Raw genomic sequence first — 114440 nt, 5'->3', positions numbered from 1 at the left:
CATTCATAAACCTTCCAGTATAATCGGCCCACATTCTTCATTACGCCCATTCAGCCACCGGGGTGCCTCTCCTCTGTGTTCTGTTCGCCTCTTACTCCCACGTGTCTCAATTGTACACACCTCCTAAGGTGTGAGGATGGCGGGTGGATTTTCTTCTCATACGGTGTCTCTGATAGTCTGGCTGGAGACTTGTGTGGAAAAGAGTCCCATGGACACCCCCAGGTTCAGCGAAAGGGATCCATATGCAGAGTTCGCCAGGGTGACCAGATTGGGAGTGGGAGTGTGCCTCAGCCATGAGAGCATTTGCTAGCATTAGTGAGGCCCTGGGTTCCACCACTAGCACAGCAAAATAAGTAGATTAATATACATATATATATATATATATATGGTGGCAAAACGGTCCAAGGGTAAAGGCACTGAATGCCAAGCCTGACAACTTAGTTCCATCTGGAGAACCCACATGGTGGAGCACAGAACTGATCCCCACAGGTTATTCTGTGACCCCCACATTTGCGCTGTGGTATGAGAGCCCACACTCATATGCACATGCCTATAAATAAGTAAGTGTAGCAAAAAATAAAAAATAGTAAATAAAAATAATGAAAAGAGAGAAAAAAAAAAAAAACCAAGCATTGGGTGTATAAGGGGACTCACACCCTTGTTCCAAAGCCAGCCTAAGGTCACCTGTCTCTGTGAAACCTCCCTTACTCCTTCAAGTGAAATTGACCTCATCCGTTTCTAAACTTTCATATTGCAGTCTCTGTGCTCCAGCCTGTGTTTTTCTGTTTGAGCGACAGATGGTATCCTGTGGTGTGTGGAACAATCTGTTTACTGACAAACTGGAGCCGTGTGAAACCTCACCACAGGACGGATGCACAGCTGCACAGCCACACAGGTGCTTCAAGGTCTGGCATAGAGAACCGGCCTTACACACGCCAGCCATTTGTCCAGCAGACGCTGAGGATGGTGTGACCGTGGCCATGTTTTCGTGTGTGTGTGTGTGTGTGTGTGTGTGTGTGTGTGTGTGTGTGTGTGTGTGTGTGTAGGGCAGAGGTCAATGTCAGACATCTTCATCTATTGTTCTCTGCCTTGTTTTTTGAGACAGGGTCTCTTGCTGAACCTGGAGCTTACCTTTTGGACTACACTGACTGGCTAGAAAGCCCCAAGGGTCCTCTTGCCTCCACTCACCCTTTCTCCAGCTCTGGGGTTACAGACACATGCTACTGCCCAGCTTTAACATGGGTGCTGGAGACGAGAACTCAGACCACCATGCCTATGCAGCAAGGGTTTTACCTATTATGGCAACTCTTCAGCCTTCGTTCTCTCTCTCTCTCTCTCTCTCTCTCTCTCTCTCTCTCTCTCTCTCTCTCTCTCTCTCTCTCTCTCTCGACAGAGTTTTACTATACAGCCCTGACTTGCCTAGATCTTAATATGTAGACCAGGCTGGCCTTGAACTCACAAAGATCTGGCTGCCTCTGCTTCCTAAGGGCTGGGATTAAAAATCTGCCACACACCTTCAATCCCAGCATTTGGGAGGCAGAGGCAGGCAGATCTCTGAGTTTGAGGCCAGCCTGGTCTACAGAGAGTTCCAGGACAGCCAGGGCTACACAGGGAAACCCTGTCTCGAAAAACCAACCAATCAACCAAACAAAACCAAGTAAATATGTGCCACCACACCCAGCACCTAGCAAGTGTGCGTTTTCACAGAGGCTCACTAAGCAATCCAAGTAGGCCTCTAGCCTGTGACCTTTCTGCCTTCGGCCTCCCGAGGGTTGGGACTACAGGCCTGCACTACCACGCCCAGCCCTCCTCTCAAGCCTGGAATCCTCCTCTTGTACGGTTACTTTCGTCTGATCTGTTATTTGCTATATGCTTGTGGTCTGGAACTACTGCAGGCAGACCTCCCGGCTTTTCCCATCCACCCCTTCCTCCAGGAAACCATTGTCCATATCTCCTTAGAAGTCAGCTCTGTGCTCATTGTTAGGGATGCAGGATAGTAGCCTGCCAGCAGCCAGTCTCTAACTTTCCGAGAAGGAGGTGAAGCAAGTCTTGAGACATGAGTAATAGACAGAAAGGAAACCAGGTTGCTGAAGGGGGGGGGGAGGGTGGAAGCCCTGGGGGATGTGGTGTGGTGGAGGTTGTTGGCGTACCCACACCCACATTCTAAGTTCTTCCTCTGCACGCCTCCGTCCCTTCCACCTGGGCCCTGTGATTGCCCCAGCTTCAAGCTCTGTGCGCCTCGGTTCAGGAACCTACACTAACAGGACACATTTAAATCGTCTCTGTTCATCTCAGCCTGCCCCAAACTCGTCCCCCACACATGCACAGACAAGAGCTCAGCACTGATCGCCCTCCTACATCTGGGATCTGGATGCCGGACCAGCTTGAATCTCTTTGACGGCATTCATACCCAGGACTTGGGCCTAGGAAACCACCCAGACTCTTGAACTGCATGCTCCCCACCCCCTACCACCCCACCCCTGGCCGGGTTTCAGGTCTCCAGGACTGGGTGACCACCTGTAAGGTCCTTAAATTATTACAGGAGCTATAAACTCACTGGCCAGCTCACTAAGGCTGCTCTGCCTCTCTGTCGTTGGCCCCGACCCTGGGCCCCCTCCCCCACCCCCTCCCCCTGCTTACAAACATGTTTAGGCCGCCAGACTCAGCTGTAGAATCTTATGGCCTTTTGGCAGGAGCCCGGCCGGCTCCAGAGAGCAGGCGGGAGAGAAATGTGGTGGATCACATTTCTTCGGCTTGTGCCAAATATTATTCAGATGTAGCTTTGTCAGACACACACAAATTGCTCATCCAATAAACACAGAAGGGCTAATCCCAGGACGTTTATCGAAGTGGGGAAAGACAGAGAAAGCAGTCACAAGAGGCCTTTGAGACCCGGCCTGGCCAGGAGGGCCTGAGGGGGGATGGGGAGACCTCTGTGCACTCCTGAGCTTTTTTATTCCACAGAGGGACTGAAACCTAGTACCCGGGCTTTGGAACTTGCTGTCATCATGTCGCACAAAGCCTGCACTGGCGTCTACACTTCCCAGTGGTGAACAGCAATGGAGAAATCCACACCGGCCTTTGTAAGTAGACAGACCTGACCCCAGGTAACAATGGTCAGGAGAAGAGCTGGCTGTAAGGACTTTGGGAGCCACCACCTCCAAACACAAACTTCTTTTTGTAACTTCCCAGAATTCCCAGTCACTCTTTAGTCCTGGCTGGCAGGTGTGAGTGTGGCAGCTAGGAAAGCAGGTTAAAGAAAACTGGGCCAACACAGGGGCGAGGGGCAGAGCCATGAGGTCTTCTGGTCATGCAGCTCCAGTCTCTTGCCGGCTCCTTTTCTGCTGAGTCCTTCTAACCAACTCCGGGAGCTCTCCCCTCCAGGGACTCAGCCCAGAAACGAGAGAAACCAGGTCCTATCTCAGCCCCAACATGGGCAGCCAGAGAGCAAGTCTAGATAAGGCCTCTGGAGACAGCCCGTGTCCTCTCATGGCCCTACCATAGGGTCTGCCTCACTACTGGCATCTTGATGTGTATATACTCAGGGTGTATGTGGGGGGCTCTCCTAGAAGGAAAAAGCAAAGCGGGGCGGTGGTGGTTGCCTTTAATCCCAGCACTCGAGAGGCAGAGCCAGGCGGATCTCTGTGAGTTTGAGGCCAGCCTGGTCTACAGAGCGAGATCCAAGACAGGCACAAAAAAAAAAAAAAAAAAGGAGAGCAAGGTAAGGGATAAAAGTGGGTTGCTTGGCTGGACATGGTAGTGTGCTGTGGGACGGTCTGTATGTCAAATCTGTTGCTCTGATTGGTCAATAAATAAAACACTGATTGGCCAGTGGCCAGGCAGGAAGTAGGTGGGACAAGGAGAGAGGAGAATTCTGGGAAGCAGAAGGCTGAGGCAGAGACACTGCCAGCTGCCGCCATGACCAGCAGCATGTGAAGACGCCGGTAAGCCACCAGCCACGTGGCAAGGTATAGATTTATGGAAATGGATTAATTTAAGCTATAAGAACAGTTAGCAAGAAGCCTGCCACGGCCATACAGTTTTTATGCAATATAAGTCTCTGTGTTTACTTGGTTGGGTCTGAGCGGCTGTGGGACTGGCGGGTGACAAAGATTTGTCCTGACTGTGGGCAAGGCAAGAAAACTCTAGCTACAGTAGTGCATACATTTAATCCTAGCACTCTGGAAGCAAAGGCAGACAGCACTCAGTGAGTTCAAAGCCAGCCCTGTCTATATCAAAAGTTCCAGCCTAGCCAAAGCTGCATGTGAGACCTTGTTTTAAAAATGAAAACCCATGACCACAACAAAAATAATTGCTGACTTTTATATCGTTGGGATATTTTAAGATCTATAATCATTGGTAGCCATAAAGCAGAGCATTGCGGCTTCCAGGGCTGAGTGGGGCAAGGGTCACCTGGTGTAGCTGGTTCTAATCCAACCAGGAAGGCTATGAGGGATTCCCAAGGTTATTTCTGCAGAACCAGTGTGGGGATGCTGTTCTTACTGCTTTTCAGATAAGACACTCTTAGTCACTGTTCTATTGCTGTGAAGAGACACCATGACCAAGGCAGCTCCTATAAAAGAAAGCATTTCACTGGGGGCTGGCTTATGGTTTCAGAGGCTTAGTCTATTATCATCATGGCTGGGAGGATGGCAGTACGCATGGTGATAGAGCAGTAGAGCAACGTCCTGATCTACAATCTGAGAGCAACGCTGAGCTTGGCTTGGGCTTTTGAAACCTTAAAGCCCACCTTCAGTGACACACTTCCTCCAGCAAGGCCACGCCTCCTAATCCTTCTAATCCTACCAAAGAGTTCCACTCTCCATGACTCAACTCAAATATATGAGCCTATTGTGCGCATGTGCGTGCATGTGTATGTGTGTGTGGGGTGTCATTCTTATTCAAACCACCACTCCCTGGCCCTCAGAGGCTTGTAGGCATATCAAAGTGCAAAAACGTATTGAGTTCCACTTTAAAAATCCCGAGAGTCTTTCACAGTCTCAGCACTGTTTAGGAGTTCTAAGTCTCTTCCAAGACTCATGGCAATCTTCTAACAGTAACCCCCCTGTAAAACCAAAATAAAAAACAGGTCACAAATTTCCAGCATACAATGACACAGGATATCCATGACCATTCCCAAAGGGAGGAAAGGGAACATAGTGAGGAAATGCTGCGTCAAATCAAAACCAAAACCCAGCAGGGCAAGCTCCAAACTCTGCATCTCCATGTCTGATGTTGAAGTGTTCTTCAGATCTCCAATTCCTTTCTGCTTTGTGTTTGTTTGTTTGTTTGTTTGTTTGTTGTTTTTCAAGACAAGGTTTCTCTGTGTAACAGCCCTGGCTGTCCTAGAACTCATTTTGTAGACCAGGCTGGCCTTGAACTCACAGAGATCTGGCATCACCAATATCTTTTGGTCTCTAACACAATCCAGCCTTCACCTTCACATCTTCATGCAATGGCCCCTCTAGGCCTCCATATAGGGATACCCTTGCCACATGCCTGGCCTCAGCAGCTTTTCTTAGCCTTGGAGGGAGATTCTACAACCCCTTTCTTGTATTCTGGACTCTAAAACCAGAACTACATTGTGGTGATATTGTGTTCCCCAAAATATTGTGTACCCTAAAAAACTTATCTGGGGTCAGAGAACAGAACAGCCACTAGATAAAGAGGCCAGAAAATGGTGGCACATGCGCCTTTAATCCTATCACTTGGGAGGCAGAAATCCATCTTCCTGTGAGTTCAAGGCCACACTGAAAACGGCCAGGCCTGGTGGGTGACTCATACCTTTAATCCCATGAAGTGATGGCAGGAAGCAGAAAGGTATATAAGGCGTGAGGACCAGGAACTAGAGCTGGTTAAGCTTTTAGGCTTTTGAGCAGCAGTTCTGCTGAGATTTATTCTGGATGAGGACTCAGAAGCTTCCAGTCTGAAGAAACAGGATCAGCTGAGGAATTAGCTTGTTCTGTCTCTCTGATCTTCCAGCATTCATCCTAATACTTGGCTTCAGGTTTGATTTTATTAATAAGACTCTTTTAGATTCATGCTACACTACATAGCCAAAGATGCCAATTTCTGCTGCTTGATGGAGCTGGCATGGTGCCCTCCTCAATTACATTTGCATGGGCTTTCTGTTCTTGATGGTTTTCTTCACTGCTCAAGCTTTTCTTTAGTTCCTTTTCACAAATTAGAAGCTTAACTTCGTGGAGTCTTGCCCTGAGGTCACCACTCCCTTTGTTCCTTGTAGCATCAGGCTTTTTAAAAATCCGCTTATCTCCTTAAGCACAGGACTTAGCTCCATTATACTTCCTGGTACTCCGTTCTCCTCCAACTGTATACTTGGTATTTCTCTGTCCAGCTTCCTCCTTTTTATGATAGATTTGCATAAGAATTATCACTAATAAACCACATAGTCAATACTAGGCTGTCTTTAAATCTCCTCTGCTAACACCATTCATCCAAAATGCTTCAATTTAGCCTCAGGCAGATTTTTAGAGCAAGGGCAAAAAGTAGCCACACATTCTTTGCCAAAATATCGTAAGAATGGTCTCTAGGCCACTTACTAATATTCTTCCCCTCCAAAACCTCTTGAGCCGGGCCATCATAATTTACATTGCTCTCAGTGCCACTGTCTTCCATGCTCTTACTAGTATGGCCCATTAAGTCCTACTGTTCAGTTACTTTCCTAAACCAATTCCCAAATTCCACATTCTGCTAACAAGCAGCATGGTCAGCAATACCCCACTCCTGGTACCAACTTCTGTCTTAGTTGTGTTCCATTGCTGTGAAGAGACACCATGACTAAGGCAACTCTTATAAAAGGAAGCATTCAACTGGGGCTGGCTTACAGTTTCAGAGGCTTAGTCCATTGTCATGGCAGGGAGCATGGCGGCACCCGTGATGCTGGAGTGGTAGCTGAGAACTACATCCTGATCCATATGCCAGGAGTGACACTAGGCTTGGCTTGGGCTCCTGAGAAACTTCAGTGCCCATCCTCAGTGACACACTTCCTCCAAGAGCCATGTCTTGAAATCCTTTCAAATAGTGCCGTTTCTTGGTGACTAAGCATTCAAGTATATGAGCCTGTTGTGGGGGGGCATTCTTAATCAAACTGCCACAGGTACTGAGAGGACTAAGGGAAGATTCACGGTGGCCCAGCATGTGCCCAGCCTGTGTGAATCCCAGGGTTTGGTCTTCAATCTGTAAAACAAAACAGAAATGTGTCCACATAAGGCTCTGAGTGGCTAGATCATTGGTCCATCCAAGAAGACCAGCCAGTTTCTGGATGTGAGGCTTCTGAATCCATGCTCTTTTTTTCCTTCCTTCCTTCCTTTCTTTATAGTGTATTTTTGAGACAGGATCTTTTTGTTGTTGTAGTTTTGTTTTTTGAGACAGGGTTTCTCTGTGTAACCCTGGCTGTCTTGAAACTCACTCTGTAGCCCAGGCTGACCTTAAACTCACAGAGATCCACCTGCCTCTGCTTCCCGGGTGCTGGGATCCACCTTTGAGACATGATCTTATGTAGTCCAGGCTTCTCTTAAACTCTCTACCCAGCCTAGCATGGGAGAGTCTGTTCTGCTCTTATATGACTCTGCTATACCTACTCTATTGCTCCAAACTTCTGGAGAAATGCAGTAGAGCCAGGAATCAGCTTAAAAATATTCGGGAGGGTGGGCAGGGGGTGGTGGCACACTCTAATCGCAGCACTCAGAAGACAGAGACAGGTGGATTCCATGAGTTTGAGGCCAGCCTGATCTAGAGAGTGAGTTCTAGGACAGTCAGATAAACACAGAGAAATCCTGTGTTGAAAAAAAAAAAAAAGCAAAAAAAACCCCAAAACCAAAAAACCAATACCAAAACCAAAACTGCAAACAACAACAACAAAAAAAAAAAACTCAGTGGAGCTGGGAATTTAGCCTAGTCATGGCACAACTCCCTAGCTGTGGTCAGCCCCCAGTAGTTCAGAACTTCCCAGTTAGAGGACAACTCTTAGAGGAGTGGGTTTGGAATTTTGGTGGCCTTGAGCTTGGAATGATACCTTTAGGGAATAGTATGCAGGCAGGTTTCACTGAGTTCCTCAAGCTGTTGTAATCATCTTCGTTTTCCGGAATCTGAGAGGGTTCTTGGGATGTTGGACTTTCTGCCTTAGAAGCAGGGTGGTTCTGGGTAACCCGGGACAACTTGGTCACCTACCTGTAAAGGGAAGACCTGAGCTCTGCCGCTCAGGTAAGCTTTGCCGCCCCTCAGGCTAGGGGACTGGGAAGGTGATACGTTGATTACAGGATGCCAGGTAAAACATCAACCAGTTGGGGACAGCTCTCCATAGGTACTTGGAGGGCCAGGCTATAACCAACTGCGCAAGGCAAACAGTCAAGGACGCTGGTCCCCAGAGCTTGGTGAAAACAAGGCGCCTTTTAGTGTGGCCGACTTTAATGAAACCAGAAAGGCTGGTGGGAGTTACCACTGGGGACTGCCCCAGGAGGGCAGAATGAACCTGGAGGCACTGAAGAAGTCCAGAAGCAAGGCCTCTCTCCCTGCAGGAAGGAGCAGGGTTTAGCCAGTCTCTTCCCTGGTGTCTGAAGCTTTATTCCTGCCATAAATGGCTCCTACCTTCTCCCCTGAGGGACCCATGTTGGTGTGTGCTCTTAGGCCTGATCCTTTTCTCCTCAGAATTTGTTTCCATTTGTGAGACTCTATCGTCTATCATTCCCTTTGGGTTTGAAGATTTGAAACTCACTGGTACAATACTTGGAAGATTTTAATACAAGGAAATGGTACATAATGTGAGTACCGTGGTGCTAGGAGTCGAACCCAGGGTCTTGCCCACGCTAGGCAAGCAGTCTATCTTTGAGCTCTATACCTATCCAGGAGTTTGGGTTCTAAAGCACAAAATTTGTGGACAGAGAGGTTGCTAGGCCTCAAGAAGGAATGAGGGAGAGGGTGAGCAAGCCTCAGGAATATAGGCAAGGTCCTCTCTCCCTTTCCATGCCCACTTCACTTCGAGCTCTGTTTCCTTCTCTCGGCTTCCTCTGCTTCTCTGCACTGGCAGAGGGGTAATGCTTATGACCATCCGCACCACAGACTCACCGGCTATCCTGAATTTCAAATTCAAATACTCGGTGTTGACTACTGATCTACCTAGCTTGGGTCAGATTCTCACCCCTAGTATAATCAGCTCTAATTGGTTGGTAGTTGAGGTGAAAAAGGAGAGAGGGGAGGAGAGAGGGAGAGAGAGAGGCGGGGGGAGGGAGGGAGGGAAGGAGGGAAGGAGGGAGGGAAGGAGAACTGCCAAGGCCCCTTCTTGAAAAGGAGCACGGTTTAAAAGAAACCAGCATACTGAGTGGCTGGACATGTTCACTCTGTCACATTTCCTAGAACGGACACAGAAATGTGCCTTCACTTCTCAGAATTTCTCCCTTTTCCTTTGGGTGTCTGTGGCTGAACCCAGCAGGGCCCCACGAGTGGCTAAGGAAGTATCCCGCTGCTCTGCGGCAGTGCCAGATTCTTCCCAGAAGCCACAGGATTTCCTTGTGTCTCCTTCAGTGCCTGGTCCAGTGTTAGCCTCCTTTTGGAAAATTTTATAAGTTAGTTTAGATAGTCACTATAAGCTCTTCAGCAAGCCAGTTCTTAAGCCCTGTGGCTCATTACCACTATAGCACCCTATTATTTTCTTCTGTTTTATGGTTTAGGAACAGGTAACTTTGTCATCCATAGACACGCAGCATTAGTATCACTTAAGTATTGTTAGAAATGCAGAATTCCAGCCTTAATCCCAGCACTTGGGAGGCTAAGGCAGGGGAATTTCAAGTTTGAGGTTAGCCTGGGCTATCCTGTAAATTCCAGTGTAGCCTGGGGTATGCAATGAGATTCTGTCTCAATAAATCAAATAAACAAGGCTGGAGAGATGGCTTAGCAGTTAAGAGCACTTGTGGTTCTTTTTTTTTTTTTTTTTTTTTTTTGGTTTTTTCGAGACAGGGTTTCTTTGTGTAGCTTTGCGCCTTTCCTGGAACTCACTTGGTAGACCAGGCTGGCCTCGAACTCACAGAGATCCGCCTGCCTCTGCCTCCCGAGTGCTGGGATTAAAGGTGTGAGCGGCCATGTCCAGCTGCACTTGTGGTTCTTGCGAAGGACTCGGATTCGGTTCCCAGCACCCACATAATGGCTCACACTCACACATAGCTCCAGTCTCAGGGGAGCCAGTGCCCTCCTCTGACCTCCCTGGGCACCAGGAATGCCCGTGATTCACATACATACATGCAGAGAAAACACTCACTCACATATAATAAAATAAATAAATCTTAAAAACTTTAAAGCAAATAAAAACAAAGCAAAACAAGCAAATGAACAAAAGCTGCTGAAGAATTCCTCCTTGACCTAGTGAAGCTGCACCTACATTAAAAACAAAAAAGTTACATTTTTACTTATTCGTGAGTGTGTGGAGGTCAGAGAAGGTCCCCTCCTCCCACTGTGCAGAAGCTTGAAGACTGAATGCAGACAAATGTCAGGTGTTACGTTTTTTAAAGGAGGTGATAGAAGCTTGGGGATTGCCGATCTCTCTACTTCGTATGCTTTCAATATCCAAGTTTTCCATAACAAATGTGAAAAGAAAAGAACAATGGCTAAAGGCACTGGAAAGGCTCAGTCTTCTAGCTGCTCAAAATAAATTTGTTTCCTAGCCAAATGAAGTAATCCAAGGCATGCAGCCTGCTGGCCAATGAATGGCGCAGACCTCAGTGGGAGGATTTGGGAGGTGAGTATAGCTCGGGGAGGTCTGGAACACTGGTCACCGCGAATGCTATTCTAATTCCACCACGGGAAAGACAGCAGTTGAATCCTGTTAGCTCAGATCTACTTAAAGAAAAATGGGGGGAGGTGGCACTTAGAACAGTGGGTCCCAGGCAGTCAGACTTGGTGTAGCAGGGCACGCTCCCCTTACATCCTTGTTGGCTTCATGCTTCTTGGTTCCTTCTACACATGGGGCTGTAGATGGTTAAATAGTGAGTTTCCAAATTTTACCTTCTTCAAAACTTCAGAATTGTATTTATGTGGAAACACAGTCTTTGCAAATGCATTTGTTAAGTGAAGATGATGTCATAGTAGATTAGAGTTGACCTCAAATACATTGTGGTGTCCTAGAAGAAAAGGTGAGGTTACATGTGTTAGGAACTTCGCTAATCCCAGAACTCAAGAGACTGAGACAGGAAGATTTGGGCCGAGGCCCAGACAGCTGGGCTACATAGCAAAACCCTGTCTAAAGAAAGTAAGAACTCGAGCAAGGGTAAGAAATGAAAAAGAAAGGGGACAGAGAAAGAAGCCAGGGTACGTTAGCAGAGGAGAACTGTCCATGACTCAACGTGATGTGGTGGGGTGGCCACCTTCACAAGGATGGGATTGTGATGGTTTATAATCCTCACTGTCAACTCGGTTGGATTTAAAACGCGCATGGAGACACCAAGATGGGTGTGCCTATGAGGGTGTTTCCAGAAAGGTTTGACCATGGAGGGAAGAGGGAAGGCCCATCAGAATACGGGCAGCAGTCCTCAGACTGAATAAAAAGGAGAAACGAAGCTGAAGACCACCATTCTTCTCTCTGCTTCCTGCCTGTAAAAGCACGTGACCAGTCACGTGACCAGCCACACCTTCCCTGCAATGATGGACTGTACCCTCACACTGAGAGCCAAAAGTGGGTTTTGTCAGGTCTGTTTGTCATACTGGTGAGAAAAGTAACGAATTCAAGAACCATAAACAGGAAGAAGTCTACATGAAGACAGCAGGAGAGACAGAACGAAGCTACAGATCACAGAATGCCAGGGATTCCTGACTGCCACTAGTCGCCAGAAGATGCATGGAAGGATTGTTCTGTTTTAATTATTACTATTTTAGATTTATTTGCCAGGATGGATGTTTTGCCTGCATGTAAATATGTATACCATGTGCATGCCTGGTTACCCAGGAGCTCAGAAGAGAGCACTGGATCCTCTGGAGTTATGGATGGTTGTGAGCCACCATGTGGGTGCTAGGAACCCAGTCCCAGGTTCCTCTGAAAGAGCAACAGACACTTAACATCTGAGTCACTTCTCCAGCCCCAAGGATTCTTCAGCATGTTTAAGAGGATCATGGCCCTGTTGCCACCTTGATTTCAGACTTGACGTCCAGAACTGGGGGAGAATTATTTCTGGGTTTTGCTTTGAAGAAAAAGTCTTACTGTGTAACCCTGGCTGGCCTGGAACTTGCTTTGTAAATCAGGTAGGCCTCGAACTCACAGAGATCCACCTGTTTCTGCCTCCTGAGTGCTGGGACCAAAGGCATGCACCACTGTCATTTGTTTTTTGCTCTTGGGGGAGGGGGGGCTCACCACCCAGCTCCCAAATACATCACACATGGAGGCTTAGTCTTACTTATGAATGCCCGGCCTTAGCTTGGCTTGTTTCTAGCCAGCTTTTCTTTTCTTTCTTTCTTTCTTTCTTTCTTTCTTTCTTTCTTTCTTTCTTTCTTTCTTTCTTTCTTTTTTTTTAATAAATTAGATCTTTCAGATCTTTTTTTTTTTTTTTAAGATTTATTTATTTATTATGTATACAGAAGAGGGCGCCAGATCTCATTACAGATGGTTGTGAGCCACCATGTGGTTGCTGGGAATTGAACTCAGGACCTCTGGAAGAGCAGTCGGTGCTCTTAACCTCTGAGCCATCTCTCCAGCCCCTAGCCAGCTTTTCTTGACTTAAATTATCCCATCTACCTCTTGCCTCTGGGCTTTTCCCATTCTCTTATTTCGGAAAATCTTACCCTTCCTCCGTGGCTTGCTGATTGTGTAGCTGGGTAGCTGATCCCTGGAGTCCTCCTTCTTCCTCTCTCATTCCTAGCTCTCTCTGCCCAGATTTCTCTCTATATACATTCTCTGTACCAGTCATCCCCTCCTAGCCTTTCTCCTGCCTTGCTATTGATCAGTTCTTTATTTATCAGGTGTTTTACACAGGCACAGTAACACAGCTTCCTAGAGTTAAACAAATGCAACATAAACAAAAGTAACACAGCTTCTCAGAGTTAAACAAATGCAACATAAACAAAAGTAACACACCTTAAAATAATATTCCCCAACACACCGCCATTGAATTTCTGTTGTTTTAAACCATCAAGTCTGTAGCAACTTGTTCCAGGGATCCTAGAAAGATAATGTAATACTTATTACAGAATGGCAATTGCAGTGGAAAAGAAATGCCTTTTCTCGACACTAGCAGCAGAAATTGTAAGGCAAGAGTGGGCACAGCTTGTCAACCATCTTTGGGCCATGTGTTGTTCCCTGAATTAGTCACTATTGTCTGAGAGATTATCTATCTAATGTAAGTTGCCTGATCCATTCAGAAACCTATAGTTAACCTGTCCTAACCATGTGGAGAAAAAAAGAGGGGTCTCTCTTTAAAAAATAGTGTTGTTGTTTTTTTTAAATGTGTATGGGTGTTTTGCCTGCATGTATGTCTGTACCAGTGTGTGCCTGGTGCCTGTAGAGACCAGAAGAGCAATGTGGGTCCCTTGGAACTGGACAGTTGTAAGCCACCATGTGGATGCTGGGACTAGAAACTAGGTTCTCTGAAAGAGAAGACAATGCTCTTAACTGTTGAGCCATCTCTCCAGTCCTGAAAAGGTGGAGGGTGTCTCTTATTAGAAGAAATAATGAATAGAAGTCAAATAAAACCAATATCTGTCCATTCCAGGAAATTCATTAGTCAGCTTGGGGTCACTATAACAAATGCCAAAGTTAATCAACTTACAAATAGAAAACTTCATTCTGGCTTAAAAGTTTGGAGATTTCAGCCTATGATTTTGTTTGTCGAGACAGGGTCTCATGTAGCCTAGGCTGGCCTTGGATTTACTTTGTAGCTGAGGATGACACTAAACTCCTGATCTTCCACCAGCAGAAATTACAGATGTGAACCTTCACACCCAGCTCTCAGTCCATAACTGACTGAACCTGTTCCTTTGGGTCTGTGGCAAGATCACAGAAGTCCATGTGGAACAAAACCACAGACCTCATCACCAGGAGTGAACAGAGAATGATGAAGAGACCAGGGTCCCATAAATCTTCAAGGGCCACCTCCAATTACCTGGAGACTTCTTAGTAGGCCCCACCTTCTAAAGCTCCTACCAACTTCTCAGTAGCCCCGAGCTGAGGGCTGAGATGTTTTCACACATGGACCTTTTGGGGACACCCTGGGTCCACACTATAGTAGGGAGAAAAAAAAATTGATTCTGCAAACTGTATTCTTATATGAAAGTAGGTTTTGAAAGATATAAAGGAAGTGGTTTATTCTGAGAATAAGCCAGGGCAAACACAATCACATTTCCCATTTGACAAATCCCTGAACTGACAGACTACAAGATCTATGTGTTCATCTGTTTGCAAACAGAGTCCTTGGCAGGGCTCTTAATCTCTGGCATGATATTCTCATAGTTAAAATAGAAGAACTAGACAATGCTATAATTAAGAGGGAAAGCGGGCATGGTTGGATGCCTGCAACCCCAGAACTTGGGAGCTAAAGGTGAAGATCAGGAGTTCAAGGTCAGCCTTGGTTATATAGCCTGGGGGCTACATGAGACCCTATCTCAAAAAAAAAAAAAAAAAAACCTAACTGAGATGTGGCTCAAAAGATTGCTCAGGCTGGGTGTAGTGTAAATCCAACACTCGGGAGGCAGAGGCAGGTGGATCTCTGAGTTGGAGGTCATCCTGGTCTACAGAGTGAATTCCAGGACAGCCAGGGCTACACTGCGTGTGTGTGTGTGTGTGTGTGTGTGTGTGTGTGTGTGTGTGTGTGTGTGTGTGTGTGTGTGTGTTATTGTTTTTAAGAAACTCACTTTTGGAGTCAGGTATGGTAGCACATGCCTTTAATCTCAGCACTCATGAAGCAGAGCAGGAGGATCTCTGTGAGTTTGAGGACAGCCCGGTCTATAAATCAAGTTCCAGCACAGCCAGGGCCACACAAAGAAACTCTGTCTTGAAAAACCAAAAGGAAAGAGAGACTCACTTTTGAACCATTGGTGGTGACAGCACTTGTGGTATTGTGTTGAGGCAGGAAGACCAAGAGCACTAGGGGTGGGGATCATTTCGGGTCAGAATTTTTCTTTGGTTTTGTTTTGCATAGTGATTAATCAAAGGTTGGCAAACTTTTTTTCTGTGAAAGATGAGGTAGTGCAATAAGTATTTTTGGCTTCGTAGGCACATGGCCTCTGTCACAACTCCCTAATTCTGCAGTTGTAGCTTGAAAGTCACCGTAGACAAGATGCAAACAGAAGTGGGCTGCTGAGTTCTAGCGCACTGTCCTTCACAAAAATGGGTGGTGGGAGAGGTCCAGTGCATGGGACCTCGGCTTCCCAGACACGCTGGTAGACAACACACGCAGAAACTGCAGCTTCCACAATAGAACCCTAAAGTGTGACATTTGACTTTGGGACCAGGAAGTCCGAGGAGTTCTGAGGATGATCAAAGTCCAGTGATCAAACTATTAATCATAATTATTCACCCAAATTACACACTGATAACGTGCCTTAACCAGAGAGTATGTGGCCTTGACCTGGGGATTTCTAAGTACAATATTCCAAATCCAACTGATTCCTTTTAGCAGCCCACAGAAGAGTCCAGCACTGAAATCAGGCTGTGCCCTCCTCTAGGTTACTCCACACTGTATACACTACTGTGGTTTTTCTGATTCTGTTTGTTTTGCTTTGTTTCGGGCTGTGTGTTGCTCTAGGAAACTCCATTTGACAAGCAGCTTCCTTCTCATTTTGAGGGGAGAGGTTGACTATAAGCACACGAGTGGGCCTAGAAACCGCACCATCTGCCAGGTAAAAGTGATGGACACCCAGCACCACAATGGCATGGTCCTGCAACAGCCTAATATCTGACTGAGGAACGTCCGGAGTGTTTGTCGAGGCCTGAGGACTCCCTGACTCAGCTCAGTCCCCCACTGTTGATCTGTCTGCTGCCCTGTCTGCTGGACCACCTGACCTGTTCGTCTGTCTGGATCTGGATGTGACCTGCCATTTCCTGCTCTGGACTCAGTTCCGTTTAGCCGTTCACCTCAAAGCTGAACTCGGCAGCTTCGCTCTCCAACTGGATTCTAGCAGCTTTGGTAGCGGTTTCTCCCAGCACTGGTCTGATCCACTATCTTATCAGTACCAACTCCTTCTCAACCTACTTCTGAGACCTCTTGTCCTCAGCAGCAGCCTCTTTTTACATCTATGTATAGAACTGTATCGGTACATTTGCCGTATGATGGGAGAGTTCATATTAGTGGCTAGGATAAAAGAACTTACATTTGCCTTGGCCGGGCTACTAAGGCAGGTGGATTTTATGACAAATTATTGTCATTAAAACTTCCAAACCTTGTGAATTTACTGTTATTCAGTAAACTCTGACATTGTGCAAAGACTGACTGTTTTTGGTTTATGGCATTTGTGACAACAGGAAAGAAAACACCATTGGCTTGGCAAGACTTAGGATCTCAAGAGGGTCCAGCCAGGACAGTCTCTGGAGGCAGGAAAAAAAGTAAACTAAAACTTAGGACAAAGTAGGGTGTGGCAACAATCTCTAGGGAGGCTGAGGCAGGGGGATCAAGAATTTATATACACAATTAATACAAAAAGAGGCCATGAATTTGAAAGAGAGTAGGGTCAGGGTATATAGAGGGCTTAGAGGGAGGAAATGGGAGAAATGCTGTAATAAAATTATAATTTCAAAAACTAAAAAATATATTTTGCATACATTAAATTATATTTTTATGTTGTGAATGCATTATAATAAATATATATTAAGATTTTTCTCTCATTGTTTACTAAAAGGAGAGACTGATATAATTGATTTTCAGATATTGAATATGCCTTACATGCTTGTAAAAAATCTCACTGGACATGGTGTATTTAAAAAAAAAGAAAAAAAGAATTCTTTGAACTAACTTCTGAATCCATTTACATATCTTCATTTTGATGATATGATTCATCTTATTTTCTGGCCTATCAAGGAGTAGGCTTTTCTCCTACAACACTTAGGTTTTGTGTTTTTGTTTTTTGTAGGGTGGGGTTTAAGGAACTGAGATTTGGTGCCTAGCTGTGCTCACTGACTTGGTAAATTTCTGCTTCCAGACAGTCAGACTCATTTTCTTTTTCTTTCTGTTTTTGGTTTTTCAAGGAAAGGTTTCTCTGGGTAGGCCTGGCTGTCCTAGAACTCCCTTTGTAGACCAGGCTGGCCTCAAACTCTGAGATCTGCCTGCCTCTGCCTTCCTAGTGCTGGGATTAAAGGCATGCATCACCACTCCCCGGCTATTCTAGGTTTGGGACCCATGCCTGGGTTATTGATTCTGAGAATGGAACCCAGAGTTTCAAGCATACTAGGTAAGCACTCAATTGAGCTACCCCGGCCCCACATTCCTTTTCTTTCTTTTTTTCTTTTTCTTTCTTTTTTTTTTTCTTCCCCAGATAGGCCTCACTTGGCCCAGGCTAGTCAGAAATTCACTTGACAAGGATGACCTTAAACTCTGGATCCTCCTGCCTCCACTTCCCGAGGACTATGATTATATTTAAATACTACCACACATAATTTATACCATAACTTTGCTGATGTCTCTATCAGCTTCACTCTCTGTCTTTAACTTGAGTGGATGGCAGGTGCAGCTCTGCGGTAGAGCCTTTGTGTAGCATGTGTGAAGTTCTGGGTTCAAATGCCAGCAATGCAAAAATAGTACCTCTAAGTGGACAGTCATGAGTTCATATCACTTTCATTCAAATAAAGTTTCAGAAGATTCATTTTTGTTCTCTGCATTTACCTCCCGTTGGCATAGAGTTGAAGACTTCAGTAGCTCTCCTTATCCACATACTGAGTTTCTTTTTAACCATATGCCCGTATTTAACAATGTCTTTTCCCTACTTGGGCTGCACACCCTGATTCGGATTGCTCTAGCTTTTCTTCCAAACGCTAGTCCCGAGACCCTGTAGATGCCCCCTTTACTCTGCTTGAGTGTCTGTACTCTGTCAGGCTGCTGTCCTTACCCAGTCCCCCACCCCCCACTTCTCCTCCTGGTGGATTCTACCCTCGTGTGTGTGTCATCTGGACTACTTACCCTGTTGAACTCTAGTAGCTTCTGGATTGAAGTTCTCAGGAAGGGTGGATGAGGAAGAGGAAGAAGGTAATTTACAACTTACAGGTTCCTGAACTCGGGGACTATACCTGGAACTGGTTTAGATGATGAAATTTTGCACTTGAATGAGCTTTTGGGGAGGACAGGACTTAGAACTACAGATATAAAATGTTATATATTTTACACGTGAGAAGAATCTAAGTCATTTGTAGCTACTGGAAAAACTTAGAGATGCCTGCAAACTTCTTGCTCTTTCTACATCCACTAAGAAGTCTTTATTTTTTTTTTTATTATTTATTATTTTTAACTTTCTTGGAACCTAGACTGCCCTGTTACTTTTTGTTGTTCATTTTTAGACAGGGTCTTCTACTGCCCAGTCTAGATTAGAACTTGTTATTTATCTAAGGATGGTCCTGCCTTAGTTATGAGATTACAGGTGTATGCCACCATACCTGACTTTAAATTATCTAAAAATTTTGATTTTGAGACCGAGTTTCACTCTGTAGCCCTGACTGGCCTCAAACTCAAGATTCTTCTGTCTTCGCCTTTAAGTGCTGCTAGGATTACAGGCATGTGTAACCATGTATAGCTGTGAAATCTATTTTAACCCAAAGAATTCTCAGAAGTGATGCTCTGGGGCCAAGAAGGTGGTTCAGCAGCTAAAAGTGCTTTCCATCCGAACACAATGACCTGAGTTCAACCCTCAGATCCAAGGTGAAAGAAGTGACTTCTGAAAGTTGTACTATGAACTTCACACACTTCTGACATGTGTGAACACACACACACACACACACACACACACACACACACACACACACACACGAACAGAAGTGATGTTTTAAGGCTGAGTCTTAGGAAATGCTCTTGTGTTTATCTTGAGCTGCTTTTGGAACGTGTCCCCAGACCCAGTTTGTGAGGACAACCAAGCCGTTGTCAGCCTAAGTCATTACATGGGGGGGAGGCCTTTGGGGAGGGGGTCAACTTGGGGAATGGAGGTCCCATAACTCAACCTAGCTAGGCCTTAGGAGCTCCCAGCCTGCATTAGCACCAATCACCAGGGCACCACAGGAGCTTGGAGAAGCACTGTGTGAAGCTATTGTGAAATGTCCAACTGCACTACTGCCTTGGTTATTACCACAGGAACCAGAACTGCCAGCCGCCAACCCGAAGTGAAAAGCTGCTGTCACACTGTCTGGGAGTTGTGTGATAGACCTGTAAAATAACTGCCTGTTATGTGCTGGGTACTACTGCTGATCTCCTGGGGTGAAACAGACATGTAAACTGGCAGGGGTAGAAAAGGTTCTTCATCTTCCTAGACAATTACCAGGTGCTGTTATTTTTTTCCTGGCTTTATGGCCCAGAGGGTCCTGGGATAGATCTGTGGCCCTAACACTCTTTTAATCCCTTTCCCTGGCCATCATCTGTACCTAGAAAGACTCTCCATTTTCCTCTGCTTATTTTTTTCAGACAGTGAATTAATATGCCTCAGTCTAGCTCACGCCCAACCAGAATTTCCCCACTAGCATAGGATGGTGGAGTTAGCTTCACCCTGACCAGCTCTCAGAAGAGAACTTGTGACTTTATGTTTTAAACTAACTTAGCAACAAAGGCTCCCCTTTCCTTTTTTCCATACCAAGACAACCATTTCTAGAAGCCAGGTAGGTGACTCACACCTACAATTCCCACACTTGGGAGGTTGAGGCAGAAGGATTGTTATGAGAGTTCAAGGCCAGCCTGAGCGTCACAGAGTTCTAGGCTAGCCTAGGCTATAATGTGTGGGCTCCTGTCTTGAAAAAGAAAGAAAAGAAAGGAAGGGAGGGAGGGAGAGAGAGAGGGAAGAAGAAATGAAGGGAGGGAGGAAGGGAGGAAGGAAGGGAGATGCTCACAGGTACCCCTGGTCATGATAATGCAGGCCTACTTATGAAGTCTGACTTGTGAGGCTGAGGGAGAAGGATGCCAAGTTTGAGATCACCCTGGGCTATGCAGTAAGACACTAATCTCAAAACAAAACACAAGCAGGTCAAGCAGATTTTGTGATGAGTAATAGAGTAGTCCAAGAAGGTCTTCTCCATAAGGTAGCATTTGAGGACTCTGAATGAAATTTGAGGGAAGAGTATTTCCGGTCAAGCGAAGAGCGGGTACAGAGGTCCTGACCTAGGAAGAAAGGAAGACTAGGGAGGGGCGGGAACAGGTAACTACTTAGAAGGCAACCTTATAATCCAGGCCAAGATGACAGTTGCTTGGTCTGGGATGACGGCAGCAGAGCTGCAGGTGGTGGAGTCTGGTATTTGAAGGCGGCAGTGGCAAACGTGCTGAGGGCCTGGGAACATTTGGGAGCAAGGATAGCTTTCAGGTTTTGGTCTGGGGGAACTGTGCAAACAATGGTGCCTCTTTCTGAGCTAGAAGAGGATGGAAGGAGACTGTAGGGGTGAAGTCGTTGTGGGCGGGATTTGTTCAGTTGAGATGATACAGGAAGGTGGAGCTTAGGGAAGAGATGCGGGCTAGAGACGGAAATTTTTGGTGTCATCAGCTTACAGTTAATGGAAGTCAACAGAAGAAAAGTACATTTTATATGATTGCAACAAAATGTCAAACTGCTCAGCCTGTTTTCTCATCTATGAAACCGAGACAGCTAACAACCCCTATTTCAGGGCATATACTGAATAACAACACAGGAGTAGTCAGAATTAGTTAACATTTCCCGTCTTAAGGATTCTCACCCCAGGGCGAGGATGCACGCTTGTAGGGATGGGACTGGCAGAAAGATGCATTAATTCACAAGCCTGTGTGCAGGAGGACATCCGTTTTACATCCTACACGGTTGTACCTAGAACCAAGTTGGGCTGGCCCCTGAGGTTCCCCAGCCGGGCAAACACCAAAGTATGGCAACTTGGTCACTTCCCTCACGGCAGGACTCTCCACTAAGCCGCTCCTCTTTGCTAGCTCTCACCACCACTCCCAACACTGTCTGGCGGACCCAGCTAGGCTAAGAGGATCTTTGGAACGCCCCAGAGAATCCGTCCGCTGGCCTCGCGGGGCGTCGAAGCCGGTTTCCTAGACGACCTTTCTCCGCTCCAGTTTCTCACTAACCCCAAGGGCTACCCGCCAGTCCTCTTGGCCTCACACGCTACTGTCCCAAGCGCACACCCGAGAGCAGCTCGTTGAACGAGGAGGCACGGTCTGAAGAGACTTAAGCCCCACGGTGAACGCTAGAAGGAAAAGCCGAGCGCCGCTGGGCGTGGGATGCCGGTTCAACCCCTGGATGCAGTGGGGCTGGCGGAGCGCCACGTTTAGTCCCCAGGAGCCGCTGCGTCCTGCATCCATCCCACCCTCCCGTGGGCCCGCCCCTCAAGCCCCGCCCTCCCTTAGCGGCCTGAAACCCCGGCTGAAGGTCCCGCCCCTTGGTCTCTTCCACCCACCCCGCCTCGTCCCTCAAGCCCCGCCCTCCTCAGAGACCCGCGTTGCGGCCCCGCCCCTGAGGCCCCGCCCCCTCAGGTTCCGCTCTCCTCGCCTTCTGAAAACCCGGTGGAGGCCCCGCCCCCGGCGGAGGCCCCGCCCCGTGCCCATCCGCGCCTGTGGCTCCCTGCTGATCTCTCCTGAGTCCCGCGGCCCGGGGTGTCGGCTTTCCGCCGCGGGCGGCCGGCGCTGCGCTCCCTAGCTTCCCGCCCCCCACCTCGGCCCCTCCCTCGATCGCTGTGGTCGGGTAGCTCCTGGCGGGCGGCCTGCGGGCGGGCCGCCCTCTCGGCCGTAGCCCACCCCCTCTTAAAGCCGCGGCGGGAAGATGAGGTTTCGGGAACCGCTCCTGGGCGGCAGCGCCGCGATGCCGGGCGCGACCCTACAGCGGGCCTGCCTCCTGCTCGTGGCCGTCTGCGCGCTGCACCTCGGCGTCACCCTGGTCTACTACCTCTCGGGCCGCGACCTGAGCCGCCTGCCCCAGCTGGTGGGAGTTTCCTCGCCAGTCCAGGGCGGCACGAGCGGCGGCGCCGCCGCCAGCAAGCCGCCCTCGGGAGAGCTCCGGCCTCGGGGCGCGCGACCGCCGCCTCCTTTAGGAGTCTCCTCGAAGCCTCGGCCGGGTCCCGACACCAGCCCCGGTGCGGCTTTTGACCCCGGCCTGAAGAGCAGCAACTTGACTTCGGTCCCAGTGCCCCCTACCACTGCGCTGTTGTCGCTACCCGCTTGCCCGGAGGAGTCCCCGCTGCTCGGTAAGAACTAAGATCCAAGGTCAGGGACCCCTCGGATTTCCTCTACAGGGTCCCCGGGACGTTATCCTATGATCTCTTTCAGGACTGCCAGCCTCCAGGTTCTGATCATCCCCAAGACCAACTTCGGGGCTGCCCTGGGAGAGGTTGCCTAGTGTCTCTGAGGCTGGGGCCCTGTTGGGAAGCCCTCATGCTCCTCTGGCCCCAGCACCAGAGAAGGCCCTGGAAACACCCTTGTTCTGGCCCAAGCTCAGGACGTTTTGGAGTTGGGGTGGGTTTAGGGTAGTCTGAAAGGCTGCTTCCAGCCTTGCCTACCTGTAGCAACACCGGTAGCAACTTCTACCGTTTGGGGACGGGACCGGCAGCGAGCAAACCACCTCCTTCACCACCAGCCTCCTCCACTCCGCCTTTGAACAAGTGACTTAACTTTCTCTTTAAGGTTTCTTTCTGGTAAATGGAGATAATAAACCGCATCTATTTAGGGGGTTGTTTTGAAAGAGTCAATGAAACACTGTAACTAAGAGTTTAAATGATGAGGATGAACTTTTACAAAGTTGCTACAGTTGTGGGATTTCCTGGACCAAGGGGCCTTCCGTCTCCCACCCCATGTTCCTCCGCCTCAAGGTTCCTCTTAACCAAAGTGAGCCTGTCGCTCTCCAGGCGCAGAGGGCCTGTGTACTCAGGGGACTGGAGGGCTAAAATTATCCAGATCGCTGGGGGCTGCACTTTTTCTGGCATTATTTGACTAGCTGAACTGAACCCTGGCCTTCACCAGGCAGGGAGCCGGGAGATTGGTTTACCTTTCTAGTACTAGGAGGCTGGCCCAGGGTAGACCTCCTGGTTGCCCTGTAGACCACAGGTTGCTTCCACCGCGACCAGCCAGGTGGCTGCTCATTTCTAATGCCAGGTTTTAGAGAATGCAGTTCGGAGGAGCCCCACCTCCCCACAAACAGGCAGGCAGTCTGCCAGCAGTTCTGTCACGTTCCGGAGAGCCCTGGCAGAGCAGGCCTTCCTATAGTCTCTTGCTCAATTTCTCCAATAATTACTTCAATATTTTCATATCAAGTTTGGGAGGAACCTCTTGGAATTGGCCAAACATGAGCAGAAATTTGAATTCCTTTGGACTTGGTTGTTGATCTGGGAAGCAGGAATAGCCCTATGGAAAGTGAAGTAGAATATTAATCCTACTGATAAATGTCCAACTTCAAACATGATAGTGTTCCTTCCGAGTGTGTAAAATAGGCTTGGCGGTGCTTCCCTCACAGGGTTATTTTAGGACTGATTGAGATTGTGTACATAGTAGCCGCTAGGTCCAAGATAGCAAGTAGCCAGCAATACAGTCTGAGGTTTTCTTAGACCTCCGTGGAGATGGCCCTGAAGAACACAGGAGGAAGAGAGTGGGGCCCCAGACCACAGTGTCTGGGCCTTTTGCTTTTGTTTTTGGTTGTTGCCTGGGCATTATGCAGATCAAATTAGTCAAGTTCCTAGGGCCAGGGTTCCATAGCTCAGTTGGAGGAGTGCTTGCCTAGCGTGCGGAAAGCCTTGGGTTCGATCCCAGCACCACGTAAAACTGAGAGCATGGTGGTAGGTGTCTGTAATCATAGCGCTTGAGAGGTCAAGACAGCAGGATCAGTTCAAGGTCATCTTCTGTGTAGTAAGTTGGAGGCTAGCCTGAGATACATCAGACCCTGTTTCAAAAATGAAAACCAGGTGAACATGGTTATAGTTGTTTGGAGTATAGGGTCTTCCTGCTGCAATCTGAGAGACAGTGGTGACTATAGTTCTCTTGGGTTGGCTTTGGTAATGTGGTGTTGCTGAATTAATTCTGAAATAGACAGCTCAACAGGGCCTTCCTGAGAGAACATTTTTAGACTGTGGAGCCAGAGGGCCGTCCTTTTCTAGCCTGGCTACCTTTATGTGTCTTGCTTGGGACTGATGTTCAGGCTGCTGCTGAGGCCACAACCCCAAAAATGAGGGTAGAAGTTTTATTTATTTATTTATTTATTTATTTATTTATTTATTTATTTATTTAGCTCTTAGAGTTGAATGATCGGGTGCAACTTTTGGAGGGCAGTTCCTGGCCAGGAGGAATCTTAAGAAAGCTTTAAATCTGCCGGGGACTGCGTGTGCGTGTGCGTGTGTGTGCGTGTGTGTATGTGTGTGTGTGTGTAGTCCAGCCCATCTGTTCTGCCGGGCAGGTGTCAGCCAAAGCCCTTGGCTGTGGTTTTGAGGTTTTTGGGAGAAAGCATCCCTGGGGGTTAGCACAGTGGCTCTTTCACTACTTACAGTTTCTTTCCCCGACTTTCCTCTACTTTCTAGTGTCCAGCAGTCTAAGCCAGATGCTTGGATCTTTTTCAGTTGATAGCTGGTCACTTTGAGGTGGCAAGGGACCAGACCAAGCTGCTGTTGGGTCACTGGTAGATCTGTCTTTGGTCTATCAGAACATTTGAGTGGATGTTAGATAGGCTGAGGTTAGAATTGTGCTGCTACAATGGGTGTGACCGGGGGCAGGCTGTATTGTTTGGAGTACTAGTGGTGGTGGTGGTGGTGGGGGACTCCTCTCCTGTGGGGCTAGTGTGAGTCCTTGGCTGTCTGTCCCACCCTCCCCGACTCCAGCATGGGCTCCAGGGGTTAGCTGGCCTTTCCTGAGAAGTTCTCCAACTTGCCCAGAGAATTCCAGTTACTTCAGGCTTTTTTCTCTAGCCTTGTGACAGGCCCTCAGGTAACTGTGCACTGTGTACTGTACTGATCACGGCAACCAGGCTCTCTTTTCTGGCCACCTGGACGCTTGCCTGGGATGGGAGGAGCCACAGCCTTGCGGTTCTTTCCTGGAATGTTTATCTTTTTCCAGAATGTTTTATCTGCTCTTATTTGGCACAGCTCAATGTGATTTGACTGGCTGTGGCACAGGCATTTTGGGTGTGGTGTTGCTGGAGAAGGTGGACAACAAAACATATCAGTTGGCTTGATTTCGGGAAGCAGGGCTAGCTGGCTCCGCTGGGGGCCTGGGACAGATAGTACAAATCCTTCAAGGGGGCAGTGAGTTCTGGGCATCTTAAACCTCAGAGGCCCCTCTTGCCCAACTATGCTTTAAGGAGATACCCTTCATGTGTTGAAAAGGGAGGGTTAATGTGTGTGCTGCTTTTGTTTATTTGTGTATGTGTGTATTTGTGGATCCATGTGCCATGGTGTGAGTGTGGAGATTGGAGGACAACTTGTAGGGAGTCAGTAGTTTTCTACCATATGGGCCTTCCAGGATATGGGTCTCAGGGATGGAACTCACGTTGTCAAGCTTGGTTGCAAACACCTCTACCTGCTGAGCCATCTTGCTGGCCGAGGATTCTTATCTAGAAGCAAACAGGAGCTGTAGGTAACCAAGGCCCGCTTAGAGTACTTTTTCTTAGCCAGCTTCCCTGGCTTTTGGGGGGAGCCTTTAGCCGAGCCTCCACCATGGCTTGTGACATTGAAGATGAAGTGCTTGTTAGGTCTCTTCTGGGCTCTTGGCTCTCAGACATTTCTCTTTATCATGCTGCTGCCTTCACCCACGTGTGCACATGTGGACACAAGCAAGCTGATTAGAACAGCCTGTGCTGTACACGTGGGAGAGGGCTGTCCTTGACTTCCCATTCCGGGATGACTCTTGGGACCTCATCACCCTATGTTTTAGGGTGGAATTTCATCCTGGAGGTTAGAGGAGGTTCTCACCTGGATGCAGATCTTGCAGTTTTGGATTTGGGTAACTAGCCCTTTAAGCCAGTTTTGTCTTGCTGCTTTTCTCTGGAGGCAATAATTTATTGATGTGCACACAGCTCCCACTGTCTCTAACAGTCATCTTAGACATACCCTAACCTGCCTGGAGCAGAGATGTATGTTCCAGGAAAAGCATTACAAGACCCCAACTCTTCCCATCTCAGACACAGTCAGGTAGTTAGAACGTGGAAACCTGGTGGCCAAGTTCCTTCAGAAATACCCTCCATGACGGTCTGGATCTTTTTTTTTTTTTTTTAATTGTGAAACCTGTTCATTTCTCCCAAATAGCATTATGGCAGCAGAAGTGATCCCTGCCTGTTAGTTATTTTACACTTGCTACGGATGTGGCTCAGTGGTTGCATATACAAGGCCTTGGGTTTAATCCCAGCACTGGGGGAAAAAAAAATCCCAGGCTCTGAACGAGTGTGGGAACCACCGTGGCGGGAGGGCATCAGATAATCTGGTAGATGTTCCTTGGGACATGGAAAACAAGAGCCAAAAGCAGGATTGGATTTAACCATGGTTTCTTGGGTTAGCGTTCCTGGTGGGGGGACTCGGTGGTATTCTTGCCTCAGGTTAATGCCCAGAGGACCAGGAGTTGCCTTGATTGAAAGATCTTTCTAAGGGTGCTTGTGCATCCCTTCCTCTGAAAGGTCTTATGTGCATGTCGGGGTGACTGGTAACTTCATTCATTTACAGTGTGGACTGTGTGGAGCTCTAGAGCTACAGAGAAGGAAGAGGTCTCCCTTGTAGCAGTTCACAGTTTAGGCAGGAGAGACATGATTACTGTACCAGTCTCTCTGGACTGTGTGTGTGTCCCCTTCCCTGACACTGTGCTCCCCTCCTTCATTCAGAGAGAAACGAGGCTTGATATCAGAGTTCTTCTGTCCTGGTTTTATTTGATTGTGTGAAAATGTTCCTTTTCTTTCCGAAGCCGTCCATTAGCTCTGCTGGGTAATCTTAACTTGCTGCTTTATAATGATTATAATGAGATATCAACGGCCATCTGCCTGGGTATTATGGTCTTTGAGTAGCAGCAGGGTAGGGATTTCCAGGCTAATTTAGGGGTTGAGAATGATGGAGCAGTTGGTGCCAAGTCAGTCTGAGCCCTCCCACAGATTCTGCCCCGGACCATTCAGACTTTGGACGCACAGTCAGCCGGCTCACCTGGATGCACTGGGCTCAGTGGATGAAGGGTCTCTGTGAAAGGGACCTAGGTATTTTTTGGTCAAGCCTGGTGATTCCTTCACTTCTCATTTATTTACTGCCTCTGTTCCTTATTCCCATTCTTTGTTCCCTGTTTGTTCCTACGAAGAGAGACAGAAATTCTGCTTGAATTAATTAATGTCTACTTGGAATTTGCAGGTTGTTGTTTTTTTTTAATGCAGAGGAGTGGTAATCTTTTATAAGAAAGAAATTGTATGCATGTGTGCATGAGTGTGTGTGTGTGTGTGTGTGTGTGTGTGTGTGTGTGTGTGTGTGTAGGTATGCTTGCCATGGCACCCTTGTGGAGGTCACAGGACAACTTTGGGTATTAGTTCTTGCCTTCCACTGTGTTTGAGACAAGGTTTCTTGTTGTTTCCTGCTGTGTTCATTAGGGCTGCCTGTCCCATGAGCATCTGGGATTTCTGTCTCCACCTCCCACTGGCTGTAGGAGTGGGGGAACATAGACGGGCTATGGTCTGGCTTTTACACGGGCATTCAAATTCAGGGTCTCCTGATTTTACAGCAAGAACTTTATCCACTGGACCACCCCCCCACACCCCCTCTGGAGTGGTCTTATGACAAATAGGCTTCCCTTTGAGACTGATAGTGTGATGGTTTTACATTTGATTCTGTCATAACTGATGTGCTCCCTGGGCCAGTGGCCAGCCAGGCCCTGCAACTTTGAAGGGCCTTAGCAAGACATGGGACTGAATTTCACGGTCTCCATAGAGCTAGCCTTCCTGTATCTAAACTGGGCAAGATCTCCTAAAGGCTGACTGCAGCTGTGACTGAAAAGACCTCAGCTGTGGAGCCTTTGTTTGTCTGGGTCTCTGCAGGGTGTGGTGAGGGTGCCATTGTCCTGAGCTCGCTAAGGCCTGTTCTGAAAGTCAGAGACCTCCAGGTTAGAGGGTTGTAGTGGTTTGGCCTGATCTTAGTTCTAAGTGAACGTGGCCTAAAGGAGACATTAGGAGACAGAGGGATGAGTCACACACTCGTGGTCTTGTCCCCAGCCCTCCACTTCCTTATACAAATGGAGGCCAGGGGCTGTATCATTGATTGGCCGTTGCTGAATTCTCTGACGGTGATTTTAAGTATGTTCTGGGTGTGTTGTGTAACTATGATGATTTGCCTCATGGAGGTGTCAGGACAAAGGTTCTTTGCTTTTTTTCTTTTTGAGGGTAGGAGTAACCTTTCTTTTGTGGAGAGTAATGCAGGTGGTGGGGGTGTATAACTCAGTGCAGAGCACTTGTATGGCGTCCTAGATTTGATGATCCCCGGCTCTGAAAACATACACACAAAACCCAAGCACATTGAAAATAATTTGCCAAGTTAAAAAAAAGAAAAGTACACTCACATTCTTTTCACCTAAGATAAACATGCCTCCCTATTTTCTGCTAGTCTTTTCCTTCAAGTGTTTAAGAATATAGCTGATACTTTGTTTCTGGATTTCCTTCTTTCTTTCTTTCTTTCTTTCTTTCTTTCTTTCTTTCTTTCTTTCTTTCTTTCTTTCTTTCTTTCTTTCTTTCTTTCTTTCTTTCTTTCTTTCTTTCTTTCTTTCTTTCTTTCTTTCTTCAATGTCTTGCTAGGTTTCCCAGGCTTATAACTCCTGCCGCAGCCTCCCAAGGACTAGGGCTCCAGGTGTGTTGGCACCGTCCACAGCTCCTCAGCCAACTGGCTAGTTTTTATGTCATTTGACACAAACTAGAGTCATTTGGGAAGAGGGGACCTCAACTGAGAAAACGCTCCCATCAGATTAGCCTATGAGTAAGCCTGTGGTCCATTTCCTTAGGGCTTGATCCAATGTGGGAGGGCCCGGTCCATTGTGAGTGCTTCCAACCCTGGGCAGACCGTCCTGGGTGCCATAGGAAAGCAGCTGGGCAAGCCCTGCGTAGGAACAAGCCAATATGCAGTCTCTCCATGGCTTCAGTTCTAAGTGTAAGATGAAATGAACTCTCTCCTCCCCAAGTTGCTTTTGGTCATGGTATTTAGCACGGCAATAGAAATAAATCCTAACTAAGATGCCCAGTATGGCTGATATCTTTACAGGAGGAAGAATAGACTGATATAAATTCATGTAGTTAGCCTGGTGATCATTCTTTTTAATTTAAGGTTCTGTTACAATCTTGGTCCTGCATCTTTAAAAAAAAAAATCACAGAGGTGGGATGGGGATGAAATTCAGTAGAAGGGTGATTGCTAGCAGGTGTGAGGCCCCAGGCTTGATCGCCAGCACTGCAAGAAAATAATAAAACAAAACTAACCAATAAGCCGGGCGTTGGTGGCGCACGCCTTTAATCCCAGCACTTGGGAGGCAGAGGCAGGTGGATCTCTGTGAGTTCGAGGCCAGCCTGGGCTACCAAGTGAGTTCCAGGAAAGGCGCAAAGCTACACAGAGAAACCCTGTCTCGAAAAACCAAAAAAAAAAAAAAAAAAAAAAAAAAAAAAACTAACCAATAAATCACAAAAGCGGTGTCATCTTGGTCAGGGAATATGCCATAACTTTCCTTTCTCATCACTCAGCTGTTGTTAGACACATATATGTGGGTTTTGTTTTCCTGGTGGTGTGGTGAGCTTTGTGTGCAAAATTGTACTTTGTGTATGGTGTCTGTAGGACGTTTTCTAAAATAGAAAAAAGGATGAGTTCTGTTTGAGAAGCCCTGGGTTTCAAGCCTTCTTGCAAAGGGTTAAGTACATTGGAAATGACAGGTTTGCACAGTGCTGTTAAATGAATATCACTTATGTGGAATGATATGTTTAGAATTCTGATTAAAAGGAGAAAAGGCCCAGGAAGTGCCTGGGCAGGGCCAGAGTACAGTACACAGCAGATCTGTAGATCTGGCTGAGCAGATCTGCTGTGAATAGAATCCGTGGGGATGGTGCCACCTCAGGAACTTCTCCACTTGTTTCCTTAGCCGCCAAATCCCTGGGTAGGTTTATGTGGCCTAATATGGCTCCAGGGCTGACGGCCGGATGAATACTAGTGGACCAACCAGTGCTCTTGACCTCATCGAGATGTGACCCAGGAGGGGTGGGAATGAGCCAACAAATTAGATGCTGAAACATACACAGCTTCCTACTACCACGGGTTCCTGAGTTCTAGGGAGGGGCTGTGGAGTGAGAAGCTTTTACGTTTCCGGGAATTCTCTTAAGGGAAAAGCCTGGGAAAGTAACAGAGGCTGGCTTTCAGCGAGGACTTGGTGGATTACGTCAACAAAGCCTCAGGCTGCTGCGCTTGGCTCTTCCCAAGGAGTGTGTTTTGAAGTTACTCCATTTTGAATGTCCTCAGTGGAGCTAGATTCTCTTCTGAGGGCATGTTTGGTGCGGAGAATCTGCCGGGGCTCATTTGGCACTGAGCTTTTTGGAGTGAGAGCAAGGTTGCCTTGAAGGAGGGGGCAGGATTCTGCCAGACTAGCTTGACCCATGCAGCGTCTGAGGTCAGGTTCCTTCCTGTCTTTCCATATGGGCCTGGAGAGGCCTGGCAGGGGCCTCAGTAAATGCTTGGCCCAACGACAGGGTTCATTCTAAAAATGCCCTTAACATTTTCTTTGAAAGTTCCTTCCTGTTTTGCGTAATGTCCACTTGCCTTTGACATCCTGAAACCACAGAACTGCTGTTGGTGTGACAAGACATCAACAGCTTGAAGAAAGAGAAAGACAGACTGACAGGCGGAAAAGTACTCTAGGAGGAGGGAGACGCAGAGGAGCTGGCGTTTGTATTAGACAAGCATGGAGGCATGGCCTGGTGGCTTCTTATATTCAGATGAGCACTGTAGGCAGCCTGAGCAGGGGCCCTGCTGGCCAACATGCTTAAGAGAGACCCCAAAGGAAGGGGACAGACATGAGCTCGTTTGTTTACACAGCAGACTTTATGGGAAACTACACTGTACGAAGTGCAAGAGGTAGACCCAAACGAGGTCCAGCCTCCTCTTCCAGAAGAGTCCCTTCCCAGTGGGTGAATCTTGGCCGGCCAGGGCCAGAAGCCTTGCCGTTCAGAGGCTCCTAGGGGCAGGGAGTGAGATGGGTGGTCTGGACTAGGGCCAGCAGCAGACACCAAGGGCCCCTTGCACACACCGATTCTGGCAACCCTGCCTCAGCCTGTCTGAACACTCTCCCCGTGCTGTGGTGGGCTGGGGTCTGTTGCTGGAAATAGCCCAGGATTTCTTCTAGTTGCTGTCACACAGCCAAATCTCCAGCTGTTGCCTACAGTCCCCCACAGGGTAGGAGAGGAAAGGGAGCGGAGGCCGAGGGCGTGGAAGATGATCAAAGAGGCAGTGGTGGAGTTCAGGCTGTGGGGACTGCTGTGGGCAGGCATCAGAAGGTCAGGGACCTCAGCGAGGCAGTGAGGGAGGGTGTCAGTGTGTCGAGGGCAGGGACAAGTCTGGAACCGCAGCGGAGTCAGGCTTCTGCTCCTTGGTGTCAGACTCCTTTGGTTCACGTTGCCTTTCTGAAGTTTTAAGTGGACTGTTTCTCTCCCTCCTAAATTCTAGTGCGGGGTGTGCGTAGAGACAGCAGCAGCTCTGTCTGCATCGTGAAAGGCCTCAGAAATTCTTTGTGAAGTTTACCACCCACTACTTTCAGAGCATTTGTGCTGAGGCTTCTTCTGAGGATTTTGTCATCTCTGTCAAATAGGCGTGATGATTTTAGCAGGTGCATGGCTGACTGAGAAATGGAGCGGGGAGGCCGGAGAGGTGGCTCGGCGGTTAAGCATGAACTACTCTTCTAGAGGACCCAGGTTTGGTTCCCGGCACCGACATCAAGTGGGTCACAGTCACCGCGATCCTAGCTCCTGGGATCTGATGCTCTCCTGACCTCTGAGGGCACCTGCACACACATCGTATCCACTCTCACAGACACACAAACAAAAATGAAAATGACTCTTAAAAAAAATGAAGTGAAGAATGTCTGTCATACTAGGCAGCTGTGAGATGTGAGAAAGTTGCCTCTGTGCCTCCATGTTCTCATGTATAAAATGGGCTAATAATAGTATCACTTAAGAGATGAGAAGTTTAGGGAGTGGCCATGAAATGGCCTAAATTAGTGCTAGCATGTATTAAACTCTGATTATGTTGTTTATCCTTGATAGTAGTAATACTGTATAGTCCCTTGAGGATACCCGAGGCCACACAAATTGTACTGAACCCTATTTGCCCATGACAAACCTTAATTTCTAAATCAAGCATAGTAAGAGACAATAGTAATAAAAATAGAACAATTTTGGGGGCTGGAGAGATGGCTCAGCGGTTAAGAGCAATGGCTGCTCTTCCAGAGGACCCAGTTCAATTCCCAGCACCCACATGGCAGCTCACAACTGTCTGTAACTCCAAGATCTGACACCTTCACATAGACATACATGCAGGCAAAACACCAATGCAAAAAAAATTAAAAATAAATAAATTACTTTAAAAAAAAGAACAATTTTATAATTGTTACCAATATGCTGTAAGAAGGTTATTTGGGAATGGTGAATTGTTTGTTTCAGGAACTTTCCATGTGGTATTTTCAGTTAGTAGACACGACTGGAATGGGATGGTAACTGAAATTGTGGAGTGGGAAACTGAAGTGGGGCGTGGGTGGGCTGTAGTTCTTCTTATTTTGGATGAATTTCCCCCTTGACAGGGGCCAAGAATTGAACTGGGAACCTTACATATTCTAAACAAGCACGCTACCACTGAGCCACATCCCCAGCCCAGCCTCCTTTGTGTGTGCGTGTGTGCGTGTGTGCGTGTGTGTGTGTGTGTGTGTGTGTGTGTGTGTGTGTGTGTACACGTGCAGGCTTGCTTACAGGCACACATGAATTATGTGCGTGTGGAGGCTAGAGATCATCGTCCTGTGTCTTCCTCAATGATTTCCACCTTGCTTTTTGAGGTTTCTCCTTGAATCTGGAGCTCACTGTCTAGCAAGCTCTGGAAGCTCCCTCACCTCATTCCTCCCAACATCAAGGTTACAGACGGGTGCCACCATGCCTGACTTTCATGTGATGCTGGGGCTCTGAACTCAGGTTTTCAGCCGGCACAAAAAGCACAGCACTTTTCCCAGGAGCCGTGTCTCCCCTCCCCCACTAATTTGTCCCCACTTTGATTTTTGCTTGATGGGATCTCTTCCCTTTACAGTTAACAATGATACCACATTAATTTTTTTTTTTAAATTCTACCTGCCACTGTAACAAAGCTACTTCAAAATGCATGCATAATTTACTATGTTACAACTATAATTATTGTGTGAAACTAATTTATATTTAGCTGTTTGTCCATTACCTTCCAAGTGTAATTTTGCCTATAATTATCCTGATTATCTTTAGTTGTGGCTGCCTAGTACCTTTAAATTTTTTTTTTCAAATTTTAAATATTTATTTATTTTTTTCTTTTCTTTCTTTTTTGCGGGGGAATGGGGGCCGGTTTTGAGACAGGGTTTCTCTGTGTAGCCTTGGCTGTCCTGGAACTCTCTCTGTAGACCAGGCTGGCCTCGAACTCACAGAGATCCTCCTGCCTCTGCCTCCAGAATTCTGGGACTAAAGGTGTGCACCACTACTGTCTGGCTTAACTGTTTTTTTAACTAATTTTTTTTTCTTTTCTAATTAAAATTTTTTCATACGATATACTCTAATCATGTTTTCCCTTCCCCCAGTTCCTCTAATTTTCACTGTGTAGTCTAGGCTGACCTAAAATTCATAATCCTCCTGCCTCAGCCTCATGCCTGTTTACTAACCTTACTGCTAATTCCTTAGTGTTCTTCATTCCAGGTTTCCCTGTCATAATCTTGAGCACATTTTGCAGGACATAGCTCTTTATTTCAGTTGAATTACTGAAACGTTTATCTAATTATTCTGTATCAAAAAAAAAAATTGGGAGTCAGATATTGGGGTAAGAACCTGAAAGGGAAGAGATGCAGGGATGCAGTCACCAGTGACCTCCTACCTTTTCTGTTCCTTCCTCCAAAAGGGCCGAGTCGTCTCTCAGCCCCGCCTTATTACTTCCTGTTTTCTATCTGTCCTCAGTCCTCCAAACCTCTAAGTTTAATTTTGGTCAGCTAGTGTCTAGCTCTGCCCTCTGACTCAAAGCAAGCTTTATTTTCAGAATGAAATAAAAATATTATACAATAAATTGCTTCCTTGGGATACATTCTTAGAAGGAATCTGTAGGCCAGATAGGGTCATCTTGACAACATGGGTTCATACTGCCACACTACTTTCTAAGAGGTTTGGAGTCATTCACAGGCTTTAAATATGAAATTCCTGGCTTCTAAAGAATGTGGATCCAGGGATCCAGAGAGATGGCTCAGAGGTTAAGAGCACTGGCTACTCTTCCAGAGGCCCTGAATTTGATTCTCAGCACCCACATGGTGCTTACAACCATCTATAATGAGATCTGGTTCCCTCTTCTGGCATTCACCAAACATGCAGGCAGAACACTGTGTACATAATAAATCAATAAATCTTAAAAAAAAAAAAAAAAAAAGAATGTGGATCCAAGGAGTGTTCAATCTATCTTGAGTTTCATGTGAACATTTCTAGTGTCTCTCTCTCCCCCACACCCTGTGTGTGTGTGTGTGTGTGTGTGTGAGAGAGAGAGAGAGAGAGAGGCGGGGGGAGTTTTCCCAAGTTAGACATGCTTTTCTTGACATTGATTGCCTCTGGGCTGTTCCTTCCTGGGTACTCAGTATTCTAAAAAGGAATCTGTTGATTCTTTATACTCCATAAGCAGAGATGATTTATACAAATTAAGAATGAATTTTCCTCTTTCCTTTTTATGGATAGCCAAACTTAGAGAATAGGATCAGATGTTGGCTATAAAAACCCAACTTTAAAATGATAGTGATCTAAACCTTTGTGAGTTGGTTACTAGTAACAGCTGCATGCAGCCAGCTATAGAGACTGTTATTAATAGTTTGTGGTAGACTAGCCTGGGTGCCTGGTCATTTAACCTGAGTGGACAAATTCCCGAATAACAGTTCTGGTTTTCAGAAGCCAATAACAGTACCCAAATCAAAGAACACTGAAATTATATTGGATTCAGAATAAGTTGGTGCAGTTGTCTAAAATCTGCAGATATGAAGGGCTGATATTTTCCTTGTACGTGCCTTTTGTCTGGCTTACAGGCCTGGAGTCTGAATTCAGGGCCGCATACATGCCAGGGCAGGCCTCTTTGAGACACTGATAGAAGCCTGCTTGGTTGTAGAATTAGTAAAGTAATTCGAGCCAGTGATTTCAGATGGCCACAGGTTTACAGATCCAGGAGATGAGGCCATACCCAACTTGTAAGGGACACTGCCTTCCTCTTTTAGTCCCTTCCTGTATCTTCTACCAAATTCACAGTTCTCTTCTGACACAATAGGACACTCTGGGTCCACTGAGTCAGGTCAGAGCTGTTTTTTCCTACGTGAAATGGGATCACTTCTTTCCTTGGAGAGTTCTCAAGTGACATGAGGCATAGAATTGTTGATAAATACTGTTCCCTTGGGCACAGAAGGCATACATTCAGTTCCTTAGGCAATTTGGTAAAGTTTCTTCCAAATAGAGAAGTGTGAAGCTATGACCAAAGCTTACGGAAGTGGAAAACTCAGAGTTGTGGTCTGGGGAGATGGCCTGGCCGGTGTGTACAGGTCTACTCTAGGCCACAGGGAGAAGGGCTCCATCTTGTTAATCCACACTGGAAACATACCTGGAGTATGGGCTTCCATGTGTTAGGTGTGCCAGCCTTCTCCAGGTGGACCTAGTTTATGAGTACTCGGGACATAAACAGTTAAAAGATTTTCAGAAGGAGCCAGAAAGGAGTGTTGGATGTTTTGTGGCCTCTCAAGATGTGAAAAGGTATGTTATTAAAATAAAAAAAAAAAAATGGAAAATTCTGCATAGAGAAACCTTGTCTTGAAAGAAAAATGGAGAGAAAAATGTGTCTTCAGTTAGGCTGTATGTCTGGCATGTTGGTAGACCACCTGAGGCACACCTGGGATAGCCTTCTATGTTCTGCATGGGGGCTGGAGTTGAAATCCAAGATGCCTTGTCCGGAAGTCAGGTCTGTTGCCAATGTACTGAGCCATCTCCTGGTCTCAGTTATCTAGGGATAAGACTGAGGGTTGGCTTAAGTGCTCATTGGAGTATCTTCCTGCCTGATGTTGCTATTGTAGCCGTGGTGAGCCAAAGGCTTCAATTGGAAGACCCTGGAGTGCTTACTAGGGCCGCCTTGTAAAGCTTGTCAGTGGGCCTTGAGAACCAGGATTGAGTCTTCACTGAAGAAATGCACACCTGCCTGTCCTCACATGACGTTTTTGTTTACGGATTCACACTTGAGAACTGTGCAACCCAGTCACAAGAAAGTTCTCTCTGTCTCTCTGTCTCTGTCTCTGTCTCTGTCTCTCTCTCTCTCTCTCTCTCACACACACACACACACACACACACACACACACACACACACACACACACTCACCGCACTCCGTGTGGTCTGCATTCACAGCGGTCCGTGGTTGCTTTTGGCAGACACACCTGCCGGACTCATCTGGCAAACCTGGGGCCTAAGCAGGGGATCAGTTGATGAGTTGCTCAGTGTGAGACTCCGGTCAGTAGGAGCCATTCTGACTGTAGAGCCCTAGGCTGCAGCCACACTAACATCAGCCATGCACAGCTTCACTTTTGTTCAGCATTCCCTGCAGGCCAGGCACTGGGGAAAGTTTTCCATTAACAGTTACAGCAGCTCATTTTCTTGCTTGATTGTCCTGACCAGAACCTCTGTTATAATGCTGAATTGGTGTGGTAAAAGAGGACATCCTTTTGTTCTTCCTTAGTGGTGAAATACTCAGGTTTCCACTGTTAAGAATTGGGTTGGGAGTTTCATGGTGCACGCCTTTTATCCCAGCACTCAGGAGGCAGAGGCAGGTGGATCTCCATGAGTTTGAGGACAGCCTGGTCTATAGATAAAGTTCTAGGACAGCCAGGGCTGCACAGAGAAACCATATTTTGGAAAACAAAAGCAAAAAACAAACAAGCAAGCAAAAGACTTCTGTAGATGCAGACGGCCCTACACAGAAGGCCACAGATTGCTCAGGGAGCTGAGAAGTCAGTGTGCTCTAGCCTGCTCTAGCCTCAGGCTGTCCTGGTGACAGATAACCCAGATCTGCAGGCCTGGGAGTCATGCCTTCCTCCCTCCCTCCCGGCAGCCCTTGAGGAACACATTCCGCCCCGTCCTTACTTTCTTCCTTTCTTTTAATTTTCTCCTTTCCCATCCAGCTATCAAACGTCCCTTCATGGCCGGCCCATTGTCATCTTTGTTCTGCTTACAGATCCTCTCGCCTTGCTCGGATTTGTTGTATTTTGTCTTTATTTTCACTTCTGTTTCTGAAGCCTGCCCCAGGCAGCCCTGGTCCTGTGTTCACAGCGTGTGCTCCTCACTTGCCACGTAGAAGCCGCTGGAGTGTGCATGTGTGTATTTTTAATTAAAACCATTACATTTTTTAGATTAACATGCAGTGACATTGTTTTGTCATATAGTTTTATGGACTCAAACTTGCTTATATTTTATGGACTCAAACACCACCATAATCAAAATATAGAACAGTTTAGTCCTTTCCAAAGTCCTCCTTATTAGTCATAGTCTCCTCTCATTAATCCCAGACAACTGTTTTGTTGGATACAAGGTCTCACTTTATAGTTTACACTGCCCTAGAACTCACTGTTCAGGCTAGGCTGGCATTGGACTCTGAATAATCCTCCTGCCTCAGCCTCCCACATGCTAAGATTATAAGTATGAACCATCACACCCAGCCATCCTTTTTCTACTTTTATCTCCCTCCATCCCGGGCCTTACATGTAATAGGTAAGCATGTTACTACTGAGCCCCAGTGTGTGTGTGTGTGTATGTGTATATGTATGTATGTATGTATGTATGTATGTATGTACGCATGTGTGCTTGTGTTTTGAGACCAGATCTCTGTTGTATGGTCTTGGCTGGTCTAGAATTCATGTTTGTTCTCAACTTCCTGAGTCCTGGCATTATATGCACCACCATGCCTAGTTCCTTACAAAGATTTTGTCAATTGTACCAATAATGTGGTAAAAAGAAGATGAGCAATTATGCATTATATTCAGCCTCTCCATCTGGCATCATATCCCAGACTTCTTTGTATTTTACAACAGGATGTTGTTGAATAATAGAAGCCAGTTATTTGTAGAAGTTTCCTCAGGTTTGCTGTTTGTTCATGATGACACTTTTTGTGTGCTGGGTCTCACTATGTAGCCCAGGCTAGCTTTGTACTTGTGTTCCTCCTGAGCTATTCCCTCAGCCTATTGTTATTATGTAAATATTCGATTATTCTTCAAACTTCCCTTCACCGGATTGTTTTTCACATCTGTGGTCATTTATTCCTGAATCAGTTACGATGGTGGTTGATTTCTTTGCATTTGTTACTTAAAAGAGATCCCCCTCCCAATCAATTCTCTGTTTCGTCTACTCTTTGATTTATAGATAATGCAGACTGTGATTCCTTTTTTTTTTTTTTTTTTTTTTTTTTTGGTTTTTCGAGACAGGGTTTCTCTGTGTGGCTTTGCGCCTTTCCTGGATCTCACTTGGTAGCCCAGGCTGGCCTCGAACTCACAGAGATCCGCCTGTCTCTGCCTCCCGAGTGCTGGGATTAAAGGCATGTGCCACCACTGCCCGGCTATGATTCCTTTTTTTAAAGTATTTTTTTGAGGTTATAGTATAATTAGATCATTTCCCCTTCCCTTTCTTCCCTCCAAACTCTCCCATATACTCCTCCTTGCTCTTTCAAATTCATGGCCTTGTTTTTTCATTAACTGTTGTTATATACATATTTGTATATGCATATATATCCCTAAATGCCTAAGTACAGCCTGCTCACAGACTGTTGGGTCTTGGTTTTTACTTTCTTCAGTGGGTTACAGCTTTTACTGTCTTTATTTGTTCCGATGCTTACCATCCCAGGTTTACCAATGGGATCCCCACTGGCTGGCTCCTATATCCTTTTGATATATCAGGTCATGCTTGGAGCAACTTCTTGTAGGAAAGAGTGAGGTGTTTTGGGAGGCTGCTCTTTCCCCGACAGCCCTGGCATCAGCCATTTTTCCAGTGAGTCCTAGTTCTTTTCAGGAGAGGATATATTTAGAGAACAAGAATTAGCTGCCAGGTGTTTACTTTTGTTTTTAGGGTCCGTTTACCATGTGTACACTTAGCCTGTTGATTCTGACTGCCCAGTGATACTCCTCCGATTTTCTCCTCTCTTTTCCTTTTCCCACACTGCTTGGCCAGATAGCACTATGAGGAGCATCCTTATACAGGATCCCTCGTCCCTGCCTTTTATCTCATCGGAGGAATGCCGGGATTACAGATGTGTGCTAGCAAGCCCAGCTTTGTGTGGGTTTGAGGATCTGAACTCAGGGCCTCTTGCTGGCGCAGCAAGCTGGGCTATCTCCCAGCCTGCCATGGGGTTTCTAGGAGCCTTCTTTCTGAGCTGGACAGCTAAAGGCAGGTGCACTTTCTACAAACCCCAGCAAGGGGTAAGAGCAGGAATCTGTCTTTAGGCGTGCACCAAATGAAGCAGGAATTCTTGGATTTCCCTACAAAGGTGGACACCAACCTAGTTAATTGGGCCAGAGACATTCTTGACCTGCAATCACAAACTCGTAAGAGTCTTCAGTGCTGGTAAAACCTCTCACCTTGGGTGGAAACCTTTTTACCTTTGGACAGAAGTAAACTGTCACTTCGGGTGGAAACCTTTTCACCTTTGGACAGAAGTCAACTGTCCCTCTCCAGTTCTGGAGTCTCCTGGAGGATCCCCTGCACTGTCTTGTTTCTACTGCCCCCACTGAATTCAAGAGCCACAACCAACAGAGAGGCTTGCGGAGAGGTTAGCTCGGTGAAGTCATGTGAGACCCAACTTTTGTGTCGCCACCCTCCCTTTACTCCCTGGAACCCGAGACTGAGAAGGATTCAGAGACAGAGGTAGGGCAGAGCATGGGGACATGGGGACAGCAGAAGCCTGACTGTTCACCTCTGCTGTCCTCCATGGAGCTGTATCATGACCATCAGAACCCTAAGGGATTCGTGAAGGGCAGGGCGAGGCAGCTCTTCAGAGGCAAGATGGCTCCTGTCGACTGTGTCAGCCCCTCTTGCCTTAATTTCTCTTCAGATGGAGGGATTATGGTTTCCCCTCTGGCAGGAGTCTTAAGGGTCTGGTTTAGGTGATCCTGACCCTTCAAGGTGATGTAATCTGGTCATAACGTTGTTCCTTTACTTAGATTTAGGTCTTAACGCCTTTGGTGACATCTTCATGGACTGAATGGCCAAGGCTTAGGCTTTTCTGGTCATCCCACAGCCTGAATAAGACGTTGAGATTTGGAGATCTGGGCTTATTCTCAGCAGGAGTGAGTAGCACGGGGTGAAGAGTGTGTTCTGTATGGCAGCGTGAGGCCCAGATGAGGAAAGGCAATGCATTTTCATTAGGTTAGTCCATCCTTTGCCACAAATGCAAATTACAGGCCTATAGCCTGAAGAAAGTTTAAATTAAACACTTAACCTTAATTTGGGCAGTACCAGCAGCTGATGAATCAGGAGCTGTGCCTGGAAACAAAAGGCTTGCTTAGAGTCTAGAAATAAGAGTTTTGTCTCAAAACAAAACAAGACAAACAAAAAAAAAACCCTAGTACTCATATTAAGATGAAGCTTCCTGGAGCTGGAGAGATGGCTTAGTGGCTAAGATTAGCTGCTGCTCTTCCAGAGGACCTGGGTTCAACCCCCAGCATCCACATGGGGGCTCATAACTGACTATAACTCCAATTTCAGGGGATCTGATGTCCTTTTTTGGTCTCCAGGGGCACTAGACACACATGTGGTACATATACATGGAGATAAAACACTCGTACACATACAATTTTAAAAAAATCAAATCAAAATCAGAGATGCAGCTTTCTGGGCTACTCAGAATGTGTGTGTGAGTAGACATGCTGCCCAGCACGAGTTTCCCTTCAGTGCACAGCTTGAGTGTGGTAGATGGCAGCCTCACCAGCAGTGTGAAGGCCGACCACGGTGCTTGACCTTTGAAGGCTAGCTAGGTCTTGAATGATGTAGACAGCCATGTGTCACTGTGTGGGAAGTGACCGGTCCATGAAGCTGATGGCTGACGGTTGCTGAGGCGCTCTCTACACATGGAAGGTGACAAAGTGGGGCTGTGTGGGCACGTGACAAGGCTGCCCCAAGCAGAGAGGTGGGACAGAGCAGCCACCAGCCCCACTGTGATACAGCTTTCTGCTTAACCATCCGTCCGTCCGGCTTTGTCTTGTAGGTCTCCTCAGGCAGGTCCCTTTATGTTTTGAGCAAATACTTTGTTTTTCTCTGTCTCTAAGTCTAGAGATCTTCTCCCACAGATGTGTTCAGTTTCCTGTTGAAATGGGCTTCTCCCTCTGGGCCGAACAGTGGGTGATGAGTTGGCAGGAAGAGCAGTGGGTGTGGAACTTGTGTTCTGTGCACATGCCCAAGATGTTGTGTCAGCAGCAGGAAAAGAGACACTTCTTTTTCTTTTCTCAGTTTGCTCTTTTTCATAGCCAAGTCCTGTGATTTGGAACCAGACATAGTTGTACACACCTGTAATCCCAGCACTTGAGAGGGAGAGGCAGGAGCAGGTCAAGGTCATCTTCAGCTGTACAGTGAGTTTGAGCCACCTGGGCTACCTGAGAATCTGTCTCAAAATTAAACAGTAATTATATGATTTGAAGCTTTAAAAAGTTTGCATTTATTCGGGCTGGAGAGATGGCTCAGTGGTAAAGAGCACTGGCTGCTCTTTCAGAGGATTCAGTTCTATTCCCTGCACCTATGTGGCAGCTCACAGCTGTCTGTAACTCCAGTTCCAGGATTTCTCGACACCCTCACACAGACATACATGCAGTCAAAACACCAATGAACGTAAAATAGAATAAATTATTTTTAAAAATTTACATTTATTCATTTAGTGTATGTCTTAGTTAGGGTTTGTATTAATGAAGAGACCCAGTGATCGTGGCAACTCTTATAAGAGAACATTAATTGGGGTGCTCACTTACAGGTTCAGTCCATTATCATGGTGGGGAGCAGGCAGATGTGGTGCTGGAGTAGCTGAGAGTCCTACATCTTGCCAGCAACAGGAAGTTGACTGAGACACTGGGCGGTATCCTGAGCATAGGAAATCTCAAAGCCCACCCTCATAGTGACACACTTCTCCAATAAGGCCATACCTTACTTACCCTTATCTCACTGGCCCTGAGTTCGATCTTAAAACTCAGTGAGAAATGCTTCCTATGGGAATTGAGAGTCCATTCTGGTATCCTTCACCCTGCTCCCTCACAGCTTCACTTGGGTTCTGGTGTCCTTCACCCTGCTCCCTCACGACTTCACTTGGGTTCTGGTGTCCTTCACCCTGCTCCCTCACGGTTTCACTTGGGTTCTGGTGTCCTTCACCCTGCTCCCTCACGGCTTCACTTGGGTTCTGGTGTCCTTCACCCTGCTCCCTCACGGCTTCACTTGGGTTCTGGTGTCCTTCACCCTGCTCCCTCACGGCTTCACTTGGGTTCTGGTGTCCTTCACCCTGCTCCCTCACGGCTTCACTTGGGTTCTGGTGTCCTTCACCCTGCTCCCTCACGGCTTCACTTGGGATTTACTGAAATGCTTTGTGTTTATGTCAGTAGCAGAGCAGCAAGGAGAGCAGAGTGCGGGGCCAGTTGGGGGGGTTGGGTAGCTGGTTGTTTTTTTTTTTTTTACTCTTTGGGGGCCCACCACCCAGCTCCCAAATAAACACGGGGAGACTTATTCTTACTTAGGAATGTGCAGCCTTAGCTTGGCTTGTTTCTAGCCAGCTTTTCTAACTTAAATTATCTTGTTTCTCTTTAACTACATTTTGCCTCTCAGCTTTTTACCTTTCTTTATCCTATATATCTTTTTTTTCCTTCTTACTCTGTGGCTGGTTGGGTGGCTGGGTGGCTGGGTGGCTGGGTGGCTGGGTGGCTGGGTGGCTGGCCCTGATGTCATCCTTTCCTCCTTTTCTTGCTCTTCAGTCTCTTCCCAGATTTCTCCTTTTATTCTCTGCCTGCCAGTCCCACTTACCCCTCTCCTGCCTCACTGTTGGCCACTCAGCTCTCTATTAGACCATCAGGGGTTTTAGACAGGCAAAGAATCACAGCTTCACAGAGTTAAATAAGCACAACATAAGGCAACGCATCTTTGCATCATTAAACAAATATTCCACAGCATAAGTGAATGCACGACATCTTAAACTAATACTCACAACATAAGCTGTTTTTGTTTTGGTGTATACTGTGTTTCAGAAGCAGAGGGAGCTCACTGGCCAGTGGATACAAATCTGTGACCCCCCCCCCCCCAAGAGGCACCAGAGGCCGGGCTGAGCGAGCTGCTTGTCTGCAAAGCTTTCCCTGACTCTCTTCTGGCACTGGTGTTGGTTTCCCTTCTTTGGTAACAGTTCGCCATTGTCACATGCTCCACCATGATCAGCTTTGCCGGTCCTCCTCATGGTTTGTCTTGGCTCTCCCCAGCTGTCACTCTGAAGGCAACAGCCATTTCTTAACCCACTTCTGCACGCCTGGTACTTAGTACGTGGTAATTCCTAATGGGGTACCTGTTTGAGTGAATTTGATGTTGTGAATATTTCGAATAAGTGGATGAAAATAAATAACAAACCTCCTGGGATGGCATCCTGGAGGGGGTGGTGCTAGAGGCGTGATAGGTTTAGTGATAACAGTTAATCAATTAGTGGACATGTCTAGAGAGCTTGTCCTCCTCAGAGGGCTGAAGAGAAGGTTTGGGGTGAGCTCTCTGCAGCAGTCAGTGGTCTCATTTCTAGGCTGACAACCATCTGATAGAGCCTCAAGTAGCACAGGCTGGTCTTGATCCTCTGACCCAGCTACACTTCCCAGGAGGTGAGATTTTTGGCGTGTGTCAAGCCCTGGTTTAATAATATGTCTTTCCCAAGCCCCGACATTCTGTTGCATTGCCCGGCTTCTGGTCCGTTCCTGCCCTTTGGAGTCACAGAGGCCCGGAGAGGAAAGGCTCGACACACGCACACTGAGTCTGTGGAACAGCACGGTATTGGGGCAGAAGGTCAAAGAGGGACTAGATGATGAGCTCTGAGACCTGGCCCCAGAAGACAAAATCACAACTGTTAGACTGTCAGCCCTCTAGGCTCTGTCTACTCCTACACATTCCCCAAATGGTGGAATTTCTTGCTCAGAAATTTTTCGCAAGAAATTTAGAAGCCTCACCCTTGAATATCAAGAAAGATGTTAAGGTAAAATTAAAAAAAAAAATGACTAACAAAATCCACCATGGTTTCTTATTTTACTAAGAAAAAAGACCTTTGAACAGACAGATGCACTCAATCCTGGAAGAAGGCCTCCTCCAGTGGATCATGTTAGCCTCACGTACATGATTTCAGCATTTCTTTTCTTTCTTCTTTGGTTTTTTTGAGACACAGCCCTGGCTGTCCTGGAACTTGCTCTGTAAACCAGGCTGGCCTTAAACTCAGAGAACAGCCTGCCTCTGTCTCCTGACTGGGATTAAAGACATGTGCCACCACTGCCCTGCTGATTTCAGCATTTCTTAATCTTGTAAACTGTTGTCACAGCCTAGCCTCAGGTAAGGATCATGTCCTAAAACACTCACTGGCCTGTCAGTTGGGAGTCAGTGAAATCAATGTTCGTTCCAGCCTGTTTTGCTGAGGCTCAAGGATTGAACCAGTGGCCCAGCCAATTTGAAAGTGGGCCTTTGTTGGGGCTGGCTTAGATTAGCCCTGGTTTTTTTCTTCCTTTATTTTTCTTTTGAGACTGTGTGTGTGTGTGTGTGTGTGTGTGTGTGTGTGTGTGTGTGTGTGTGTGTGTGTGCGGCCTTGGCTGTCCTGGAACTCACTCTGTAGACCAGGCTGGCCTCAAACTTAAAGAGATCTGCCTGCCTCTGCCTCCCCAGTGCTGGAATTAAAGATATGCACCACCACGCCCAGCTTAGTCCTGCTTTTGATACAGGGGCATGAGTGTGTTTGGATTTGCTGTGTCCTGTAAGGAAGCAGTGGAATTTGCAGAGTTGAGCTCACACATTGAAGTTATTGAGCGCCTTACTCAAAAGGCCACGACCTGGACTCCCAGCTGCGAGGCCCACGTGGCAATGCTCAGGCCTGGGGAGCTGAGGACAGCTCACATCTCATCTGCTTACGTAACCCTGCCTCCCAGCTTTCGGAGCCAAGAAAACACACAAGCCAGCCCAGCGGGGCTGAGAGCCTGTGGAAGCTCATGCCATGCGCCACGCAGCAAGGGGTCCTTGGCCCAGCCTGAGGATTCTCATGAAGTTCTCAGGCTCTGGCTGCCTCGTGTCCCTCTTCCTGTGTCTCAGTGGTTCTGAGAACTGCTCGCAGAGGCGTGTGTATGTGAATGGTGTCAGTCCTTGCCTGCCTGCCCGGAGTCCAGCTCCTCGGGTTTTGAGGTAGATCTGGGTGTGCAGTGGAGGCTAGCCCTGGGGTGCAGCACAAGGTGCGGCTTCCTGGCTGACCCCGGCCCCAAGAAGGCATTCACCTCAGGGCCTGGTGCTGCTGTGTGTTCTTCACGCCAGAGGTGTGAGCTGCAGGATTCCCAGAATGTGGGGGTGTCAGAGAGGTGGGGGGGGGGAATTGCCATGCGGTAAGCGGCATGGGGGTGAGGTGCTCTCAATGTATTGGAGGTGTGGTGGGCTACAGAGGGGAGCTGGAGGGTGAAGAAAGGCTGAGCCGTGGCCAAGCGATGTGGAGCCATTAGAAGAGCGCATGCCTTGAGCAGCTGGAAACCAGGGCAGTGTTCAGTTATATTTAGTATATACCCAGTGGGGAGCTTCTGGGAGGTGGGAACATTCTTGTCTGGCCTCTTTCTCTAGTTCCCTCAACTTACCCTTCTTGGGCTGGCATACAGATTCGCACTCAGTTGGTACAGAAAGCACTGACTGACACAAATTGAAAACATGTTCTTGTCTTATCACAGGGAGAGTTTGTGTAACGCAGACATTTCAGGATAAAGGCTGGTTTCCTTCTTGGTAGGCTCCCAGGGACTCGGTCGGCATGCTGTTCATGCCTCTGTGCGTACGTGCACAAGTCTGTGACAGAAGCCAACAGAAACAGGGAGAGAGAGTGCTGGAGTTGGGTAGGAAGAGGAGGGGATGGAAGGTAGATTGCCCATGTCGGCTCCCCCACTGCATGGACAGCAGTGTCGTGGCCAGGGGAGCCCTGGAGGAGAACACGTTAGAGGGTAGGTGCTGAAGGGTAGCAGGCATATGTGTTATTTGGGGTAGGTTGATTAAGGTGTCTGTGGCACCTGGGGAGCCAGCAGAAAGCTAGGGAATAGAGACAGGATTTGGGGAATGGTCATTGTTTAAATCAGAGACCCGAATGCAAGGGAGAGTGATTGTTATCAAGGAGAGAGCCTGAGAGGCTTGGGTGGTGAGGTAGGGGACATGAGAGGATGGTGTGTGGTAACTAAGGCTTCCTCCTGCCTCCTCTCCCCATCCAGGCATGCATTCATTTCTTCCTTTCTGCTTGGTCATTCATCCATCTTGGAATTAAGGAAGGTGAGATTTTCAGGAGATCCTAGCTTGGGGTCTGTTCTTCCTAGTTTTAACCAGCACTCTGAGCCTGTCAGGTGTTTGTGAGACCTTAGAGTTCATCTAGTCCAATTGTTGCAGTTTATGGATGGGAAAATAGGTACCCTGAGAGTAGATGGAAATTGTCCGAGGCTCACCCAGTAAATCACTGATGCAGCCACACTGGCGTCTGGGAATCTTCTGTCTTATTTGGGGCTCTTGACCTCAGCATCTTTCCGCAGGGGCAACATGGGACACTTCACCTTGCAGGTGTACCCTTGGAGAGACTTGGCAGACCACATGTGAACTCCTGTCTTCTGGGTTGGTTTCAGAAAGTGTAAGCAAGCTGGTAGGAAGGCAGCCCAGCTGCCTCTTGGGTTCTTGTAAATAGGGTTATGTTTTTCAGTATTTCTAGAACCAAAGGGTTAGTGTAGGGAACAGATGGTGTGGGGCCCCCTGAAGGAAGAAGAACCCAGTGAAGGGTCATGAGTCCCCTGTACCTTGAGATCTCTCAGAGGTCTTGTCCTAGGATTTAGAGAGCTGAGCCTCTAAACCTAGTAGGTCTTGTGGGAGAGTGGGCATCTCTAGGGACCTTCATTGCTAGAAAGTTTCAAGGCTTGTGAAAACTGGCCATCAAGCTCTCTGTTGTCCACTTTGCCCAATAATTACTATTTGGGGGCTGGGGAGATGGCCCAGTCAGTACAGCGCTTGCTGCAAGCCTGAGGACCTGGGTTCAGATCCCCAGTACCTAGGCTTGGCAGCATCTGTCTGTAACGCCACCCCCCCCCACCTACCCCCCCCACCCCCCCCAACCCCCGTGCTACAGGGGCAGGGAGCAGGAATGGCGACAAGCCCATCCCTAGAACTCAGCCTGGCTCAATCAATGAGCTCCAAGTTCAGTGAGGGACTCTGTCTCAAAAATTAAGGTGGAAAGCAATGGGGGGGGGGGGGTAATGTTGACTCTGGCCTCCACACATCTTACACACCCATAGGAACACATATGTACACAGCATACAGACACATTTAAACCAAAATCTACTGGGCTTTTTGTTAATTATCTATCCACTTCTGGCCCTCCCAAGGTCAGCTGAGTTGAACCGAGATTGTGTATTGGTGCCAGTTACCCCAGGAAATTCTGCTGATAGGATTGAGGTGGATTGTACCAGGTGACCACTAACCTAGTCCTAGAAGAGAGTGCCTGCTCCCACCTCAGGGCATCTTGGGAAGTCAGAACTGGGACAGCAGCAATATTGTTAAAAACTGGTTCTGCAAGACCCCTGGCCTCCAAAAGGGAGGTCATAGCCCAGATTCGAGGCACAGCTTTTCTGAGGCTCCGCTTCTTGACCGAGCTCTGTGGTCTCAAGAGATGAAGTTCTGTTGAGGCCCTGCCTGTCAGTGCAAAAGTTATTTGGTTCAAGGAGAGGAGGAAAGGCTAAGGAAATCGGCACCAAGATGGGGAAGACAGCTGAGCGGTAGGCCTTGTTGCCTAGCCAAAGCGTTTGGCCTCATTTTGTGTAAGCCCAGACAGCTTTCACCATGAAGGTGATAAGATTAGAGCTGTGTCTCAGAAGAAAGGGAACTAATGGAAACAGGTCCTGTGATGAAGGACGGAGAGATAAGATTGAGGAGGTTCCCAGGAAAGGGAGAGGAGGTGGCAGCTGTCCAGAGCGTTTACCGGGCACGGGAGCAGCTCACGGCTTCCTTTGCTAGAGGAAGATTTGCGGAGGGCAGATGCTCTCTGGGCATGTGAGCTACGTTGTTTTTTAATAAACAGGACAGATTGGGGCCTGCACAGCGGTGGGCAGGAGCAGTGGTGCTCACTCCTGTATTTCAGGTGACTGATCTGTTAGTATCCCTCCTGTAGAGGTCCGTGTCCCCGTCGTCGTGTCCGTCCCCCCCCCCCCCCCCCCCCCCGTCTTCTGGTGCCTGGTTTGTTTCAGATGTGAAACAAATGACGTTCCCCCAGTGACAGCCTTAGTTCAGTGGTGATGTGGATTTAGGAAATGGTGAGTTCGTGAACTGCAAGGGGTTTCTCCACAGCACAGTGTTTTCAGTGCCTTGGGTGCGGTGACTCCCGTCCCGGCTTGTCCCGGGCAGGTAGTTCTCCACTGAGCACTGTGAGCCTGGGCTTGCGGTCCTCGATCTCTCCGAGTCCCTGTGTGAGCCTGGACCACTGGGTGCACTCCACGGGCTCCTTCCTTGCCTCTGTTCCTGGCCACCATGTCAGAACCGACTGTCTGCCTTTCCCCCGAAGCCAATCACTTTCTTACTGGCCCATTTCTCTGACCAGAGGACACAAACTCTGGAGTCATCCAGACCTTACCTTCTTGGTTCATATACTTTATCAGCCACTATTAGGAAGTGTTCTCGTTCTCTCTCTCTCTCTCTCTCTCTCTCTCTCTCTCTCTCTCTCTCTCTCTCTCTTTCTCTCTCTCTCTCTCTCTCCAGGGTTTCTCTGTGTAGCTCTGGCTGGCCTGGAACTTGCTCTGTAGACCAGGCTGGCCTTGAACTCACAGGTTGCTGGGATTAAAAGCGTGTGCCACCATAGCCTGGAGGTTTTTTGTTGTTGTTTTTCTTTTCTTTTTTGATGTTCTTTCTGAATGTCCCATTTGTTCCCCTCTTTTTCTTCTGGGGTCTCATTCCCTCCATCCTTCTCCGTTGAATTCCTTCCCCTCCTCACTATCCTCAGTGTGAGCCCCACACACCACACCCTCCTTTCTTTTCTCTAGTTAGATTTTTTTTTTGTCTAGTTAGGTTTTATTTATTTATTTATTTATTTATTTATTTATTTATTTATTTATTTTCTGAAGCAGGGTTTGTCTGTGTAGCTCTGGCTGGCCTGGAACTAGATTTGTAGACCAGGTTGACCTCAAACTCAGAGATTGGCCCGCCTCTGCCTCCCTGAGTCTGGGACTAAAGGCGTGCGCCACCACATCCTGCTTAGATTAAGTTTAGAAAGAGCCGTAGTAGTCCTTTGTCCAGAACCACACAGATGGCAGGTGGCAGAGCTACGTCAAGTCAAGACTTGTGAGAAAGTGCTTCCTCAGCTGTGCTCACCAGTCTCTACAGCAGCCGTCAAGTAGTCTGGGCAGGACTCCATCTTCCAGCGCAACCCGAGGGGGAGAGGGTCTCTTGGGCTCGGAGTGTTCCATGGGTAACTGATGGCCTGGGTTTGCCCAGCTCTAGGAGCTCCAGGAACGAGGGATTTCCTGAGGTAATTGGTCACATCACCGGTGGGCATGGATGCCCTTTCTGTCCTCCCTCCTCCAGGAGGAGCTGTCTCTGTAGCTGTGGTCTGGTCAGCTGATGCAGTCTGTGGCGTGGTGGGTGCTGCCGCTGCCTAACTTCTTCCTTCTACCTCTCTAGTTGGCCCCATGGCGATTGAATTTGATATTACTGTGGATCTGGAGCTTTTGGCAAAGAAGAACCCAGAGGTAAAGATGGGCGGTCGTTACTCCCCCAAGGACTGTATTTCTCCTCACAAGGTGGCCATCATTATCCCATTCCGCAACCGGCAGGAGCACCTCAAATACTGGCTGTATTATTTGCACCCAGTCCTACAGCGCCAGCAACTGGACTATGGCATCTACGTCATCAACCAGGTGAGGTTTGGGAAGATGGGACGAGGGAGGTAGAACCCGGGTACACCAGTGCAGGCCCAGTCGGTACTAAGGGAAGGGAGTGATTTCATAGACAGTGTGACATTTTACAGTGAAGTCCCCACCCTGCCTGCTACTGCTGCTGCCCTTATAAAACAGTGCAGTGAGCTGAGTGCCAAATGGTGTGCTTGCTTATTGATAACAACTCTGTTAGCCCTGGAAATAGGGAGGGTGGGTTTGGGTTTTGGAAGTAACCTTCCAGCAAAAATGAAAAAAAAAAAAAAAAGACTGTGTCTAATTATCACAAAGTGAAACACTGATTATCATTTTAAGGTAACTGTGTATTTTTCTTCCTACTTTACAAAAAAAAAATATCCAAAAATCCATTTTTGTGTCAGATTTTTGGACAACTTTGAAATTGACCCAACTGGACAGTATCTTTCTTCTGGGGCATCCATAAGAGACCATATACCAAGTTGAGGCTGTCATGGTGAAAAGTCAGGGAAAGTCCTATTCAAGAGCCTCAGAGAGTGATGTGGACGAGGCTCAGTTTCCCACTGCACATCAGCTCGTGTGTGTCAGGCTGTCAACCGCTTAGGACTTGAATGCCGAAGACTTTCCTGTCTTATCACCAGAACCTGGAGACTCAGACAGACCTAAGAACCTTTCTTAAGGTTCTTTTGAGGCAGGGTCTCACTATGGAGCCCTGGCTGTCCTGGAACTCACTCTGTAGACCAGGCTGGCCTCAAACCCACAGAGATCCCACTGCCTCTGCCTCCCGAGTGCTGGGATTAAAGGCATGTACCACCACTGCCTGGCTTTATCCCCAATACTTAAACTCATGTTTATACTGTAATCTCTTAGGTGCGTTCACAGGTCTGAGTTATCTGTGTGCCAGATTTCATTGAAATGTGTTTGAAAAGACAGTTGTTCCCTTTTGTTTCCAGAACAACTTTGAGCCTGCTTGAGGTAGTAAGATTGCTAACTGTTTTCTGCTTCCATCAAAGTCAAGGGCTTTATGTTTGTTCAGGGAAGCTGGGTAGTTGTTTGCCCATCTAGCTAAGGGCTCCTGTGGCATGGTGCTGACTCAGTTACTATAGGGAAGTTCCAAAGAACTGTAAGATTCTGCCATCCTGAAGCACCCAGTCCACTCCAGGCAGGTGAGACTTTGCTCTGAAGCAGTTTGTTAACAATTAAAAAAAGCTGTGAGCCAGGCGGTGGTGGCGCACACCTTTGATCCCAGAGCTTGGGAGGCAGAGGCAGGCGGATCTCTGAGTTCAAGGCCAGCCTGGTCTACAGAGCGAGTTCCAGGACTGCCAGGGCTACACAGAGAAGCCCTGTCTCAACACCACCACCACCACACACAACCCCACCCCCACCCCCCCACTCCCCACCGCCGCCGCCACCTGCCCCTGGCCCCAATGCTTTGGAAGTCTAGAGGAAGGAGAGAAGGCTGTTCCCTGATAATCTAGCACAGGGGTTCCTAATTTGTGAGAAGGCAGATCTCATTGTCACGGCGCTTCCCATGCCCTGGTACACTGTGACCCTGGAAGCTTTCCTAAACTAGCCAGCCTAGACAGAGCTGTTTTCCAAGAATCATCTCCAGTGATGAGTGTTCTGTGAATCACACTTTGGTGAAAACAACCCTAAACCAGCCCCCTCTCTACTTCCTCCTCTCTCCCTAGGATACCAGGAACTCCTTTCTCTTCTTCCCCGCTTGTACCTTAGTAGCAGGAAAAGAATTGTTTTTTAGGAGCTGGGGTTGTAGCTCAGTGGTAGAATGCCTGCCAAGCATTTAAGAGCCTTATCTCCGAGCTCCAGCACTGAAGAAAAGCAAAAAAGTCATGTGGTGCTTTCCCTTCCCGGTTTGCCCGGCCTTGCCTAGAGCCTAGAGGGCGGGGAGGGAGCTTTCTGCTGTGTCTCAGCTGAGAGACTCAGAGAGAGGGAATAACCAGCAAAGACACATACTGGTCACAAATAACAGCGGGCCGCCACTAACCCCCACCCCAGACACTGCGTTTAATGCCCTCCTACTGGGTCACAGTAGCACTTTTTGAGGCCATTTAGCCTCTTCCTAGGGTGTTTTTCAAAGCCTGGTATCCAGGGCTGGGAGTAAGCCTCATTCATGCCTGGAGAGCCATTTCCCATCAGTGATCCTGGGCAGGCCACGTAAGCCCTTGACACCTCCAAGAAAAAAGGAGTTAGTATTTCCTCTCCAGGCTGCGAAGCACCTGTTGTGTGGCTAGCCCTTAGTAAATATTAGCTGTTATTGCCTTCCTTTGCGGCTTTCCCTCTGTCCTTCCTGCCTCTTGCCTCTGGCTGGTACTTTACTAATAAATTCTTTGTTTTTCTTCCTGCCCTCTGCTTTATTCCAATGTAGTACCAACGTCAGGGGCTTGCCTTCCACCTGTTGGGACCTCTGTGGGGTCAGAAGATTATTTGTTACAGTGGTGTGAGTCAGAGGACAGACTCGGGAGACTCAGGGACCATGCCGTATAAAGTTGTTCAGTGGAAGGTTCTATCTTGAGTCCCACACACAGAAATGAACTTCCACTAGTTTTTATGGTTTATAGTTGTTCTCTCTGTAGGAAGCTGTTAACCTCGTTCAGTGTAGGCTCCCCAGCCACTGTGAAACTTAAAAGTTCAAAGTCAGTGTGCCAGAGGGGTGTGGGGTGTGGGGGCTTCCCAGCTGTTGCAGAGGAGCAAGCCTGGCTTTTGTCCTTTGGGTTTCTGTTTCTCTTCTTGCCATAACACAGGTGGGTCCTGTTAGAGTCCCAGCACATCCTACTTAGTGCCATGTCCTACTCTGAGACATGATATCCAGCCAAGTTCAGCCCTGGGATGGACCTTGACATGGAAATGAATGTCAAGGTATCATACAGCAAACAGGGGATGCATTCTGTCTCTCATCCTTTAGTCAGAAAAGAACGAAGCCAGGTAATGGGAAGCCGTTGCCACCTGGTAGCACCAACTTTAAATTAAGAGAAAGGAAGGAAGGAAGGAAGGGAGGGAGGGAGGGAGGGAGGGAGGGAGGGAGGGAGGGAGGGAGGGAGGGAGGGAAAGGCAAGATGCTTTGGGGACTGTCCATCATTTAAACCCTTCAACAATCTCCTCACTGCCTCAGGCAAGGGCCAGAGTGATCTGAAACCTTAGCTGTGATAGCACCTGGGGGCTGGTCCTGAGCTCCCTCCTGCCACTTCCTCCCTGTCACCCTTCACACAGTGTGCCATGGGCAAGCTGCCTGTCCTCCTCACCCAGACACTGGTCCCTGCCTCCTCGTGCCTTTGTTTACCCTGCCCTCTCTGTCCATGCCTCACCGCCCCCCCCCCTTACTGGCCTTTTCTGGATACGTTTTAAACTCCTTTCCTGTACCTCAGTAGCTCTGTGAAGCCCCTGAAGTAGAGGTGACTTCTCCCTCCTCACTGTTCCTAACCCACTTGGTGCAAGGGACAGCCTCCAGACAGGGTTTCCTCTGTGTAACTTTGGAGCCTGTCCTGGAACTCACTCTGTAGCCCAAGCTGGGCTCGAACTCACAGAGATCCCCCTGCCTCTGCCTCCCGAGTCCTGGGGTTAAAGGTGTGCGTCACCACCGCCCGGTTTGACAGCCATCTTTTTTGTGCCTCATCCTGGCCCTGGATTCCCAGTCCCCAGCCAGACTCTATCCCACATCTCTGACCATGCCATTCCTCCACAGTCTAATATGGACTCTGTAGGGTTTGGAGTGTGGAGTATCTTGCCTTGTGTCCTGCCCATTTATTTATACCCACACTCAAGATGCCTGCTCCTAGTTCTCTGCTGGGTCCATCCCTGCTGGAAGCAAAGTCTCCTTTCCTAGCTTGGTCAGACCATGACCCTCGCAGAACTGGCACTGCCCTTCCCCAGGACCCTTCCCTTGAAGTTCCTGTGCCTTGCTGACTAGGGCATAGGCTGCCTGTGATGCATCTCTCGGGGTGGCCTTCCCCTCCGGGAAAGTTGCAATGTACCTTAGCCCTGTGTTTGTTCATGGTCATAAAACTCATTTTTGAGCCAGTCATTTTGATATAGTCAGTGATTCATACCTGTAATTGTAGTAAAAAAGAGGAGGATCGCAGGTTTGAGACCAGCCTCACCACACAGCGTGAGCCTGGACTACACAAGGTGAGCCTGGACTACGTAGCAAGACCCAAGCCAAAAGCAAAGTCTCTTGTGTTCCTTTGCATTTTGACTTCCTCCAGTGAGGGCCTCTCATTTGTCCCTGCTGTGAAGGCTGCAAAGGGAAGCATGTCATGGCCTGTAGCAGAGCTGGATTAGACAGACGTGCTGAGGAATATCTACGTGCTGTGTTTGTTTCCAGAAAGGACCACAGACACTTGCCCGGGTGAGATGGGCAGTGGCTTATGTGCAGTAGCCACAGAGACCCGGGGAACCTTTCTCACTTTTTATGCTTCTCGGCAGACCTGGCTGAGCAGGCTTTGGGAAAGCGGAAGAGCCCAGCCTGGGCTAGGACGGCAGGATGGTGCTCTGTCTGTCTGTGACTTGTTCTGTCTCTGTTTATTTCAAAGATTTTTTTAAAGTGTGTGTGTGTGTGTGTGTGTGTGTGTGTGTGTGTGTGTGTGTGTGTGTGTGTGAGAGAGAGAGAGAGAGAGAGAGAGAGAGAGAGAGAGAGAGAGAGAGAGAGAGAGAGAGATTGTGTGTACATGAGTGCAGATGCCCACAGAAGCTGAAAGAGAGCATCAGATCCACTGGAGCTCGAGCTATGGCCAGTTGTCAGCCTCCTGGTGTGGGTACTGGGAACGAAACTCAGGTCCTCCCCTAGAGCAGCGGGTATTCTACACCCCTGAGCCACCTCCAGCCCTCCCGCTGTGGCCTGATGTAGGTTAATAAGATGCACTTGTCATGGGCTGTGGTCCAGGACTCCTCCAGTCCTGGACCACAGCCCATGACAAGTGGTCCAGGACTCCTCCAGTCCTCCTCCAGGACTCCATCAGTTGTGGTGAGGATGAGGGTGGCTGCCGTATGGCCCCCGTGGTTTGGCTTCTGTCTTGATTATCTATCTCTATGTCACCTCTGTCTACTATTTCCTCTTCCCATCAGTGGATGCTAGGGGGGTGGGACTTCGGCAGGGGAGGGCTCAGCTGTTCACCCTCCCTTTCCTTGGGCTGGTCGGTCGGAGCTCAGCTTGCTGGCACAGAGGTGGTGTGGGGAGGCTGAGAGTTTGTGTCACCGCAGTCTGCCACCCCTGCTCTGCTGTCTCCCTCTCTGACCACGCCTGTGGATCCTCCTGGGGAGTGGATCCTAGCACTTATTGGCACTCAGTTGCTAGTGAATAGCCTCCAGACGTCATTCTGGGAAATGTCAGTTTTTCCCTATGCACCCTTCGTTCCACAAGAAGAAAGTGACAGCTAACTGGCCTTGGCCCTGGAACAGGGTAGTCAGAACGGGTCCTTCCCCTGCTGCAGCCCAAGTTTGCCTGACACCCATCTCTTTTGCATATGCCTTTTTTTTTTTTTTCCTTTCAGTGGGGGGACTTTTGCCTTCTCTTGTTAATCCTGTTAGCAAAGCAAACTGAAGGAGAGGCTCCCATTTGTGGGCGGCTTCTTACTCTTCACCCACCTTCTCTTCTATCCTCTCTGCCTCCTCTAAAGAAAGAAAAGTCGACTTACCTACTGCTGCTATCCTAACTACTGCCGCCACGCTGCTGCCACCGCCGCCGCCACGGCCACGGCCACCCTGGTAATGTTCTCACATCCGACACAGGCCTTGCTGGCCAGGGGAAGCTGTGAATAAGCCTGTGAGTGTGCTGCCCTCCCGCTGTAGGCTCTCCCAGACAAGCTCAGGACAGCTGTGGGCTCTCCCAGACAAGCACAGGACAGCTGTGGGCTTGCTGGGAAAACATCGAGATCAGTGGAAGCCAGCTCATGGTGCAGAGCCCGAGAGACTTCGCTGTTGTAGATTAAACCCTGCTAGAGCTCATAGTGTATGTATATAAATGTTTCTATCTTGATGAGACTTCGCTGTTATGGATTACACCCTGCTAGAGCTCATAGTGTGTGTGTTATATATATATATGTATGTATATATATGTGTGTGTATGTATATATACATATATATGTGTATATATATTTATTTATATAAATGTTTCTGTCTTGCCTTTCTCTTCAGCTCCATATCATCAGCATCTTCCCACGCTGTTTCATAGTCTCCATATTCATAACTTCCATGCTTTCATAGTAGTTGATCACTGAGTTCTACCATAATTACCCTTTCTTTTATTAGAAGTCTAATAAACAGTAACAAACATCCTCAAGTCTCAGGTTTACTCTGTCTTGGTTTCTACATTCAAGATTGTTTTCTCAGACTGGATTTTCAGACATAGGATAGTCTGTTAAGAAATACTTCACACGTTTTTATAGTTAACTGATACAAATAGACAAGTTGCTTTGGAAGGAGAAGTCTTTATTTTAGCTTGCATCTTACACCTCCTGGAAGTGTTAGTACCTCCTTTTTGCTGTATTCGGCAGGTCTCTGTGCCTTGGGCCCAGAAAGAGGCAAGCCTTCTAAGGCTATGGCCTCAGTGTAACTGTGGTTCTAAGCTGACCTCTGCACACATCACCCAAGATTCCTGTGCTGTTCCTCAGACCTGTGTTCTTGGAAAGCAGTGTGCTCATCCTTGTGAGTGACTGCTTCAGCTAACAGAGAACTGGGTGAAAAACTTAAGTCTCAGGTTCAAGTTTTGTTGGAGACTGTATCTAAGCCCAAGGCCACTATCTTGGCTAAAAACTAGAACCTAACTGCTAGGAACTCAAGAATAGATATTAACCCCCTCCCCATTCAGCATTTGTATAACCCCGGGCTCTTATATTGCTCCCCTAGGTGGTACCTCCAGGCTGTCTGCTGTTCTAAGGTCCACACTGAGGCCTGCAGGGCTGCCCAGTCAGAGCTTCCTCAGTCCTAAGCTGTCCGAGCCTCCTCTCAGCTGAGATCTTCTTGGCATCTGAGGAAGCATGGAAAGTCACTCTGGGCTTGGTCAGCAAGTGCCAGTGCCATTGGCTGCAGACCTGCAGCTGGCTCTGGGGGTCACTGAGTGGGCGTGGCTCTGTAACAGGGCCACAGCAACCAAATCCCTCCCATCACGGATACGGTGATTCATAGTAGAGGATCTTGGGAACACTTGGTTGTTGAGCTGTCTTGTGCTGGCCAGGCAGGTCTCAGGATAGAGCTGCTGCTGACACACGTGGCTGGGCCTGCAGTCCTGGCAGGCAGGACGGTTGGACAGAATGAATAGTCTAGAGGCTGTCGGGACATGGACAAGGTGAACCATGGCTTTCTGTGGCTGCTCCTCTGGCCTTTGTTGCAGTCAAGGGATGTCTACTCTCGCCCTCCGTAGCTGCCCTCAAGTTTTTCCTGGAGACTAGACTCGACTCTGGTACCTGTCCTGGCCTCTCCCCCAAAGGACCCTTAGGAGTGGACATACTTAAGGACTGGGCATGAGAAGGAAGTGGATGGAGCCTCAGCCTGGAGCCCTGAGACGAGGGATTCAGTCAGAGCTTGCTCACCGTTAATTACTTCCTAGGCTTGCCTGTCTTGCATGAATCACAAAACAGCTTTCTAACTGGCTGTCTCCCTGCCTTTGCTTGGATGGAGACACAAATCCCCCCTGATAGATGAAACACAGTGTAAGGCTCTCTGTGGCCTAGATGAAGATAAAGCCTCCGAGTACCTCAGCAGGGGCCCACTTTCCGCTCTGCCTGTGAACTGGTCCACCTCTGTCTCTGTTTTGAATTCTTGTAATTTTGAAAATGTTCCTATTTCCTCACAGCCTTCACAGATATATCTGATGCCTTGCTGCACGCGCCCCCACCCCCACTCCAGAGTCCGCTCTCATCTGCAGCTTCTCAGTCATTTAGAGATTGGAGCTATTTTTGGCCTCTCTTCTTTCTTCCTGTTTCTCCCTCTAATTAGGAAAGGGTAACTATAAGTCTTGTCTACCAATGTGAGATGTGAGAAGAAGGCAACCTTTAAAAACTGAATCATGCTGGACATGGTGGTGGGGCATGCCTTTAATCCCAACACTCAGTCTCTGTGATTTTGAGGCCAGCCGGGTCTACACAGTAAGATCCTGTCTCAAAATACCCAAAACAGACCAAAAAAAAAAAAAAAAAAAAAGAGAGAGAGAGAGAAAGAAAAAGCCGAGTCACGTTTTAAAGAGAAACTTGCTTGGGTGGAAAAGCTCCCCTTCCCCAGACTCTGTGCATCCCTACACTTTACCTGGGTCTAAGAGTCTCACTTTCTTTTTCTGCTGGAGTCTTAATCATTTGAGCCACAGGCTAACTCAGTTAAAGCCGAATCCTTTTTAGAAATTCCCTGTCTGTCAGAGAAGTCGGAATCGAGGAGGACCTTTTAAAAAAAAAATTATTTATTATATATACAGTTTTCTGTCTGCATGTCTGCCTGCAGTCCAGAAGAGGGCACCAGATCTTATTACAGATGGTTGTGAGCCACCATGTGGTTGCTGGGAATTAAACTCAGGGCCTTTGGAAGAACAGACAGTGCTTTTAACCCCTGAGCCATCTCTCCAGCCCCGAGGAGGACACTTGAAGCTGATAAGAAAGGCCAGAACGTAAACACTAGAGAAGACAGAGTGTTGGAAAACAGCCACAGGACTCAAGAATCATTTTGATAGTTTCAGAAGGATGAAAAACCTGTTTCCATAATTGGGGTAGTAGCTGAATTGTCACTAGGTAAGGTACTTTCGTGCCCTGTTTTATTTATTACAACTCACCTGGTATCATCCCCGTGTGACAAAGCAGGAAACCGAGGCCAGAGGTAGGATTTGCCCATTCACTTAGCTACAAGTGAAGAGACTGGAGTGAAAGTGTGTGCAGCCCATTAGGTGCTTGAGAAATCTGCACTTGAGTGAATGAAGTAGCAGAAGGTTTGTGGGAGGAGGGGTGGGAATGAGGCTTGGGGGAAGGGTCTTCACACCTCTGGGGAGGTGGAGTGAGGTTTAGAAAAAGATAATTGGAAGTGTGGTAGCATGGGCCTTTAATCCCAGTACTCAGGAGGCAGAGGCAGGTGGATCTCTGGGTTTGAGGCCAGTGTGGTCTACAGAGCAAGTTCTTGGACAGCCAGGACTACATGGAGAAACCCTGTCTCAAAAGAAACAAGCGAAAAGAGAGAGAGAGAGGGGGGGGGGAGGAGGGAGGAAAGGAAGGAAGAAGAAAGAAAGAAAGAAAGAAAGAAAGAAAGAAAGAAAGAAAGAAAGAAAGAAAGAAAGAAAGAAAGAAAGAAAGAAAGAAAGGGAAGGAAGGAAGGAAGGAAGGAAGGAAGGAAGGAAGGAAGGAAGGAAGGAAGGAAGGAAGAAAGAAAATTGGGTTGGTCATGCTTTCTTACCAAGAAAGGTAAGCATTTTACCAAAAGAAACTTAGAAAATACTTGATTGACTTTTCTGCAGTCTCAAGAGAGGAAGAGGAACACACACACACACACACACACACACACACACACACACACACACACTCTACCCATCTTCCTGTTTCAGGTTCCTAGTGGGCACAGCACACCTGCTAGCATGTACCATGTACTTCCTTTCTTCCTGGTTCTTATAGGTCACACTAGTTGGAAAGGAGGCATAGGAGGAAGAATGTAGTTCAAGTTATTTAGAAAATTGTCTGACCAGTTCTAAATGTGGTCCAGGCACCAGGGTCCCTTCTGAGTTGAAGGAGGTCTGTCACACTCTCCTCAGGGAAACGGGCTCAAGCAGGTCTGCTGGGACTGACTTCTCCACGTTGGATTGTTTATGGCCTATGGTTCCAAATTCTTAGCTCCTAGAAAGTGTACACTGCTAGTCTCAGGCCGTGCTTAGACCAAACAGTCATTGCCAGCAGGTCCTGTGGTACAGAGGAGGCCACGAGGGACCTCCACCCAGATCATGGGAGTATACCCATAGAGTATACTGTAGAGGGGTTAGAGGTTTCTGGAATACGTCCCTTTCACTTGTTAGAAAAGTGGTCATGGAGCTGCGTGTTCCAGAGTGTAATTTGGGCTGGGACAAAGGTTGTTAAAAGATTGTCAGGATGATCAAGCCATGCACCACAAGGGTAGAAACAATTACTCTGTGCCTTGCACATGCCATCCCCCATAGACATTAGCAGTGTGTTGTCACAGTAACAGTAGTTCCAATAACTTCGTAGTTTTCCTATTCAGTTTCTACTGTTTGGACTTTTTGCCCCCTGGCTTACCTGGAATTAATGGAGCCCAGAATTTCCAGTCAAGTCTCTGTGGAAGAGCAACCAAAGAACAGGGCGTTCCTCTGGCACAGCTTTCTCGTTATGCACGGTCGAAGGGCTTTGTTAGGACTGGAGAAAGGAGCTCTGTGTGCTGAGTGCTTCCTTCACTCATTCATTGTGTTCTGACTTCCTGGTACCTGCCTTTCTCTAAGTAGTTTGTTCCTGTGTTATCTACCTGATGGGCAGCCTGTTTCCAAGTTTTCATCCAGGCACAGGGAGAGGAGTTTTCACCTATGGACTCCAGGCCCTTGTGGGACAGAATACTCAGAGTGGAGGCCCCTTCTCTTGATTCCAAGAGTTTCAGGGAAAAGAGTCTTAGTAAGCGAGGATTCCTAAGTGTGGGGCCTTCACTGCTTCATGGCACTCCTATGAGGTTGGAATGAAAGCACATGTTCAGGAGGGGTTTGTAAGCTGCTGAGTGTAAAGGGCAGCAGGGTCGATGTGGGACCATTCCTGCTAACGTTGGGTCTCAGGAGTTGGTAAGAGCAGATACCCCTGGAGGAACCTACAGAGAGCTACCATCTGCCTTTGTACATTGAAACTTGTTGATCAGTCTCTCCATCCGTCCAATCTAATCTATCCATCCATCATATCCATCTGTCCGTCTATCCATCTATCCATCATCCATCCTTCCATCAAACTTGACAGCAACTATTACATTTTTATGTTATGACAGTGAGGCACTAGGTGAATAAATAGCAGAAGTGTAAGTTCTTTAGCACACTTATATTTTCATGGATAATACTGGAAATAAACAAGGTAAGTCATGAAAATATGAAGGACTTGGGCCCATCAGCTAGACCTAAGCAGGCTCTTTGCTCTAACTCTGTCATGTGTATCCAACTGTTTCCTGCTATACACTGTTGGTATCATGAGGGCGAGGATTGAGTGGGCCTCACCACGTCCCTGCAGTGTCTAGTTGATGATCTGATAGCTGTGTAGAAGTTAAAAAATATGACAATCAGGCTGTAATAGAGAGTGGAGGTGAAGAGGCACCTAATTTTCACTATTTCCTGTGTTTCGTTCCTGGAGTCTATTTGTAATAATGTAATAATATAAATAACATCTGACATATGTTTAAATGCCTTTTCACCTTTTCTTACACACACACACACACACACACACACACACACACACACACACACACACACAGAGTAAAACAGTCTTACTGTATTCCAAGCTGCTCTGGAATTTTCTGTTTAGCCCTGGCTGGTCTCAGCCTCACAATCTACATCCTTCAAGCTCCTGGGTGCTGGGTTACAGGTGTGTGCCACCACACCTGGCCCTTGTTTTTTTGTTTTTTGTTTTTTTTTTTTAGCAGCTCTGTTCCATTATGTGGCTGAGCATGACTTGTTGAACCAGTTCCCCAGGGATGCTTATCTAACTGTTTGCAATCCGCTGCTGTGATGCACACTTCACAGTGGACAAAATTATTCAGTTTGTCACATACATGTAAGCCCGTCTCCCGAACAGGTTCCTGGAAATGGGATTGTTGACTCGGAGAGCTGACACTCAGGATTGATCTGTGCAGTAAGGGCAGAAAAATGAAGTCTGCCAGTTAACTAATGACCATGTGTAGCAGACAAGTCACTGATCCTTTTGAGTTTTCCCTTCCAAGGTCTTGTGGCATCTGATACTACTTCTTGTTTCTGCCCCAGGCTGGAGACACCATGTTCAATCGAGCTAAGCTCCTCAACATTGGCTTTCAAGAGGCCTTGAAGGACTATGACTACAACTGCTTCGTGTTCAGTGATGTGGACCTCATTCCGATGGACGACCATAATGCCTACAGGTGTTTTCCGCAGCCACGGCACATTTCTGTTGCCATGGACAAGTTTGGGTTTAGGTAAGACATTCTCAGCAAGAGTCCGCCACGGACCTGCTGCATTTTAGGTGTGGTCTAGCGAATGTCGTTCTTCCATAGTGCTGTTCGGCTCTGTAGGAGAACACTACCTCTGAGACATGGTTGCTTTTTTAAAAGTCTGCAGTCATTTATTGCTGGAGAAGGAACTTATCCAGCAGTGTCTTTAGTTACTGTGTATCCTGATAACAGGTCTTAGTGCTCAGTATGGCTCTTACCTTTGGGCTCCCAACAGAGCCTGGCTTTCCTCACCTTCTGCCCTCCTCTGCCCCACAGTTTGGGAAGCAAAGTGGACCCTCAAAATACACACTGAGTCTAGAGATTGGGTATCTTGGCAGATGTCCCTCAGCATCGTCAAAGAAATATGATTCTGTCTCCAAGAAGAACACGGACTTCTGCTCAAACACGAGGCTCGAACTTTTCTCTCAGAGTGCTAGTGAAGAGGCCAAACATTCCTGTCCGTAGGGGCAGCGGTGTGATCCAGACCTTACTGGCACGTGTGGAACATAGCCATACAGTCAGTTGTTTAGTCTTAAAAGTCAAAGGGCCAGGCATAGTATATGTGTGTATAAAGTATATACCTTGAATCCCAGCACTCCAGAGGCGGAGACAGGCAGATCTCCACAGTGCAAGGCTAGCCTGGCTACGTACTGAGTTCTAGGACAGCCAGAGCTTCATAGTAAGACCCTGCCTTTAAAAAAAAAAAAAGGGGGGGGGGGGGAGAAGGGCTGGCTAGAGAGATAGCTCAGCGGTTAAGAGCACTGGCTGCTCTTCTAGGGGATCCGGCTTCAATTCCCAGTACCCACATAGCAGCTCACAACTGCCTGTAACTCCATCCAGTTCTAGGGGTCTGACAACCTCACAGACATACACGCAGGCAAAGGATAAAAAAAATCAAAGTCAGTAAGTAAATAAATGTGCATTTTTGTTTCACAATTGACATCCTTGTTTGCATTAAGCATAGAAATGTTTTTGAATTACTCATATTTGAAAAGCATTATCTTTCCCTTCCTTAAGTAAACCTGAGGCTCCAGGAATCTGTACTGCAGCTACCTGGGTTTAGGTTGGGTCCAAGTGTACTTGGCCTGTGTAAATAGCCTCTGTGTGAATACAGCCACTCTTCCGAGCCAGTGAGGTGTTCTGTCCCTGTAATTGTAACAATTGGGAGACTGAGGTTGGGAGGGTCATCTGTCCAAAGATTTCCTGGGTGACTTAGTGAGTGAGCACACACACACAGGCACAACCTTAGCACTTGAGAGGCCAAGTAAGGCAGGAGAATTGTGAGTTCAAGGCTAGCTTGGGATATAAAGTGAGACCCTTTGTCCACAAATGACTTCTTCTCCCAAATGACAAGGAACCATTACTGATCTTCAGTTGTGTGTGTTCTGTGTGGTTTGGCTGGTGTTTTCCTCAGTTTATGTGATGGTTCTCAGTCTCTTTGGAGTCTAGTAGGAACCTAAGTGTTGTTTGGAGCTGTACGTAGGGTAACAGGAAACTGAAGCCTTTTGAGGGCCCTTGGACAGACCTTTGCCTTTGGGGCAGTCGATCCTTCCTAATCATCACGATGTTAAAATATAAAAGGGTATAGAAGGACAAGAGCTCCCAGTGTCCGGTGTGGGAATCTGTCGGAGTCCAGCTCCGACCTGTGAAGGGTTCTTTCGGGGAGGTGAGAGGAATGAGGAAATGATAGATAGAAATATAGATGGAGATGATAAGAAAGGATGGCTTTGGGAGGGCCCTGGGTCAATACCCAATACCTCGAGGTTTATTCCAAAGGGCTCTTTATACAATGCCAAGGAGAGAGGCAAAAGACCTCCCCCTTTCAAAATAAAAGCACAGCCAAGTGCAGACCCTTCAAAACACCTAGTAACTACACCCATGGCCAAATCATCTCATTATGCAGCCCTGCTGGGTAAAACAAGCTCAGATTCTCTGACCCTGAGTGAAGTCTCACTAGGCAGCTTCTGTGGACGCCCCCAGTCACAGTACTTGGAAATATGGAAAAGTAGGTTCATATCTTACTAAATCGGATAAGGCAGAAAATTTGAGGCATTTTCCAGGGATGTAGCTGCCATTGTTAGGGTTAGTGTTCAACCCTTAGGCCTTTGGGAGAAAGAGAGATTAGCAGACAAGAAGAACAAAGAAGCATGGTGTGACGGTGGGCAGGGCCACCTGAATGAGGACTTCTTTGCAGGAACTAGGTACACAGAGAGCAGATTCCAGAGCCACAGCAGAAGAACTGCTTAGGCTCCCTGTAACTGACCTGTTTTCTAGGTAACCATAGGTACAGTACTGTACTCTTAGAAAGAAAGATTCTGCATACCTGTGTGTCTCTAAGATAATCTGAACACTGATATAAAAGCAAATTAAACATCAAAAGGAACCGTTTTGGTTCAGGGCTGGATTTGGAAAGACGGTGAGCAAGTAAACTGCCTTTTAAAGTGGGGCCGAGGAAGCAAATTAAACAGAGATTTTCTCCCAGTGCCTAAGAAAAAAACTTCAAAAATATTCATGTGGCCAGGTGCTTTTAGTCCTAGCACCTGGGAGAGAAGTGGGCAGATCTCTGTGAGTTCAAGGCCAGCCTGATCTACATAGTGAGTTGTAGGCCATCCAGGGATACACAGCCCCTTGTCTCAAATGGACAGGAAAAAGTTGGTGTGTTCCAGCCATTACTTGGGATCAAAGCTTACTAACCACGGGGCTCTGTGTATGTGTTTCTTCCCCAGCCTGCCGTATGTTCAGTATTTTGGAGGTGTCTCTGCTCTCAGTAAACAACAGTTTCTTGCCATCAATGGATTTCCTAATAATTATTGGGGCTGGGGAGGAGAAGACGATGACATTTTTAACAGGTAATGCTCATGGTTCCTATCTCTTTCTGGTCTCTTGGCCTTTGGTGCCAGTTTTTTTATTTTTATCTTTATTTTTTTTAAGATTTGTTTGTTTGTTTGTTTATTATTTATACAGTGTTCTACCTGCATGTTTGCCTGCACACCACACCAGGGGAGGGCATCAGATCTCATTACAGATGGTTGTGAGCCACCATGTGGGTACTGGGAATTGAACCCAGGACCTCTGGAAAAGCAGCCAGTGCTCTTAACCTCTGAGCCATCTCTTGCTTCCAGTTTTAAGGCAGTGCTTGCTCTTTCTGGAAGGACTGGCACCCAGGAGGGAGCGGTCCCCACCTAGCCCCTGTGCTCAGATCTGTGCTCTTGTAGGCCCTACAGGTGCTTAGCAGAGTCTCTAGGAAAAGAGCCTCTGGGATTTTCAGAACAGCTTTGGGAAATGTAAGATGGCGTAGGATGGAGGGGCAGGTTGACTTTGACTTCCTACCCAGGCTTTCTGTGTCCCCTGTGAAAGGCCAAGGAGATGGCCCAGTGGGTAAAGCATTTCCCTTGCAAGCAAGAGAGCTTGAACCTCAGAAGCCATGCAAAGCCAGATGTGGCAGTGAGTGCACTTGGGACCCCAGCACTTTAGTGAGATGGTACATGGGGACGGGAGGGGCCCCAGATTTGAAGGTCTCCTTTGAAAAGAAGACTTGCACCTCACTGTAGTTCCTTTTTGGTGTAAAGCAAGTTTCTTCCCACAGAATCTTTGTGCCATGTTTTTATTTTGGAATATTTTAACCACAAATAAGAAAAGACAGAGCAGGGCTGGAGTGGTGGCTCAGCAGGTAAAGCACATACCACTTTTGCAGAGAACCCAGGTTTTGTTCCCAGCACCCATCTTAGGCTCAGGTGTCTCACAACTGCCTGTAACTCCAGCTCCTGAGGATCCAATGCCCTTTTCTGGAGTCTGCAGGCATTTGCACTCAGATGTGTGCACACGCATGCACACACATGCACACATGCACGTACATATTTAAAAATAAAATACATCAGCCGGGCATGGTGGAGCACTTGGGAGACAGAGGCAGGCAGATCTCTGTGAGTTCGAGGCCAGTCTGGTCTGCAGAGTGAGTTCCGGGGCAGCCAGAGCAACACAGAGAAACCCTTTCTGAGCTTGTGTGGAACCTGTCCATGCTCATTATACTGTGGCCAGTCTTACCACATCCACATCCCCAGGCACTTTAAAAACTGGCAGACCTGTCGCCTGTAGGTTGCAGGTGGCAAAACCCATCTGGGAGCCAGTCTGAACTCATTACCTGAATTGGGAAACATTTGATGAGTTAACAGAAGGTGTCTGTCAGAACACTATCCATGCCATTCAAGGTTACCGCTATGTGAGAACTTGCCAAGGCTCCAGATCCTTATAAGGGTCTTGGAAAACACTTGAGTATTAGAGTGTGCAAGCTGGTTATCAAGCATGCACACGTGAGTATCTGTTGCACACAGAGCACAGCAAGACCCATCCGGCAGGGAAGAAGCTAAGAACCTTGACCCAGGGCTGATGGTGTACCACAGGCCTGAGTGGTCAGAAGGGTTGGGGAGGGAGGAGACATTGGGGGCAGGACTAGAAAGATGGGTAGTACATGGATGGAGTCGCTCTCCAAGAGATACAGGCTTTATGCATCTACTTACTGTATGCCAGACGCTAACACGAACCCACAGGGGAAATATTGCCAGAACGTGCAACTCATCCAGATTGGCTGGTCTTCCCCTAACTTGGATATTTGGTGCTTTGATTTGGGACCTTAATGAGGCAAACACGACACTTCACAGAATCTGTCATCTCGGGATATTGGGAGGGAGTGTAAATTTTAACTAAAGTCTTCCCGGGCTGTGTCCCAGCAGATGCTGAGGGGTTAGGCTTAGTGAACAGCTCATCCATGGATGAGTCCACCATCTTGCAGCTGGCCTACTAAACCCAAGCCTTATGACAGCTATGGTAATGACTGTCCCTTTACTCTTCGCAGAATAGTTCATAAAGGCATGTCTATATCACGCCCAAATGCTGTAGTTGGAAGGTGTCGCATGATACGACACTCAAGAGACAAGAAAAATGAGCCCAATCCTCAGAGGTATGTTCTGCGTGGGTCCTTTTTGTTTCTTTTTGTGTTAGATTTATTTGATTTTATGTATATGAGTGTAGCTAGAGTTTTCCTGCCTTGCCCACAGTCAGGACAAATCTTTGTCACCCGCCAGTCCCACAGCCGCTCAGACCCAACCAAGTAAACACAGAGACTTATATTGCTTATAAACTGTATGGCCGTGGCAGGCTTCTTGCTAACTGTTCTTATAGCTTAAATTAATCCATTCCCATAAATCTATACCTTGCCACGTGGCTGGTGGCTTACCGGCGTCTTCACATGTTGCTGGTCATGGCGGCGTCTGGCAGAGTCTCTCTGCCTCAGTCTTCCGCTTCCCAGAATTCTCCTCTCTCCTTGTCCCACCTACTTCCTGCCTGGCCACTGGCCAATCAGTGTTTTATTTATTGACCAATCAGAGCAATTTGACATACAGACCATCCCACAGCATATGAGTGTTTTATGTGCATGTGAGTGTGTGCACTACATGTGTGCCTGCTGCCCTCAGAGGTCGAAGAGGTCATCTGGTCCTCTGGGACTGTGATCCACCATGTAGATGGCCAGTGCCATCTTTCCAGCTTCCTATTCATTCCTCCTCCTTCTTCCTCCTCTCAAATGGGGCAGGCTGTAAGTCAGAGGCTTTGCACAGGGCCCTGTTCCTCCAGTGAGGTGAGGTACTCCATCTGTGGTAGCCATGCTGGGCAAAGGTGTTGGTTGGGGAAGGTGTTTAGACATTGGCCAGTTTCCTAACAATCGTTTTAACCCCTCCCTCCCTCTGCACGTTTTCTCCTGGTAGGTTTGACCGGATTGCGCACACAAAGGAAACTATGCGCTTTGATGGTTTGAACTCACTTGCCTACAAGGTGTTGACAGTACAAAGAGACCCATTATATACCAAAATCACAGTGGACATCGGGACACCAAGATAGCAGTTTGGAACAAATAAGAGACCTTAAAATGGCCAGGGACCTCCAGTGTGTGTCTCTGCCCGTCGACTGGGCTGGTCCCTCTCATTTGTTACAGTCTGAATGGTAGTTTTCCTTGCTATCATTCAGACACCTTTCCAGATGCCCAGGGTGAATGTAACATTTGCTCCCAGCCTGGCTCGGCACTGGATGAAATTCTACAAGGTGTTTATCAGTGTAAAAATGGTCAGCCTTTGGAGGCTTCTTGGACATGTCCATCGTGTAGTCTCCAAAGAGGCAGAACTGTACACAGATCAAAACGTAGTGACTGTGAGTCACATTCCCACTGCTGAGACTGCTAGATTATGAAATGGGTAAGAACTTTGCTTTAATCAGTGATGTCTATACTTCATGACAAATTGGAGACTGCTGCTGGATTCAGATTGATGTGATAATCTTGAATTTTTAATACAAAAAAAAAAAATCAAAATTTCAATCAGTCTCATGTTCTGTCCCTGTCCTATGTCCTCTCATTGTATGCAACTATTACAATCACGGTGTGTGTGTGCTTTCTTAGCAAAAAAATTTTAAAACTTGAGCCTGGAGCTTGGTACTCTGTTAGTGTGTGGATTCCAAGGCTTGCACTCAGAGCAGGAGCTTGGGTACTCCCACTCACATGACCTGTCTCCAGATCCCTGTCTGATTTCTGAATGTAAAGTTTTGTTTTGGGGGGGGTTGTTTATTTGTTTGTTTTTTAAGAAGCAGTTTGTAGTGTTTTAAAGAATAAATCGAGTGCTTCTAATTATGCTATAGCTTGATTTTATGTTGATCCAAATTGGAATAGCTATTGAGTGTTAAGTCATGACAATTTATTTTTCTAGGCATGCTATGTAAACTTGAATTTCCTATGTATTTTTCTTGTGGTATTTTAAATGTGTGGAAGGGATTGATTATTTTTTAGGGAGAAAAATAATGTATGCTGTAGTGGTCACAAATGAGCCTCTGATTTGGCTGGCAGGCCAGGTTTTACAAAGAGCAAAATTACCCTCAGGCCCCTTGATGAGGGCAAAGCATACAGGTCAGCATTATCCTGCCAGACCTCCGGGTCAGGAACTCGGGAGACAGCATCTGCCTCCCTGGCAGAACGCTCCCTCCTCTCCCCCAGGGGGGCCGGGTGGAGGGGCCCTCAGCCTCCGAGAACTGACCCCTCAGGCCCTGGCTGTGGGGTTGAAAATCTCAGCAGTCCTTGTTTACCATCCCTCAGCCTAGTACCACACTCCCTGACCCACCAAAGTCGCAGCTCTCTCCTTCCTCCTGCTCTTCCTTCTCCCTTTTCACACCTTTGCTTTCTCCCCCAAAATGTCCTGGGGCACTCAGGGTCAGACTGCATTCTCCAGCATGATTGTGCCTTTTAATTAGAGGTCTAGAAAGTTCCCCGGAACCCACACCCTGCTCTTCCTGAGAATCCTGGTGCCGATAAAGCCCCCCATCGCCACTCAGGGTTTCAGCAGGTGCTCCCGTTCCTCCATCTAACCCACGGGGTCATTCACAAACTCACTTGTGCTGATGTACAATGCCGGGGTGACTCACCTGTGCTGATGTGCAGTGCTGGGGTAACTCTCCTGTGCTGATGTACAGTGCCTGGGGTGACTCACCTGTGCTGATGTACAGTGCCGGGGTGACTCACCTGTGCTGATGTACAGTGCCGGGGTGACTCACCTGTGCTGATGTACAGTGCTGAGGGGTGAGATAACCCGAGGCATTTAGACCATCAGGCTGGGAGGGCTTGTGAAGTGCAGCCTGGGTAGAGGTCCTAAGATTACAGTCTGGTCTCCAGCTGAGTGTAGATGCTGAGCGGAGGGATGGCCCTGATCTTACCTGTGCCTTTATTGCTTTGAGCATCACAGTGTCTAACTTGCTGCTTTTTCCAGAAGCTTCTTTTAATGTGTGGGTTAGAAGCTATTATCCCAGCCAAAGCAGGCAGGCTGTGTAAGGTCTGTGCTCTCTCAATTCCCCGTGCCTCTAGAAGGCCATTAAAACGGAGACTGGCTTTGGGGAAACAGAGAGGACTTTTTTCCTGTCCCCAGATCCTGACTTTTCCCAAGTGCCTTAAAGGAAGGGAGACATGCTGAGTGGGGTCTTCTGTGTCACCTCCCTTACTCCTAAAGCGAAACTGCCTCTTCCCTGTGCTGGTCCTCCTGGCTTGGTTCATTCTCAGAACCAAGGGGAATGGTGTGGCCCGTCCCTCCACCTTCCAGCATTCTCTGGGGCACCTCAGGCCCGGGGCACAACTAAGAGACAGTGGAGCCTGGGCATTTGCCTGGCCCAGGAGATGCCGTCCTCAGCAGCTTCCCTGGGGGCTGGAGGGTTGAGGAGTCGGGGAGCATTTCCTTCACCTGGGGGCTCGGACCCCGGTGAAGGTCACGTGCTGTGCCTTTCTCTGTCTATATTTTTGCTGGTGACCTATGTAGAGTGGCCTTTGGGAAAGATCAGTGCCACAGGAAGGCAAAGGCAATGCTGTGCTGGCCTTCAGCCTGGCAGGGTCTGCACTGGCCACTGGGCTGTTTAGACACCTGTGATGCTGTGTATGTTTTGTGACATCCCATGTATGCAAATGTGTGTATTTACCAATGGGGCTGGGGGCGGGGGTGGGGAGCTGTCTCTGACCTTGATGTTCAGAACAGACAACTGTATTTTTGCCTTTGAAATGCAGTAATATAACATGAATAAATGACCCTATCTTTGTAACTGTGGTTTCTCTTCTAATTTAAAGGGTTTGGGTAGTGGGGGGTTGGGGGGGAAGGGGAGGCAGGCTACACATGCCTCCCAGAAGTCAAAAGTTTCCTCATTAGAATCTTCATTTTTCTTATCTGTAAGTGGGAATGATACCGTGTAAAGACAATTTTAGGAGAGATGATATGTTTAAACTCATGACCAATACCTCACAGGTACTCACTCCATAGTATCTATTCCCACTTCAAAATAAAATGGTCCCTATCAGTTTTCTGACACAGTCTGCAATTCTCAACAAATGTCAGGATAGTTAAGGGTGGATCCGAGAGCCGTTTGTGCCAGGGAGTCACAGTGTAGGTTCCATGCTGTTTTTCCATGTAGACTTTCTTGCCAGCCCAGATAGTTTAACCAGTGGCTTTAAACCAGTGTTACTGGCGTTGGGGGATCAGAACCTGAGTGCCACCAGTCCTCAGTAAGCCAATTAAACAAGTCATAGTGAAAAGCAGGAAATGGAGATTTATTCAGTGTGGGTACTTGAGAAGTCCTGTGCCCCTCCCCCAGGTCTTTAGCATCCTAACATGTTTAGGTTTAAATAGAGGGCAGGGGATACGCACTACAAAACTGTCCTTACTCAGGAGTGGTCCTGCCCATCACCATTGTCCTTGGCTCCAGTCTCTCCACTGTAGTGGTATTGTGTGGTATTCAGTGGTATTAAAATTCATGCTACACTTGTCATCTAACAAGATGCTAGCAGTGTGGGAAATCTCTTTCTAGGAGACAGTTTCCTCTCTGGCTGACAAGTTAGCTTTTCCTCCCAGCAGGAGATTCCTGAGGAAATTCCAGTTCACTGGGGGTGCATTGTCACGACAGTGTGATCCCTAAAGGAAGGGACAGAAGTGTCTCCTTCATTTTCTAAGATTTGTTTTTATTTTGAATTGTGGTTCTACTGTGTGGTTATGTACACATGCATGCAGGTGCCCGGAGAGGCCAGAAGAAGGCATCGTATCTCCTTGAGCTTGAGTTAGAGGAGGTTGTGAGCAGCCTGAAGTGGTTGATGGGAACCAAATTTGGGTCCTCTGCAAAAACAGTATGTGCTCTTAACCACTGAGCCATCCCTCCAGGCCCACCAGTGCCTCTAGAATATCTTCTTGCCCTGGGACTGTTAGAAAAGCATCTCAGTTGTTACCAAGGTGCTTGAAACAGTACATCCCGGATGTGTCCTCTTGAATCCCGTGTGTCAGGCACCACCGGCTGATTGGCTTGACTTGAAACAGGCCAAAGGGAGTCAGTGCACAGGAGAGACTGTTCTTGCTGTCCTACAAGAATGAGGCTAGGAAACTGAGCACCCTTTAGCCACCCCAAGGCCATCTGGGTTAGCTGCGCTACTGGAGGAATCTTCAGTGGTTTCTGGCCTAAGTGTCCATGGGAAATATTCAGACGTGACCTTCATTCATGATGTTCTTGGGTCTTCTGACTGTGTTCTTACCGAGTCTGATGAAAAGGCTGTATTTTCCTTCTCACACATCACTTCTCTCAGCACTCGACATCTGATAGCAGCTGTATGGACTCTCCCTACCAACAGGCACTTCAGGAGGATGATTCGAGTGTAACTCATTCTGTTACCGTCTGCCTGGAGCCAGAATTGCATGCCACAGGCTAAGGACTCGACCACAAGATGGCCCTACCTCCAGCACCAATCACAGGTTAACCGGTTGTGACCTGTTCTCCTGACCAGCTGGCTGTAGACTCCCAGGACCTGTGCGGCAGGCAGCCGCAACTCCTTAGCCAGGATGACTCACAGGGCTCGGGGAAGCATACATTTGCAGTTTATTATAAAATGATCGTTCTATCCAGGCCCGGTAGTTCAGGCCTGTAATCCTAGGCACTCAGAGCTGACAAAGAAGGATCACAAAAATTCTGGGCCTGCCTGAGCAAACTAGTGAGACACTCTGGAAAATACAGAAAGGGTGCTGTTGAAATTGTTTAGTAGAGCACTTGCCTTGCGTGCGTGAGACTCTGGGTTCAATCATAATCAATAGAGGTAGTAATAAAGGATATTGGGTCTGGGGAGATGGCTCCATGGACAAGGGCTTTCTGTGCAAGCCTGAGAACCTGAATTTGAATCCCCAGAATCCACGTAAAAAGCCAGGCACGGCTGTAACCTCAGGGATAGAGAAAAGAAAAAACCCAGTGTCCTCCTCTGGCCTTCTCATGCTTGCACACACACACACACACACACACACACACACACACACACACACACACACGGGCAAGCCTGTGGGAAGGGGAGGGGAACTCCATGAAAGGATAAATAAATTTAAAAAAGGCGAAGTGGGTACCTTTCGGCAGGCCCTGCCAAGGTACACCAGTAAGCAAACACACCATGAGTTAGCGCGAGAGGTTTATGGGGGGAGGGGAGGGTGAAAAAGCAAAAGGCCATGTCAGAGTAGGGACATGAGAGAGGCAAGCAGACAGACAGACAGACAGACGAGAGGAAGAAGAGAGACGAGAGCAAGAGGCAAGAGAGAAAAGAGGAGGCAAAGAGGGATGAAGAGGCAAGAGAGGTGGACGAGGCAAGAGGGCGAGCCGTGCCTGGCGGGCACTTTTACGGGGTGCACATGTCGCACAGTTGATGGTGGAAAGGCACCTGGCGACGGGTGATGACGTAACTGCTTCTGCTTCTGCGGCAGAGGCAGGCTGCTGCGGTAGAAGCTAAACCCTGTGCCTTCTCTGAATGCACCCCCAGACACCTCCCTGTGTTACCTCTCCAGAGGCTCACCCAAACACTGCTCTTCTGGGGAGTCTTCATCTTGTGATGCTGATTACAAATGTGAACCATTTGTGATCTGCCAAACCTTTAGCCCGTCGTCACTCTTGGTGTGACTGGGCTGGGGAGGCTGCAAGTTCCTAGGTTCTCCTCATGCTTTTTTTTGTCTTCCTAGTGGCCAGCTTCCATCCAGGAGTCACGTTACTAGAACAAAGGACATGGCTGTCCTGAAGGAGAGTCCAAGGAATGTGTGCTAGGAGCAAAGCCAAATGTGCGATCAAAAGATTCTAGCATTGCTATTGCTAAGAAAGGTAGAAAAGGTTTTTTCAAGACAGGGTTTCTCTGTGTAGCTTTGGAGCCTGTCCTGGAACTCGCTCTGTAGCCCAGGCTGGCCTCGAACTCACAAAGATCCACCTGCCTCTGCCTCCCGAGTGCTGGGATTAAATGCATGCGCCACCACTGCCTGGCTAGGTAGAGAAGTTCTAAGGGCCCTTTAGAAAGCAGGGCAATGACCAAGTGCGTCCCATCAACCACAGTGAACACAGGCCTTGGCAACATGTAAGGTCTGGGTTAAAGACCAGAATGAGGAGGTGTGATGGCTCATACAGGTAATCTCAGCACACAGGAGGCTGAGGTAGAAGATCGCCATGAGTTTGAGACACAGTGAGGCCCTATCAGACAGAGAGAGAGAGAGAGAGAGAGAGAGAGAGAGAGAGAGAGAGAGAGAGAGAGAGAGAGGGAGAGAGAGAGAGAGAAGGAGGGAGGGAGGGAGGGAGGGAGGGAGGGAGGGAGGGAGGGAGGGAGGGAGGGAGGGAGGGAGGGAGGGGAGAATGAGAATGAGAATTTGAACTTCTTACCTTGTCGGAAAGGAAATGAGATCTGGCTGAGCCAGTCCTGCAGGCTAGCCTCATTTCCTCTTGACCATGTTCCCCGCAGGGAATGTAGCTACTGCATTCTGCAGGGAAGATAGCTACTGCATTCCTCTGGGCACGACCCATTCAGAGGTCACGAGGCTGGTTAATCTTTGTTGATAGGTTGTTACAGGCTGAACGTCATTAGCTCAAAATTCAGAGGTACTTGAGGATGTACACATCACCAAGATTGAAGGTGAAGGGCAGAAGGTCGTTGCAGAGGTAGATGGGAAGACAGAAATCATAAACAATGGTCATTACTACTGCACTGGCTTTCTCTGCATTTACCTTTGCTATGTGGCTCTGGGCAAATCAGTTTCCCTTTCTAGACCTCTATTAGCTCTTGATTTTTTTATTTGTTTATTTTGGTTCTTCTTTTTTATCTTTTTTTTTTTTTAGATTTATTTATTTATTATGTACACAGTGTTCGGCCTGCATGTATCCCTGCATGCCAGAAGAGGGGACCAGATCTCATTACAGATGGTTGTGAGCTACCATGTGGTTGATGGGAATTGAACTCAGGACCTCTGGAAGAGCAGCCAGTGCTCTTAACCTCTGAGCCATCTCTCTAACCCCTTTCTTTTTGGATTTTTCAAGACAGGGTTTCTCTGTATAGCCCTGGCTATCCTGGAACTCACTCTGTAGATCAGGCTGGCCTTGAACTCAGAGATCTGCCTGCCTCTGCCTCCCAAGTGCTGGAATTAAAGGCATGCACACACACACACACACCCTACTTTACTCTTGATTTTTATGACCTGAATTCAGAACCCACCCTTGGGCCCTTGCATACATAGTTCTGCCCTCCTGACAGAGCCTCCCAGTTCTCTGGTCTAATCTCTGTGATCTGGAGAAACTCACTCTGGTAGCTCTGGTCTTCATTTGTGAAAACAGCAGAAGCAACCCTGCCACCCCCACCCTCCACCCTCGGTGAGAAGAGGTCAGGACAGCTGGAGGGCACTCCTCCCTTTGCTCTGTGCCCATTGCTGTGTCCCCACTGGTCTCTGCTCTTTCTCCATCCAATCACCCTTTACCTTGTTTTCAAATCAGGCTTGTTGATCATCCCCTCCTAAACTCAGCAGGCTATAAGGGGACCCGAGGGAGAGAGGCACAGGGAAGCCAGTGGGGTATGGGCTTCTCTCTATTCAGCTCCCTGGAGAAGGTGATATAGGAACGAACCTCCACATCAGGTCCATTTCAACTGGACCATCCACCTTATAATGAAAAGACTTAGGAGAGAAGACTCAGCAGAAATGCAGATTAAAAAAACAAAACACAAACCCAGTGATGTATATTCCTTAGGCTGCAGCCAGGTCTGCTGATCCAGGGCTGTAATTCCAACAGGTGAAAGGCTCAGGCAGGAGAGTTGAGAATATGAGGCCAGCAGTGGCTACAGAGAGATCAAGGAGAGAGAAAAGAACAGGAGCCAGCCACCCAGCTACACAAACAGCCATGGAGTAAGAAGTAAAGAAAGGTAGATAGAAAGACAAAAGCCCAGAAGCAAGAGGTAGACGAGATAATTTAAGTTAAGGAAAGCCGGCTAGAAACAAGCCAAGCTAAGGCTGGGCATTCATAAGTAAGAATAAGCCTCTGTGTGTGATTTATTTGGGAGCTGGGTGGTGGGCCCCCCAAAGAGTAAAGAGTAAAAACTACCAATTACATAATACCTTCTAGCCTCCTAGGGTGCCTGTGCATGTGGCAATCACACACACACACACACACACACACACACACACACACACACACACACTAATGATGATAATAAATAAATCTTTTTAATGGTATGTTATGTTAAAAGTATTTCACAAATTGTGTGTATGTGTGCATGTTCCAGGTGTATTTGCCCCTGTGTGTACAAGCAGAGGCCAGAGGTGGTCCTTAGGTGGCCTCCTCTATTGCTTCCCATCTGATTTTTTGAGGTGGGATCTTCTCACTGACCTTCTCACTGGCCTTTCAGCTAGTCTGGCTGGCTAGCAAGCCCCAAGGATCCCCCTGCCTTCTCCTTCTCAGTGTGTCTGTAAGAGCACTGGCATGCCTGGCTCTTCTGTGCATGCTGGGGATCTGAACTCAGGTCAAGGGAGGAACAGTAGAGTGGCTGGCCCCAGCATCCAGCAGGAGGTTAGAAAGAGGGTCGAGCTGGCCATGGGGCCCGCCACCCAAGGATGGACAAATGCTAGAGGCTTAGCATGATTTCTAAATCCAGTTGGACATTCTGCCCCAGAGACTGGCTGTTCAGTTAGTACTTTTTCCTAAGACACACATCCTTCCTCCCTAGGGAGGCTAGACCGTGCGAGGTTACGACATATGTACAACATTCCTTAGTCAGGTGGGAACTGGGTGCAAAAAGTGAAGCCAGGACTCAGGCCGAGCACAGGACCAAAAAGCAAGATGGCAGAGAACCCACTTGTTTCATTTAGTGTTGGCAGAAAGTAGGGCTTGGGCTTAATGGTTCTGAAAGGAAGAGGTGACCATGGAGGGCTGGATTATGCCCAGGGTGAGAATCACCTAGACAGGTGTTGGGGCATTAGTTCTGGGTCACACTAGAGCCTGTAGGGCAGAGATGCTCTTGAGAGATGGGATCATGACTTGGTGTAGGTGAGTGTGGTGCTGAGAGACCAGGAGTTAGACAGACAGACTTCCCACGGGGGAGGGGCTAGGTAACAAAGGTGGTGTACTTCCCAGACAGCCGGCTTCTTCCTCACCCTCCTCATCTGAGACAAAAGCCGGGCAGCTTAAAGCAAAGGCCTTGCAGGCTTTTGTCTCCCACCAGCAGGCCTCCTGCTGATGGACCTGCTCGACGAGTTCCGGGCTGGGTCAGGACATGTTACAAACAGTTGTGGGCCGGTCTACCGACCTGTCTTTCTTCACACTGACCAACCCTAAAGCAGTGGAGGAAAACTTGCGAGACTTCAAAAGCCCCAGCCTTGGAGAAGAGACTGGCCTTTTCCGGCTTTTGGAGTACCCCTTGCTTTGCCGAGGGTCTTTTTCTCTCAGTGCCTGCTCTGTGTGTGTGTGTGTGTGTGTGTGTGTGTGTGTGTGTGTGTGTGTGTGTGTGTGTATGTGTGTGTGTGTGTATGTGTGTGTCCTCACTCACCAGAAATGCCCTCCTTCAAGGGTTGACACTGTTGCCGTGTTTTTGATTTCTCCGCTGTTGCTATTGGCGGAGGATATGAACCCAATCAAGACCCCCCCAAGACTATATCAATGCCATGGGGGGGGTGCTTCTCTGGGAGTGGCCAGTGGAGACATAAATCTTAGAACTGGGCCTATCCTCTGGCCCCACAATTCTGATTCTGGAAATTTAGTTGAAGAAACTAATCTACTCCCTCCCACAAGATCTACATGCCCATGCTGTTAACCCTGGACAATGAGAAGCTGCCATCAAGAGGGGGCTGTGCTGAGGAAAATGAAGTACATTATACTGCAGTATAAAAAATAAAGCGGGCCGGGCGGTGGTGGCACTGGCCTTTAATCTCAGCACTCAGGAGGCAGAGCCAGGCAGATCTCTGTGAGTTCGAGGCCAGCCTGGACTACAGAGTGAGATCCAGGACAGGCCTCAAAGCTACACAGAGAAACCCTGTCTCAAAAAAACAAAATAAATAAATAAATAAAGTGGACCTGTATTCACTTATTAGAAAGAGGTCTCAGGGAAAACAAAACAGAATATTTCCATATATGGTGGGGAGTTTGTGCCATGTTCTGTACAATTTAGTGCAGATATTATTGTGTAACTGCTGGAGGGAGTAGAAACATGAGCAGAGTATTGAGGATGAGTTCCCCCCCCCCTCTTTGCAGACTAGGGCCAGGCTCTTGTTCTGGTACCCCAGGGGTACCTTGCTTTTGTATTTTAGGGACTGCCCCCATTGAGAGAACAAGCTGAAGACTGAGGGGGTAGCATGCATAAAGCCCCAGGTTCTCAGTTGCAAACACTACTAGAAAAAGTTAGAGCAGGTGTGGGGGACGGATAGACAGAGTTGGGGGGCCTGGACAGATGGGGTGCTGCGCCCCAAAAGCTGCACATCTCACAACACCTGGTAGGAGAGAAAGTCTTCCTCCCATGGGTGTGTCTGTCTGTCTGTCTGTCTGTCTGTGGTAGAAGCCCGCATCCTGTTCGCATGTGGTTGGGTGTGGCCTCACTGTGGAATCCCTGAGCAGCTGGAACAGCTCAGTGCAGGTTGGAAAGACTTGTAGAAATTTCTTGCCACTCTCCGGAGGGCAGCAGAACCCTCATGCCTCTTACACTGGTGCAGTAAAAGCATTAAAGACAGCAACACTAGGAAGGAAGGGAACACAGAGCCCTGGGTCTGGAGGAGCAAGGTTGGCTGGAGGGGCCTGTCCGGGGCCCTGTGAGGAACAGCGGCCTGGGAGGAAGTGAGCAGATCTCATTGCCAGCAGAGCTTTGGCCTTAGAGTCCCGGAGCCCTGGACTCTGCCCAGGCAGACCTTGACATCTGGATTTTGATCTAGACTTGAGCTCCAGAGCTATGGGAGATTCATTTCCGGGCCAGATGGAAATACAGGCCATTTGGCCTGTGCTCCTGGACGCAGTCCCTGCTTCAGAGACACATGCCAAGACATGACCAACTAAAGGGCATGCCTTTGTCTTCGGATCCTGTGTGGTAGGGTGCAAGGGCTGTGTCTGGCCTTGCAGGACTCCTCTCGGTTCCATGGAGCCCAGCCAGCTGGAGATTCCTGCAGAAGAGCCTTAGATAGTGAGCCGCTCGAAGTATCCAGTCAAGGCCACTGGGACGTTACAGGGGCCTTCAGAGTGCTTCCTGCCTAACTTTGGTGACAGTGGTATAGGAGAGAAGCCAGCTGCAACACCTTCTTAGGTCCCAACTCCACAAAAGCCAATCCTAGAGGGAGGTGGGAGGAAACGCCTGGAAGACTCGGTGAGCAGCTGCACACTTAGAATCCCTCCCCAGCTCTGTGATGCTCCTCACAATAACCCCATCACTGGAAACTGAGGCTCAAGGAGGTCACGGATCCTACACAGGGTGGCAGAGTTAGTCCCTGACACACACCCCCTCCTTCTCCTCCGTCAGCTCTTTACCCACCCTCATTAGCCCTCACCAAAGCGCTGAGGCGTGGAGACAAGAAAAACAAGGAGGACCCTGGCGCCGAGGACCCACATGGATGGGAAACAAGTGGGGCTTTCTGCCACCGGAAGCTCCCTGGGAGCAGCAACACCAGTCCCTGGTTCACAGACAGCACAGCTCCGCCATCCTCCTGGACTGGCCCTGCCTTGGACCAGCACCTGTGGTCCAGAGGGTTCAGTGTTGTAGCATCCTCCACAAGGCTGCGGGGACCCAAAGGGGCAGGTGGAGAGATACCATCCCTCCGGGCTGTATCCCTCCCTTAACCCGCCTCTCTTCCCCGCCATACACCCTCTCCCCAAAAGGAAGATACATTGCCATGCTCTTCCCTAAACGCCTGCGTGTTCCCAGCCAAAGGCAGTTTTTTTTGGGGGTGGGGGTTGTTTTGCTTTCAGCAGGTCAAGGAACTGTGGTTTATTTTTATGAGTCATGAGTGGGCTGATGGGCTTAACTGTATCAACTCCACAGACCACGTTGATTCAGATTCCATGTGGACAGATACTTACCCAGCCACCATGAGCCTATGGACTGGAGGAGAAAGGGCTGCATGTTGAGAAACCTGCCCTATGACCAATATGTCTGTTGGGCCAGCAGCCCCAGACCTTAGCCTGGGCTGTTCCAACTCTATATCGGGTGCTAAGATTGTGTTCTTTGTCATCTCTGCCTTGGCTGTTGTGAGTGTGGCTGGTGGAGTCCAACCCCGCTTGCTTCCTGTGTCTGGACCCTCCCTATTTTGTGCCTACTCTATAGCACATATTGACTCCCCACAACCTCCTCGAGTGCTAGGGCTCTTCTTCGTGGGAACAAGCCTTTTGACCCCTTTCTATCACTGAGGTGGTAGCGTATGCTGGCCCACTGATGGGGTGCCTGGTTTTGGAGGGTGTAGGCCATAAAGGGAGTAGAGAAAGTCCAGACTGGGTAGTGAGGTGGTGAGGGATCTTCTACCTGCAAGCTTACGTTCTGAGAAAACTCAAGGGAGGTCTCCGGCTTCGCTCCTCTGAGGCCTCCAACCTGTCTAAGGTTGTGAGGCCTAAAACAGGACTCCCATCCTCCCGTAAGACCTCAAGTCAGAAACAAAGGTCTACTTTGTCAATCCAGGAAGCCAGAGACGAGAGGAAGCAAGAAGGGGCGGTCCTGAGGCACCCCAAGGGCATGGCAGAGAGACCTCCTGGAACCAGGCCTTTGTGCAAGTTTCACTGGAAAGCTGGCTTTCCTGTTTTTAGTCTGTCTCACCCCAAGGTCGCAAGCAGGCTGCAGACACAAAATTTGACTTACAAAATGAGACACCACGCCTGTCCTGAGGGCATCTGGTGCTCCAGCTCCTGCTTTCTCCCAAACAAACTGTAGGGTCCGAGGGAACGAGGAAGGAAGACCCAAGACTCAAATAGTATGCAAGAACAAAGAATGTTTATTATGCCACCATGCTTGTGTGGTCGTTCACTTGTACAAAATGGCGATGACCCCGAGAAGGATGTGTAGGTTCCCTTTAAGCACAGCTAAGGGGAGTTTCAGGGTCAGCTACACAATTGGTTAAGCAAGCAGCAGTTACATTAGTATAGTTCTAATTGGCTGAGGTTTAGTCTTATTTTTGGACACATCTGCACAAGCCTGGCCGTGACTCAGAAGAGGGCTGCTGGGTTTGTCCTTGAGACACCGTGAGGCTGACTTAGGTCTTCTGTGTCTGTTCTCTCTCTGACCTTGAACGTAAGGGCCTTGTAGATAAATGGGCCTTTGTTGGCAAAAACACCTGTTTGTCCTTCTCAGAGAACTGGAACCTAAATCCAGTTGTGAAAGTGGGAGAGTTTAACCTCTTCAAGAGCTCATAGAGCAGGAAACCCGACCTCAAACAAGCAAGGGCCTGGAGAGGCGGCTTAGCAGTTGAGAGCGTGTGTTGCTCTTATGGAGGGCCTGGGTTTGATTTTCAGCACCCACATGCTCATTCACAGCCATCTGTATCTCCAGTTCCAGGAAACCTAATGCCCACTTCTGACCTTCCCAGCACCAGGCATGTATGTGATACGTACATACTTACATACAAGCAAAATGTTCACACACATCGCATAAATACATATAAACAAATAAACAAAAACATAACACGCAACCTGACCTCAGAGCATCAGTCTTTCACTATACTGGACTTCTCCAAAGGGTAAAGAGCCAATCAGAGAGGGGCTACAGAGACAGCTCAGTTGTTAAGAACACTAGTGGCGCACGCCTTTAATCCTAGAACTTGGGAAGCAGAAGCAGGCAGAGCTCTCAGTTCCAGGCCAGCCTGGTCTACAGAACTACACAGAGAAAGAAACTCTTGTCTTGAAAAACCAGTGGGTAAAAAAAGAGCTCGTCAGAGGACCCTGCCTTCCCAGGGGGACTTGGGGCTCAGGTGAGAGGCATGGGACTCACAGCCTGCAGTCTGCTCCCCCCGGAAGGTGGTAATCTTTTCGGTGGCCAGCACCTTCCCCCATGGGCGCTCACAGAACTTCCTGGGGGACAAAGCACGAGTATTACCAAGTCCTGGTTACTCACAGATGGCGTGGGAGGGAACAAGGAAGGTGTCAGAGTATAAAGGATGAGAGACCACCACACGTATACACAGAGACCTGGCTTACCACAAAGCCACCGCGGGATTTTGGAAAACTGGCTTTTTGCCACCCAAGGACCCAACTCTCCCATGTATTGAAAAAGCTGTCACCTTCTCTCCACTACTCTGTCCTGTCACCTTTGCCGTAAAGCAACCATGCATCTGTGTGAGGAGCTGTTTCTGGACTCTGTTCTAGCTCTTCCTCTGCCATCCTTGTGCCATTGCCACACTGTACTAACCAAGTGTTTCTCCTCTTTCCAGATCCTCCCGCCTCAGCCTCCCGTATGCTGGGAGTGCAGACTGCAGCCACCACACCCCGCCTGTTGAATGCTTTGAGGTTTTTTGTTTTGTTTCTTGTTTTTTTGAGACAGGGTTTCTCTGTGTAGCCCTGGCTGTCCTGGATCTCACTCTGTAGACCAGGCTGGCCTCGAACTCACAGAGATCCACCTGCCTCTGCCTCCTGAGTGCTGGGATTAAAGGTGTGAGGTTTTCTCTTTTGTTATTGTTGTTGTTGCTTTCTGTTTTTTTTTTTGTTTTTTTTTTGGTTTTTCGAGACAGGGTTTCTCTGTGTAGCTTTGCGCCTTTCCTGGGACTCACTTGGTAGTCCAGGCTGGCCTCGAACTCACAGAGATCCGCCTGGCTCTGCCTCCCGAGTGCTGGGATTAAAGGCGTGCGCCACCACCGCCCGGCTTGCTTTCTGTTTTTTATTTTATATATTTTTAAAATTGTTTTTTTGTTCTCCTAGACAGTTTTGCTTCTATTCTCATGTCATCTATAAATGATTGTATTTGTCTTTATAAAATCTAAGCACCACAAATGAGAAACATTTTATGACATTTGTCCTCCTGAAACTGGTTTAATTTGCTTACTCTCCTGTTGTAGCCACTTTCCTTCAAAGGATTTGAAAAATACTCCTTTGTGTGTGTGTGAGAGAGAGAGAGCAATGTTTTCTTTATTTTTTTCAGATGGCATCCTTAGGTTGGTCCCTAACTTAGTTGTCATGAACAGTACCACAATAATCACTGATGTGCAAGGCTCTCTGTGATGTGTTCATTTGGAGTTCTTAGGTAAGTGCCACGCAGCAGTGGTATAGCTGAGTCAGGCAGGAGGTCCATTTTTAGGCTTTGGTTTTTAACTTGTTATTTTCTCAAGATTTACTTCTTTTTCTTTAATGCATATGAGTGTTTTGCTTTTAAGCGTATGTGCAATGACTGTGGAGGCCAAAAGAGGGCGTCAAATCCCCTGAAGCTGGAATTACAGATGACTGTGAGTTGCCATATAGGTGCTGGGAACTGAACTTGGGGCCCCTGCAAGAGAGTAAGTGCTCTTCACTGCTGAGCCACCTCTCCAGCTCCACTTTTAGTCTTTTGCTTGTTTGTTTGTTATTGCAGCCCAGGAGTCCAGCTTCTAGGCTGCAGGCAGGGCTCAAGGGAAAAGTCCACAGTGTCATGAAACTTAGACTTTTTCTATCTGAGGGCTTTTTAAGGAAGGGAAAAAACTCACACTCTTTAGATGGTTACTTTTCTTTTTATTCTCTCATGTTGGCTCCTCTGTATCTCTTTGTTCTTACAGCTATATGTACCCAACAGAGTCTTTCATGTTGAATATAAGAGTTACATTTGAAGGTCACATTCCAGTAAATGATATGAAATAAGAGTAATCCCAACAACTCACATGCAATAAATCTCAGCTCCCTAGTTGGTGTGGCTGTAACCGTAACTGCAAAGAAAGAACCAGTCATTGTTATCTAACTAGACAGATAGTCTTATAAAAGATTTTAGAGGAGTTATAAAACTAAACTATTGAGGAGTCTAAGAAAAATAAGGAAAATCATGTACTACATCCTATATTTCTGAGTGTAATAACATTTTAAACTAACATTTTGTGATTAGTCATAAATGCTGGGCTCTCTCAGACCTGAAGTGTGGATGGAACTCAGGTTTGCCTTAATTTTCTTTTCTCTCTCTCTCTCTCTCTCTCTCTCTCTCTCTCTCTCTCTCTCTCTCTCTCTCTTTTTCCCCCAAGACAGGGTTTCTCTGTGTAGCCTTGCACCTTTCCTGGAACCCACTCTGTAGCCCAGTCTGGCCTCGAACTCACAGAGATCCACCTGGCTCTGCCTCCCAGTGCTGGGATTAAAGGCGTGCGCCGCCGCCGCCGCCGCCGCCGCCGCCGCCGCCGCCGCCGCCGCCGCCGCCGCCGCCGCCGCCACCACCACCACCTGGCTGCCTTAATTTTCTTAATATGAGCTCACTTTGGCACTCTTCAAAGCAGAGTAACCCTAAAAGTGTTTTGTATATTAAAATATATTTTTCTGGCCTTTGTGTAACTTCTAATTAAGAACACCTGCAGCCCTCATTAGAGGTTACAGCATCAAGTTATTTTCTGTAGCCTTGACTAGTTAGGATATATTTTCACAAATTGAGGTCAGGAATGGGTGCAAGGACTAAATCATTTGCCAGCTAGTAATAATTGAGCTTTTCGTATTTATGATCTGTCCAGATAGCTCAATATGTCCTTGTGAACTAATATAGTGAATGTTTCTCTAAAAAAACCATTAGCAAGGTCTAATCTAAAGCTACTTTCAAGCTTTATATCAGCTAATAGTATACAGCTGTCTTGGCAGCTGGGGAGATTAAACTATTTTCTTTGGTCAACCTGAGCTGTGATATAAAATAGTCTTTTAGTGGAACTCAATAGGCCCTGGCTGTGTCAAAATTATACAGCATCTTCCTGACAATCCACAGATAAGTGCCCATTAGATCCAGATGTAATCATGAGATAAACACACTACAACACAGGTAGTAGGGTACTCCCCGCATATAAATACATCATATCAGATACCAGAGAAAAGCATGTAGCAGCAACAATGTGAAATCACAGCATAGGCGAAAGACTTCCTGGAGTCTACATTCTCATAAGTCTTGCCTGAACGAGACATTCCCATCAGAGAGTTGAACTTTTGGTGGGCTGATACCTGAATATTAATTCCATCTGCTGTAGTGTCATGTCCCTTGGCAGCTTGTGCTTTTTGTTGTTGATGATGTTTGTCACTTTTTGTTTGAGACAAAGTCTCTTGTAGCCAAGGTTGGTCTTGAACTTCCTAAGTAGCCAAGGATGACCTTAAACTACTGATCTTCCTGTTTCTACCTCTCAGAGTTCTGGGATTGTAGGTATGTGCCACCATGCCTAGGTTTTTCTTGAGAAACTTCCACACAGCTTTCCAGAGGCTGAACTGGTTTTTGTAATAGGGCCACAGACCTTAGCACAACTGACTCCATGACGGTAATGGCATTCCAGCTGTAAAACTCAGCACATAGACAGCACCACCTTCCAAAAATAAAAACAAAGACCTAATCCGTTAAAGTCCATAGTTCTGGGAAAGTCTCTAAATGTACTAACCTTCGTTTTTGGCTTCTGTGGTTCTGCTTCTGGCTAACTGTTCTTGTTAACTGAAGTATGTCAACTCAGGACATGGTTTTTATGCTTAAAAAATCACACCGAGAAAGGTTCAGGGCTACACTGGGAACCCAAACACTCAGTGTAGTTACCAGCCAGCTAATAAAGACTTCCTGTTGGCTTAAACCCATGTCTGAGCAGTCTTCTCTGGTGAACACCCCACAACAGTTCTCATTCCCACCAGCTGTGTGTAAGGGTTTCTCACAGCCTCACCAACACCGCTTGTTATTTTGTTAGTGACTGCCATTCTGACTAGAACGAGATAAAATCTCAACAGCTTTAATTTGCATTTCTCTGTCAGGTTGAGCAACCTGGTTCTCATTCAGAAAGTCCATGGCTGTGTCTATAACTTGTTTCCCTGCTGCCCCTCCCCCAACACACACACACTTGCAGTTTCAGGTTTAAGCTTGTTTTGTATTTTCAAGTGAACAGTTGCCCCAATATTAGTTAATCTGAGATATGAGCTTCTGAACTCAATCAGCCCTTGGACTGACTCAGTGAAACTTTTTGGTCAGTGGCCAAACCCTGTTCCTAATTGTTTCAGTTTATTGGTCATGTGAACTTCATCTTTTGAGGGCCATCTGTTCATTAGCCTGTTTTGACTCGGTTGTTACATTTTTTGTTTAGGTTTGGAGTTCTTTGTATGTTCTAGACATGAATCCTTTATCGGAAGTCCAGCCAGCAAAGAGTTCCTCCTGACTAAACCCTGTCCCTAATGGTTTCAGGTTTCAAAGTTCATAAAACAGAGGCTCCAAGAGTTTCCACCTTAAGAGCACAGGTTTTCTTCTCTATATCCCTTCTCCATCAGCCACTTCCACAATACTTCAGTCCATGGCTTGGATGTACAAACTGATATATATATATATCTTTGTAAAAAAACATTGTATGTAAAAAAGAAAGGGTCTTTCCCCCTCCTCTAATTTCAATAATTAACACCTCTAGGACAGAATGCCCTGCCTGTGTCTACTCTCTTAAAAAAAAAAAAAGGCTTCTCACTCAGTTTCCGTGTGCTAAATGTTGGCAGCACACCTGTAATCCCAGCTCTTGGGATGTGGAGACAGAGGATCAGGAGTTCAAGGCCATTCTCAGCTACATAGCCAGTTCCAGACCAGCCAGGGCTACATCAATAGTGCGATCCTGTCTTGAGAAACAAAATAAAACCAAACACCAAATGACAGTGTGGTAACCTGACGTGGCCTTTTTGTTTTTCAGTCAAGCTCTCTATGTAGACCAGGTTGGCCTGTAACTCTGCCTGCCTCTACCTCCCCACTGCTGGAATTAAAGGTGCGTGCCACCACCACGCCTTGTTTAGTCTTTTATGGGGAACAACATTAAAGTCAGGCAGGGGACACCTTTGCTTGTAGGTTTCAGGCAGTGACAGCTTTCAAGCAATAGGTCCCTGTCCTCGTTTATGTTGCCATCACATGGTTTTGAAAAGATAAAATATTCTGGACTTAGAACCAAATCATTAATTGTTTCTATTATCTCACCATTCCCCCAGTCAGACCCCAAATTTAACCAAAATGTTCCTGTTCCATCTCCCTTTCTTTCCCCTCTATCCTTTCCATCCCCAAATAATATACCAACAGTAGCCCAAAATCACACCTATGCTACACTGTTAACAGGGTGCAGTAAAGCCAGACATGATAGCACACCCCTTTAATACCAGCACTCTGGAGCAGAGGTACTCAGATCTGTGTGAGTTCATTGCCAATGCCAGCCTGTTCTACCTAGTGAGTTTTAGACCAGCCAGAGTAAAATCTTGTCCAAAAAAAAAAAAAAAAAAAAAAAAAATAGAGGTAACACCATTGGGAAGAAAACTGGGGTCTTTGGACATGTTCTCTCTCTCTCTCTCTCTCTCTCTCTCTCTCTCTCTGGTTTTTGTTTATTTGTTTGTCTTTTTTTTTTTAATGCCAAATGCCTTATATTGAAAGAGGAAGGAGGTCTTAAATACAGGCTTACAGCACAATGGGAAACCCCAGAGGGCAGAAGTTCACTACCAATGTTTTACAATCTTGCATCTAAGCTGTTCACACCCATTATGCAGGATACACAGACAAGGAACTTCCCTTAAGCATTCAGGAGTGTGAAACCCGGGAGGGATTTAGCATAGGGAGGATATCAAGGTCAAGGTCAGCAAGGAAGGCAACAGTTACCCAAAACCGGGGGGCAGGGCCCTACAGGTCCCCCTTTTACTAATAAATGAGCTTCTGACTTAGGTTGTGTGGGACATCAGCAGGTCACCTTACCCGTCATGGAGACGCCTGCCCAGGCCACACAGGTGCTCTGTCTTAGGTTGGTGAGCACCCCTCAGGCATTACCTGTCTCTGAATACTCATTATCATACAGGCTCAATTGTGTGTGAGCTGCAGAGTTAACTGCTGCCAAAGATCTCAAAGTGGCACTGGGCTTGCAATCTGTGTGTTCGACACAGAAAAGACCAAGAGAAGTCCTAACCCACCCATAGTCAGAAGGCTAAAGGCAACTGAGCCATTCCCTTCCTTAATGAGCCTTACTGCAAATTGGAGTCCTTGTAAGATGGTATGCCAAAGGCAAATAGAACTTGTGTTTATAAATTTATAATTTTCAAAGCCAATCAAAATGTATATAACTATTGAATTAAATTTATCATGCCCAATAGAATGAAAGATTAACTGTGGTAGCTGCTTTTGCTGCCAGGGTCTCCACTGTGCTAGCTGTAGTAAGCAATTATGAGATGGTAATCCCCGAAACAGTAGCAGTGGTGGCTGCCTCTGCTATAACAGCAATAATGGCAGCAGCAATGTCAAATTCTCTTCTGGAGTGTGTGGGCATCCACTGGCATGGATACAACTCCAGGAACACGAACCGCCAAGGCCCATTTTTCTTGATCCCAGCACGACTTAATCTGGCAGCTCTGCAGAAGAACAACTAAGAACCATAAAGAAAAAACAGGCAGCTCACAAAGAGCATAACTAATGGTCTCATAATGACTACATTTAGGCTTATAAATTTTAAGGTATCTTCAAAGGGGGCTAAATGAATTTCAGGAGGCCAATAAATGTTGCACAGAGCCACTCCTGAAAAGTGGGTACTACACCAGCTTGAAGAGGATTTTGAAAATGAAAAGGCTTAGCTGGCATGCAACTGTTAACAAATGGAGGTCAGTGACCATCAGGGTTATCCTTAATCTCCAAGGTGTCTGGGTGACACATTCTCAAACATACTTGAAAAAGCAGTTGCCATACATCACCTACTGGAGAATCCAACCGCATGGCTACAGTTCCTAGGCTTATGTTAATGCTTGCCAAAGCTGGCCATATTGGGCTCTCAATTCCCATTGGCATCAGAAGGGGAGAGTATTTCATGAAGGCCCAATAGGTCTCTGCCATGGACATGTTCTTTGAAGAGCTCTTATGGTGATATTTTATTTGTGCTGAAATGTGATTTTATTTGTTTGTTAATAAAGTTGCCTGGGGATCAGAGCTAAGAGCAAGCCATTTAGCAGAAGTCTGGTAGTGGTAGTACACAACCTTAATCCAATCACATGGCAGGCAGAGTCTCTGTGTTCAAGGACACAGCCAGCTTGGTGACACATGCCTTTAATCCCAGTACCAACCATAGAGACCTGGAGGTCTGTAAAGACAGGCAATGACAAGGAAGTCATGTGGTTGGGTTTAGAGCCAATGAGAAGGCAGAACAGAAAGTCAATAAAAAGGACACAGGAAGAAGGTCTCTCTCAGGGGAAGGACGGCAGCGAGTGGTAAGATAAGGTGGTCTTGGCTCTTCACTACTGCTCAATCTCTGGGCTTTTAACTCTGCATTTGGCTCTGTGTTTCTTATTTAATAAGACTGTTTAGAATTTCATCTACAAGCTCTGGCTTCTTTTAACTGTCCCCCACACCCTACTCTGCAAGCTTAGTCCTTCACAGAAGGCCCTTTGCTTTTCCCCACGAAGTACAGCATGGGCCGCTTTGAAACCCTGTTTTCCTTTTGTGTATAAACTACACAGCTTTGAACATCTTGAAGGCATTTGGGCAGATGGCTTCCTTCTCCTCCCCTCCCCTCCTCTCCTCTTCTACGCTTTGCTTTTCCTTCAGTACTGGGGATTGAACCTAGGGCCTTGTTCACCCCAAGCATACAGTCTACCACTAGGCAATACTCCCTTTTTTCAACTTTATTTTGAAACAGGGTCTCTATCAGTTCCCAGGTTGGTCTTGAACTCACTCTGTAGCATAGGCAGTCTTTGAACTTATCCTTCTGCCTCAACCTCCCAAGGTAGCTGGTGCTACCACCCTGTGCCACCAGGTCTGGCTGTACAGGCTTTTCAGAGAACATGTTCTCAAGCTCCCTTCATGGTGTCGAGACAAATAGAACTCCTTCCTCTACTTGGAATCTACAGTCAGAAGACAGGGCTGGTACTCTGAAGGGGTGGGAATACCACATGAACTTTTCTGTGTAGAAGGATGGTACCATGTGGGCACTTGACTTCAGCTTCCTTAGCAGAAACCAGGTGGGCCTTCCAGGGGCTTGCCCATTTTGGTTTGGAACACAAGCTCTCCTCTGAAACCTATTCCTCCCATAACTGGCTCTATCTGCAAGCCCGAGGCAAAGCCGCCTGGTTTCTGGGTCCTCTCTTCTTTGGTTTGCGCTCCTCTTCCCTGTTTTCTGAACCGGGATGGGCTTGGTACTTGCAGCCCTCTGATCCAGCTGTCTCTGTCTCGTGGAGGCTCAGCTGTGACGTCAGGCAATCCCAGCTCTTTTCTGGCTCTCATGTGCTGTCCTTATTTGAGAAATGCTTCTGCTTTAGAAGGTACCTCCACCCTTCCATTTATGACTCAAGAAAGACTATCCACCGCAGATTCCTCCTCTTCTCCAACTGCATCATGTTTTATTCCAGTGCCATGTGGGGTTTTTTTTAGTGTAAAGGGTGGTGCTGTTCAGGGCAGCAGCCACAAGTTCTGGAGGAACTAGCACTGCCCTGCCAGCACATTGCCAGACTGGCCAACTCAGTGACCTCAGCTGCCGGGAGCAGAGAAAGCCTCAGTGAATGTATGTGTTGACCTGAGCCTGCCATGTCAAGGACCCATGTAGATGAATGGCTAAATGGTCTTATTAAATAAAAAAACACGGAGCCAGATATTGGGGTTAAAGACTGAGAGAGATCAGAGGAATAGAAAAAGCCACAAGCTAACCTCACCTCACCGACACCTCAGTCTCCAAAGAGAGCTACTTACTATATTCCCACACCTATATGCCTTTCTGTTCTGTTCTCTCATTGGCTCTCTCAGCCCAGCTACATCACTTCCTCTTCCTGGCCAGCTTTGTCACTTCCTGTCTGTCTGTACAGACCTTCAGACATCTATGGTTAGTGCTGGGATTAAAGGGATGTGTTACCACGCTTGGCTCTGTTCCCCAGTGTGGCCTTGAACTCACAGAGATCCAGACAGATCCCTGCCTCCCAAGTGATAGGATTAAAGGCATGCGCTGCCATTGCCTGACTTCTATGTTTACGTATAGTGGCTGACTTTTTCCTCTGATCCTCAGATAAATTTTATTGGAGGGACACGGTATATTGGGGAACAAAATACATCACCACAACTCCAGCATCTCATCAGACCCCGGGAGGAACAGCAAAACCTTCCCTGGGGATGAGGCACAGAGGGAAATGGCAAACGGTTTCCTTCTGGTCCATGTGCAAATGTTGACAGTGTGTGTAGTGAAGGTCCACCATAACTCTTCTCTCTGGATGTCTACAGCCTGGGGACTGCGCCCCTCCAGAGGCTACACCTACCTAGTTGAGCTAACCCTGCCTCCTTGATCCAGCGGCATACCATAGCCCCGCCTCCTGGTTCAGCTGTGTGGAGTAGCCCCGCCTCCTGGTTCAGCTGTCTGCAATAGCCCCGCCTCCTGGTTCAGCTGTCTGCAATAGCCCCGCCTCCTGGTTCAGCTGTCTGCAATAGCCCCGCCTCCTGGTTCAGCTGTGGAATAGCCCCGCCTCCTGGTTCCACTGTGTGGAGTAGCCCCGCCTCCTGGTTCAGCTGTCTGGAGTAGCCCCACCTCCTGGTTCAGCTGTCTGCAATAGCCCCGCCTCCTGGTTCAGCTGTCTGCAATAGCCCCGCCTCCTGGTTCAGCTGTGGAATAGCCCCGCCTCCTGGTTCAGCTGTCTGGAGTAGCCCCGCCTCCTGGTTCAGCTGTCTGCAATAGCCCCGCCTCCTGGTTCCACTGTGTGGAGTAGCCCCGCCTCCTGGTTCCACTGTGTGGAGTAGCCCCGCCTCCTGGTTCAGCTGTCTGCAATAGCCCCGCCTCCTGGTTCAGCTGTACACCAAAACCTAGACTCTGTTCAACTCTATATAATAAACATGCTGACCTTTTGAGGTGCTGTGGTTCTCCAGTTTAGAGCCCAGACCACCCAATCCCAGGTTTCTGTCTGTGTATCTATCTGTGTTTATCTTTTCTTCATTCCCGTGACACCCGGAGAAGTCCGTCCCTAGACCCGTACTGGATGAGGTATCCAGCTGAGCCCCTTGAGATCCTGTTTGGATTTCCTCCTTGAATTTGTGGTTAGATGTCTTCTGTTTGGAAGAGCTCTCGGCTATTAGCCATTTAGGTTCTCTCTTTTTTTTTAAACAGGAGTCTTGAGGTATATTAAAAGTCAGGGAAATTTTAAGAAACATAAGAAAATGAAGAGTCCCCACTCTGAGTCTGAGGTCTGTCAGCACCGAGAACCAGGAATTGCAGTCCCATTAACAGATCCCTCCTCCGCAGGATGGGGCTCCTGGAAGGCTGTGGAGAGGCCGCCTGATGCACTGGGGTGACTTTTGTAGCGGGCTCCAGGGAAAGGGAGACAGACAACGCACGGCCCCAGCAAGCCAAACCAGAGGCAGAGACAGCAGGCGGCTCTGAGAGGACACTTACCGAAGTGGGTGAGGAGAGCAGAGTGGGTAGAGCGGGTGGGGGCGAGGAACCGACGAATATCGTGGGTGGTGGAGGAGAGAAACAGACGAATGTCGTGGGTGGCCGGAGCCAGCAGAAGCGAATGATCCACGCCATGAGTGACAAGGCTTTTTTTTTTCCAGGGTGGAGGGAGGCAATGTTCGTTCTGGGTTTTGACGTCACGTGCGAGCCGGAGCACAGGGAACCTGGACCACTCCAGGGGTGGAAGGAAAGCTTACTGGGGATCAGACTGCCAAGGCTCTTTCTCGGGGGGGGGGGGGGCGCAGAGAGAAGCAAAACAGAGAAGCAAAATGGCAGGAAAGCGAGAGGATTTTTTTTTTTTTGAGCTGAGGATCGAACCCGGGGCCTTGCACTTGCGCTCTACCACTGAGCTAAATCCCCAGCCCTGTGAGAGGATTTTCTATGCCAGTCTGCAGGGTGGGGGCTTTGAGCTCACACAGGCTGTTTGGGTGGACTGGGCACTGGATGCCCTCGCCCTGTAGGAGCCCACCTTTGAGGGAGGATTAAGAGGGGTTCCTGGTAAACAGAAACCCTTCTTCCAAGAGATCTGATTTTCTGTTAAACAGAAACTTCCCCTTCATCCTTCTGATTACTCGGCCAGTGTCCTCCTGTTGAGGAACGTGTCACCAGCAGCATGGCCAGTTTGGGTGCTTCTTGGACCTAACTCTCCGGTCTTCATGACCCTTCTGAAGCTCAGCCTTTTAGTATCTCAGCCAAAGGGAGGTCCTCAGCGCTTGTTCTGGCAATTCAAAACTTCAATCCCTGTTCTGCTAAAACGTCATTTTTGTTATGCCTAGATCGCAGAGACCCCCAAAAGACCACCACGGAGACTGAATCCTGTATGTAAAAGCAAAGAGCCTTTATTTTTCAAGCTCCAAGCTTGGTCTCTCTGTCTGTCCAACGCAGTGGTGAGAGCAGAGAGCCCTGAGCCCAGGTGGGGTAGACTTTTTTTTTTTTTTTTTTTTTATCATAGCAGAGGTTCAGGTGAGAGGATTTCCAGGGTTCAGAACCCTGACTGGCTGACATTTGTCTAGGGGTATCTAGAAAATAGGTGTGTGTTAGACTTAAGGACATCTGGCCACCTTATCTAACTTTATCTAATGGCTGGAATGTTTGGGGTGTTAGGTACGTCCCCATCCCTGGGTGGGGTCAGCTTATGGCTTTTCCTGGATCTGGGTGTTGCCTGCCAGTAAGCCTGCCACAGAAGCTGTGCCTGGACCTCTAAGCCTGTCATGGCAGCTGTGTGATCAAGCTGTTTTGCCCCTACACACACACACACACACACACACACACACACACACACACACACACACACTTTTCTTAGCTGTCTGTTGTAGCTGACATTGGTTGGCAGATATCCATCAGGGAGAAAGGAGTCATAACATCCACTCACTTATTTTCTATGCCTTCAGGTAGATATTCTCATATTCTCCAGTTGTCTTCATTGGGCATAGAAGTCATCAGTGACACATCACAAGTACATAGTGATGAAAGTCCTATTGGGACAGGGTAGAGTGATTAGGGGGTGAACTAGAAGAAAATAGTCTCAGGGAAACTCTAAAAGTTTGGCTATGAAAGAAAGTAAAGAAACGGGGTTGGAAATATGAAGTGGGATGGTGGAGATAAAGGAATTTCAAGGGGGAAAGATTCCAGTGCCTGCCTGTACATTGTTGAACTTTTTTTTTTTCCTTTATGAGACAGGGTTTCTCTGTGTAGCTCTGGGTGTCCTGGAACTCACTCTGTAGACCAAGCTGGCCTCGAACTCAGAGATCTGCCTGCCTCTGCCTCCTTCAGCAAATCCTACCGGTGAGCTCCACCACACCTGGCTTGTTGACCATTTTTAATCTCCATAATAGCTTCGTTTCTCCTTAGCTTTCTATGTCCACCTCACAATAGGTTTTTACTTAGCATAAGTGGGGGCCCAGGAACTCACACACTAGTCAGCCTTTCTTATCACACCCCTGGGTACTTACGTCTCTTTTCACTCCAATAGAATGTCAGCCCTGGAACCAGCCCCTCTCTCTTACCTGATCAGATGGTCCTGTTTGCATCTCCTGTCCCCAGGGCTACAGTGTCCAGCCCCCTCCACATCAAGCTGCCATGTTTATCGTGTGCAAGGTACTGTTCTATGAGTTGGGAGCTCTAAAATGGAAATCTAAACATGTCTCCCTCCCTCTTAGGAATGAATACCTACTGCCCCATCACCGTTTCCTTTGGCTGAAATAAAGCTTAATTTCTTTTTTAAAAAATTTATTATTTGTATCTTTTGTCTATGAGTGTTTTGTCTGCTTATATATTTGTGCATCATATACATGCCTGATGCTCACAGAGTCCAAAAGAGGACATTTGATCCTCTGGAACTGGAGTTACAGATGGTTAGGAGCCACTATGTGGGTGCTGGGAGCTGGATCCCTGGTCCTCTGCAAGATCAGCGAAGTACTCTTAACCCTGAGTCATTTCTCCAGTAAAGGTTGAATTAACCTTTACTTCACCTCAGCCTCCACTGCCTTGATCCTCCTTCCTGGAAGACTGCTTTGTGGGGTAAGGCTGGCTTGTTGGGTTAAAAAAATGATTGGGTGGGGGAAGGTGGCGGCTCTGATTGTCCAAGATTACTCGGTCCAGGCCAGCTATCTTGATGTACCTTGGACTGAGGGAAGGCTATTTCCTGTGACTGAGAAGCCCTGGGTATCATTTGAGCTGGAGCACCAGTTCTGGGAATATAAAAGTGGTAGCAGACATCTTGCCCTGGTAAGCCAGGGCTGTGCTGTGCCAAGGCCTTTATTTCTGAGTTTGAGAGACTTCGGGTTTCTGCCCTTTTCCCTAAGAACTGTGAATGTGCCATAGCCAGAGTCAACATGAAAAACAATACAGGGAGTGTTGTTTTAAAAAATGACAAGCGGTGCTGGTTACCATGCAGAAAGGTCATGAGGCACGAGCCACGACAAAACCCAGTATTAGGAGGAAAAGGTGTGTGTGGGGGGACAGAAAAGAGTAACCAAGCCTCAGAAGAGGCATGTGCAGAAAGAGGGGGGGGGAGCAGAAGGGGAGGAGGAGTCAGTGTCCAGCTTTTAAGAATTCCCATGCACATGCACAGGTGAGCGTATGGAGCTACGTCACGAATGCGCTGATTGTGTGACCACACTGCACACATTTTCGCAATCACACAGCGTGAAATGATGACGTAAGACGTAAGACCCCTCGCTTAGCTGCTGAACTGCGCATGCTGGAGGAACAGCAGAATCCTAACATTCCTGACATTTTGCTTATTATAAAAAAGCCGGTGAACAGGAATAGGGGTGTTGTTTCTCCCAGAAAAACTGCTTCCAGCTGACTTGGTGGGTGTCGGTTGACTCTTGGGGGGCTAGAGAAGGGGGCTTCTAAGGTAGAGCAGAGTCCTGGGGTCGTCTGTTGCTTTGGGGATTGTCTGACAAGGTGCTGTCCAGGTGGATCCAAGTCTGTTCTCGAGCTTGCTGACCTGTCCAGGTGGATTTTTCTGGAGCTTGGAAAGATTTTGAACATATTAAGAAGAAGCCATGAGAAAAATTAAAGTCTTGGGCTGGTGACCATTGTAGTGTTTAGTACTCTGCTTATATTGGTTAGTGTTAATGACAGAGAGAGAGAGAGAGAGAGAGAGAGAGAGAGAGAGAGAGAGAGAGAGATTGGAACATGTTTTTAATTTTTACCTGAGATAAGCTTTATCAGAGACAGATTATTTTAAGGCACCTGTTTCCTTTATTAGTTCAGCATCCAGGAGACACAGGTGATCAATTGCTGAGAGCATTTAACAGTAATAGATTGTTATATTAAAGTCTGTTTTTGCAGAGCCCAGACACTTTTGGATCTGGGGGTGTAAATACCTTTTAACTGTTACTGTTTCTTTACCACCTGGGTATATATTTGATGATCCTTGGACTCTGGCTCTATGGTATTCCTGTAACAATTAGCTGAGTAGTTAATTAGAAGAGGGAACCAGGAAGAGAAAAGCTTGTGGGGTGAGACCTCAATCTTCTGGAATTGGGGACAAGGCAGTGGATCCTGGTGTCCTCTGGGACTTGAGAGAGAGCCGGGCCCTGTCTGTGTCCCTGTGCATGAGAAGCACTGCTGACCGGTCTGGAGGGAGGCACATAGAGGGAGCAAATGAACTGAAAACTCCTACCTTAGCTGGAAATCTCTTCCCATTAAGTAACCCTGGAAGTACAATTAAGTCTGGTGAGGTGGGTAAGGCTATCCCCTACCCAGACAATAGGGAAATGAGGAGAGGTGGGACCCCAAAACTCCCTCAGGACTAATTAAGTGGCTCAGTGTCCAACAGGAAGGAAACAGATTGCCCCCATGCTGCATCCTCGGTTCCCTGTGAGCCCATGGCCAAGCCTAGGAAGTCTGCTGGAGGTCTTAGTTTGATGTCCCCATGCCACTGGGTGCACAGGGGCAGTCAGCTGACATCTCTCCAGGTGGCACTTTGAACAAGGCTCAATTGATGGCCTGGCAGGGCTCCCACTAGCCCGTGTCATCTTCTAAAACAGGGACCTGGAAGCCCTTACGCAGCCGCTCAGAAGGCATGTGCCAGCATTTGGCAATTCTGTTCACAGGGTTTTTTATCTCTCACATGGCACACCTTAAATGCCACAGCTGAAACTTCCGCCTGTGGGGTCAGGAGCCTTGCTCTCCAGATGCTTAAGTTTTAGCCCTGATGTCAGGGAGGTCTGGGGGACATGAGACAGATTTTATTCCGTGTCTTGAATTACTTTTTTTTTTTTTTTTTGATAGTTTGCTGATTTGAGGACAGCCTTAGGAAATCCTGCCAGGAGGCAGGTTGTAAACTGATCTTTGGCTAGAGAGCCATCCAGATTATTGTGATCCCCATGTGGGTCCTGGTTGTAAACTTATTTGCATGCATCCTAGCCTGCTTCCAGACCTGTCCCGCACGGCCCATCTGGTACCAGAGAACAGATAAGATAAGGTTCTTTGGAGTCAGAGATTCCTTAGGTTCAGGAATGCAAGTGGGCAGGAGAGAGAGGATCAGGGAGGGTTTGGAGCTGAGGTAAAAGTGTGGGGATAAGGTAACTCTCTTCATTTGTCCATTCGCTGGCAGAAGTAGATAATTCCCGTCAAATATTGGGGTTCAAGCAGCCATTACACAGCCAAATTTACTGGTATCTGGAGATGTTTAAGGCATTTGTCAGAGGTCGAGTGGAAGAAGCCTCCATGTCCCATGACTGCAGCTGAGAGAAAATAAAAAATCAAAATAGCAAATGGGATGCCAGGCTCCCATCTCAAGCGTCCCGAGGATAGGTAATCTGTGGACTGGCACAAATTAACAGCACAAATTACCCCACTTGTCATCACAGGAAGGGTAAGGGCCGGGGTGGGGTGGGTGGGGGTGCCGCATATGTACTGGAGGACTCTCCGGTAGTCCAGACAGCATTCAATACTTCGTCAAGAGAGAACATGTCATGGTATGCAGCCGAGGACCCCCCTGGCTCTAGAAATATAGCTCAGGCTACAGTCATGGCAAATGGCAGGGGACTGAAAAGGGAAAAATTCACCACCAATCTTGGTGGCCGGTGGGTTGTGAGAAGCGTCCCAGTGACTGGGCAAATGAAAAAAGTGGATCGAGTCCAATGAACTGCTGTACAGGGTCCCGAGCACAGAGCCCCGGCGGCACTCTGCCTCATCACAGCACCAATGTTGTTTTAAAAATAAAAGTGGCGCTGGTTACCGTGTGGAAAGGTCATGAGGCACGAGCCACGACAAAACCCTGTATCAGAGCTTTATTAGGAGGAAGGGGAGGGGACAGAAAAGAGTAACCAGGCCTGGGAAGAGGCATGTGCAGAAAGAGAGAGAGTGGGGGGAGCAGAAGCGGGGGAAGAGTCTGTGTCTGGCTTTTAAGGATTCCCGTGCACATGCACAGGTGGGCTTATGGAGCTACGCCATGCATGCGCTGATTGTGTGACCACACTGCACGCATTTTTGCAGTCACACAGCGCGCTGATGACGTAAGACCCCTCGCTTAGCTGCTGAACTGCTGGAGGAACGGCAGAATCCTAACAGGGAGGGGGAGTCTAACACATGTAAGTCACAGGACTGTGGTGAGTGACTCAAATATTACATGTCACGTGACTATGAATGTCTCTGCATAATGTGCTTCATATTATATATAATGTACATATATATTCATGTCTGTTCCTGTGTGTGCCTCTCTGTTGTATGCTGGCAGAGAAAAGAGGGGACAGTTTACATTTCATCCTGTATCTGTGAATTTATGAATTTATGAATTCTGTCTGAGAATACTCCATGTATGGATTTTTCTACTTCTACTTGTATGTAATTTCTCCTTGTTTCCATGATTTCCTCCAGTCTAACACCTTCTCTTCACTTTAGAACACTCTCTTCATGTTTCAACTCATGAATAAGAATGGCTCCACCTTGGTCTCAGAATCCAATGTTTTAGGCTGAAATACACTTCAGTCCTTTCACACTCTGAACCTGTCTTCCATCTCACCAAGACCTCCACCCCCTTTAACCCCATTGGTCCCTCCTGGGCTCCCTTCATGTCCCAACCTGCTCCTCCTACTGTACCCAAAATGGATGACCTGTAGCCACGACAGGGGGATTCCTCAGCCTGAGGCAAGCTGCTTTTCTTCCCTTCTTACTAGAAATTCCTTGGGCTGGAGAGATGGCTCAGAGGTTAAGAGCACTTGCTTGCTCTTCCTAAAGGTCCTGAGTTCAATTCCCAGCAACCACACGGTGGCTCACAACCATCTGTCATGAGGTCTGGTGCCCTCTGCTGGCCACAGGGATATATGCAGGCAGAACAGGATATACATATACATATTTTTTTTAAAAAAAATGTGATTTCCATGACCCAATCCTGGATGTGGCTGGATGGGCACAGGAATAAAGGGTAATTGTGATGAGGCAGGATAAAAAAAGTAGGGACATTTAAGGAGGACACTAGCAAGGAAATGGAGTTCTTTACCCTAGGACCTACTTTACACTTTCTGGTGGAGAGTCAAGAATTTCAGTACAAGGACAGTCAGGAAAGCTTCAAGGATATGTTGCTCATTTCCCAGACATATCTAAAAGTTTAAGAACAACAGATGAACTGTTTGCTTAGGGCCAGGTGTGTGGGCCTGTGAGTGTACAGATGGTATTCCTCTTAGGGCCAGGTGTGTGGGCCTGTGAGTGTACAGATGGTATTCCTCTTAGGGCCAGGAGTGTGGGCCTTGAGTGTACAGATGGTATTCCTCTTAGGGCCAGGTGTGTGGGCCTGTGAGTGTACAGATGGTATTCTTCTCTTATCCCTAAAACCTGAACAATGTGAAATGCCTCCTTACAATTTCATCCATAAAGGAAATTTTCTGAGATAAAAGAAACAATCAAACTAGTGTTCCCTTTTCTTTTTGGTTCTATTTTTTAAACCGATTTATTTTTGCTGGGTATAATGGTGCACATGCCTTTAACCCCAGCACTCGGGAGACAGAGGCAGGTGGATCTCTGTGAGTTCGAGGCCAGCCTGGTCTACAGAGTGAATTCCAGTATAGCCACAGCTACACAGTAATACCCTGTCTCAAAACAAAACCAAACCCAAACAAACAAAAAGATTTATTTCTTTTTATTTTCTGTGTGTGCGTGTATTGATTGCATGTGTGTCTGTGCACCATGTGGGTGCCTGATGCTTGTGGAGGCTGGAAGAGGATTCCCTGGAACTATAATTACAGCTGGTTATGAGCCACCATGTAGATGCTGGGAATCTAACTCTGAAATAGCAGTTAGTGCTTTTAACAGCTGAGACATCTCTTCAGCTCTGTTGGGTTTGTTTTGCTTTGGTTTTTTTTTTTAATTGTTTTTTTTTTGTTTTGTTTTTAGAGAGAGGGTCTTAGTGTGTAGCACAGACTAGCCTTGAACTTGCTGTAATCCTTCTATCTCAGCCTCCCAAATTCTGGCCTTATAATTATGAACTACCACACTCCATTTAGCTCATACTTCTTTATTTTTATAGATCCATTAAGCTTTTAGAATCACGGTAAGGCTGGATGCCATACAGGAATCACACTCTACCACACATCCAAAGAATGTGAGGGTTTCTCTTTTAAAGTCTTCGTCTACTAGTGGATCACAGAACCCAGCAGGAACTCACCCAGTCAGATTCCATCATAGATGATGGCTTTCTGTGCCTAGTAGGCAAGAACCTCTGTGAAGTTTCTGGTTTGTCTTGTAGATGAGAGCTTTGCATGGGCTGCAGATGTCACACCTAAACTCATGAATGAATTTTTCTCATCAGCATCACCTCCTCACCTCCCTTCTTTTAGCACATTCTAAAACGTAATTAGCCAGGCACTTTTCCAAACAGAGATAGGCAGATCAATGAGTTTGAGGCCGGCCTGGTATACAGACTTCATTCCAAAACAGCCAGGGTTACACAGAGAAACCCTGTCTTGAAAAAAAAAAAAAAAAAAAAAAAAACAACAACAACAAAGAACCCAAACAAACCAAACAACAACAAAATGCCCCAAAACTTGTGTGCATACATTTGCAGAGGTCAGAGGACAGCCCACTGGATCCTCTATTCTTCCATCACGTGAGTCCAAAGGATGGAACTCAGGTTGGCAGGCTTATTGGCAAGCATCTTTACTCACTGAGCCGTCTCTTTGTCATTTAAATTTAATTTTTAAGTGTTTTCCTAATCTTTGAACCTGGTTGTAAATTGCACCCTTTGAAAAATGTAATTTCAAATGCCACAAAATTGGGCTGGGGATGCAGCTCAGTTGATAGAGTGTGCTAGCACGCACTCCGGGTTCAATCCCGTGCACTGCAGAAACCAGGTGCAGTGGTGCATGTCTGCAATTCTAGCCCTTAGGGAGTGAAGCCGGAAGGACAAAGAGTCTAAGATCACCTGAGATACATAAGACATTGTCTCAAATAAAGGAAAAAGCCACAAAACATGCATATAGCTATTATTGAGATACTTAAGCCCCCCACATCTCTTTTTCTGCCTGCACTTCAGATTTATGCATACACTTTTTAAATTTTATCTCTTTTTAATAAATCCAACTTTGTTTCATGCTGACTCATTCTGAAAATCTCTAGGTAAAAAACAACAAACAACCAAACAAAAGAACAAAAACAAAAAACAACCAAACAAAAACAATCGAACAAAATAAAACAAACACCAACAAAAGCAACCGAGTTTCACCGAGTAGAGGCTGCAAGAGAGCTCAATAGGCTGCAGGTGACAGCCTTGGGCTGTGTGTCCCTCACTGCTGCTGACGGTGAGCTTGCCAGGTAACCCCCCAAAATTTACCTTTGCAATTAGAGAGACAGAGACACGGTCCTGCTGTCCTGTGGGCAGAGCAGTGTGAGGAACGAGGGTGAGGGTAGAACCTCTCCCTCACCGAGCCAAAGGAGCAAAGGAGAGTGGAGAGCGAGGCATTTTGGATGTACTAATTTTGTGCCCCAGAGTCCCTTGAGGCTGTAGGAAAAATAATCTGGGGAAGAGAGCCAAAGGTGCCATTTAAAAGACAAGCCTGGGAAATCCCTGTAGTGAAAGTACAGGAAGCTGCTGGGGCTCGGTGTGACCTGGCCCTGTGGATTCTGTTTGCTCAGATCCCAGATTACAGGAGTGCAGCGGCAAGGCCGGAAACCACAAGTGCCAGCAAGTCCTGGCGGGGTAACCAGCCTCACATTCCTTCTGTGGGAATAAATGAGGCGCTGGCCATACCCTTCATGTGGCTTTGTGTCACAGAAGCTGAATCGGCCAGTGGGACACACATAGGGACCCTGGGGGCCGAGACAAGGTAGAGGACCACAGGAGGATCAGCCAGCCACCACCTGCTGACACATGAACAGGATGCAAGCTGTACTGGAGAGCAGCATCTTATTAAAGCATGTAGTGCTCCCTCACTCCAGAACCAGCTAGTTCTAGACCTTTTTTTTTTTTTTTTTTTTAAATTTCCACTGCTCATTTTCTCTTTAAGGGGGGTGGGGGGGAGAAGCCCTGCGGTGGTGGTGCACGCCTTTAATCCCAGCATTTATGAGGCAGAGGCAGGCGGATCTCCGTGAGTTTGAAGCTAGCTTGGTTTACAGAGCAAGTTCCAGGACATCCAGGGCTATACAGAGAATCCCTGTCTCGAAGAAAAAACAAAAACAAACGAACAAAAAAACCCCCAAAAACCAAAACAACAACAAAAAAAAAAAAGAGAGAAAGAAAGAAAAAAGGAAGACAGACAACAGAAAGGCTTTGACTTCTTTCAAAAAATTTTAAAAAAGATTATGTTTTTAAATTATGTGTAGGTGTGTGGGGTAGTTTGAACGAAACTGGCCCACATAGGCTCATAGGGAGTGGCATTATTTGAAAGAATTAAGCTGTGTGGCCCTGTTGGAGGAAGTGTGTCCTTAGGGTGGGCTCTGAGGTCTCAGAAGCTCAAGCCAGGCCCAGTGGCTCACCGTCTCTTCCTGCTGCCTGCCGATCCAGATGCGTGCTGCCATGCTTCTTAACGTGACGATAATGGACTGAATCTCCGACACTGTAAGCTAGCCCCAATTCAGTGTTTTCCTTTATATAAGCATTGCCAAGGTCATGATGTCTCTTCATAGCAACAAAACCCTAAGTAAGATTGTCTGTGTGCCTCTGTGTGCGTGTGTGTGTGTGTGTGTGTGTGTGTGTGTGTGTGTGTGTGTGTGTGATTGCCATATGCACAGGTACACATGAGTATGTGGGCATGTGCATATGAGTGTAGGTGCCCTCAGAGGTAAGAGGCATCAGATCCCCTGGAGCCTGATGGTTATAGATGATTGTAAGCTGCTATGTTGGTGCTGGGAATCGAACCTGGGTCTTCTGGAAGAGCGGTAGGTGCTCTTAAGTGCTGAGTCATCTTCACAACCCCAGAGGTGTGACTTCTTACTAAATGATGATGTCACACTCTTCTGTGGTGTTTACTATATGCCAGATAGGTTTGACATGTTTTATATGTAACAATTCATTTGATCCTCAGATTTGTTTGTTTGTTTTTCAAGATAGGGTTTCTCTTTATAGCCCTGGCTGTCCTTAAAACTAGCTCTGTAGACCAGGCTGGCCTCGAACCCACAGAGATCTGCCTGCCTCTGCCTCCTGAGTGCTGGGGTTAAAGGTGTGTGCTAGCATTGCCGGACCGATCCTCAGGAACTTTGAGATCCTTATTTTACAGACAAGGAAACAGAAACTCCTAACGTCACACTCTGGGATTTCCAACTAGGCCCCTCTCGGCACAGCTGCTCAAAGGCAGTGGGTATTGATTGGTTAGGCTCTTTTGGAGGCCTCCTGAAAGCTAGATCACAGGAGAAAGGGTTCTCAAGGGTGGAGACAGGACTAGAAGAAAGAGGGAGAAGCCACTGAAATCTGAGAGTAGGCGCCACGGGCCAGACCGGCTTTTGTTTGTTTGCTTTGGTTTTTCAAAGACGGGGTCTCATTATGTAGCTCTGGCTGCCCTGGAGTTCTTCTCTATGTAGACCAGGCTGACCTGGAACTCACAGAGATCCACCCAACTGCTGGGATTAAGGGTGCACAGTACTAGCGGAGGAGCTCTTAGAGGCCTGGAAAGTGAGGTTCTCTAGAGTTCGGTGTGTCCCAGCATTCTTGGCAGCAAGGAGGAACCAAGGCTCCCCTTCCGTATGTCTCTGTCAACAGACAATATCATGTGTCCTCTCCTCCCCTCCGGTGCATGCACGGGCTTTATCCCCCTTGACTGAACCTTTTCTCTCAGCTCAAGCTGCCTTCAGCCTCAGGACCTGTTCCCAAGTTCCTTGGTGTCCCTGCCCCCTCCAACTGCTCAGCTTTCAAAGCCTGAAAAACAGAAGAGCTCGAGCTGTGCTTGTGAGACGGAACAAGCAGGGGGATGCCGGCCAGTTTATGAGCTGCTCTTGGGTCTCGTGTCTGTACCACTCGTCCAACAGGTCGGGACCAACCGGAAGTTTGAAATCCTAAGGTATAAAGCATGGTCACCAGTGATGAGAAGACACAGCCACATTTTCTAAGACACTCGCTCAGCCACAGCACCGCCTGGTAGACATGCAGATGAACTCTGCATGTCCTGTCCAAGCATCGTATCCTCAGCTTTCCTGCCAACCCCAACTCCTTGTATTCTGAGAAAGGCTTGCCAGCCCGTTTTCCTCCCATGGATCTAACTACTAAGACAGTGAAAACGGAATCTCCAGCCTCTGCTTTGGATATTTCTGGAAGAAGGGAAGAGAATGGGGTTAGGGCAGTAGATTCATGGCAGAGCCCTTGCCAAGCAGAGCCCTGCATTTAGCATCCTTATGCTAAGGGAGATGTTCAAGGCTCCCAACTCCAGTGTGCCTCTGTCAACACATTCGCCTGTGTCACTGTCCACCACCAAACAAGCCCCAACTAGGTCTTACAGCTGAATTGGTTTTCTAGAAGCTCAGAGTCCCTCACTGAGAGATTTGGGTAGGGTTTTCCAATTCCTCCTCTCTCCTCCCTAGCCCAGAAGGTGGGGTTCTCAGCACTCCCCACCGACTTACGAGGGTGGGGTGGGGTGGCAGACCAGGAAGATGTCCCACAGGCTCTGTCTCGTCCTTGCCAGATGAGCTGCAGCTGTGGGCAGATTCTCAACGTGGTCCTCCACTGCCCCAGGGGGCATAGCCATGTGGCCTAGTCAGCCACAGCCATTCCATTCCTGTTGCCAGTGATGGCCTTAGCTCAACAGAGAGCATGTGAGGTTGCCTTGGCCTGTGCATCAGCAGGAATGAGGGGCGGGGTGTGTGTGCCTGTGATGTCTGGTAAAAGGCGTTGCTTTGATAAGACTGATCTGTGAGGAGAAACTCCCCCCTTTCACTCTGGGATCAGGGACACAGCGCAACCTCTGAAGGGAACAGGCTTGTCCTTTGAGAGTTGCAGAAAGGCATATTTTGTTCCAAGTTAAAACAGATGGCTTTTATCCATGGACATTTAAAAAAAAATGAGGGTACTTTGTCAGGGATCCCAGGCCTGGGCTGGGAAATGAACATTAAAAGCAGGAGAAAGCTGTGTTCTGCCGCGAGCCGGTAGAATTGTGTGATGGTTTTTCTCTAGACTTGGACTCATGTTAGGAGAAGCTGGTCTAGATCACAGTAAGAGAAGCCTTTCTGACTGTTGAGACATCTGGAGGGCCACAACAGTGGCTTTATTGTGGCTGCCCTGCCCTCTGCTGGCGTTGAGAAGAGTTGGTTAAGTGGAGTTCTGGAAGGGATGCCATCTCATTTGTGTTATACAAATCATGTTGAGGGGCTCTGAATCAGTAGCCCAGGTTATCCTCAGATTTGGAGTCATCCTGCCTCAACTTTTCAAATGCTGTCTTTTCAAGTCCGTGCCATTTCCATCCCGCTTGTTTGAGATTCCTTCCTTCCTTCCTTCCTTCCTTCCTTCCTTCCTTCCTTCCTTCCTTCCTTCCTTCCTTCCTTTTCTTTTTCTTTCTTTCTTTTTTTTTTTTTTGGACAGGGTTTCTTTGTGTAACAGCCTTGGCTGTCTTGAAACTCACTCTGTAGACTAGGCTGGCCTTGAACTCACAGAGATCCACCTGCCTCTGCCTCCCAAGCGCTGGGATTAAAGGTATGAACCACCACTGCTTGGCTTGTTTGATTTTCTGTATCCATGTATGGATTGTGTGGTAGTTTGAATATAATTGGCCCCTATGCACTCATAGGTTGTGGCACTATTAGGAGGTGTGGCTTTGTTGGAGCAGGTGTAGTCTTGTTGGAGGAAGCATATCAGTGTGAAGTTTTGAGGTCTCATATATGCTCAAGCCACACCTAGTGTCTCAGACTGAAAAGTTCCCATACCCTGGTATTGGGTTTCTCTACTGATGCAATAAATCAGATCAGGCCAAATTAATCAGGCCAGGTTTAATCTGAGCAAAACATACCTGGGCGATCCCAGGAAAGAGGAGAAGCCACAAGGGGAACTGTGAGGGCAAGCCCATGGGTCAGACCTTAAATATCATCTGGGGGTGAAGCTGCTGCTTGACTGACTTTCTTTTGGGTGGGGTTTAGAAAGGGCAGCTCTAGGGGAGATCCTCAACGTCCCAACCTTTTTGGGTATATATAAATGCCAATGCAAGTCTGGCTACTTCCTGCTGTCAAGGGATGACATGGGAAGGGGGAAGTCAGGAGTTGGTAGGGTTACAATCTGTGGGAGGTGTTGGTGAAGAAGCATTTGGTTAGCTGCCATTGTAGAGACCTCAGGAACCTGTTTCTTGAGGTGACGCATAAGGCAGGTTGCTAGGCAGAAAAGTAGATTATTAACACCAGCTCTGTGAACAGGGCTAGTCGTGGGAAAAAGAATGGAACAGACATGTGCCCTGGTTGTACAGAAGAGGCAAGGGTGAGTGAGCCAGATGAAAGAGCAGATATGTCCTTGAATCTGGAGGGGTGGCACCAGCACTGATGTTCCAGGAGCTTGCGGGGGATGGCATGCCAAATTCAGGGATGATGTATTCAGGAGTACCTGACCCATCACATCTGCTGTTTCCCTCTATCCATCCTGTAAAAGTGTCAGCAAGAGTTAGGGGATAACAGAACTTTTCATGAGTGAGCATGTGGGTGAAATCAACCTGCCAGTACTTGTCTGGTTAGTGTCCTCGGTTGGTGCGGGGGCTGGCATATCTGGAGGGCTCCCTGTGGGTTGGCCTTGGCACAAGTCTGGCAGGAGGGGTGGACCTGTCTAGGGACAGATCCACCATGCCAGATTCCTTGATACAGCAGCAGAACTCCCTCCCAGGAACCTGCAAGTGTCTGTAAAACAACTGGAACAGATAAAAATCCATAGAAATTTAAGGACTCCTAAAAACTGTTTGTAGTCAGTGCTACCATAAAGCCTGTGAATGAGGCACACCTGTCTGTACTTTTAACAGGAAACTTAACGAATGAGCTACTAATGTGCTTGTAGCCTTGGAGGTCAGGGAGAGAGCTGTTAAACTGGCAAATCTGTCAGTCCCCTGGTCATCAAACACCATCTGATCTGGATCTGAGAAGGATAAGTAAATGAGCAGAAGCGAGACAGCCTTCCAGCCCCCTCGGCAATTCCAGGTTTCTCCGTGGTCGTTCTGGGACTGAAGTCCCAGAAGCAGTGACTGTCTCCAGCTGCCAAGTCAGAAGATCTGACAGACTTTCTTGTGGGGTAGGGATTTGGGGGAGAGTGACCTACCTTGACTTGGCAAAGCTGGGTATTCGATCCCCCAGTGTCCTGTTGTCCAGTCTGGGCAGGGTCTTGACAGTGGTTTAAAGTGCAAAGCAGTTTCTTGCTGGGTGGCTGGCTTTGCCACATTTAAAGTAAGCTTCCAGGTGGAAGTTCTTCAGTAGCCATCCTTGGAGGAGATACCGGATGCTGCTAGGAGCTGGCATGTCTCTATCATGAGAAGCTATTTTATTAAAATGCCATATTCTCAGATCTCTGAAGCACTTGAGGATCAGGGTATAATTATCTGTTAAGCATACCTGAATTAGACAAATCACACTCAACACCACTGTTTCCCATGCCCCTTCTAGTATGGCCCATTAAGCAGCGCTGAAAACATTCCACTGCTTTCCTAACCCAAAGTAACAAAGTCCAAATTCCTCCAAATAAAAACTTGGTCTGGCCTATCACAGCAATACCCCAGTCCCTGGTACCAACTTCTGTCTTAGTTAGGGTTTCTATTGCTGTGAAGAGACACCATAACCACGGTAACTCTTATATGGGAAAACATTTCATTGGGACTGGCTTACGGTTTCAGAGGTTTAGTCCATTATCCTGGTGAATGGAGTCCAGGCAGACATGGTTCCGGACAAAGGGCCGAGAGTTCTACATCTCGACCTGCAGCCAACAGGAAGCGATCTGTCTCACTGGTCATCGCTTGAGCATATATGAGACCTCAAAGCCGGCCTCCACAGCGACACACATCCTCTGACAAGGCCACACCTCCTAATAGTGCCACCCACCCCTTTGGGGGCCATTTTCTTTCAGACCACCACACCTCCACCTCTACTCCTGGACTATAAAAGCCCTTATCTTCCCCATGTCCAATACTGACCCCTCGAACCTAACCTGAGGAAGAGGCGGCCCGTGTACATGAATACAAAAAGCTTGCTTCAGTTAATTTGGCCATGATGGTTTGGGCTGGTGGTCTTTCTCCTCCCAGTAACAGTTCTGCTGAGGTTATTTCTCTTGAACCAGCACTTACCTCCCATAATGGGAGGTGACCAAGCACAGGGTGGTGGTGGTGGCATGCTTGGGGCCCTAAAGCAAGACCTCTTAAATGGCTGGGAGGCAGCTGGCCAGGCGGTTACTTGCTTGAGGGAGAAGCTGGTCTTCTCCACCCCACCCTACACACCACAGGGGTCCCCCAGCTCCATCTGCTTCCTGTCACTTGATCTGCATAGATGGGAGACATGAAGAGTCCTGCAAAAACTGTTAAGTCTGAAGATGCCAAAGAAGCACCGCATTAGCTTCCCCAGAGGATGAGATGTGGCCCATGATGCTCATGGATCCCTACAGGCTCCAATTGCCAGGGCCACACAGCATGGAAGCAGCTGCAAGATCCTATCCCTCCAAAGGCCTCTGCCCTACTCCGTGCTCATCAACCTCCTCCCGTCAGCTCTGCTAGACTCTGTCGGTTGGGTGATATCTTGATTGCTTCTGACAATAAAGCTTGCTTTGAGTCAGAGGGCGGAGCTGGCCACTAGCTGACCAAAATTAACCATAGAAGTTTTGGAGGACTGAGGACAGATAGGAGACAGGAAGTAGTAAGGCGGGGCTGAGAGAGAATCTCATCTTTTGGATGGAGGAAGGGAAGAGATGGGAGGTCACTGGTGGCTTATCTGTTGCTTCTCTGATCATTCAGGTTCTTACCCCAATATCTTTATTTATTGATAAAGAATAATTAGATAAACACTTCACTGGTCATCTGCATTTCAGGGAGGAGCCCATTCCAATGTGTCCACTAAAGGAAATGCCAGGACTTCCCCTCATCCAAGAAGATGGCAGCTATGTTACATGGCCGTAGACTAGCCTGAGGAGAGAAAGTCCCTCCATGGTTTCAGAGAAATTATAAAAGATTGTCTCCTCAAGGCCAGAGTTAAAGGTTGAGCTGCTCCCTAATTCAGATATGGAACTTGTTACTGATGGGAGATGAGCCCGCAACAGGGGAAATAGCCCCTCACAACTAGAGACTCAGTGCAACAATGCACAGAAAAAGAAACTACCCTGGAGGTGCACGCTTTTAATGCCAGCACTCGGGAGGCAGAGGCTGTCGGATCTTGGAGTTGGAGGCCAGCCTGGGCTACAGAGTGAGTTCCAGGACAGGCTCCAAAACCACACAGAGAAAGAAACAAACCAACCAGCCAACCCAGCAGTGGTTTCTAATAGTACATACTTTGCCTACCCTGAAGGTATTTACATCTGTCCAGGAGACAGTTGCAGACTGGTATTCTTCGCCCCTCACTTAGATGAGCTCCCAGGAAGTGAGCTCCTGCAATACTTACACCAGTTCGATTCAGGAAATCAGAGAACTCCTATACTTTTACCAGTCCCGCTAGGAATGGCCCTGACAGGGTCCATGGCCGCCTCTGCCACTGCAATAGGCATCCCACAAGTTCAAGATAACCAGCTCTCTACTGATCAGTCAAGAACAGCACAAGAGAATGTCAAAGAGTTATTTCAAAGGATTAAGGCTGGAGGTACAGAGGAGTGGCAATGGAGTACCGTATGAACAACGTGGGGACCCGGCTGGCTCTGTTAGTGGGACCTCATAATGACAGTTTTAAGACTTCTATTAGGGCAATGCATCTTGAACACCCTGTCCAACCCCGCCCAGGTTCATTAAACTAGAATGAAAGGAATACACCTACAGATGATAGTCCAGGAGTGCCAACCCATCTCTTCAAGACAGATTCCTAAGCGGGGCAGGGGCATGCAGTAGAATAGGTAGAAAAGACCAGTTGTTAGACACTGATTTGTGGATGTATTTAGTGAACCACTTAAAGCATGCTTGTACAGCCTCTTGCCAAGCATGACTTCACTTACTACCTGGGACAGAATGACCTGAAGAAATAGTTAATAGGTCTTTGCCCTTAGCAACCTAACCACAAAAGCTTACACAAGTCAACTGTGACAGGTCTTTAAAAACCAAAAGCTCCCCAAAGCTCCCCAGCTAACGGCTGTATATACTTCTGTTTGCTTACCTGCTCACTTGCCCCACCTTGTGGTTTCAGAGTATAAAATAAAAAACGCAAACTGGACTCAACTCTTTGAGGAGCGATCCTGGCTTTGCTCCACTGGTGAATGAACATCCTAGCTGTCCTGGCTTTGGTCCACTGGTGAATGAACTTCCTAGCTGTCCTGGCTCTCATTGGTGCCAGAGTACTTATTCCTAAGAGACTCCTGCACCTTTATTACAGAGATTTTCGTTTATTCTTTTTTTTTAAAACATAATTTCTTTATTGATTCTTTGGGAATTTCACATCATGCACCCTAATTTCGCTAACCTCCTGGTCCCCCATATCCTCCCCTCACCCCTGCAGTGCCTCCCAAAAGAAAATTAAAAACAGCTGGGTGGTGGTGGCACAAGATTTTAATCCCAGCACTCGGGAGGCAGAGCCAGGCCAATCTCTGTGAGCTGGAGGCCAGCCTGGGCTACAGAGCGAGATCCAGGACAGGCACCAAAACTACACGAAGAAACCCTGTCTCGAAAATACAAACAAACAAACAACAAAGAAAATTAAAAACAAAAAAAGACAAAGCAACCAACCAACCAAACAAACAAAACCGAGAACAAAACAAAACCCCTCCCCCTGCAAAAACAAAACAAAACAAAAAAAACCCCTCTTCTTTTCTCCATCTTTCCTGCCTCTCCAACACCTCTTCATTCATCTGCTGGCATTGGGAGCTGCGGTGTGTCACAGTGTACCCTTTGTCCAGTCAGCTTTACTAGCAAATGTTCATTGCAATGAGTCACTGGTTTGGTTCCAGGCCTCTGGTTTCTGGTGCACCATCATCACTGGATCCTCACTGGAATTCCTCTGGGATATCGTTAGGCCTCCCTGAGTCACGGAGACCCTGCAGGTATCGTTCCACAGGACCAGTCCCTATACGAGCTCCAGTAGGTCCTAGGTGGGGTAGATGTTAGGGTGGGCCAACCTAAGGCCCAGCTGTGGGCCTGAGTGGTAGCTGTGCCGGTCACTCATTGGGGCCACCTGCCTCAGGCGAGGAGGCAGAGCCAGCTCCCCAATGCCCATGCCATCAGGGTCAGTTCACCCTCACCTGTGGTGAGGGGTGGGGCCATCTCTCTGGAGTGCGGGGGGGGGGGGGGGTGCAGCTCTCCCGTGAAGATCAGGGCCAACTCTCTTGCTGCAGTGTCCAGTGAGAGGCAGGGCCCGAGAAGGGTGGGGCCAGCTCAGCATGGCCCTCTGATTTCATCACACATGGTTCCTATGGCCCCTGAGGTGACACAGGCCACAGACATCAACACAGAGCCCAGCTTATGGGAAGACAGTTGTTGCTCAGATGTCATGGCATTGGGTAGTAGTATGTGCCACCCAGATCCGTATGGCCCCAGCTGCAGCATGGCCCTTGGGCACCAACATGGCCCCAGGTGGCTGATCAGACCCCTGGAAACCACATGGCCTTCAGTTGCAACAAGGAGCCCTAGACATTGACTCAGACCCTGGCTGCTATAGGGCCATGGACTCAGACATGGCCCTCGGCAACGGCCCAGGCCTGAACAACACTAAGGCCCCAGGTGGCAGCACAGGCCACCCATACCAGTGTAGCCCCGACAGCAGTCCTTGGACACCTACATGGCCACAGGTGGCAGCCCAGACACTGGGCATCCTTGTGGCCTTTAGTGGCAACATGGGCCATGGGTGTCCGTCCGTACAGACCCTGGCTGTGGTAGGACCACAGACTCAGATATGGCCCTTGGCAGCAGCCTGGGCCTGGACGTCACCATGGCCCCAGGTGGCAAGCAGCTTCCCACATCAGCCTACCCCTCACTGCCTTCATGTCTTCCAGCTGCCTCTTTCCCCAGCGCACCAACCATTCACTTCTCTCTCTCCCATTTCTCCACCACATCTCTGTTCATCATAAAGGGACCCACCTGCCTAGTGCCACAAGGCCCTTGGATGTCTTCCCGCCAGCCTGGGCTATGGGTGGCTAGCACCCACCTGAGCAGAACTGCATGGGGGGGGGCGGGGGTGGCGGCGAGATTTTATTTTCTATAAGATCTTTCTAAGGTTAAAAAAATGAAAAATTAAGAGATTATGATTATTTGTTTGGAATCACATCTCTTATGTAATACTGGGAATTGAACCCAGGTGTAGTGGGAAATTTGGAAGAGCCATTGATTGTACCTGGCATTTACTCCAGAGTGATGGTGAACCTAGACTTTGAAGTCATCTTTTGTAAACAACCAGTGACTGTTATCTGAGATTTATTAAGTTTTTTTTCTGTAAGAATTTCAGAGCCTTTGCATGACTTCACCCGCAAGACATTTCCTGGCACACCAGGAAGTCTTTTAATGGCTGAGAACTGCTTAGGTAAAGGGTTCCTTCAGACAACTCCTAGATCAGATCTAAGGTTTTAGTACTGGAAAGCGACTTGCTGAGAATGCCTTTTGTGTGACAATCAATAAATTGGCTTCTGCTAGGCTGCTTGGGGTTCAATCCACAGAGGCTGTTCCTCCCTGCTTGATTACATCACGGAGTTTGATTACATCATAGAGTGTCTCCCTTTGATCTTCCCACGTGAAACAGTTCACCAACACCTCGGCCCTTTCACATGCTAGGCAAGCCCTACCTCTCAGCTACATCACCAAACCTCTTCTCACCTTTCGTTTGTTAGATGGGTTTTCACTAAGGTGCCCTTGAATTCCTGCAGCCTGAGAATTCAGGCTTTGTGATCTTCCAACCTCATATCCTGAGTAGCTGGGGTTCCAGACCTGCACCACCAGATCTGGCTAGTGGAACTGTTTCTCACAGGATTTCTGCAGTACATCTTCAGTACTATTTTGTTGAAGAACTTCCAAATATTTTCTAACATTCCCTTCAATATTCTAAAATTCACAGATAACATAATCTACTTACACAGATAGTGGGAAAAATTAGTATAATGCCTAATGTATAGGAAACATTTAGAAATATTTTTATGAAATACAGTGATTTTTTTTTTTTAAAGATAAGAGTCTCACTGTGTAGCCCAGTCTAGCCTGAAAGGCTAACCTTGAACTCATGGAGATCAACTTGCCTCTGCGTGCTGGGATCAAAGGCCTGTGCCACCACAACCAGTCAAGATACAGTGATATTTATTTCCATATTAAAATCCTTGATAAACCAGGCGGTGGTGGCGCACACCTTTAATCCCAGCACTCCTCAGGCACAGGCAGGCGGATCTCTGAGTTCCAGGCCAACCTGGCAGGTCTACAGAGTGAGTTCCAGGGCAGCTAGGGCTACACAGAAAAACCCTGTCTAATATCAAAATAAATAAATACTTGATAGATATCAGAAAACTAGAAAGG

General features: G+C 47.7%; 1 protein-coding gene and 2 long non-coding RNA genes across 3 annotated transcripts; 1 reads left to right on the top strand and 2 right to left on the bottom strand.

Moving 5' to 3' along the window:
- Positions 1–4291: 4291 nt before the first annotated feature.
- Positions 4292–23819, bottom strand: LOC143271830 (uncharacterized). Its single transcript, XR_013049057.1, has 3 exons — positions 23119–23819; positions 22634–22765; positions 4292–7197 (listed from the first exon to the last, which is right to left on the bottom strand). It is a non-coding gene; the product is annotated as an uncharacterized LOC143271830 (long non-coding RNA).
- B4galt1 (beta-1,4-galactosyltransferase 1) lies at positions 21196–69251 on the top strand. The gene is made up of 6 exons (XM_006975333.4): positions 21196–22321; positions 50217–50452; positions 62376–62563; positions 65305–65427; positions 67431–67535; positions 68338–69251. The coding sequence occupies exons 1-6, from the start codon at positions 21901–21903 to the stop codon at positions 68468–68470; spliced, it is 1206 nt and encodes a 401-aa protein (XP_006975395.2). The 5' UTR covers positions 21196–21900; the 3' UTR covers positions 68471–69251.
- LOC143271831 (uncharacterized) lies at positions 67431–71199 on the bottom strand. The gene is made up of 2 exons (XR_013049058.1): positions 70102–71199; positions 67431–70036 (listed from the first exon to the last, which is right to left on the bottom strand). It is a non-coding gene; the product is annotated as an uncharacterized LOC143271831 (long non-coding RNA).
- Between the last annotated feature and the right edge of the window lie 43241 nt (positions 71200–114440).

This window comes from Peromyscus maniculatus, chromosome 2, assembly GCF_049852395.1.
Source record: "Peromyscus maniculatus bairdii isolate BWxNUB_F1_BW_parent chromosome 2, HU_Pman_BW_mat_3.1, whole genome shotgun sequence".
Classification (NCBI taxonomy): domain Eukaryota; kingdom Metazoa; phylum Chordata; class Mammalia; order Rodentia; family Cricetidae; genus Peromyscus; species Peromyscus maniculatus.
The sequence above is the reverse complement of the archived record's forward strand: the minus strand, read 5'-3'. Positions and strand labels throughout refer to the sequence as shown.

Bases quoted from the DNA above. Each gene is read 5' to 3' on its own strand.
- B4galt1 (XM_006975333.4), top strand. From the start codon at position 21,901: ATGAGGTTTCGGGAACCGCTCCTGGGCGGCAGCGCCGCGATGCCGGGC. The intron at 22,322-50,216 runs GTAAGAACTAAG...CTACCTCTCTAG, and splicing joins GGAGGAGTCCCCGCTGCTCG to TTGGCCCCATGGCGATTGAA. The intron at 67,536-68,337 runs GTATGTTCTGCG...TTCTCCTGGTAG, and splicing joins AATGAGCCCAATCCTCAGAG to GTTTGACCGGATTGCGCACA.